Consider the following 144179-nt stretch of genomic DNA (forward strand, 5'->3'; position numbering starts at 1 on the left):
TATCAGTTAATTGAGAGCCGGTTACAAGAGATTTTATTGTAATACGAAAGATACTTGCTAATATTGGTAAAGAACTTATTCACCAAGGATGTTTATCTCTAGGTTTTTCTGTCGGATACTGATTAACCAAACGTAGAGACGCAGAAAAAATTCCAATACCACCTTTTTCGTATAACTCTAGAAAAACGTGACAAATTTAAACATATTTAGGATTTAAAATTTCCTCTTCACTTGAAGATTAAAGTAGAAAATTACTGAGGCCGTAGTGAGTTCAGTATCACAACTGCCAAGACGGTGTAGTGGTTAGGGGAAGCCTACTGCGATACCGAAGGGTCCGGGTTCGAGTCCCGGAGAAGGCATGGATGTTTATAAATGTAAAGTGTCTGGGTAGCATGGAGGCTCGCGGCGATCCGAAAGTCTTTTTGAGAGGTTGGTGGTAGGGATAGAGGGGTGGAAGACCCTCGGATCCGCCTCCCCCCGGGATGCTATCCTTCAAAATTGGGAGCGAAACTGAGCGAACGGGCAGGCAAGTGATCACTCGTGACTGACAGACCTCCCCACCTCCAAAATGAAATAACTATCCTAATTGCGTTTTTTATAACATGATTAGCATTTATCATCATTAGGCTAACCGAACATATATTTTTGTTCATTCACATTCTTTAAATAAATACAGTCGACCCCGAATGGACTTCACTAATGGCTGAATGTTTAAGTGAATGAATTTTGGTAGTGCATTCCAGGTTCAAAGACAGACTGACTATACGGTTTGTTTTCGGGATTTTGTCCACGTGTTACGTGAATATGAGCCAGCTCTCTTTAAAGAGTCCTCCACATAGGCATTCCTTCTCTGAAGCAGCTAAGCCTCGCGTGCTTCAGTTAACGTAACTTTCTAATAACCGGGGCCGGGCTACTGGGTTGAGGACTAGCGGAGCTTTCTAGGAGAAAAAAAAAAAAAAAAAAGTTTGTTTACACAGAGCCTGTTAAGTAAACAAAAAATTAAGTTTATGAAGCGATGAAAAATGACTAACAGACATCATCAGCAGAAAAGAAGAAAATACGAAAAGAAGGGGGGAATACATGGATCGTAACAATGACAGGTAGATAACGTCATAGTATTTGAGAGTTGCTTTTACGCATAATAGTATAGAATTTAATTGTATGTAATGCGGCGCACATAAACATTTTAAATAAAAAATAAAATTTCAAGCATACCTTTTGACTCAAGATGGAACTTAATGACATTGTTCTTTAATTTCATTTATAACTTAGTTTCTCCATTTCTAATGATACATAATCTTCCGTTAGTTTCAATGTTTTTTAATACCAATTTAATTTACGAGACTAAATGAACTTATTCTTCAAACTACACTGCTTGAACTGACTGAAAAATTATTTATAATATTTTTCTGTTAATTATGTGCTATTTCTCTTTTGCACGCTTTTTAAACTGTCTCAGATTAACAGCAGTTTTAGTTTGTCGCTTTTGTTATTATCCGGGAAAACGGGAATTGAGAGTTATATTAAAACCGTAATTGGATTACATGTTAGTAAGAAAATTAAATTGGACACTGTAAGTGTAACTCCTACGAAGAAACCCACATGCCTGGCTCAGCAAAATATTACTATGCAGGGATATTCTAAGTGTTTGAATAAATCATTCTACGCAAACAACGAAACGATAGCCAGCAAAAACCAACTTCAAGATCTCCAACCGTTATCTAACTGCCAAACCTACAATTGCCCGGAGCGCAAATTCTTCGCTTCACGCTGGGCAATCTTTCCCGTGATGCCTCACAGAGCTGCCAACAAGAATTTCCCCAACTATCCCCCACCAACAAAGATGATCTCTCCCTCCGTGTGTATATATACACATACGTCGTGCGCGGCTTCGGTACCGGTTTTCAGCACTTTAATTCTTCCTCGCCTCCCCCCAGCCGAACGCCAGCTAGAGCAAGTCATAAATAATGGCTGATACACAACAGGATCTTGGATAGGCACGAACTTCTAACGAGATTAAAAAGGCGACCATAGAGGCTTTATACGCTTATCAGTGGCGTGCATTTAAGAGCGTGGGTTACCTCTTGTGGCGTGTAGTACAAGAGGAATAATCGTCATCGCGAGATTGTTCTGTGCCAGTCGACGCCTGCTGCTGTCCTAATGAAGACCTGTCAAGGAAATTAGGCACGCTTTTCGGGGTGTTCACTTATGCCAAATGGATGAAGATGAAGTTATTAAGCGCTTGTTTGTGAGAGTTACGATACTAAGTAAACTAAACTCTTGTTAATGTATTTCGTCTCTCCAATCACTTGGTTCGTCGATTACGAAACTAATTTTATCAAGTTTTTAATGGTAGTGCAAAATAAGCTGAATGCATAACAAAACTAGTGAAAAAAAAGTTTAAATCCTGTTTGTATTTACAGGGCGATTATATTTTATTATTGTCTGCGAATTTACCTTCTTGTAGAAATCGGAGATTTGTGGTAATTTCAGGGCTGAATTTCTAAAATTAGAAGTGCCGGAACGCGAGGGAAGACTTCTGAATAAAAATAAATACTTAAATAAAATATAAGTAAACTATGTTAAATTAATGATATTTACATAAAAATTAAATCAAAGTATTATAAAATAATAAAAAAAATTAAAATTGAGCGAATTAGAAATGAAAAACGTCATCAGAATTCAGTGAAACAAACAACAACAACAAAAAAAAAAAAAAAAAAAAAAGTGTTAGGTGAGTAAATTAATATTAACAAAACATGGTACGGAAGCTGAAATAAAGGCCAAGCATTTTAAACACTGAAATGAAAGTGCTTCTTTATTACGATTTTTAATCCATTTAAAGCCTTTAGTGACCATATGAGTACAACCTATCCTTTCCTGATCAGATGGGTACAGCCCATCAAAATTTTTCTTCTTGAAAGAATCATATTTCCACCAAGACCTTTTCCTCCCCCCCTTATTTCTTACCAGCTATTCAAGTTCTTCCTCGTAATTTGCTCTTCCTAATGAAAATGAGACTTAAATTTAAAATTTAATAACAATATATCGATTTTATAAACTCTCAGAGAGTTTTCTTTTAATATTGCTATTAGGATGCGAAAAAACTATCGGACTTATCTTATTAAGTGCTCGTATGCACTCCGGTTGAAATTTTGATTTACTTGAAAATGCAGTAATGGAAGTGGTAATGGAAGTAACTAAATATGAAGTAAATGACGCTATTAGCAGGCCTACATTTCATACGTTCTTTGGCTTTCGGTGAATGTTACTTCATTGGGTTCAAGTGTACATTTTCTATTTAACTCGTAGAGACAATTGGTTATTTCGAAGCCGGAATACGTGAAAAATGAGCAGTGCCCTCTCCGAGACTCGAACCTCGGACCTCTCGAATACCCGCCGAGTGTGCTAAGAAGGCAGGAGAAATACCTTATATGCTCTCCCCTTTAAAGGGCGATTGGGGATTAGGGGACCCAATCACCAAATCCTAGTGGTGAAGAATCATCATCCACCACCTTTTTTTAGTTGGGGCGCCACTGTAAAATTTTTCGATGTGAGACAACTGAAGAAATGAGCAATGCCTTCGCCGGGACTCGAACCTCGGACCCCTCGAACACGCGCCGAGTGTGCTGACCATTACACCACGAAGGCATGCTAAGAAGGCGGAAGAAATGACTTATGAACTTATCTCACTAGCTTCATAACATATCAGAATTAAATCTGCGATCTGTGACAGATTACTAGTTATCCGTGGTGATGTGGACTGACGCTACCTCAGATAACTGAAAACCTAATAAAACTGAAAATCATAATTGTTCCGGATAAAAAATTAGGTGTTAAAAAGATATAGTGAATTTGTATAGTATTTATTATGGTGTTTGTTTGTATTGTATATTGCGGCTTCTGTATATGCGTCAATGAATTTCATGCTATATGAAACAAAACAATATTCACGTTCATATTTATTTTTGAGGAGCATCATTTTTTTTTACAGCTCTAACACGTTAAAAAATAAAATGCGCACTGGTATAATACCAATTCAGTAAAAGTACTTCTCTCATATTAAAATAAAAGAATAAATAAATAAAAATAAAAATATGAAAAAAAGAAAATCTGAAAGGTTTCAGATTTTAAATTACGTCCAAAGGGACGTTTTTTTAGCATTTTGTGTGTTACCTTTATTTATTAAATATCATGTTCTTCACACTTAAAGCATAAAATTCAGTTTAAGAGCAATATCACAAAATAATTTTAAAATAAGCATACCTTTAAAATTTCCGATACACAGTTTCACGCGCTGAAGATAAAAATGTTTTTTTTTTTTTTTTTTTTTTTTTCTTTCTTTCTTTTTTTTTTTTTTTTTCTGTACAACCGTGCTATCGCTCGCTTTGAAATCTTTGAGTTTGTCAATCAAAAATTAGTTAAAGTTTTACAAAATATGAAATCGATAATAAAACAAATTCCAAATTTGGGCTTCCAATTGCCCATATTCACGGTAGGGTTACGGCAATTAAAATTTGATGGCTCTAGGTACCGTTGTTATATTACAATGCGAGAAACATACATACATTTATGCAGTTTCTTCATCATTTAATTTCTTCAAATATAACACAGGGCGATAAGATTTGGTGACAACAAATTGAAAAGTGAAACCGACATTCAGGCTTATTCGACGCAAAATCGCAAAACGAAAACAAAAGTCCCTCAGGCACAAAACCCCTTCGGACTAAAAAGTAAGAGTTAACAAAAGTAATTTTGTAGTACGTTTTACTACTTTTTCGCGTTGTCTTGAAAGAATCATTTAGAATGTTTTATTTTTATTATATAACGGTTTCTTGTTTTTGTAGCATAATATTACATAGTCGGATTAGCACCAAAATATAGGTCGATGCTGCAGCGATTTTGCGTTGAATGGATTTGGACATATTATCAAAGGAGGGAGACAAACAGATTAAAATATAATCAATAATGTTTGGTATGTCAATACCCCGCGATCAAGAATTTGTAGCAAACCAAGAAGCAATGCCCATAGCAACCAGAATTCGAAAGACTAACAATATTTATTCATAATTTAAACGGAAAAAAAAAAAAAAAAAAAAAAAAAAACCTGACTGCATTGTTAAATGCAAAGTGAAAATCAAATTATGTTTAGCTGAAGAACGGCTAAAAATAGGTCGACTCCGACTCCAGTTTTCGTTGGACAGTTTGAATTTGAAATGAAATTAAAATGAATTGAAAAAAAATTAATGACAAGCTGAGTTATTATTTTTATGTATGAATTGTATACATTAATAAATAGTTATTTTCTATTTCATTGACCTATTAATAAATAAATATAAGGGAGGAGGATGGATGTGATATTTGCCATTAGTGATTAAACTGATTCACTTAGTTACAAATCCACTGATAAATTTAGGTAAACAGCAATAGCAGCAACAACTCCTAAAATGGATGCTATTCTTAGGAAGCGAGCAGGAAAAGGAGCAATTATTGATGAAGCAGTGCGATGGGGAAGTACATATTTGATGATAAAGAGGTTTTTATTATTAAGAACTTTTTTAAGCGATGTAGATAACCCTAATGTTTCATTAACAGAAAGACTGTGGAATGATCTTGCAGAATTGGAAACTTCTTTCTCTACCGTATATAGCCACAAAAAAGCTGTGATCTGAAGAATTGACAGGAGGCGAGAATGGAATGTTTGTTCTTTCTGAAATGGAGGGTTTATTGCAGAAGGAATCATTTCTTCAATGAAGAAAAGAGAAACTAGTTTGCTAGACAATGAGATCTTGCTGGATTCAATATATGTAGATCCGAAACACCGAATTTTCTTGGATGACGAACAAATTAAAAAGGCAAAAAAAAGTCATCTATGAACTTTCGTTAAGAATGAAATTATTCTCAGAACAATTGGAGAATTCGAATCAAGACAGTCAAACTGCAGAAATTGCAATTAAGTCTCTATCATCCTTTTCCACTTGTAGAGACATTAGGTATTTTTTTGGAGCCAGAGAGAGAAAAAAAATTAGCAACGCCTTCGCCGGGAATCGAACCACGGTCCTCTGGAATACCGGCGGAGCGTGCTACCGTTACACCACGAAGGCACGCTAGGGAAGTGGGAGAAATATATACACTAACGAATTATATTCTGAAAAATATTTTTGGATGATATTGAAAAGGCTAAAGCAAAGCGAATGAAAATAAAAAAACAAGAGCCTTTAGATATAAAAATGAAAAAATACAAACAAGATTTCTACACGACCTTTGAAGAAATAGAGAAATATGATTGCGCTTGCAAAACACCTCTTCTAGAACTTCAAAAAATCTATCCTGAAAAGTTAAAAGAAGTAGCCGTAACAGCTCTTCCTCCTACTCAAGTTAGTGTGAAAAGACTCCTCAGCTCTGAAGTTTATAAAAATCGGATCTATGGCCCTCCAACACAGAAAATCTTGCCGAAGCTATACTGTTTCTTAGAAATAACTAATGTCAGTTTTTCCATTTCATAATAAATGCTAATTAATATAAATAATTTGCTATGCCATCAATTTTTTTTGTAGCATCTATTACTTCTTTTATATTAAAAAAATAAGCTGTAACCCATGTGTATACTAAAATTAATAGTAGGAGATAATATAATCAGTGTTTCTCTAGTAAGTAAGTTACATATATGAGGGAGTCGGAGTCATTAAAATTCCAGGAGTCGGAGTCGGTCATTTTCCCTACCGACTCCACAGCCTTGATTATAACTATTCGTAGCCACTATTTTAACTTTCATGCTTGCTTACGCATTATTACCTACGTAATGAAAGATTCGAAAGAACAACAACACTCTTTTAATAAACAACATAAAACACAGGATCGATTATTCACAGTTTTGACAGATGCAAAGTGGTTAAATATTTCGCGTTTAATATGCCATAATATTCATACATTCTTCTGATGAAGATGCACTTAAACGAAGCCTATATAAACCGTTATTATGAATATTGTTATACTATTATGGAAAGAAAAAGTACGCAAGGAAATTAACTTAAAAAATACGCGAATATTAACTACCAAACCAAAGTAAATTACTAAAAGCTGAGAAAGAAAAATTGTCCTTCAAAGACTTTTTTTTTTTTTTTTTTTTTTTTTTTTGTTACTTATTGTAAGAGCTTTCTTTACGGTGGTAATTACCATTCTTAGTGATTGGCAGCTTTTTAATCAGCAATATGTTGTCAGGGCTGTTTTGTTCTGTCGTCTCTGAAAGATAATAGTCCTTGCAATATTATGAGCTCGTGATTACGTTATTATCAACCTATGACATTTGTATTAAGCTGTAAGATATTATCAGCCCATGGCATTTGAAAGATAAAAATGCTTAAGTTATTTATTAATTCTTTCAGTGCAGATATTAGTTCTGCTTTACGTCTACATCTAAAATTCTTATTGTAATTTCTAAAAACTTACTTGTTTATTTATTTGTATTTGTTAGCATCTGGAAGAGATGCCATTATTTTAAATAAGAGCACATAAAATCGCATTTGAACAAAATAAAAGATTTATTGCCAGTCCACATGCAGTTAAATCTTCCCTTTATAGTTAAAATGACTACAAAATCCTTAATAATTTAAAGAAATGAATCATTTATAAACAAAATACTTCTAAATAAGATTTCATATTTTTGAAAGGGAAGGAAACATTAGCTTAATGCTTGTACTTCTATCTGCCGCTTTTCTATATTAAAAGGAATAAGACAATCGTGCTATGGATCTAATGACGCAAACTGAAAAAGCAGGGCCACTTCAAATCTACAGAGACAGGTAAAAAAACACTGATCACGAAATAAAACAGAAAAAGCGGGAGAACTCAGAACACTGTTCAGATGAATTCGCTATTCAAATCAAAAACTACAAACACAGTGTTACGAATTTTGCACATATACGGATAATTTTAGTGAAATTATACATGAAGATATTATATTTTTCTGTATAATAATATAACATGAAAATGTAGAGGATGTTCTGTCGGAAAAATAAGAATACATGGGCAAGTCTATTTAACATTGAGTAAATGGCTATCTCGCTAATTTGGCGACGTATCGCCAAGCTGGCAACGATTTTGGCGACATTTTGGTCCGGTTCCTGTATTACCATACTAAGCACTGTAATTGGATTATTGGACTGGATTATTCAACTATGGCAAAGCACACGAGGGCTATCTGCCTAAAGGGAGGGATGCCTTCGTAGAGGACTTTCTAAGGGAAACTGGCTCGTATACACGTTACGCATGGGGAAATCCACGAAAACGCCCATGCAGCCAGCCCGTTCGCGGGATTTGAACCTCGGACCGAACTACCAGTGTTCAGTGTCTTTACCGCTCGGCCTCTGGTGGGCCCACTGTAATTGATACTTTGTGTAACTGTAACCGTAATTTGGCAGTCATATGCTTTCCAATAATTTCGAGAGGCAGAAATTACTAGAAATATCTCTGCAGCCAGGTAAAAATTATATAAGACCGAAGAGAGCATCTGCTCTGAGTTGTTTTTAGATCAGAGCTATTTCGGAGTATTGAAAGCTTCGCCAATTAGATGCGCTTTACTTGCGCTGTGTTTAACGTTCTTAGAGTAGTTTAAAGTGCAACTACTGATTGAACTCTGGGTTACTGTGAGCACCTGTACGAATATTTCCGTGGAAAGTTCCAGAACTCTGAAGTGTTTCTTTTGATAAAATAAAATTTATCAATCTGTCATCGGACCTGTGTGCTTTTAATCCATTACGAGCCCTTACGCACGCAACAAGAGAATACTTGATGAAAAAATTCTTATTGATCTAGATCTATCAAAGGACAGATAAAGAGGTTTTGGAAACTCAGTGCAGAGGGCGGGAGAGGCGTCCTGAACATAGCGCATTGTATAGGAACATCAATATGAATTTCCAGTCTTAATGCATATAACTATCTATCTGTAAGGAGATCATCTTTGTTTTTACATGATCCTGGTGTTCTGTGGAGATGGTTGTTATAGAGAAGTCATGTTTATGCATGTTCTCAAAAACAAGTACTGGTCACTTGCAGAGGTGGTCGCGACAGGGTTCGCTGTTTGAACAGTTTTTCATATTGTTACTTTTTTTTTTTTTTTTTTTTACGTATGTACGGGTTCATGGATTTAGAGTGAATAACGACGACAGCACTTGATGAAGTATCAAACACAAAGCTAGTATTACTCAGGACAACTCCAAAAACACGTTTTACAATCGTCGAAACTGCAAACACGCTGAAACAATCAGCAGCACAGCTTTCAGGCTATCAGGCTATAACGTTGAAGACAGCTTCACGGCATAGCACCAAAGTATAGCTTCCGACTCGGTTAAGTCGCTCTCGGAACTCCACGCTACAGCTCGCGAAGCACTAGACAATACACTCGATAGCCTCAACGATGCACTCTCGATACACCAATTATCGATACAACCGACGACCATCTCGAAACTAGACTGACGATCAACTCGATGGACTGGGCACTGATTGACTGACTCGTAACTGACTAGGACTATGAATTGACTCTCGGCGTACCAGCAGGGTTTATATAGCTTTTGGCTTGCGTTCGAGAACATTCTAGGCCAAACCGCTAAGAATTTGTTCCGAAAGGTTCTCCATCCGTCTATGGCATACCGCCAATTTTGTCATCAAATGAGCGAATTTGCGCCTAACCCTGCATTCCCTTGCCATTTTCTGGCAACTCTAAACCTGTCTTGCGGGGAAGCTATCTTACTAGACATTTCGTAAGAGTTTTATAGCAATCTTAGTCAATTCCTTTTCTGCTGCCTAATGAATTTTACATTCCAGCGCGCTGAATGTCTCTTCGTAGTTGCTTCAATCCGACAAGTATGATTGTTACCATTGGCTTGCTTCGAAGAACTCTCATTTCTACATGAAATATGCAACTGCAACATGAAAGGATTCAAAATAGTACATTCGAGACAACAGTGACATAGACAGAGGCAATGTAACGGTTGGTAATGTATTGCAGGTATGCCCAATATACCGGTCGCGAAGCAATTTTGGTTCGACTTTCGGCTATTAGATAGTATTTAGTGAATATTATGAGATATTTATTATTCAGTGAACGCATTCAGTTCATAGAATAATAAATTATTATCATCACAGCTCATTATCAGATATTAATTAATCAATGAACATTGTCGGATATTTATTATAGATAAGTCATATCGCAACGACTCAAACACAATTTATTATTATTATTATTATTGTTGTTGTTTTTGTTATCCCACATTTCTTTATCCTTATTGTCATCAGTTAGTGCAAGGGATTGAAAATATGCTTAATTTCCACGCTTTAACACGCAACGTTTTAGGTAAAACTGACGACAAGTTTTACCTACAACAAGCAAGTTGCACCTTCTGCGTATTTACAAATTAAAGACAGAGAATAGATATTATGATAGATACATGCAAATAGAATGATCGATTGATATATGTAAATGCATGTAAATATTTATATTCACTTCATTGTACGAGTATTTTAGTTTTTAAGTACTTTATAGTGTAATGCATTGTTTTCATTTATTTATTAGCTCATTTGATGCATTTGATATAATAAATTTTACCACGTATTTTTATTTAATCGAGTTTTTGACTACTTATTTTGTTTGTAAATGTTTATTTCGTGTATTATTAGTAGATTTTGTAATTTGGATTCGATCGATGTTTGGATGTGAAAATAGCTCAATTAGAAATCGAGACGTGGGCGAACATTCTCCTAACGGGTCTTGACTAGACTTTTGTCTCTAAGTTGGCGACATTTTACATTTTTTTTTTAAATGACAATTTTCTATGATAATATTGTTCAGTTATCAAAGTTATTGGTTCTTAATTCTGAATTCATATGAAGAAATTTTATTTGGCAGTTTATTATTGTCTTAGTTTATCTTTATGCATTTTTTCTAAATTGAATGGTTCTTTTTGATAGTGTGAATCTAATTGAAATTAATTGCGTATAACACAGTTGTTATGTCTAGAAGCAAAAACAATTTTACTTTACACCTGACTGCCACTGGCTCCGTGTTGTGTAATTTGAAGAAAAAGGCTAGAGGGCGCTGTTGCTCGCTTAGTTGTAAGAGAATAAAGTTTGTTCATGTTGAAGGCGGCGGCCTAAGAATACGCTCTGTATATAGTAATTAAAATATTATTAAAACGTAAAAGTGTTAAAATTAGTAAACCCACTGAACCACCATCATCTGATTTGGAGATGCACAAAATTATTAGATGGTGCATCGGCGTAAGGAATTAAGGCTTTGTGAAGATTTTAGGTGTTCGATCCAAGTGTTTCGATTTCAATGTATATTTCATATTCAAGTGACAATGGAATTCCAAATAAAGATAGGGAAATCTTAAATTAATTATTTAGTGATTATTTGTAGTACATTAGTAAGTATTTATTATTGCTTTCGTGGGTGTATTTAAATTAAATAAAATGGAAGAGAAGTTAGATAGATTGAAACGTAAACGTTCCACATTGAGATCGTCTGTTACTAGGTTAATTAAAGTGATTGAAGATAAATTAAAAATTGAAGGAGAGGAAAATTCGATTAAAGAATTACGAGAATTCTTTGAATTATTAACCGAAAAGAAAAATAATTTGAGAACGCTTGATGATGAAATACAAGAGTTAATTGATGTTAACTTAATTGAAGAAGATTGTAGTATAAGCGAAGAATACAATGACAAATGTATAATTGCTAGTAGTCAAATTAAGCAGTTTCTAGGTGCGATAACCGCAGTACCGCCAGCGAGGAATCCCCAAAGTTCTGATTTAAACCAGTCTAGTGGTAATGGAATTTTGCATGTAAGTTCCAGTTCTAGTGGGAGTAGTACGCTGAAATTACCAAAATTAATGATTGATAAATTTTGGGGAGACCCCAAACAATGGAATGAATTTTGGAATAGTTTCGAAAATTCGATACATAAAAACGAAACGCTTTCAAAATTACAAAAATTTGTATACTGAAAAACATTCTTAACGGGACAAGCTTCGAATGTTGTGTCAGGCTTTGAGTTAACAGAAAGTAATTATGATAGTTGTGTAGCATTACTAAAGGACAGATATGGTCGAAAAGACCTGATCATTAATTCATTCATGAATAAAATTCTCAATTTAGGAGCCTGCTAACGTAAAGGCTTTACGTAAATTATATGACGAATTAGAAGTTTCGATTCGTAATTTGGAAACTTTAGAAGTAACTTCTGGCTCATATGGACATTTATTAATTCCAATATTATTAAAATTAATTCCGGACGATTTAGTTTTGGAATTTAATCGGCAAAGAGGATCGAAAGATAAAGTTGAAGTTTCGGAATTAACACAATTTATTAAAACGGAAATAGAATGCAGGGAAGTTTCAAATCTAGTATTAAGCGAAAGGAAAAATCCTGTGCCTCCGCGAGTCGATCAATCAAAATATGAAACTAGAAAATATGTAAAAAATACACCCACGGCTGCATTTCATAGTGCAGTTAACCGAAAATGCATCTTTTGTGATAATTTGCACGAGTCATTTAAATGCGAAGTGAGTGTTTCTGATAAATTAAAGAAACTAAGATCCGAAAACCGCTGCTTTTCTTGTTTTAAAAAATTCCATACATCAAAAAGGTGCAGAAATAAAACTAAATGTAATAAATGTGGCGGTATGTATCACAATGAATCGATTTGTACTAATAAATGCCTTGTAAACAAAAAGTTGGAACAAGGTTATTCCGAAAATGCAACTGAATCTCTGACTTTGAATTCTGAGGAAAGAAATAAAGTTCAAAACTTAAAATTGATTGCTTCTGTTCCTCAAGGTGATAATAATAATGACTGTAATGCCAGGGAAATATTATTACAAACTTGTACAGTTTATGCTTGTTCTAAGTATAAATCAAAATTAACTAGATTAATTCTTGATCAAGGCAGTCACAGATCCTTTATAACGAAAAAATTGGCCGACCATTTAAAACTTACTCCAATCCGTTATGAAAGACTTTCTGTTTATTCATTTGGTGCGACGAAGGCAATGAATCATTCCTATCCGGTCGTTGAAATCGAAATTCAGAATTGGAAACAAAATAATAAAATAAAAATTGAATGTTTGATCTCGGATGTTATTTCCTCGGCGTCCATCAGTGTGCCTAGTAAACAAATTGCAGACTTCATGGAGCATATGGGGTTGCAGATCGCCGATTGCGCAAGAAAAAATAACATAGATGTTGAGATATTAATTGGAGGGGATGAATTCTGGAATGTAGTTTATTCTGAAAGAATTAAAATATCTGAAGGGTTGTACGCAGTCAGTTCTGTCTTTGGTTGGGTTGCCGCAGGAATCGAGAAAAATAAAACAAACAAAAATTGTTCTGAAAATTTAGCGGTAATGACAAACACTGTTGTGTTGAAAGATTTAAGAGGTTTTTGGGAATTAGAACATATGGGAATTAATGATTCTGATGATTATTTCGATATTGACTGCGAAATAGTAGACCAGTTTGAAAGAAATTTGCAGTTTAAAAACGGAAGATATGAAGCAAATTTAATCTGGAAATACAGTCCGAATAATCTAGGAAATAATTTTGAGGTAGCTAGGAAACGATTCGCAAACCTTCACAATAAACTAAGTAAAACTCCGGAGATTTTTCAGGAATATAAAAATATAATTGAGAACCAGATATTAGAAGGAATTGTGGAGGAATGTCCAAATAATGATACAAATTTGGGATATTTTATGCCTCACCGAGCAGTGATACGACCTAGTGAAACTACTAAGGTAAGAATTGTGTACGATGCTAGCTCAAGGACAGAGGACACGAATTCGTTAAATGACTGCCTTGAATCGGGACCTAATCTAAATCCAAATATACTAGACATTATGTTAAATTTTCGTAAGTTTAAGATAGTGTTTTGTGGAGACGTTGAAAAAGCGTTTTTGATGATAGGAATTGCTGAAGGTGATAGAAAATTTCTAAAATTTCTTTGGTTTAATGAAAATAATGACTCCTTTAAGATTATGCAAATGTGTCGCGTAGCTTTTGGTTTGACTATATCTCCTTTCATTTTGGCCACCACTATAAAATATCACATTCGCAAATATAAAGATAAAATGCCGGACAGTTTCCAAATGTTAAATTCTTCTGTCTATGTCGATGACCTATATTTTGGAGCAGGAACGGTTGAAGATGCATATCGGTTATCCGTAGATGCGGTTAACATATTTAAGGATGCTGGGATGAATTTCAGAAAATTAAGAACTAATTCTAAAGCATTAAATGATTTATGGGTCTCAAATGGGATTAAGGAATCAGATAACAAATTAACTAGTGAATCGAATTTCTTAGGCATGATTTGGAATTCCATTGAAGACGATATAAAGTTAAATTTAAAAAAAATAATTGACTTTTCTACTGGAAACGATTTTGCTACAAAAAGGAAACTTTTGCAAAGCATTGCCCAAATATACGATCCATTTGGATTTATTGCACCCTTTGTTATTCGGGCAAAAATTATTATGCAAGAAATCTGGTGTTCCGGTTCTGACTGGGATGAGGTCCTTCCTGCAAAGATTAAGGACAAATTCAACATTTGGCGGGAGGAACTTAATGTTTTAACTGAAATATCGATACAGAGAAATTTCTTTGATGACGATCCAATGAATATAAATAAGCCTTCACCTATTTTCGGACGCTAGTCCTAAAGCATATGGGGCCATCGCATATTTCAGATATTGTACGAGTGATTCTAAAATTAAAACTTCCTTTATCATGTCGAAATGCAGAGTTGCATCTTTAAGAGCAATCACGCTTCCTCGTTTAGAGTTAAAGGGAGCACTCATGGCTGCTCGAATGTATAAATATTTGAAAAAATTGTTTGGTGATTTAATTGAGGATGTTTATTTTTGGAGTGATTCCGAAATCGCCATTACTTGGATTAAAGGTTCGCCAAATAATTGGAAACCATTTATCGCCAATCGTGTTACAGAAATACAGAGTATATGCAACAAAAAATTGTGGAACCATTGCGAAGGGAAACAAAATCCTTCCGATTTACTAACTCGAGGAATTAGTGCTCGGTCACTAATTAAGAATGATTTGTGGTGGCATGGGCCACACTGGTTACGTTTTCCTATTGAAAACTTTCCAAAACAAAAGAAATTAAAACCAAATTCAGAATCGTTGGAGTTAAGAAAAAGTATTATTTTGACTGCACCTGTAATTAACAATGAATCCCCAATTTTGCATATAGAAAAATTCAGTTCTTTAGGAAAATTACTTCGAATTACTGCCTATGTATTTAGATTTATTGGGAGGCTTCGGAAAAGGTCTACAGGGAATGGACCTTTAAGTGCTTTTGAGATTAAAGCAGCTGAACATTATTGGGTAAAACTTACGCAACGAGAATCCTATCAAGCGGAAATAATTAAGTTATCAAATAAAAAATCAATTCTCGATTCTTCCATCTACTCCCTTAATCCAAGGCTTGATGAGGAGGGAATTCTTCGGTTGAAAGGTCGCATTCAATTTGCAGACTGTCACGAGAATTTAAAACATCCTATTCTATTACCCTCAAAATGCAAGTTTACCGAGTTGATCATCATGGACTCGCATGAAAGGGTATTCCATGCTGGAGTTAATTCAACACTAACTCAGATCAGAGACAAATATTGGATCATTAAGGGAAGACAGCGTGTTAAGACTATCATCAGCAAATGTGTGATATGCAAACGATATAGTGCTCGTCCTGGGGTACAGGATATCGCTCCACTTCCTCCAGACAGAATCAAAGAGGCGCCTCCATTTGCTGTGACCGGGTTGGACTTCGCCGGTCCATTTTTTACGAAAGACAGGCATGGTAAAGATTACATGCTGTTGTTAACGTGTGCGGTCACTCGTGCCTTACATATAGAGATAGTAACTGATCTCAGCACTGAAAGTTTTTTGCTAGCTTTCCGAAGATTTTTAGCTCGCCGAGGACTGTGTACCACCGTGTACTCCGATAATGCCAAGACTTTTAAAAAAGCTGATAAAGAACTAAAACATATTTTTAAAACTTTGAGTGATTCATCTGTGAAAGAATTATTTTCTGCTAGAGGCATAAATTGGAAATTTATTATTGAGAGGGGTCCATGGTGGGGAGGGTTTTGGGAGCGTATGGTACGAACCATAAAATCTAGCTTATGCAAAATTATTGGTCGAGCATCCCTTACTGTGAAAGAGCTTGAAATCCAGGCAATGATTAATTGTAGACCAATTACCTACGTGTTTACCGATCCCAATGAACCTTCTCCACTAACGTCTCTCAATTTCTGATTGGTAGACGATTACTATCTCTGCCCTGCTAATCAAATAACATCCCAGAAATCTCTGGACAATAGGGCAAATTTTGGAATTAATGCCAGGCAGAGATGGTAAAATAAGATCTTGCATAATTAAAACACCTACTGGTACCTTAAAAAGGCCTATACAATTGTTATACAATATGGAACTTAACTAATGTTTGTATTTGTACTTTTAGGTTTGATTCTCCTGACCTTGCTGATAGGTATCGTTTAATGTTTTGTAAAATTTTATGTGCTTATAATTATGTATGCATGTTTGTTATATTTAACCATTTCTCCAGGATTTATTGTCGAAATATTAATTGAATATTCTAGAATATATTATTGAAAGATGAACTCTCCACCGAGTTCAGGTGGGGAGTGTTGTGTAATTTGAAGAAAAAGGCTAGAGGGCGCTGTTGCTCGCTTAGTTGTAAGAGAATAAAGTTTGTTCATGTTGAAGGCGGCGGCCTAAGAATACGCTCTGTATATAGTAATTAAAATATTATTAAAACGTAAAAGTGTTAAAATTAGTAAACCCACTGAACCACCATCATCTGATTTGGAGATGCACAAAATTATTAGACTCCGACATAGCAATGTGAATACTCTACATCTAAAATTTTAAACACCATTCCAGAATTTTAAATGTTTATTTAATAGAATTCTATTCATATATTTGCAAGTTATACACTATAAACACAATAACAAAATTTGAACTTATCTGCACCAGCGTGAATAAGCCTGGCATAATATTCTGAACTCGACGCAACTTTAGGAGGAAAAATACCGCAAATTCAAACACAAGGTTTCATCCTTTCCAACGCAGCTAATTTTCTAAATATATTTTACTAATATTCGCAGCGGGACAGCGGATTCCATTTCATTCACCCAAAACTCAAATGTTATAACGCAATAGTATCGCAAAAGACGCAAAAAACATGGACTCAAAATCAAAATATTAAAAATCTATAGAATATCATCCGCTGTTGCCATTCCAGCACTGCCAAGTTTTTTCTTCCTGCAGCTGTTACCAGACTTATCCTCGCTGTATGTGAAAGGTACAACAACAGTAATGGATGTATTATATTTTGTTTGTTTGTTTGTACCATAGTTTTTATTTAAATTAGTTGGACTCAGCTTTGAAAGTATTTCGTATTTGCAGTACAAATTATGAAAGTATACTCGGTTTATTGTTTGAATGCTATAGGTACTACTTGTAACTTGCTTTCTTTAGGGTTTATTAATGACTATTTTACTTATGTCCTTGTGTTTTTGAAGGACTTGTATGCCACTGTAAACTTATTTTGCTTAGTGATAATAAATAACTTCTGGAGGCAGGGGCTTTAATCCGTGTAAGGCAGACATCATGTCAGCTAGGTAATGGAGCCCCTGTTCTCTGGTTAACAGTTTTCAAAACGCATTTTTGAACCCCAAAAAGCGATTTTTTCCAAAATTTACAGAATTTGTGAACAACCCGACAATTATGGCTGCGAAAGCGACAGTTAGTTACTTCAAAGAGTTAGCTTTGAGAATGAGTCCAAAATTGTGCGATTATTGCTGTAGAGCTGGGGTGGGTAAATACATTTAACATTGGACCAAAAAAGTCTTTTTTTCTAGTGCATTATGCGGGCAGAACTTCACAATTGTGATTTTGTGATGAGGCTTTGAGGTGCCTTTATTGTTTACCAGGACGCGATGAAGGGAAACATCCCTCCGCGATAGAAATTATTTTTAAAAAATTGCAATTTAAATTATTTTAAAATTATTTTTAAAAAATTGCAATTTAAAGTAGCATTTGTGCACGTAATTTTATATTTTGTATTTTAAATAAGCCCCAGACAGTGAATACAGCTCACGACAGTACTGCATGCGGGGCAAATAATAAAATATAAAATGTTTTTTGTAAATTTCTAGGATTACGAAATAATGGCCTCGAAGACTAATGAAACATTTTTATAAATTCATAACTTGACATCCATTTTTATTTTTATCACAAACACGGTATTGTAAAAACAATCATTATTTAATATATACTTAATATGAGACAATAAATCGCGTATGTTCATGTGCGGTTATTTAATCAAAATTAGATTCAACTCAGTTGTAGCAATCTGTAATACCAAATGTAAATTTTCATATTCATGAACTATATTCTTCGGCTGATGCACATGCTTTCTAGCATATTTAGTGATCTCACCTTGAGTTGACTGCTAATATGGTCACGCGTATACATGCATATATACACTGTAACAATATATGAACATTCTAATTGCTGATTTCGATAATTTGCCTTCAAAATCAGGCGGAAAAGAGATGAAAATGCCATTGCACAAGATTTCATAATGGGCCGGATTTAGCAATTAAACGGGCCACCTTCTCCTCGCAGACCAGCTTTTGCTCACTACTCTTTTAGAGTTCACTGTATGAAAGAAACCGGTGATCTGCGGTATTCCTCGCATGTAAAGGTGCATTTGTTTTACTTCTACTTTTTTCCTAAGGCTAGTTATAGTTATTTACCTTGTTATATAAAATGCTATGTATTGTAATAAAAAGTCAGTTTCTTCTTGTGCATACGGCCGTAATTATTAAAGAGATCTTAGCGAGTAATTCTAAAAAAATATAAAAAAATATACTACCAATAAAAGTAGGTACCCTTTCTGGAGGCCACTGATATGTGGTTTAAAGTTTCAAATCTTTGGATATCCAATCACGTTAATATCCTTCAAAATTTGTCTACGATTTAAAGCCAATATCATCATGTTCGAAACGACATTAATAACCCTGCCAACAAAGATTATTCATAAATATTAGCTTTCATTGTACGGGTACTTTATACAGCATTATTATTAAGCTTTCTTTATTGCTTCGAAAGCATAAAAGCTCAACGGGAATTATGTCGTCACGCTTGTTAAGTTCTATTCATACCAACTGTGGTTATCGTGTTCAATTAGTTATGCATCGAGTGATGCAACTTCCGTGCAACCGTCAGTTTACAGAACATGCAATTTGAACAGTAACTAAGCTTTTCAACGACGTCCATCAAAGTTAACCAACCATGTAGGTTCACTGCATCTCTATCATGTTTTGCTTCCTACTGATAAGATCTCAGTAAACTTGTCATCGACTTGCTGTTATCAACTATCTTGACACACTTGAAGACGCACGTGTACAGAATAACGTTCAAGACACTAAACAGAATACAAAATATAATATTATATGCTCGAAGAAGCAAACGATAGATATCTAGATGCATATTATTTAACACAGAGCGGAACTGTTGTGTCTTTATTGCCTTCGCGTTTCGGAAAAAAGGCGCTGACATTTAGTAATCCTTACGCTAGAATGTTGCTCTCAGTTCCTTGCGGACAGTTTTCACCTGACCTCGAGATATTTCTAGAAATTACTGGAAGGAGTATGATGACCGAATTACGGTTGTTGTTACATAGAACATGAATTAAGTTCAGTTACAATATCTATTACAGCTATGAAGGAACCGGACCCAAATATCGCTAAATGGTTGCCAAGTATGACGAAATTTGGCGATTTCTCGCCAATTTAGTGAGCCATTTACTCAGTGTTGAATAAACTTGCCCCTGTATTCTTACTTTTCGGGCAAGCTACGTTTCTCTGGATTTCCATGTTACATTAGACAGAAAAATACAATTTCACATATTAATTTCACATATAATCTATCAGTGTACAATATTAGTAACAACAGAAAGGCACTTAAACCAGTGGTCTCAAATAGAATGTGGGTCGATTGCATGATATGCAAACAGCTGATAGGCCACACATTTTTTACTTCTTTTGGCCCACCAGCGGCCGAGCGGTAAAGACGCTGCACGCTGGTAGTTCGGTCCGAGGTTCGAATCCCGCGAACGGGTTGGCTGCATGGGCATTTTCGTGGTTTTCCCCATGTGTAACGTGTATACGAGCCAGTTTCATTTAGAAAGTCCTCCACGAAGGCATCCCTCCTCTTAGGCAGATAGCCCTCGAGGCTTTGCCATAATCACACACACATTTTTTACTTTTTCTTTTCTTTTCTTTTTTTTTTATAAAATGAAATATATATATATATATATATATATAAGCAAAATAAAAAGAATTTTAACCGAAATCTAAATTTTGCCTACTAAATATTTATTAAAACATGTATAAACAGTAACGTAATATTGCAAAGGAAAAAAAAATCAAATTTAGTATATTTATTTTCAATTTGAAATCTAAAGTTTGATACCTATGAGACTAAGCTTAGTAATTCAAATATATTAACAGCTAAATATTAAATTCTTAGACTGATATTTCTTTCAAATAATTTTAACAGGTTTAATTAATCATTAAATAACTTACTTTAATTTAAGCTAAAAATAAATTAATCTTAAATACTTTTCGAGTTCAAAGAACATTTACCAAGCGAGACAAATTCGAGAATAAATAATCATATCCGGGCCTCTTTCTCTTATTCGTCATATTTTTCTTCAAAGCATAAATAAAAATACATATGTTTGTATGAAAGTAATTAGTAACTTTTTTACGTCTTGCTGTAGCTTGACACTCGGTGGCGTTTCGATTCTGATAAACTTTGTAGCCTTGCACAGAAATTCTTAGAAGTTATCTTCATCACAGATTGCAGACGATCATATATCAACCAGTTCTTTTGCTAATTTTCAACCGTGAAAAAACGCAGTTCATGTATAAAGTTAATCAGAGTGCAAAAATTCGTAACTGAGAATATTCATCTTCGGACAAGTATGAATAAAGTGAATAAAATCTATCTTCGTATTTTGAACATCATTTACATCACAGAGTAAATTAATTAGCTCCATTTATAAATTTCTTCGTTATTCATGCTTGTTTTTAATGGTAGTGAAAATAATATAAACACGGACTTAAAAGAACTAAAATCTTGAAATCTTTGCGATATCGTATTTCCAACAAATATGTAACTGAAATGCCTTCGCACCCAGCATAAAATGGCCTCATGTTAATGGTTTTATACTTTGCGAATAGCGCACTAAAAATGCGCGCTATGATCGCAATTCCTGTTCATTTGGCCTTGAAACTTTGATCATTTGGATGTTCGATCAAGGTGTTTTTGCATACTAAATTTCGTCACGATCGCAAAAATCTTTCTTGCTGCTTCTCGACTTTTTTTTGTAAAAGAGTGTTATTAAGCTCTTGTTACCTATATAATGCTACTATACCTAGTACTGTAGAGATACTTAGTGCTACACCTATTGCTCTAGATAAGAAATGCTATGTTATGAAACCTATGCACAGATACGTAATTTATAAATTCATGCAGTTGAAAAAGACTTGTGCATTGATATTTAGATACTTATAGCAATGAAAACTTTTGAACACCATAGTATATGTAATTTACCGTTAGTAAACTAGAAATATTTTTTTTTTTTTTAGATTAGTTTTGATAATAATTAGCAAAAGGCGTTAACTATCATTTTATTTAGCCACTTTATTAATTTAAGTCCTGTTTTTTTTTCAGGCTGTATTATTATTTAATTCTCTTAAGGTAGACATTACCGGTAAATGGCGTAGAATATTTTTGCTCCTCGCAGAAAAGGGATATGGAACATTTTCCCATGAAATGCACTTTCCTATAAAAGTAAATATTAAATTTTGATTAAATTTAAAGCTTTTGAATTATTACAAATTAAAAAAAAATTGTTGTTTTGTTCTTTATGTTACGTTAGAATTTGCTTACATCTTCTAAGCTAATTCAGGATAAAAATTAACTAAATGATGAGAATGTTAATTGAAACTAGTTAAAATTTCTAATAATAACTCTGCGCAATTAATTAGATCATTGATATATCTAGGTATTATAATGATCTACTTAATAAATATAAATTGTTTGATGTAGTTTTCTCTTCATGTATATCAAACTGCTAAAAGGATAAAAATAAATATCTTATAATAGGATACTAAGAATAAAGCTCTGTAGTGATACCGTATACTTATTTATTTCAGGCCATTTCATTCCAAATATTCTTAGAGAAACGCTTAAAAAATTTGATAGTAATATCACCAAAAATGTGGTACGTAAACAAAATTAAAGCGCATACATAAGAAAACCTATTTAGAATGCAATCTTTACGAGCCTCAGATAGTTGCAGATAACTGTTGTAATTCAAGTGTACGAGTCTTGCTTTCTCGGCAGTCTTTTTATGAGCTATCTCCAGAACGGGTTTGGAAGCTAGAAAACATGACATTCAATCTAAATCATCCCTTTTCGAACGACAGTTAACGAAGAAGAAAAATACTTTAATAGCAGCAATAAACTTCTTTCATTGTAATAAACTTCGTGTAATGTTCTTTTGTCACCTGCTCGTTAAGTATTGACCTTCAAACTGTCACTTTTCACCGCAATATTTTTATTCTTACTTTTATTTATTTATTTATTTTTCAATAGGGAAACGCAAGATATTCATGCCTATTCCCCGCATCGCTAGCGAAGTAAAAGAAAGTATCCCTACGTTAGGGAATACAGCAATTTTTTCTGCTATACAGCTTGTCAATAAGCATATCAATTTAAATAAATGTTATTATTCCCATAAATGTTTCTCTGGAATTAGCGTAAGAAAAAAATGTAAATTTAAAAGACAGAAAAAGAAAATCTGAAAGGCTTCAGATTTTAAATTACGTCCAAAGGGGCGTTTTTTTGACATTGTGCATGTTACTTTTATTTATTAAATATCATGTTCTTCGCACTTAAACCATAAAATTCAGTTCAAGAGCAATATCGCAAAATAATTTTAAATTGAGCATATCTTTAGAATTTCCGATACAGAGTCTCGCGCGTTGGAGATAAAAAGGTTTTTTCTGTACAACGTTGCCATTGCCCGCTTTGAAATCCTTGAGTTTGTTAATAAAAAATTCGTTAAAGTTTTACAAACTGTGAAATCGATAATAAAACAAATTCCAAATTTCAAATTTGGGCTTCCAAATGCCCATATTTGCAGTAGGATTAAGTCATTCAAAATTGAATGGCTTTAGGTACCGTTGTTTTATCACAATGCGAGAAATATTTATGCAGATTCTTCATTGTTTAATTTATTCAAATATAATACAGGGAGATAATGTTTGGTGGCAACAGTCTGAAACGTGAAACGGTCATTCAGAGTGATTCGATGCAAAATCGCAAAACGAAAACAATAGTCCTTTCAGGGACAAAGCCCCTTTGGAATATGAAGCAAAATATAAATTTATGAAAATGAGAAAAAATGTAAACTTATAAGTTAATTTTTTATAGTAAACGTAAGCAAAGAAAAATGTAAAATAATGCAAGTCATCATCAGAATTTTTTCTTATCTTCCTTCTATAAAGGATTTAAAAGATTTGAGTCAACCATATCGGTGTGGTGTTTAGGGAAGTAGGTTGCTATAATTTTGGAGTTGGGTTCGAATACGGGAGAAGGCAGCGGTGTTTGTAAATGTCTAGTTCCTGTGCGACACGAGGTACTTATAATCTGTCAAAGCGATGTCGGGTGAAGGTAAGGAGCGGGTACGATATCCTCGGATCTTCTGAGTGTCCTCGGTTAAAACTTCCAGTAAGTTGGACCGAGTCGCACCTATTCTTACCAAGTAGGTGTCCAAAGTCTTGGCTAATGACCGGAATTTTTTCCGTCCAAAACATGGGCACTCAATGAGTTTTTTTTTTTACCGATTATACGCATGGATATGGGAATCTGTAACAAAAGATTTTGCAAAATTTTAAGACTTTGACGTTAGCAACTTTTGTAATGAAGTTCTGAAACTTTCGGGCTGTTCCCACAAATATTGTCTGATATGTAGACAGAACAAAATGTATGATCCCTCACCTTGCGTGGCAAATACTCTAGTTATGAGAAAGCTATTCTGCTTTGATTTTTTTTATTGAGTCTTCCGTAAGCTCTTTATCTTTCAAATTATAGCAGTAATTGATTAACAAACTCAAAAAATTTTAATAAAGTACATCCTAATTTTATTTTTTACAACACATCCAATTGATGTAATTTATAATGCATTTAAATTATGGTGTAATAAATTGCCAAGTATCAACATTTACATCATTATTATAATTAACAAAAGATATTATTAACATAGTATATTTGCGTATTTCGGTGCAGAATTTGTTGGTTTTTATGCTATGAAATATCAGGAAAATACTTTATAGAAATGTTCATCGTAGAAATAGCGTATATATTAATGCATCATGTATTATTAGATTCTGGTTTTTATTTATTTTTTACTTATTTTTAAAATTCCTTATTTATAGGTCAAAATTTTTTTAACTATTTGAATTAGTCTAGTAATTACGCTTTTTTTGTTGCTGCCTTATGTGCACATTTAATTATTTTTGTATATTTTTATGTATTATTTAATTTGGTTGCTCTTTTTTTAAATACATCCTATAGATGTAGTGTTATAAGGTATTTCTCCCGCCTTCTTAGCGTGCCTCCGTGGTGTAGTGGTCTGCACACTGGGCGCGCATTCCAGAGGTCCGCGGTTCGATTTCCGGCGAAGGCGTTGCTTATTTTACATCATCTCGTCTGCTTTAAAAAAATACCTATTGTCTCTACAGTGTATATTATATTCTTTAAAATTTTATTTTAAGTTTAAAATTAAGCAAAATTTAACATTAAATTAATATTGGTTTTGCACAAAATCTGTACATTTCGAGAGAGGTATCAGGGAATCTTTCTTTTGAAAATTTTTCATAGTGTTGTCTTTTGCGACATTAGTTACTCTTTTGTGCGTTGAAAGTGTTTTAACTTATTATTTTCTTCACTTTATTTACAAAACGTATTAAGTGAATAAATTTGTAAAAATATGCATTTAGAAAAGCAGGTTTTTTCTAGGGAAAATATAAAACGATCTACAGGAGCAAATCCTAGAACCTTTCATATCTGTTTTTCATTTTTTTAAATTCTCTAAATTTGAAGTTCTTAGTTCATTTGAAGGGGAGCAAGAAATTAAAATGAAAAATGTGTTTTATTTTTCCAAAATATTAATTTACTTTTAAAATAAAGAAACAAGTAAATAATAAAAACATGAGCTTAAAACTAATGTAACCGGCCGTTTTACATTTGCTCGATATCTTAAGTCTAATTGTGTCGTCACATCGACATTGACTCGAATTCAAGTATTAACTGCTTTGATTTTTATATTAACTGACACATGTTTTTACATGTTTTGTGATGTATCAAAATTTTGATATTTTAAGAATCAATTTTATAATTTAACAATCAGTTGAAAATTTCATTTTCAACATATATTATTAACGAGAAACCTAAAAAAAAATTATAAAGTATATTCTTGAGTTACCTATAGTTTTTCGCATGCTTTGCCATATTCAAACAAACAAAGAAATAATTAGTTTTCTTCTTAATTACCGTGTTTACTCGCGTAATAGTCCCACCCCTGTTTTGTAGTAGAAAAAATCGTCAAAAGTGTACAATACTGTGTAGCAGATTTCCCCACATAATAGTCGCACATAGACTTTCTTTCACAATAAAAAAACAGGAAAAAAAAAAAAGTTCGACTATTACGCGAGTAAACATATGCGAAAATTAGTAGTTTAGAACAGCATTTCTCACATTTTATTTCTATTGTGGAACCCTTGGAATAATATTTACAACTTCTATATAAATATGAATAGCTATAATGAGAAACATACTTATTATTATTTTTTTAGAAATACTAAATTTTTATGAACATCAGCTAACAAATATTCATTTAAAGTAATGAAGTATGTAATTTAAGGCAGCATTTCTTAATCTTTTTACCTTTGAGACGCCCTTGAAATAATATTTGTGTCTCAGAGGAATCCTATATAAACATTAAATATGATATGGTACAAATCTGTTGATCACCATTTCTTGAACAATCTATAGCAGTTTCTGGCGGAGGGATACAGTTATGAAACGCTGAATGAAACCAATTAAAATAATACAATATTCAAAATAGCTACTTTAACATCCCATTGAATGTAGACAAGCTCTAATAAAAAAATGTATCTAATATGCACTGTAATCATGATATCCACAATGACCTTAAATTAAGAATACATTTATAAGCATCCGAAATTTGGAAGCTTGATTTTATAAAAACACATTTCCAACAACTCAGTGGTTTAACCCCATTAGTTTCGATTTCCGCTTTCTTCGGCAAAATTTTTTGCGCTCATTTTCTCTATTTCTTATGTAAATTTTTGAACTCCTGCTTTCGCCCCCGTTTGTCACTAATTATGATTCTCTCACAATGGTTGATTCTGATGAGGTGCTGATGTTCAATCCCATGGTAGATCATAAATTATTAAGTCCTTGGAATCTTGAAGAATGCCAAATAACCAAGCATTTTAAACCTGCGGACGAATGATATCTCCGCTGTGAGAAATCTCCTCCTTCATGTCCCCCCAATGCTTTCTTCTCATCCAACCAGGTGCGACAACTGGAGAAACAGTATTTATCTCCCTGTCAAGCTAACAAAAATACAACACTTTGTCACCCAGAAGAGAGAAGGAGGAGACCCAGAAAAGTCTATTGTCCTCTAAAAGCGGGCAGAAGTAATGAATTTCGGGTAATTTGGAAGAATAGCAACTTCGCAGATAAAAGTGAGTTATGGCTCGTCTTTGTCAACCATAGCACTGCCTCGGAGATAACAATAACTGATAATGTGGAGTTCCTCGGAGGAGCGCTCGGACCTCTAGGAATCGGCAATAAATGTGCTTGAGTGTTTAGATATTTACGCTTGGGGAGGAACGGGGAGAATAGGTGCCTTGCTGTCCGCGTGGCATACAGGTGAGGGTCAGGAGCATGGAGGTTACAAAGATGGTGTTCTCTCAGTATGATTATCAGAAGCCATGCAACGTAGCTCTTTGGTCCCTCGGTGCGATTCGTATGGTAACAATAAATCGTTTTATTTCTGAAATATCATTCCAACTGGAAACAGAAATCGTATTAGGATGCGCATTTTTAGTGATCAATCGTTCTTAAAAAAAAAAAAAAAAAAAAAAAAAAAAAAAAAGAATTAACGAACACTACCTTGAACTTGCGATTTGTATGAAATCCAAACTATTCTGAACGTTATTTCCTGTTTCCTTAGGAAAAGTCAGATGACTTATCGTCTTGTTTTATTTACTAAGTTAAACAACACCAAGTAAGAAGAAGGTTTAAAATAATTCTTTTTATTCACACGTCGTCTGACGGTTACACAACCTGTGAGGTAATGGAAAATCGATATTAACAGTTTGAAGGAAAAACAGCAAGATATAGCGCGTCTACAGGTCTACGTCAGACCTCAACTTTACATACGACTGCAGCTAATAAAGCTAAAACCGATTCAAGTAATTCGTCGCTGGGTTAAAAATACCGTTATTAGCCATTGGCTCCAGTCTAATTTACTAGTAAAGACTCTCAGAAGTCGAGGCTAGAAGTAATCGAAATTCACAGTTCACAGTTCGTCGCTGGGAGAAGTAATTGTGAGATAGTTACTAAAGGCTCTCTCTCTCGAACTCAGGAACTCTATGCTTGAATACATTACACAATTCTCATCCTGGTGGGAGCGGAAGAAAGTGAAAGTGAAGGCAAAAAGACAATGATAAAACATTTCGCTAATAAACATTAATAACTGAAAATCTCGGTTAATCCCGGAAGTTAATAAATAATTAAAGTTAACATAACATAGTAAAGTGGAACAACCCATATCATAATTAACAGAAAGCTACTATTAGCAACTAACTGGTATAATCTAACAGTATAATTTGGAATAGAAATTTATTTGGTTACGCAAATTAAATCACTGTTCGAAAGACTTTATAAATAACGGAGGAGTAAACATCGCTAGCAATCAACAAACTGAGTTGTAATGAAATTAAAGAACGATATCTACAAAAGAACTTGTAACAGTGCCATTAAGTTCGAACTCCAGTAAAGGAATAGGTTGGTTTTTTCTACTGTTCGGTGTTAATATACTTTGGTTTGCGTAGCAATTAAATTACGTGCTGTTTTGGATAAAAACAGCTTCCAAACAATAAGACGTCTTCTACCACTGTAGTTATCTCATGTGTTTAGCTTTTTCTTTTGTAACTTCCGTAATCTAGGTGTATTCAAGTATTAGAAACTTCAAAAATTATGATCCTCAATTTATCTAAAATTTCAAAAGAGCCAGAACGATCTTTTATGACCTCCGACTGGTAAGGCGCTCATTTCTGGCACCTTCTGTCTAGTTTTTCTCACTGTTTAATTTTGGGACTTTGAAGAAATAAGCCATCACGGGCATAGAATTTCGGTCCAGCGGCTCTTTGCGCATTAACTATTTGTGTGTTCTTCCACGGAAAAAAGGATATTTAAAATTAATACAAATATTAACAGCCTTCAGAAGCCAAAGACTTATCAGTAGCTTAATGCATTCGATTCGATTCGATTGGCAGAGTTTTAATTTTCATCGATGATTTGTAAAGTAATTTTCCATCGTTTGGCAGTAAACAAACGGGAGTGTTTCGCAGTAAGCAAACTTTATATACCTTTTGTTGGAGATCGGTTAAACTGTCACCAGTTTGTGAGGAATTGGCTTTATAATCTATAACAAATTTAAACAGTTTTTAAATTGTGCATGTGATATCTGTGAGAACAGCTGAAGACGAATGGCCACCTAAAAACCGGATAGTGGTTAATTATGGCTTTCGAATGCTGAGCCCTGGTTCCCATGTTTATGCTACGAATTTTTCTTACGTAATTACGTAATTTTCTGAATGGCATTACAAATATAAACATATTCGAATATATGTTTATATTTGTATAATAACTAATAGTAATAAATTGCATAATAAACCGCTATAACTAATAAGTGTTACCTTTTTTTTTCCTTCTTCTTCTTTTTTTTTTTTAACATTTTTAATTTTCATTTTTCTTAATTTTTAAATTGTATACTGGAGTTTTTTTAGCGGCATATTTCCTTACAAAAAATTATTGAAATACATTATTGTAATTGTGTATTATTTATAATTTTTAATATAAACTGCACTTTTTGTTTGTGTTAAAATAAGAAATAGACGAATAGTTTCGAATATTATTGCATTAATTAAATAACAAATTCGAATATATCGAATATTGAGTAATAAATTGCAAAACAGAGAGGAATTTATATAATTTAAATCACACTTTTTAACATAATTCTTCTCCCTTCCCCCCCCCCCCAAAAAAAAAATCTTTTTTTTTTACTTTTCACCAGGTAAGGTAGACACCAATACATGTATTAGAATTTAGTAGTATAATTTGTTTACTGTATTTTTAATTATTCAATGTAATACAATTTTGAGGTATTCAAGGTATTCGCGCATTCGGCACCTAGAAAGTATTCGAATTCCAGAAGAACGGATATTCATCCCCATTAATGTAAACTAGAAAGTTTACATTAATTTAATAATTTTAAAAAATATTAATTTAATTACTGTTGCTTGTCAAGAAAGTAGTATATTTACTGCCAACCACTACAGAAAATATATAATTTTATTGCCAATAAACTTCCAATAAACGTATTGAAATTCGTTTTACTAGGCACCGCTATTCAAAAACGGCGGTGATAGTGATATTTAAAAAATCATAAAATTAATACAAATAATCATAAAATTAATATTATTTCTACATGATGGGCAAAGCAACATTATAAAGTCATTGCATAAAGCATAAGCTATATTAAAACACTCAGCTTCATGACATCTCCGCCGCAGTTAGTGTGCTATATTTTTAATTTGTTAGACAAATATCTATTTTTAAATGAAGTATAAAAATGTGTTTACTTCGAGATTTTAATGAATGCCGGGAAACAACTTTCTAAGTACAAGAAGCCAAATCCTAAATAAAATTTTTCAACTTTTGGCACAATGTAAAGTGTAAACTATATTTCTGCTATGTGTTATAAAATCACAAGAAAATGTTAAACTTTCACAGCATAACTCTGACTGCAGATCAGTGCTCATATTGCTTTCTTGTTGCTTTGACCAAAGAACTTTCCTGGTCTTCAAAATCTGCTTATGAAAAGTATACATTCAGTGGTAAACGGAAATTACTTTGCTAGGAATTAGAAACGATCTCATTTGAAATCTTCAAACATTTTTTTTTTAATGGAAGGGGGAGGAAATTGATATTGATATAGGATGGAATTTCGGGTTTTTCAGTAATTTAAGCATGCAGGCTAAAAGACTTTGGCTTTCTAAGAGTTAAAAGGATTAAGGAAATGTAATCAGAGGAGATTTGTGTGCCTATTTGCTAACCACATTCTAAGCTAGACAATTAAAAATTTAAATGCCTTATATATATATATGTAAAATGGATTAAAGTTTGATTTATAAATGTCTAAAATTCAGAAAGCAGAGAATGAAAGTAAAATTCTTATGAATGAGCAAATGGATTTGTATAAATCCCTTATTATTATTTTTTTAGGCCTGATGAGGCTGAAACCCAATGAGTCCTGCAAACTTATACTTTATCGATAAAAATAGCGCCCCTTCTTGATTTGGCGCCTTTGTTTGGAGTACAGCTGCCGGTTCTTACATATGAATTACCTATCCTAAGACATAAATAAAAGAAAACCATAATGCTATGTCTGCGAACGTTATTCGAGTGTTAAAATAAGACCTTAAAATAACAAACATTCTCTTTTCCTTACACATAATTAAAAGAGAATGCATAATAAAAAAATCTGAAAGGTTTCAGATTTTAAATTACGTCCAAAGGGTCGTTTGTTTAACGTTTTTTGTGTTACCTTTATTTATTAAATATCACGTTCTACGTACTCAAACTATAAAATTCAGTTCAAGAGCAATATCGCAAAATAATTTTCAAATGAGCCTATCCTTAGAATTTCCGATACAGAGTATCGCGCTTGGAAATATTTTTTTTTTTTTTTTTTTTTCCATACAGTGTTGCCATTGCTCACTTTGAAATCGTTTAGTTTTTTAATCAAAAATTCGTTGAAGTGTTACAAAATCTGAAATCGATAATAAAACAAATTTCAAATTCAAATTAGGGCTTCCGCATGCCCATATTCTATGGAAGATTACGTTATTCAAATTTTGATGGCTCTAGGTACCATTGCTTTATCACAATGCGAGAAACATACATATATTTATGCAGATTCTTCATTATATAATTTCTTTAAATATAAGAGAGGGAGATAATGTATTTGAAAAAGTGATACATCCTTTTAAAGTTTTCGACGCAAAATGCCAAAACGAAATTAATAGTCCTTCAGGGCAAACTGCTCCTTTGGACTGATAATAGTATATGAAAATCGGAGGTATAATAAACATATGTATGAAAATATTATACAAGAATTGAAACACTTAAGATATTCGTACGAAATGTGGCAACGTGACCTTCCCAGATTTCTGCCAAGTGTAAGCAGAGATATACAGAGTCCTATTGTTTGTTTTCCTCTTCTTTCAAGTTTAAAGGACTCCTCTCCAGAATGTCAGAAGCTGAAGAATACATGCATCACGTATTCTGTCGGCTTCCTTTATATGATAAGTTGAGATTAGATATCATATCAACATACTTACTTTAGTCTATATTCTCTTTGTCCAGCAAATGAAGTATTAGTAAGAAGGGTCCATTTTCTCCGCTTAGAATTTCTCTAAATTACAAGTTAATTTCAGGTTTTTCTTGGAAAATGCTTTCAAAATTCTCTGATTGTTTATCGGGAACTATAACTGATGATTAAATTTATGATTCTCTGATATCTCAGGCTTTAGATACAAATCGAATTCACAACAGAAACATCTAAAGCGGAATCTTTTCAGAATTTTAGACCATTCGTAACGTCACACGATTAGACATTTATTATTCAAGAATTTACAGGATATTACGCTATCAGGCATTTATCATTCACGTAATATAGCAAGCAAACGTATTGCTACTGTGCGAGAAATAAGATATTTAATTCAACTATTCTCACAACGCTGATATTCCAAGTTCTGTAAGGATCTTCTTTTTTTAAATTATAACTTTAATTTAAAATCAAACTTCTTAGTAATAATTTATACTTTTTAACCTTACATTTTAAAGATTATACCTGATTTGTATTATAAGGTATTTCTCCCGCCTTCCTAGTGTTCCTTCGTGGTGTAGTGGTTCCGCACGCTGAGCTGGTATTTCAGAGGTCCGTGGTTCGATTCCCAGCGAAGGCGGTTGCTAATTTTTCAATCTCTCTTGCTTCAAAAAAATCCTAATGTCTTTACAGTGGCGCCCAAACTAAAAGGGTATTGGTTGATGATTCTCCTCAACTGGCGATTGGGTTCCCTAAAAACCCAAGTCGCCCTTTAAAAAGGGGAGTACATAAGGTATTTCTCCCGCCTTCCTAACGAGCCTTCGTAGTGTAGTGGTCAGCACATTGAGCCTGTATTTCAGAGGTCCGTGGTTCGATTCTCGACGAAGGCGGTTGCTAATTTTTCAATTTCTCTTGCTTCAAAAAAGTCCTAATGTCTGTACAATGGCTCCCGAACTAAAAAGGGTGTTGGATGATGATTATTCTCACCCAGGATTTGACAATTGGGTCCCCTAAAAAAACACCAGTCGTCCTTTAAAAGGGGGTATGTAAGGTATTTCTGCCGCCTTCCTAGCGTGCCTTCGTGGTGTAGTGTTTCTGTATGCTGGGCCGCTATTCCAGAGGTCCGTGGTTCGATTCCCGGCGAAGGTGGTTGCTCTTTTGTCATCTCTCCGGCTTTTCCAATTAACCTAATGTTTCTACAGTATAATTTATAATAAAATTAATTGTAACATATCCAACTGATGATTTTGATGAACATTTGCAGTATTACTGTAATAAATAAAAGAAAGTTTAACGTGATATAATACGTACCTTTGTATATGATCATTTGGTTTCTTGACTATTTCTTACTGTATAGTATGGATGTTTGGAAGGTTTTTAGAAAGGGAAGGTTTCAGTTTACTTTAAACTATTACAACAATAATTACTCACACGGTCTTGTTAATTGCCACATATGATTATTGTTGCCAGTGATTTTACAGCATAATAGCTTTAGTTTATTCTTCAAACTGAAACGTTACATTTTGCATATGACTGTAACAAATGAAGCGATTTTTGAATAATACACGTAATTCTTAAAAACTTTTACATTATTTAATTTTTAGCTCTCAGATAACACCTGTATATTCCTCTACAGAGTTAGGATTAAAAAAGAAAAGACGAAACAAAATTTAAAAAATTGAAAAGGCTTTAAAAATAACGTTGGGTTTAATAATATAGTACATAACTTTGTATTGCGGTATTTTATAATCTCAGCTTCAGAATAAATCATTATCAGAATCAATTATTCTAGAAATATTGTAATGATAACGAGTAGGTTAATTTGGTGCTATTGTAATGAAATGCTTAAATTGTGCCAAGTCAAAACTTTCTCACCCTCTGCAATGAAAACAACCAAATTCCAGCTAGGCGCCAATGTTTGGCTTCAAAATCGCCACGAATGAAAGTGTATGCATTAATTTTATGAAAATCAACCAGTTTTGCATAATCAGTAATATTGCTGTGTGGCATATAAATAATTGCTAGAGTAATGGTTCTGTTGTCTGTGTGTAGACTTTCAAACGAATGTATACTGTAATTATTCCAATATTGAAGAAAGTTTTTATGTATACAGATAACAGTGTCACTACCTCTATATGTCTGTCCTATAAGCTTGATAACTGGGTGCACTGGAAAAAGGTTTTAGAGGTGTTTCTTGAATGAAAATAATATCTGGACCCTCATCTTCAAGTAAGTTTTTTTTGGGGGGGGAGAATAAAGGCATTTGCATTTCAAAACGTGATGAACATGCTTTTGTTTTTACTGTGTTTGAGGAAATTAGACATCTTCGGATAATGTTTCTAGAAGATCTGCAATGACGCCCATTTTATCAAATATGCGTCGTAGAAAATCTCTGTTTAGTTTTTAATTCAAAGTTATCCTCACTGTTTAATTTTTAATTCAGCAATCACCTCACTGTTTAGTTTTTATTTCAACGAGAAATGTCTTAATTGTATTCCATGTCTTTTCAGAGAAGACTAGTGAAATAGATCTGATGTTGAGGAGGAGGAGCCACCTATACTACAGAGGAGCCAAAGGTTGATCTACACAGGATTCGACGTTTCAAGAAGAATGAAAACTGTTGATTCTAATTAAAATCGTATACTAGAATTTTCATATTCTTGACAGTCCAAGGATTGGCAGTGCATTGGGAACAAATTGGTTTCATGTGGCGAACGCTGGGGTTGATTTACTGTGACGTGGATATCGAAGACATCCTATATAAAGCTTTGGGTGAGGGCCACAACAATGAGCCCATTTCGTTGGTTGATCTTTGGACAATTTACACTGATTTGAAAAATTACTTTATCGTACCTGACACACACTGGATTGAACGTGCAGTAGAACTAGCTATGATAAAATTCTTGACAGCGAAAGCATTGCGCTAGTCCAAGCTTTTTTCCTGGGCTTCAGTTTTGATTTTCAGGTAACAATGTTCAGTAAGATTAAAGATTTCTTTGTTTTTCTTTGTGTTTTGCCGTGACTGGAATCTACGAGGTTCTTGATTTGTCTATGAACATCGGAGTCAGGTCAATTAATTGTTACTTTTCGACCGTTGAGTTTACCAGTTAGTTTTAATAAAATTTTTCGATGAATTAATTGTAGAAATTCATTTGGATTTTTAACATAATCAAGAACTATAGATGGAATATTATTAGATTATCACATCAGAGAGCCTACTAACCAACCATCATATTGCTCCACTGATAACGTTTGAGCTATTACGAATCAGAGGACGTAAAATACAACCTAAAAATTAAGAGGGCATGACTAATTCAGTCTGCAGATTGATTCAGACAGCAGAACGCTCTTAAACTCTCGATTAAAGAGACCACTAGCAAGATCCTCACATAATGAAGACAAAAATTTTACTTACAATATCTGTTTTTATGCCTTCAGTATTAATTGTCAATGACATTATGTATTGTTAATAGAGCTTCTCATAGATTTAAAATAAATGTATTTTAGTTCTGTATGCAGTAAGCAATACGCAATTTAAACAAAGGCAACAACCTAACAAAATTCCCACCCAGTCAATTATCAATCCTTGTACGAAATCGCTCCAACAGCGCAGCTCCTGTAAGCTTACCTCCTGCGTTGTTGATTCGGGTGATATTGCATTATCTTGACTGTAAGGCGGCTTCTGTGTTTTCGCAATATCAAAACTGTTTGAAGGGGGGGCTCCATCTATGTCGCTCAATATGCAGCGTTCATGATAATTTAGAGCACTCGGAATTTCGTTAGAGTCAAACCTCGTTAGGCTTAGTTCACTTAGAGAAAAAATTTCCGGAAAGCTCTATAAATATGTAAAATTAAAGGAAAAAGAAATGCAGCAGATAATTCTTGAAGAAACACATTTCAAAGCACAAAAAAAATAGCTATTTCTAAAACTTTATATGAAAAGGAAATAATTTTGCTTCAGAGCGAAAAATTGTTAGGTTTCGCAATGCGAGGAAATCAAAAGAAGAATTTAGGGTGGCTCACAGTTGTTTTCAGGCAATTGCGTTTTTCAGTTTTATTTGCAAATATCAGTTACAAAATATTAGCAAAATCACTTTATTTTTTTCACATATATTAAGGTTTTAAAATAGATAACTATTGGTCATCTATTTTAAAACCTGCTTGTTTTGAAAAAAGTTATTTAAAACGTTTTTAGTTAAAAATATAATTTATTCAAAAAGTTCTGAAAATGAGTTCACGTAGTATTCGGCAAGTTTACGTTTAATGAAAACACAAAAATAATGGGACTGTTTTGTCGGATATTCTCTAACTAAAATTACAGTTTTCATCCAAATTGTTTTCGTATAAGAATGTTCCATTGTAGAGTTCCTCACTTCGGAATTCTAAGTTAATGTTGGAAGTGAAGAATCTAAGAACTGATAAGCGAATAATCGTTTGAGTTCGGTGACAAGAAACAACAAGATAGAAGGGTAACTAACCCTTTATTATTCCAATAAGATTTAACAAAACTCCGCCTGGGAGTGTACAAGCAAAGCCCGCATTTGGACTTAAAAGACTAAGAATTAAACTAAAACTAAGATTAACTGAGGAAGTACAGCCGAAGTTATCAAGGTTCAAATCGAGTTGGCCCCTTAACTTATTTGACTACGAAGCTTATCAAGGGCCTGAGTACGGCCGAACGTAATAAAAGCTTTGAGAGAAAGAGTGGCCAAAAAGGCAGACGCGCGTAAATCAGAAACTCTGATTCTCTCTCACTCAGTAAGTAACTTCGTGGTTTAAATACCGCTCCTCCTCATTAAATATTCAGCAAGATTCCAAAAATACGTTCTGGTCGGAAGTAGTAAGTTGAAGTTAAGAATTTGACAGGAAAGGAACTTTAACTTAAAATTTAACTGTCAATAAAATTAACATAATCCTTACACCATTTTATACTGTTCATCCGTAGGAATAGAATAGCTTTCAGTAGGCTTTTCGAAAAAATACCATGCTTCCCTATTCTTTCTTCAATTCACTCCATATATGTTCCACAGGATTTTAGTCCGGAATATGGAGAAGTTTTGATCACTTCAAAATATATAATCAAAAGCGAACATTTTGGGCTGTGTGCTTAGGATCACTGTTCTGATAGATCTTAAATGTATTTTGCGTTCTAAGGTTTCACACAGACGTTTTTAGGTTTTCATCAAGAATATTTATATATTTATCGTAATTCGTGTTTTTTTTTTTTTTTTTTCAATAAACACTGAATATCTTATTCCAAAGGCAGCGAAACATCCTCTAAAATCATTATGCCTCCAGCTCCTTTTTTAACAGTAGGCAACTGATTTTTCTCAAATTCAGTTTTTAATTCGGATTTTGCCATTAAGTAATTCGTCTATTGGCTCCATTTTATTTAAAAAAATTCCACGCACTTTGTATTATTTTATTGCACCAAAGGTAGTTAAAATTTTACATGAAGGATTTGTTTGATATTTCGAGTGATATTTTTGAATATTACCAGGAACTTTTTTAAAGATGGTAAAATAAATTTTGTCATCTTTACAAAAGTTGAAATTTCTCACAGAGTTGGTCGTTAATTTGTAGTGTCTTGCCATGTTCCCGTATTTTGCTAAGCAAGTAAAAATTTCCAAATACAGATGATAATTCTTGTGATATATTTTCGTTTAAAGTAAAAATTATAACAAGAAACAGGGCCTAGAAAAACATGTCAACAAAAATTTGGAGTGGCTGGATTATTAAGTGAGTTTCTGATTAACGCTTTATGAGCAAATTATTTTATTACAAGGACTATTTTGATGATATTTACTTTACAAAAAGCACGAGTTAATAGCGAAAAAATAATATATTAGGAAAAAATTGGAAGTCTTAGTACAAGATCTATGCAAATAAATTAAAAAAATACAACAGTCTGAAGGAAATTGTGAGCCACTGTATTATGGAGTTAGTAAAAAGTAAATTAACTCGTAATCGATATGAGAACAAAATCAAATTATTAGAAGGTAGATGGTAATAAATGTTTTCATAATTAAAAAATCAAGAATTTATGAACAATAAGGATCTTTGACTGAAATAAATAAAGAAATTTTATAATAATAATTTTTGTTATATATATATATTGTAACGTCTTAAGCTATTTTATCGACCACCACAAAGTTCTGAGAAAAGGAATGACCACCTCGAAAGTTCCCACGGACAGAGTATTTCTTAGCGAATTCTCGGAGAGAGGAAGTGACCAGCAGTCACAAAAACATTTTGGCTCTTTGTTCCTCTTATAGTTGTCCGAAGGGAGATATTGTTCCGTTCCCTTTCATCAGTTTATAGGTTCAGTGTCTCAGACCACACGATTTGACACCCCCAGTTGGAATCGAAAAGTTCTCACGGACTTTTCCCCAGGCTGTCTTCATCATATCCAGTTTTTAATCAAAGTGCTCTCGCCAATCAAGAGACGCTTCTAAAAATTACGGACAAAGATTACGGAAAAAAAATTACGGAATTACAACTAAGGATCCTAGAAGTTTTTCCGACATGCCCAGAACAACTTGAACAAAATCATGGAACGCAGTTCCAGAGATAGAAAAAAGTGAGAGTTAGTTGCAGTAAGTAGAGAGAATCGAAGATCATATGCTTTGTTATAGTGTCAGAGCGCGAAGCGCTCTTTTACTATGTTTCATATTAAAACTATCAGGAGTTAGAGTTCGTTACTGAGCTGTCCGAGACTGGTGTTTGAGTATAGAATTGAGGTGAGCCGTTCTTCAACCGGCGAGGCAGTGGCGGCGGGGCCACACTAGTCTAGCAGTGACGTGAAAGGTAATGTAGTGTTTTTGTATAGTGGTAGCTGTAGTGACGGTGTCAGTATTATTGCCTGTGTTATGGGGAAAGTATATGTGCTGGGTACCTGTGTTTTTCTACAGGGATTGGAGTATATCGAAGGTTTGATATTTCTGGATTATGATGAAATTGGACTGATTGAAAGAAGTTGGTGGAGAGTTTGCATATATATTCTGCAATGGTATTGATATTGAGATCTGTGTGAATGGTGTTATTTGGGATAAACCAAGGTGCATTTACAATTTCACGAAGCATTTTGTTTTGAAGAATTTGTAGTTTTTTTTATGTGCATTTTTGCCGCTTGTCCCCATATAGGGCAGGCATAGAGTAGAGCAGGTCTGAGTATCATTTTGTAAAGTATGACTTTGTTGGATATGGAAAGTACACTGTGTCTGCCTAAGAGTGGCCGCTGTCATTTTAAATTTTTCTGTGACAGCACTGAAGTGTTGCCTAAAGGTGAGTTTGCTGTCCAGAGTGATCCCTAGGTATTTCACCTTGGAGACCCATTCTATATCATCATCAAAAATTTGGGGTGGTGCTGGGGCGTAATTCGAGGTACCTTTACGAAAGATGATTGCTTTTGATTTATTAGTGTTGATTGCTATTCTCCAAAGTGTGAACCAGTGCTCGAGTGCTATGAGGTAATGCTGTAATTGAAGTCGAATGTGATTTGTATGTATTGCCCTCGTGAGAATGGCCGTATCATCAGCGAACAGTGCTAGTGTGATAGTGGCATCTTTGGGTATGTCATATGTATAGATATTATAGAGTAGGGGTAATTTTGATGGTAAATGTGCGATTACTAAGATATGAAGCTATAAGTCGAATAAGATGATCTGGGAAGTCCAACTTGATAAGTTTGTAGATGAGGCCTTTATGCCATACTCTGTCAAATGCTTTTGACACGTCTAAGAAAATTGCTCCTGTGGGAATTTTGGCATTGTAACCATCTGTAATGTAATTGATGACTCTTAGAAGCTGATGTGTAGTGCTGTGTGAATGACGAAAACCAAACTGTTCTGAGGGTGTGTAATGGCTGACTGGAATGTTTTTGTGAATGAAATACAAAATAATTTTTTCCGTGATTTTAGATAGGCTGCTAAGCAGGCTTATTGGCCTGTAGTTCTGTGGAAATGTATTATTCTGTTTGGGTTTGGGGAATACTATGATAGATGCATTTTTCCAGGCTGATGGGAAATATGAATATTTGATAATAGCATTGATGAGTTTAGTAATGTAGGTAATCCCATTTATGGGGAGATTTTTTAATGCCTTATTTGGGATCCTGTCTTGGCCAGAGGCTTTCTTATTTTTAAGTGCACTGATAAATTGAGCAACAAGTGTTGGTGTGGCAAGAAAGGTGAAATTTAGTGGAGCCGGAATGCCAAGATAGCTATCAACTACTGTGTTGACGTGATCAATATGATCATTGTCATAAGGGGCTGGATTTGGAGTAAAAGAGTCTTGAATGACATCTGCTATTGTGTTGGCTTTGTCAAGATCAGAGTAAACCATTCCCGACGGTCCATGTAAGGGGGGGGGTATTTGCTTATAAGAATTTTTGAGTTTACGAGAGATGTTGTACAGTGAGTTATCTTCAGTGGATAGTGTATTTAGAAAATTTGTCCATTTGCTGCTTTTGTACTCCTTGATTGCTCTTTTTATACTGTTTTGGAGTGAATTTAGTCTGCGTTTGGCCTGAGGGTCTCGGGTGTTTTGCCAGAATTTGCGTACTCTATTTTTTATGATAATCTGCTCCCTTATGTTGCGTGGAAGGGGTTGGAAACGTCTGTTGACATAGAATGCATTAGTAGCGTCATTAATGGCTGCTTTGATCTGATTGGTGAATTGTTCAACTTCCTTATCAATATCCTCTTTATTATTAATGAGGGGGTTGCCTGGGACTGTACTGGAAATAATATCAGTAAATTTGGGCCAGTTTGTAACACCAATTGAGCGTAGTAGTGAAGGAGGGCTAGCATTTGTAAAAATTTTCAGTAATACTGGATTGTGATCAGAAGAAAGTGCTGGGATTGAGGTAATTTCATGCTGGTATGGAAAATCCCTTGCGATGAAGAAATCAATAATTGTCGATCTGTTTAGGGAGAAATGCGTGGGTTCTTCTGGTGCTAGCAGTGAGTAATGATTTTGATTAATGAGATCAAAAAGTAAGTTGCCATTTCTGTTTGCTCGTCCAGGATTCCAGCTAGGGTGCTTTGCATTATAGTCACCTCCTGCTATTGATTTGGGGTGTATAGTGATCAGGCTATTGAGTTCTGTAATGTTTAGGTGATTTGTGGATGGTATGTAAATATTGGTAATTGCAAATGAGGTATTGTCAATTGTGATAATGACATTGACGTTTTCAAAGCTGTTTGTGAGCACTGGCTTGTGGAAGTGTGAGATACTGCTTTTAACATACGTGATGACCCCGCCGCCTCGTCCTGAGAGTCTATCACATCTGTAGGCAAAGTAATTTGGAAAGAGGACCGTCCTGGCTGGCTTGAGATGAGTTTCCTGCACTAAAATTACATCCGGCTCGAATTATAATATGAGATCGCTTAATTCATCTTTTCTGGAGAAAAGTCCATTGGCATTCCAAGTGAGAATGCTGTAGTATCTGCTATTATTTGCTGCTGGAGTGTTAAATGTGACTAGTGATTTTTTGAATAATGTCCACTATTATTTCTATTTTGTCAAATATTGAAGTTTTTTGTTTGATTGTTTTTATTCAGTTTTTGATGTCATTCCATATGACTTTTAGCGATTTGAGACTGAAGAGGTCGTCAGAGTTTTGCATTGTCTCTGAGGTTTCTGTCTGGGCTGCAGCAGCTGGTTCTGTGAGTGGCGGGAAATTTTCTGTATTGCTTGTCCAGGGGTTATTGGCAGGCGGCTGGCTTGGGATGAAATTGTCAGTTTTCCTTTTTGTCTTTGGTATAGCCGGGCAACCGGAAAAGGACGCAAGATGTGGCCCCCCGCAGTGACAGCACCTTGCAGGTTCTTCTGGTTTTAGTTTACATTCGCCGGATGTCGATCGATGTGGGCCCCCACATCTCACACACACCCATTCTCTTGTACATAATAATGAGTTGTGAAAGAACCCCTGGCACCTATAGCACTGTGGAGGTCCTGGTTTTCTTTTAAGTGCCTCTACGGTAACTCTGAGATAGCCAATGTAAGTGAGGTTGTAAATGGTTTTGTTTTGCTCGTTTCTTGGCAAATGCACTAAAAAGAGCGGCATTGGTTTGTTTTCGCGTCTATTTCTAAGATTAGTTATGTAGGTAGCTCCATATCCTTGATTTCTTAATTCTTGTACTATGTACTGATGGTCCATAGTAACAGGAAGTCCTCGTATGACTATTTTTAAAACCTTTTCATCTTGAAGTTGGTAAGTGTGAGATTTTAACTTTTTCTCCTTAATGACTCCTCTCACATATCTGTGAGCATCTGCATCAGGGAGAGTCACATGCAATTTGGTGCCTTTTAATTGGCCTGTAATTGTTTTCCCTGTTTGAACACTAAACTCAGCCAGGAATTTGTCAGCTTGAGGGACATCATCTATAATAATTGGCGGGACTCTGATTTTTCTACTGTTCGAGGGCTCAGGGGCCGCCGGATTATGTGTACCCTCACTTTCATTATCCATTTTTTCCTCATTGTTGTCTATATTTATTTCACTCATTTCTGTTTCAAGTCCACTGTATCTGTTAGCGGTTTTAATGGCAGGCTCAAGTTGTTCTGTGTCGGAGTTTGTAGAAGCCGAAGAACGGCGCCTATGTCTTTTACGTTGCTCCTTAAATGGTTCTCCATGTAAGGCGTTCATTAAGTGGTCGACTTTTTGTTCCAATTCTTTAATTTTTTGGTCACGATATTCAATTTCAGTAATTGCTTGGTTTTCTTCTAATACACGTGTTTTGTTTAAGATGCATATTAGAAAGTGTTGCAGTCTATGTGAAGCATGATAAGTAATTGTTTCACTAGTTAATATGTCTTGAGCTAGTGCAGAGAGTCTAGCGCATTCCTCAACAGTGGAGAGGATGTGTAATTGTTTTTCCAGATACGTGATTAACTGATCAGTTTCTGCTTCATTTTGGAAAAGCTTTTTTCTTTCCTCCGGATAAGCAATGATCTTTGAAATTGGTGAGCTAGGTGGTGAGCGCGACATTTTATCTCTATTCTTTTCTGGGCTGATATCTGGTGGAATTGCAGCAGAATCCTTAAAATGATCTGTCATTGTGTATCATGTAATACTCAAAAAGAGTATCGACCGCAGGAACAGGAGAAAAAAAACAAAAAATCGAAGAACCACTTTGCCCGCACCGCGCCGGGTGTGCAATAGGTGGAATCTCCGATGAATACAACCAGTGCCTCTGTCAAGCGCCGACACGCAAACTTGGAGGGTACTCTGGTTGCAGAGCGACCAAAATTCTAAGTTATTTCTTGTTAATCACAAGAAATTATTTGCACAGAGTGATTCTGTGCGATAAGCATATATGGCACAATTGCTTCGTCGATACCAAAGCTGCCACGTGTTAGTCCTAGTAACTCCACGAGACGAGCGAGGGGACAGAGCACCTTAGTAAGTAGAGAGAGAAACCTTCTCTCGGGTTTTATAGCTCGGCCACCAGCAAATTTTTGCTTCGCTCTGCTTAGAGCGATACTTTTATCTCGGTCACGAGATTTACAGCGAGGTAGCCGGGTTCGCCGTTACCTTTAGAAGAGCATCCTGCTCGAACACAGCTCAGTCCGGCAACCACCGGCTTAGAGATTTGATTTATTAAAGACAGCCTCATCTTGAGCCTATCCTCATCTTGAACTATTTCCAAACAAGAACTTTCATCTAAACAGGAACTTATTCACCCTACTGTGAGAACAGTAGTTTATAAGTTTATTTATTTATATTTATTTATTTATTTTTTCATATAGCCTAGAAAGAACCGAAGTAAAATCAGTTACGCTGCCTCTTGTCTTTCGAATTCGTCACAGCTATAGAGGCTATGTGTAAAAATGGTGGCAGCTAAGTGGATCCTGGAGGAAGAAGTAATTGAGACTTTTCCGTTTCCCACGCAGTGTCAGCTACAACAAAGGCTGTGTGGAAAACTTTGTGCAAAAACTGCCTGCAAAACGACAGAAGAAAATTTCCTCTTATGGGGACAATAGCAAGTTTCAGCAATCTCTGAATCCGATATAATCTTTGAATATGCGTTTGCGGAAAGAAGTACCTCCAACTGTGACACCTACTATGAAGCGATGCATCCTGAATAACGTTCAGTGAATAATTATTTCCCTGCTATGTGAAAAAAAAAAATGTGTTTTCTTTATGAAGTGATTTGCTGCATCCTGAATAGTTTTCAGTGAATAGTGATTTCCCTGCTAAGTGAAAAAAAGAAAAAAAAAAAAAAAAGTGTGTTTTCTTTAGTCATATAAAAAAGGAAACAAATAGTGCCATAGTTACGATCAAGTGCTTCTTAATTGATTAGAAAGATGTGTGTCTGCTTGTCTGCAAAACGGGGTAAATCAATTTGGGCATTAACCTTTGTAGAGGCAATATTTATTTTTATTATGTGAAATTGCTGTGTCAGATTTATATGTTTAAATTGATAGGTCACTCATAACCCTGAATGGTTTTCAGAAGCCGAATTTTAATGTGAAATTTTTAAATTTAAGAGGCATGTGTTATTTATAAATTCTGTTTTGCTTTTGTCGAAAAGTATTTTAGAAATTTGCTTATTGTACTGAGCATTATCACCTGTTTGAAATATTTTATTTAAACATGTAAGCTGAAATTATTTGTTCTAAATTGTCTTTACTTCTCAACGTTTTGCTAATCGCAAGTAGTCTGTGTAAAGCATATCATAAATTGCTATGCTATTTTGTGTTATTCTTATTAATTCTAAAGTGGGAAAGAGTTTAATAGTGGTCTATGCCAAGCACATCATAAATTGCAATGTAATTTTGCGTTATTCTATTTAATTTTAAAGTGGGAAAGATTTTGATAGTAAGCAGCTAATACTTTTGAAAAACTATTTTATTTTGCGTATGATCTGAAATTTTGGAATTTGAAATATGTCATATCTTGGAAAGGGTAGGAAACAGGATCTCATAAATCTGTCAGGAATTAGGTTTAGAGATTCCCCCCAATGCAAAAATACAGGATCTTAAAAACCTCATTGTACAAAGCCCTCATTATGACGAAAAATTTGTCGAGGCAACGCTAGAGTCCATTATTGAAGCTCGGATAGAACAGCGCAGGCTAGAAGAAGCCGAAAGGGAGAGAAGAGTTTGCATTGGAACGACTGAGGTTGACAAACTCCAACAATGTCAGAGAAAATTCTCAGAATAATATTCCGAGGTCTATAAGAGAACTGCAAAATTTGATGCAGAGATATAATCCCGAATCATCGGATATTTCTCTTTATCTAGCGATGTTTGAGCGTCAGGCTCGCAAAGCGAATGTAGACGAAGGAGACTGGGTGTCGCATTTGATGGCTTTATTGCCAATGGACATTGTTTCTATTATTTTACGAGAACCGGAAGAGGAACTCGATAATTACACTTACGTGAAGAAAATTCTTTTACAACGTTTCAAGTTGAGCCCAGAGGCTTTTCGGGTTAAATTTGTTCAGCACCAGCGGCGTGCAGGTACTCGATGTGAAGATTTTGCCTTCGAGCTGAAGAATTATCTGGATGAGTGGTTGAACGGAGTGGAAGTGCGAGATTTTGATTCTCTGAAAGACTTGATGTTGACAGATCAAATTAAACATCGCGTAAACGGCGAAATTCGCGAACATTTCGTGGATGATTGGCCGAATATAGTATCTTCCTCTGAATTAGTCAGAAAATTAGATGAATATGAAGAAGTACGTAGGTCCATAAAAAAACCGACAGGTTTTGTAGAATGCACTGAAATAGACAATAAGGAAAGGGAAAAGGGTGAACCGACAGATCGAATACGTCGCGGTGATGAGGGTGCGGAAGAAAAGACTGCCGGGAAATGGAAGTCAAATGTCTTCGAAAAACGGAGAGCACCTAGATGCTATGAATGCAACTCAGAGAATCATCTCCGATACCAGTGCCCGCGATTAAAAGCTACGACGGAATCTATCGAAGTCGTAAATAATTTGGATATTTTGGGTACCCCAAACATGTGGCTTGACTCATATATTAGTACTGTAAAAGTCAACGATCGAAAGATTAAAATGTTTAGAGATATTGGATCTACTATTGACTTAATAGGAAGGGATCATGTAACATCAGAAATGTTATTAAAGGAAACTGTCTTGATCAAGCAACCTTTGGACCCGCAACCGGTTTGGTTGCCTCTTGCACATGTAAAACTTGAAGGAGAGAATTTTGGGAAGGTAATTACCAAAGCAGTATTAATTAGCCAGGATCTCAATCAGGAATACTACGAGGCGTATTCGGAAACTAAGTACCGTTTTGGGAAAAAAAAAAAAAAAAAAAAAATAGTAAAACAATTTTTTCGAATCCAATTTTATTTTTACATGAAAATACATGTCTTAAACTATTTTTCAACGTAGTTTCCGCCAATGATCAAACACTTGTCATAGCGGGTGACCAGTTTTTGTATACCATCGTCAAAGAAACTTCCCGCCAGTTTCGATAACCACGACTCCACAGCATTTTTTGTGTCATCGTCAGATCCAAAGCGCTTGCCACCAAGCTCGCACTTTATGTTCAGGAACAAGTGATAGTCGGACGGCGCCAAGTCCGGGCTGTACGGCGGGTGATCGAAGTGCTCCCAATGAAACTGTCGAATTAACGATTGAGTGACACCAGCAGTATGAGGCCGAGCATTGTCATGGAGCAACACAATTCCTTTACTGAGCATTCCTCTTCGTTTGTTTTGAATGGCACGCCTTAGTTTTGTTAAAGTCTCACAATATCGTGCCGCATTAATGGTTTCACCTCTGGGAAGAAATTCAGTAAGCAAAACGCCTTTTCTATCCCAGAAGACGGTGCACATGATTTTTTGTGATGACATTGTCACTTTGAAGTTTTGTTTTTTCGGAGAATGAGTGTGTCTCCACTCCATCGATTGTTGTTTCGATTCTGGTGTGAAATAACACACCCAAGTTTCATCACCTGTCACAATTTGGTTTAAAAAGTTTTCTCCCTCATCACTGTACCGCGTGAGAGATGTCAGGGCACTACCAAGTCGCTTTGTTTTGTGAACATCAGTGAGCATTTTTGGAACCCATCGGGAACACAGTTTGCGATAATTCAAGCGGTCAGACACAATTTCGAACAAAACAGTACGTGAAATTTGTGGAAATGCCTCTGAAAGAGTTGTCATTGTGAAGCTTCTGTTCTCATGAATTGCTTCATCAACTTTCCTTACCAAATCATCGGTGACAACCGATGGCCGACCACTCCGAGCCTCGGCGTGGACATTTGTTCGACCTGCATTAAACATTCTTACCCACTTTCTCACCATTCCATCACTTATCGCGTATTCACCATAAACTCCTGTCACTTGATGATAAATTTCGGCCGGTTTAACATTCCTCGCCTTCAAAAATTTAATCACGGCACGAATCTCACAGTCAGCGGGAGAACTAATTGTCTTAAACATTTTGAATGTGCACAGCAAACTGAAAACACAACATAGAGCAACCAAAATGGCGACAATTGAAAGTCAGTGAACAAGAAGCAGTATTTGTTCCCGCAGTATTTGTCCGAACAAGAAGCAGTATTTGTCCCAATAGAAAGACTAGTGCGCATGCGCGAGACGCCTACCACAGCGCTGCGACGGCGCTAGAATGAAACGGTACTTAGTTTCCGAATGCGCTAAGTACTTATTGGGTAATCGAACAGCTCAATTGATTGACCGTAATGTAAAGATCTTTGGTAAAGATAATGCAGTACAAGGGAAGATGCCCCAACGAGATGCAGCCGTTAACCCAAACAAAAGAAGGGAGACGAAACTCAGGGAGTCTGTACAAATGAAAAAGGGAAGTTTCCCCGTCGAGTCAGCTAAGGTCCGAGGAAAAGAAAGGGCGAAGTGTCCTCACCGTTCGAACAACAAGTCAAGAAGTGGACAAATTAAGATAACAAAAGCGGTCATTAACTCACGAAGTGCATGGGCTTCTTTAGATTTACGAAGAAAGCGAAACGTTTCTAAGAAAAAGACGCTGGTCCGTCAGGAAGATTTTTTGTCTGGAATCCCGGAAGAAAGAACTCGGAAAGGAAGGAGTGTAGGAAGACCCCCGGAGCTTTCCATTCAAGGTGTGCTGTTCTAAAATCGGAAGCAGAACATCGAAATTGCACGGATGACTGGCAAAGTAGTTTTCAAGATAGAAACAAAATATTTAGCTCTAAGTGGGAAACCCACAGACATAATGAAAGCTTAGAGGTGCGAATACGCCCCAAATAAATTGAGATTTTATCTGAATTAGGTCCCAATAGGAGCCGAGAACTTGTTTTGAGTACAATAATTGTTTGTTTGTTTTGTTTATTGCAGTACTTCATATTTGTATGTTGTGTGTTGGTCCTTTTTGAATTATGTAGGACTTATTGTGTTTCTTAGCTTTATAGTATAGTTGCAGCCTTGCAATTTTGATGCTGTTTACCACCCAGGCAGAATAAATAAATGCCAGTGGGCTGAGTCGTCTAGAGGAAACACTCTGTGCTAGGATGCGATTCTTCGGTTATTGAATATGTATTTTTTATGATGTGCAAATATAATACTAGCATAGTATACAAGTTATTTTTGTTTCCTGTTAATCATATTGTAATGTATAATATATATATATATATATATGAACTATCTATTAGTGACATTATTATTATTAATATTATTATTATTGAATGCAACAGTGTTCTTGTATAAACGTGCTTGAGGATATTATTTAGAGGACAGAGATATTTACCTCATGTGTGTTGTGTTTACGAACTAGTGCAGAAGTGAGGTGAACTTTTCTCTCGTCTAAACTCGAGAAAAGTTCTTCCCAGGGGGAAAGGAATATAGCTGTAACGTCTTAAGCTATTTTATCGACCACCACAAAGTTCTGAGAAAAGGAATGACCACCTCGAAAGTTCCCACGGACAAAGTATTTCTTAGCGAATTCTCGGAAGAAGGAAGTGATCAGTAGTCACAAAACAATCTCAGTTTTTTGTTCCTCTCATAGTTGTCGGAAGGGAGATATTGTTCCGTTCCCTTTCATCTGTTTATAGGTTCAGTGTCTCAGACCACACGGTTTGACACCCCCAGTTGGAATCGAAAAGTTCTCTCGGTCTTTTTGCCACGCTGTCTTCATCATATCCAATTTTTAATCAAAGTGTTCTCGCCAATCAAGAGGCGCTTCTAAAAATTACGGACAAATAAGGATCCCAGAAGTTTTTCCGACACACCCAGGACAACTCCTGTTCGGACACAGCTCAGTCCGGCAACCACCGGCTTAGAGATTTGATTTATTAAAGACAGCCTCATCTTGAACTATTTTCAAACAAGAACTTTCATCTAAACAGGAACTTATTCACCCTAGTGTGAGAACAGTATTTTAAAAGTTTATTTTTTTAATATTTTTTTTGCATATAGCCTAGAAAGAACCGAAATAAAATCAGTTACGCTACCTCTTGTCTTTCGAATTCGTAACAATATATATAATTTTCTATGTTATATTTGTAAAATAAGGTAGAATTAAAGTAAACCTTGCATCATAGTTACTTTATCCCTGTTAACTAGACTTAAAAATGTTCCTCTAACGTTACTTCGTATAGTAAGATCGTATAGTATTTCCAAGGAGGCAATTCAAGCGTTAATTAGAGTATTAACACGATACATTTGATTTTGTTTATCTTTGAAAACAAATTAATCATCTTCCGAGAGAAAAAAAAAAAAAAAAAGAATTAAGTATTTTGCATTATTTTTGTCGGATGATAAATAAATGCTTCTGAAACTTTACTTTCGTGATTGTTAGTTGGGCTTATTTTAAGACATATGACAAATGATCAAGACAGTGGAACAACGTTAGGCTAACAGGTTAGTAACGAGTTTTACTGCCTGGAGTTTTAATTAATCACTGCAACTCCTTTGTATCGGCATGCTTTTAGAATAAAGAATTCTATTCACAAAAAAGTTGCAATTTTTTTAATCGCTTAAAACATCCTTTATTCGGCCGAATTTGCTGACGTATTATCTCAGAACAAATCTGAAGTTTAATAATTGTAAGTATACAAAAGCTGTTGATGCTATACTAAAGAAATCTCTACGTATAATAAAAGAAAGAGTCTGTCTGTGTGTGTGTGTCTTTCGTTCGCGTTACGCGTAAGCTAATAGACCCACGGCTACGAAATTTGGTACATAGGTGCATCTAGACAAGAGCCAGTGCACCTCGAAACGATTTTTTCGAAACTCGAATTAGAATTTTTTTATTTTATGTTTTGTGACGAAATCGCGTCATTTTGAGACATAATGGGCTATAGGCAAGCGAGATTTTACTCTACACACTCCATTTTCACATCGTCATGAAACGTAGGCACTTAGCTATTTTACGAACTTAAAATAAATTTCGTGTTTCAATAAATCGATCAAATACGAATTTATTTAACAAAGGGAGCTTAACACCTTTTCAACGGATTTTTTTCTAAAAAAGTTTATTTTTAAAAATGTACAGTTTATTTTTAAAAATGTGCAGTTTATTTTTCTTTGATTTTTGGACACGTTAAACTTTCATCCTTGCGACTGCTTTTACAAAAAGAATTTTGGAAAAATGATAATATTTTGTATTTTTAAAAAAATTTTTAAATGAAGTTTCCTAGTACACTTTTTACATCTCACATCTTTAAAAATGTGATTTTGGCAACAATTTTCCTGTCTTATTGTTGTTGATAGATTTTTGATGAAATTGCATCATTTTGAATAATTTCATTCTTATAGAAATATGGGTTTGGCAACAATTTTTCATCGTATTTCTTATGTCACTGTTTTTAAGAGATTGGCATATTTCATTGTCATTTTTATATACATATAATACATTTTTATTGATTTTTTTTTGATAAAGTTGTTCTGCAAAGTAAAATTCTGCGCGGAATTTTTTGTTTTTTGAGTTTCTTTCATATTATTTTTTGCTTATTTCACTATTTGTAAGATATTGAAAAGTTTTGCATGATTTTTTTTCTTCAACTGAAAATTGGTCAATTTTTTTATTAGGATAATTAATATTTGTATTAAGGGATATAGCTTATTTCATTTTAATTTTTTTTCTTTTGAAAATATAAGATAAAATATCATTAATTATACTTTGCTTTTCAGATTTTTTTGTTTTTTGTATTTTTTTATGTTATTTATTGCCCAGTGAAATCACTGTGTTTAAGATATTGAAAAGAGTGATTTTTTTAGGAAACAAAGTTCTTAACCTCCTTTATACCATTTGAGTTCTTAAGATTTTGCAAAGGGAAGTTGGTTAATTTATTTATTAGGATAATTAATATTTGTATTAAGGAATATTGCTTATTTCATTGTAATTTTGTTATACGTAATAACTTTTTTATGAAGTTGATCTGCAGAGTAAAATTCTACGCAGTTTTTAAATTTAACGTTTGGTGTTCTTTTCAGCCATTTTTCCGGTGTATTTAAAAGCCAGACGAAGGCTCGCAGCGAAGCTGCTAGTAAATCAAATAAAATAAACTTTTATAATAATGGCAAACATTTTACGAGTGTAATATAATTTGTGCAAAAGCACTGGTGTACCAGATTTTTCTTTCAAATTGCATAGGAACTTTATTTTTACAGTTCTTCGGCATTGGTTAATTCTTCCAGAATACCATTTCACCAAATTTACTGTAATTTTCACTGCTCATGCTGTAAGATTACTTAATTACTGAGGAAATTCGTATAAATGATATACTATTTGCATGTTTGTGTGAGGGTTAATTCATAATAAATTATTACATCGAGATTTGGTCTCACAGTATGTTATGCAGCATTTTGTTGCTTTTTTTATGTAAATTATTTTCTGCATAAACAAAAGTATTATTTTGTTCCCATTCCTTTCTTATTTACACACACTTGCTAAAATTATTATGCAATGCTAAAGAATTTGTGGGGTATAATGCTTTCACTGAATCTAAATTTAACTGCTAATCGTAATATTTTGAAAACAGATTTGTAAAGATTTATTTGTCATTTTGCCATTTAATTAATTATTGACAATATTTAGTTTCCTTTGGAACAACGACAGTCATATTAAACTGCTTTCTAACGTCATCAGGTAACTGATTAAGAATAAATTATTTATTTATTTATTTATTTATTATTTGAGACATAAAATTAGACAAAAAAAAAAAAAAAAAAAAAAAAAAAAAATTACTTAGCTTAGACTGATGTAGATTTTACATAAAATTATCAATTTCAAAGGCAACTGTCAACTGGTATACAGTGGCTCATATTTGTTTTCGGGTGCTTGTATTTTTGAAATTTATATGCATAGATCTTGCATTAAATGTTGAAAGACAGAGTTTTTAACTAATATATTAAATTTTCTCTATTTTATGTCTTTCTTGTTATAAAATAAATGCTATTAAAATATTCTTACAGTTAAATAATTTAAATAAAGCGTATTAGGAGATACCTCACATAATAATTCAGATACTCAAAAATTTAGTTGAGATGTTTTTGGCACATGACGTTTCTTTTCAAAATTTTTTGGGTTTATTTGAAAATACATCACAAAAATTTTCGTCTATATTCGCAAAGTGCTGTTTGCTTAGCAAAATATATTACAATTTCCATATCTGAAGTGAACATGGCAGGATATACATGAACTAACGACAAGTTCTATTAGAAATTTATCTATTTAGGATTTAAAAATTGTAAAAGTATTTACTTGGAATATCTATAAATATTCGATGGAAGACGTTTTATGTTATTCAACGCTGGAAATTGTTTGCAATTGTTGAAAAGGCATTGAAGTCCGGACAACGTTCACAGCTAGTACGAAGAAGCCGATGTTTTATTATATAAAAAAATCAAACTACGCCCAATTATCAACACTGTGAAGCTGACAGCGGATTTAGAATAGTTTACAATAAAAGATAAGCCTAAACCAGTTGGGATAACTTAATGGATGCACTGGGCGATCAGCAAGAAGAAATTCTTCGTCAACAAGAAAATATACTCCTGGCGTTCGCAAAATCAAGTAAAGATAAGTAAAGATTTATCATATTAAAACAATGCTATATTTGCAAGCGAGTAACAGTATATTACATTTAGGTCAGATATACGAATTGCTGTATAGTGAAAGGCGAGTAAAATATTGAATCCGAAAAACTGATTGTCTACTATTAAGCATGAGTGTGGCGGCTGCCTTCTACGAGTATAGCCATCCTAAATGTTTGCTTATGCTTATTATAAAACTATCTTGAAATTCTTACGTGAGCTCATTTTACAGGCTTTATAAATGATTTACTAACTAATTAATTAACCTAAACGCTTTTAATTACACCTTCCAAAACTAAAGGTTTAAAAATGTGATCAATAGTAAACGAAGCAAAGAAGGGAAAAAAATTATTTCTTTAGTAATTTAGTAGCAGATATTTACAAATAAAACAGAAAAATACAATTGACCAAAAAAAAAAAAAAAAAAAAAAAAGTGTGAGCAATTATAATTTTCTGTACTTAAGGTCAACCTTCCGTGGGTATTACCATTAAAAAATATATACTAATAGAAAACAGCTTATAATTCAACATTTGCGATTAAGTCCATGCTAAAAAATTAAAGATATTTCTTAGTTTTGTTTTGTTAAAAAAGTAACTTATATAATAATAAGCTTTTACTTTATAGCTTTTATTTTGCTGTTCAACCTTCTAATAATGACTAAAAACGAAAGTTGACTCGATCTTTATGATTAAATCAAGAAATCTAACAGTTTAAAAAGTAAATAAAAATTAATTACTTCTGTCAAAAATAAAGTCCACTATTACTGAAATAGTCTTCAATCACTGAAAAGTTGTACAAGCACTGTAAATGACTTAATTTCCAAATTGTCCTGCTGCAAAGTGAGGCTCGGTGGCGCAACGGTAGCGCGTCTGACTCCAGATCAGAAGGTTGCGTGTTCTAATCACGTCCGGGTCATATGTTCTGTTTTCTTTTCGAATTTCCCTATGGCCGAGTTGTTAGCATATTATAGCAGGTCTCAAAAGCAGAACAGTTTTTTTCCTTGGAGGAATTAGGGTTTAAAAAAATGTGTGTTATCTGCATACTTATTTTAAAATTATAGTATAAATTTAATTTGACTTTTATGTCTGAAATTGTTATCCAAGTAAATTCTAGTTTAATCCGACTTCTGAATGGTACCATAAATGTAACTAGTACTTGTTGAAAGAGGTTAGAAAGCTAACTATTTTTCATTTCATAAATGAAAATCGGTTAGAAAAGTAGCTAAAATTGAAACGTGCCATTTTCTTCTAATTTAGAGTTTTTACCCTAGTTTAATTCTGTAAAGCAATTAATAAGGGAGCGATTTTCTACGAAAGCTTACTTTACAAGAGTAACACATTTTTTTAACTCAAAAAAAAAAAAAAAAAAAAATAAATAAATAAATAAATAATAATAAAAAACAACAACATATATTTAAGGGGTGCAAAATTTTATGGTAAATTTGAAAAAAGTTTTAATACATTAATTTCTCCTAAAACAGGCAAAACATTTGCTAGATGAGTCCCATACCAAAATATAGCAGGGATAAAAAAATTCCGCAATTAAAAAAATAAACAAATGAAACCAGCTATTACAGCTATTTAAAGAACTTTATCATAGTGAAATGAATTCAGGTTTGTGAATGACAGCATGCCTAATAATTTTTTGCTTGAATGCAGCATCGCTAGGCTTTTAATTAGGATCGCACATTAACGAATTTTTCAATCTCTTTGGATTTATGCCTTTGCTTTATGGACTTTTACTTTGCTTTTATCTAAGGAACGTACTATTTCAAGTTTCCACGTGTAAATTGCGCACTCATACCCAAATTGCCTTCCTGAGTCAGCTTTCGATCGAATTTCCATTTTCAGTAAATGCCACGCGACTTAATTGCCTTCACCATACCATGCGTATTAATTGAACGACTGCACAATAATTGCCAAAGATTCCTGATTATGCCTCAGCAAGAAATGTATTCTTTTACCATATCTACACAACTGCTTATCATTCGATGATCGTATGCCTCAGCAGAAGGAAATTTTCCGCCCACTGCTAGGAATACATACCACTAGTGTCCCCAGTAACACAAAAGGCCTTTGGCCCTATGGAAATCGACAGGTAATGATCCTTAGAAATCCAGGCCTGATGGCAAGGGAAAAGATTCAGATTAAAAAAAAGATTATATAAAAATAATATAATAATCTTTTGCTCAGAAATTCGAATTATTGTCTGGTGAAGAAAAAGTGGACTGTGTTTTTTAAGAATTTCATACCTAAAGAAAAGTTCGGCAGCGAATTTGTCCTGAAGGTGAAAAATAACAAATAATGTAAAATTGAGGTGTCAGAGATAATTTTGTATTATTATAAGTCAATGATAGTAAGTATATCGCTTTGAATATTCTATTGTGGTTTTTGCACGATTGCCCTGAATTGATTCAATTAAATATATTTAGAGGGAAATGGAGGTACATATACTAAAATTAAAAATATCATCAAAAGCTGAATTAATGAAACAAGAATGGATGGAATAATTTCACCCAATGCGAAAAATGATTGCAACGTTTACTGAAAAAGAAAGTTTAATCCATCAAGTAATGTCTTAAATAAGTACGATATGCTAACCTATTGATCACTGGGATATCCCAAAAGCTAGTATAAGTACTTGACCCGGACGTGATTTGAACACGCAACCTTCTGATCTGGAGTCAGACGCGCTACCGGTGCGCCACCGGGCCATGCCAAGCACCTCTAGATTTGTTTAACATTTAATATTTGTGTTTAATGACTGATTAATTCGTATTTTTAAAAAAATTTTAATTATTGCCTAAATTTTACATGTAATTCTGTAATATCTGGAGTCAGACGTGCTCAAGTTGCGTCACTTGGCCGTATCAAGCAACGTCTTAAAAGTGGAAAAAAGTGAAATATAAAAATATGTATATATTCGTTCTGTTTGGTGGCAAATTACTGACTAATTTTATTATATATTACTATTTTTATTTATTAGTTTAAAATTCGTAATTTATCTAAATCCATTACTTAGCATATGTAGGCTTAGCAACGGCATTTTGCTACCAAACAGAACAAATTTATTTCATAACTTTTATTTCTTTAATGTTACAGGTTTTAAGAACTAGAACCTCCCTTTATTTAAAAAAAAAAAAAAAAAAAAAAAAAAAATTATTTTTATAATTTTAATTCAGATTTTCATATGTTGGATTACCTCTGTTATACTACATGTTCTTTAGACTCGGTCCACTTAAATTGAATTGATTATTATTAGAATTTTAATTGTGTTTTTTTTTGCTTTTGTAGCTATAATTTTGAAGTTTTTTTACACTGCTTAATTAGCCTGACAAGGATAAAATTACTTCAATTGTTTTTCTGAAACCATTTTAGGTTTGAAACTTTAATTTTTGTCTTTATTGATTCAGAAACAGGCTGATTTTATTCTTTCCTTGTACCAACCCCTTGACCGCTGACGCAACACAAGATGTAAATTTCTTTTATCATTTTTGATTTTGACATGTTTTTCCCCCTTTTTCTTGCAGTTTATTAGTGTACTTCTGGTTTTTTTCGTTTTTGCTCGTTTGCTTTTTGCGTATGCTTAGTCCGATATGAATTTGGGTGGAATTTGAAAGGTATTATTTATTTTAATTGATTTTGCACTATACATACATTTATTTATTTGAAGTTTTGCCTAAATGCCCCCAAATTTCTAGTCACGCCACTGTTGGTACATTGAAAAGGTGGAAATTGCATGGAACTGTTCCTAATGCACTTAAGCCTGGACTACATTCGTAGCTAATTCGAAGGGGTCGGAGCTTTATCTTGCAAAACCAAACAACATCCAGTTATTAACACTGGGAAGCTGATAGCGAATTTAGAAGAATAGTTTACAGTAATAGTTAATGCTAAAACTGTTCGAAGAATCATTAGAGCACATGCATGCAATGTGCAATCAGCAAGAATGAACTCTTCGTCAACCAGAACCGAAAACACGCCTGGCGTTCGGCAAAATCTATGGTACGCAAACTTTTATCATATGAGAAAAATGTTATATTTTCAAGCAATTTAATTCAGATCTGATAAAGGAATTGCTGTATGATGAAATGTGAATGAAAATTGAATCCGAAAAACGTATTGCCTACTGTCGAGCATGAATATGGAGGCAATAGCAGTTTGGCATTAGCCTTTGGTATGAGAAATATAAAAAGTATGGATGAATATAAGTGTATAAATATTCTTAATAAAAACTAAAAGCATGTTGGGGAAAAAAAAAAAAAAAAAAAAAAAAAAAAAAAAACTTCAGATGAGTTGTATATCTAAGTTCTATTGTTATAACGATGTTTAAACGTACAGCTTTATACGTTGTTTCTGGTTATTTACACAACTCTTCTGAAAGTGCTACATTCTCCGGCCTTTATATACTTTCGAATATATATGTAGTGAGTTGGAGGAAAACTTGGGAAGCATAGCATTTCTTCGAAATCTCTACTAAAATTAGTTCTTACCTAGGTATAGAATAAACACAATATTCTTATATGAGCTCATTATCAAAGCTTTTTGAATAATTAACTAACTAATTAATTATTTTTTTACATAAAGCTTTTAATTACACTTCCCAAAACAAACAGGGTTTAAAACGGTGATTAATAATAAACAAAAGAAGAAAAGCAAAGAAGAAGAAAAGATATTCCTTTAATATTTTGTAACTGATATTTGAAAATAAAACAGGGAAATACAAATGTCCGAAAAAACATATGGTCCATTATAGGTTTCTGTACTTAAAATAAACATTCTGTGGGTATTACCATTAAAAAATACATACTAGTAGAACATAGCTTATAATTCAACATTTGCAATCAAGTCTGTACACAAACGTTAAAAACATTCCTTAGTTTTATTTTGCTAGAAAAGTAACTTTTATAATAAATAGCTTTTACTTCATTTTGCTGTTCAACATTCTAATAATGAATAAAATCGAAAGTTGTGTCGATGTTTATGATTAAATCAAGAAATCGTCTGCAGAACGAGTTTAGTGACACATAATGTACACAACATTAATACGAATACGTATCTAGTTATTTTTGTACACACAGGTTATAAATCTTTAATTGTGTTTTTGTAATTGAAATTGTAAATCTCAAATCTACTTATTACAAAATTTATGTAACTTATAATCTAACAGTTTAAAAAGTAAATGAAAATTAATTAGTGCTGTGAAAAATAAAGTCCGCTTTTACAGAAATAGTCTTCAATCACTGAAAAGTTGTACAAGCACTGTAATTGAATTAATTTCCAAATTGTCCTGCTGCAAAGTGAGGCTCGGTGGCGCAACGGTAGCCCGTCTGACTCCAGATCAGAAGGTTGCGTGTTCAAATCACGTCCGGGTCATATGTTCTGTTTTCTTTTCGAATTTCCCTATGGCCGAGTTGTTAGCATATTATAGGAGGTCTCAAATGCAGAACAGTTTTTTTCCCTGGAGGAAATAGGGTTTAAAAAAATGTGTGTTATCTGCATATTTATTTTAAAATTATAGTATAAATTTAATTTGACTTTTATGTCTGAAATTGTTATCCAAGTAAATTCTAGTTTAATCCGAGTTCTGAATGGTACCATAAATGTAACTAGTACTTGTTGAAAGAGGTTAGAAAGCTAACTATTTTTCATTTCATAAATGAAAATCGGTTAGAAAAGTAGCTAAAATTGAAATGTGCCATTTTCTTCTAATTTAGAGTTTTTACCCTAGTTTAATTCTGTAAAGCAATTAATAAGGGAGCGATTTTCTACGAAAGCTTACTTTACAGGAGTAACACATTTTTTTAACTCAAAAAAAAAAAAAAAATAATAATAATAATAATAATAAATAATAAAAAAAAAGCTACATATATTTAAGGGGTGCAAAATTTTATGGTAAATTTGAAAAAAGTTTTAATACATTAATTTCTCCTAAAACAGGCAAAACATTTGCTAGATGAGTCCCATACCAAAATATAGCAGGGATAAAAAAATTTCGCAATTAAAAAAATAAACAAATCAAACCAGCTATTACAGCTATTTAAAGAACTTTATCATAGTGAAATGAATTCAGGTTTGTGAATGACAGCAAGCCTAATAATTTTTTGCTTGAATGCAGCATCGCTAGGCTTTTAATTAGGATCGCACATTAACGAATTTTTCAATCTCTTTGGATTTATGCCTTTGCTTTATGGACTTTTACTTTGCTTTTATCTAAGGAACGTACTATTTCAAGTTTCCACGTGTAAATTGCGCACTCATACCCAAATTGCCTTCCTGAGTCAGCTTTCGATCGAATTTGCATTTTCAGTAAATGCCACGCGACTTAACTGCCTTCACCATACCATGCGTATTAATTGAACGACTGCACATTAATTGACAAAGATTCCTGATTATGCCTCAGCAAGAAATGTATTCTTTTACCATATCTACACAACTGCTTATCATTCGATGATCGTATGCCTCAGCAGAAGGAAATTTTCCGCCCACTGCTAGGAACACATACCACTAGCGTCCCCAGTAACACAAAAGGCCTTTGGCCCTATGGAAATCGACACGTAATGATCCTTAGAAATCCAGGCCTGATGGCAAGGGAAAAGATTCAGATTAAAAAAAAGATTATATAAAAACAATATAATAATCTCTTGCTCAGAAGTTCGAATTATTGTCTGGTGAAGAAAAAGTGGACTGTGTTTTTTAAGAATTTCATACCTAAAGAAAAGTTCGGCGGCGAATTTGTCCTGAAGGTGAAAAATAACAAATAATGTAAAATTGAGGTGTCAGAGATAATTTTGTATTATTATAAGACAGTGATAGTAAATATATCGCTTTGAATATTCTATTGTGGTTTTTGCACGATTGCCCTGAATTGATTCAATTAAATATATTTAGAGGGAAATGGAGGTACATATACTAAAATTAAAAATATCATCAAAAGCTGAATTAATGAAACAAGAATGGAATAATTTCACCCAATGCGAAAAATGATTGCAACGTTTACTGAAAGAGAAAGTTTAATCCATCAAGTAATGTCTTAAATAAGTACGATATGCTAACCTATTGATCACTGGGATATCCCAAAAGCTAGTATAAGTACTTGACCCGGACGTGATTTGAACACGCAACCTTCTGATCTGGAGTCAGACGCGCTACCGTTGCGCCACCGGGCCATGCCAAGCACCTCTAGATTTGTTTAACATTTAATATTTGTGTTTAATGACTGATTAATTTGCATTTTTTAAAAAATTTTAATTATTGCCTAAATTTTACATGTAATTCTGTAATATCTGGAGTCAGACGTGCTCAAGTTGCGTCACTTGGCCGTATCAAGCAACGTCTTAAAAGTGGAAAAAAGTGAAATATAAAAATATGTATATATTCGTTCTGCTTGGTGGCAAATTACTGACTAATTTTATTATATATTACTATTTTTATTTATTAGTTAAAAATTCGTAATTTATCTAAATCCATTACTTAGCATATGTAGGCTTAGCAACGGCATTTTGCTACCAAACAGAACAAATTTATTTCATAACTTTTATTTCTTTAATGTTACAGGTTTTAAGAACTAGAACCTCCCTTTATTTAAAAAAAAAATTATTTTTATAATTTTAATTCAGATTTTCATATGTTGGATTACCTCTGTTATACTACATGTTCTTTAGACTCGGTCCACTTAAATTGAATTGATTATTATTAGAATTTTAATTGTTTTTTTTTTTTTGCTTTTGTAGCTATAATTTTGAAGTGTTTTTACACTGCTTAATTTGGCCTGCAGGGATTGGCCTGACAAGGATAAAATTACTTCAATTGTTTTTCTGAAACCATTTTAGGTTTGAAACTTTAATTTTTGTCTTTATTGATTCAGAAACAGGCTGATTTTATTCTTTCCTTGTACCAACACCTTGACCGATGATGCAACACAAGATGTAAATTTCTTTTATCATTTTTGATTTTGACATGTTTTTCCCCCTTTTTCTTGCAGTTTATTAGTGTACTTCTGGTTTTTTTCGTTTTTGCTCGTTTGCTTTTTGCGTATGCTTAGTCCGATATGAATTTGGGTGGAATTTGAAAGGTATTATTTATTTTAATTGATTTTGCACTATACATACATTTATTTATTTGAAGTTTTGCCTAAATGCCCCCAAATTTCTAGTCACGCCACTGTTGGTACATTGAAAAGGTGGAAATTGCATGGAACTGTTCCTAATGCACTTAAGCCTGGACTACATTCGTAGCTAATTCGAAGGGGTCGGAGCTTTATCTTGCAAAACCAAACAACATCCAGTTATTAACACTGGGAAGCTGATAGCGAATTTAGAAGAATAGTTTACAGTAATAGTTAATGCTCAAACTGTTCGAAGAATCATTAGAGCACATGCATGCAATGGGCCATCAGCAAGAATGAACTCTTCGTCAACCAGAAACGAAAACACGCCTGGCGTTCGGCAAAATCTATGGTACGCAAACTTTTATCATATGAGAAAAATGTTATATTTTCAAGCAATTTAATTCAGATCTGATAAAGGAATTGCTGTATGATGAAATGTGAATGAAAATTGAATCCGAAAAACGTATTGCCTACTGTCGAGCATGAATATGGAGGCAATAGCAGTTTGTCATTAGCCTTTGGTATGAGAAATATAAAAAGTATGGATGAACATAAGTGTATAAATATTCTTAATAAAAACTAAAAGCATGTGGGAAAAAAAAAAAAAAAAAAAAAAAAAAAAACTTCAGATGAGTAGTATATCTAAGTTCTATTGTTATAACGATGTTTAAACGTACAGCTTTATACGTTGTTTCTGGTTATTTACACAACTCTTCTGAAAGTGCTACATTCTCCGGCCTTTATATACTTTCGAATATATATGTAGTGAGTTGGAGGAAAACTTGGGAAGCATAGCATTTCTTCGAAATCTCTACTAAAATTAGTTCTTACCTAGGTATAGAATAAACACAATATTCTTATATGAGCTCATTATCAAAGCTTTTTGAATAATTAACTAACTAATTAATTATTTTTTTACATAAAGCTTTTAATTACACTTCTCAAAACAAACAGGGTTTAAAACGGTGATTAATAATAAACAAAAGAAGAAAAGCAAAGAAGAAGAAAAGATATTCCTTTAATATTTTGTAACTGATATTTGAAAATAAAACAGGGAAATACAAATGTCCGAAAAAACATATGGTCCATTATAGGTTTCTGTACTTAAAATAAACATTCTGTGGGTATTACCATTAAAAAATACATACTAGTAGAACATAGCTTATAATTCAACATTTGCAATCAAGTCTGTACACAAACGTTAAAAACATTCCTTAGTTTTATTTTGCTAGAAAAGTAACTTTTATAATAAATAGCTTTTACTTCATTTTGCTGTTCAACATTCTAATAATGAATAAAATCGAAAGTTGTGTCGATGTTTATGATTAAATCAAGAAATCGTCTGCAGAACGAGTTTAGTGACACATAATGTACACAACATTAATACGAATACGTATCTAGTTATTTTTGTACACACAGGTTATAAATCTTTAATTGTGTTTTTGTAATTGAAATTGTAAATCTCAAATCTACTTATTACAAAATTTATGTAACTTATAATCTAACAGTTTAAAAAGTAAATGAAAATTAATTAGTGCTGTGAAAAATAAAGTCCGCTTTTACAGAAATAGTCTTCAATCACTGAAAAGTTGTACAAGCACTGTAATTGAATTAATTTCCAAATTGTCCTGCTGCAAAGTGAGGCTCGGTGGCGCAACGGTAGCCCGTCTGACTCCAGATCAGAAGGTTGCGTGTTCAAATCACGTCCGGGTCATATGTTCTGTTTTCTTTTCGAATTTCCCTATGGCCGAGTTGTTAGCATATTATAGGAGGTCTCAAATGCAGAACAGTTTTTTTCCCTGGAGGAATTAGGGTTTAAAAAAATGTGTGTTATCTGCATATTTATTTTAAAATTATAGTATAAATTTAATTTGACTTTTATGTCTGAAATTGTTATCCAAGTAAATTCTAGTTTAATCCGACTTCTGAATGGTACCATAAATGTAACTAGTACTTGTTGAAAGAGGTTAGAAAGCTAACTATTTTTCATTTCATAAATGAAAATCGGTTAGAAAAGTAGCTAAAATTGAAATGTGCCATTTTCTTCTAATTTAGAGTTTTTACCCTAGTTTAATTCTGTAAAGCAATTAATAAGGGAGCGATTTTCTACGAAAGCTTACTTTACAGGAGTAACACATTTTTTTAACTCAAAAAAAAAAAAAAAAAAAAAAAATAATAATAAATAATAAAAAAAAAGCTACATATATTTAAGGGGTGCAAAATTTTATGGTAAATTTGAAAAAAGTTTTAATACATTAATTTCTCCTAAAACAGGCAAAACATTTGCTAGATGAGTCCCATACCAAAATATAGCAGGGATAAAAATTTTCGCAATTAAAAAAATAAACAAATCAAACCAGCTATTACAGCTATTTAAAGAACTTTATCATAGTGAAATGAATTCAGGTTTGTGAATGACAGCAAGCCTAATAATTTTTTGCTTGAATGCAGCATCGCTAGGCTTTTAATTAGGATCGCACATTAACGAATTTTTCAATCTCTTTGGATTTATGCCTTTGCTTTATGGACTTTTACTTTGCTTTTATCTAAGGAACGTACTATTTCAAGTTTCCACGTGTAAATTGCGCACTCATACCCAAATTGCCTTCCTGAGTCAGCTTTCGATCGAATTTCCATTTTCAGTAAATGCCACGCGACTTAACTGCCTTCACCATACCATGCGTATTAATTGAGCGACTGCACATTAATTGACAAAGATTCCTGATTATGCCTCAGCAAGAAATGTATTCTTTTACCATATCTACACAACTGCTTATCATTCGATGATCGTATGCCTCAGCAGAAGGAAATTTTCCGCCCACTGCTAGGAACACATACCACTAGTGTCCCCAGTAACACAAAAGGCCTTTGGCCCTATGGAAATCGACACGTAATGATCCTTAGAAATCCAGGCCTGATGGCAAGGGAAAAGATTCAGATTAAAAAAAAGATTATATAAAAACAATATAATAATCTTTTGCTCAGTTCGAATTAATATCTGGTGAAGAAAAAGTGGACTGTGTTTTTTAAGAATTTCATACCTAAAGAAAAGTTCGGCGGCGAATTTGTCCTGAAGGTGAAAAATAACAAATAATGTAAAATTGAGGTGTCAGAGATAATTTTGTATTATTATAAGACAGTGATAGTAAATATATCGCTTTGAATATTCTATTGTGGTTTTTGCACGATTGCCCTGAATTGATTCAATTAAATATATTTAGAGGGAAATGGAGGTACATATACTAAAATTAAAAATATCATCAAAAGCTGAATTAATGAAACAAGAATGGAATAATTTCACCCAATGCGAAAAATGATTGCAACGTTTACTGAAAGAGAAAGTTTAATCCATCAAGTAATGTCTTAAATAAGTACGATATGCTAACCTATTGATCACTGGGATATCCCGAAAGCTAGTATAAGTACTTGACCTGGACGTGATTTGAACACGCAACCTTCTGATCTGGAGTCAGACGCGCTACCGGTGCGCCACCGGGCCATGCCAAGCACCTCTAGATTTGTTTAACATTTAATATTTGTGTTTAATGACTGATTAATTTGTATTTTTAAAAAAATTTTAATTATTGCCTAAATTTTACATGTAATTCTGTAATATCTGGAGTCAGACGTACTCAAGTTGCGTCACTTGGCCGTATCAAGCAACGTCTTAAAAGTGGAAAAAAGTGAAATATAAAAATATGTATATATTCGTTCTGCTTGGTGGCAAATTACTGACTAATTTTATTATATATTACTATTTTTATTTATTAGTTAAAAATTCGTAATTTATCTAAATCCATTACTTAGCATATGTAGGCTTAGCAACGGCATTTTGCTACCAAACAGAACAAATTTATTTCATAACTTTTATTTCTTTAATGTTACAGGTTTTAAGAACTAGAACCTCCCTTTATTTAAAAAAAAAAAAAAATAAAAATTATTTTTATAATTTTAATTCAGATTTTCATATGTTGGATTACCTCTGTTATACTACATGTTCTTTAGACTCGGTCCACTTAAATTGAATTGATTATTATTAGAATTTTAATTGTTTTTTTTTTTGCTTTTGTAGCTATAATTTTGAAGTTTTTTTACACTGCTTAATTTGGCCTGCAGGGATTGGCCTGACAAGGATAAAATTACTTCAATTGTTTTTCTGAAACCATTTTAGGTTTGAAACTTTAATTTTTGTCTTTATTGATTCAGAAACAGGCTGATTTTATTCTTTCCTTGTACCAACCCCTTGACCGCTGATGCAACACAAGATGTAAATTTCTTTTATCATTTTTGATTTTGACATGTTTTTCCCCCTTTTTCTTGCAGTTTATTAGTGTACTTCTGGTTTTTTTCGTTTTTGCTCGTTTGCTTTTTGCGTATGCTTAGTCCGATATGAATTTGGGTGGAATTTGAAAGGTATTATTTATTTTAATTGATTTTGCACTATACATACATTTATTTATTTGAAGTTTTGCCTAAATGCCCCCAAATTTCTAGTCACGCCACTGTTGGTACATTGAAAAGGTGGAAATTGCATGGAACTGTTCCTAATGCACTTAAGCCTGGACTACATTCGTAGCTAATTCGAAGGGGTCGGAGCTTTATCTTGCAAAACCAAACAACATCCAGTTATTAACACTGGGAAGCTGATAGCGAATTTAGAAGAATAGTTTACAGTAATAGTTAATGCTAAAACTGTTCGAAGAATCATTAGAGCACATGCATGCAATGTGCAATCAGCAAGAATGAACTCTTCGTCAACCAGAACCGAAAATACGCCTGGCGTTCGGCAAAATCTATGGTACGCAAACTTTTATCATATGAGAAAAATGTTATATTTTCAAGCAATTTAATTCAGATCTGATAAAGGAATTGCTGTATGATGAAATGTGAATGAAAATTGAATCCGAAAAACGTATTGCCTACTGTCGAGCATGAATATGGAGGCAATAGCAGTTTGGCATTAGCCTTTGGTATGAGAAATATAAAAAGTATGGATGAATATAAGTGTATAAATATTCTTAATAAAAACTAAAAGCATGTTGGGGAAAAAAAAAAAAAAAAAACTTCAGATGAGTTGTATATCTAAGTTCTATTGTTATAACGATGTTTAAACGTACAGCTTTATACGTTGTTTCTGGTTATTTACACAACTCTTCTGAAAGTGCTACATTCTCCGGCCTTTATATACTTTCGAATATATATGTAGTGAGTTGGAGGAAAACTTGGGAAGCATAGCATTTCTTCGAAATCTCTACTAAAATTAGTTCTTACCTAGGTATAGAATAAACACAATATTCTTATATGAGCTCATTATCAAAGCTTTTTGAATAATTAACTAACTAATTAATTATTTTTTTACATACAGCTTTTAATTACACTTCCCAAAACAAACAGGGTTTAAAACGGTGATTAATAATAAACAAAAGAAGAAAAGCAAAGAAGAAGAAAAGATATTCCTTTAAATTTTTGTAACTGATATTTGAAAATAAAACAGGGAAATACAAATGTCCGAAAAAACATATGGTCCATTATAGGTTTCTGTACTTAAAATAAACATTCTGTGGGTATTACCATTAAAAAATACATACTAGTAGAACATAGCTTATAATTCAACATTTGCAATCAAGTCTGTACACAAACGTTAAAAACATTCCTTAGTTTTATTTTGCTAGAAAAGTAACTTTTATAATAAATAGCTTTTACTTCATTTTGCTGTTCAACATTCTAATAATGAATAAAATCGAAAGTTGTGTCGATGTTTATGATTAAATCAAGAAATCGTCTGCAGAACGAGTTTAGTGACACATAATGTACACAACATTAATACGAATACGTATCTAGTTATTTTTGTACACACAGGTTATAAATCTTTAATTGTGTTTTTGTAATTGAAATTGTAAATCTCAAATCTACTTATTACAAAATTTATGTAACTTATAATCTAACAGTTTAAAAAGTAAATGAAAATTAATTAGTGCTGTGAAAAATAAAGTCCGCTTTTACAGAAATAGTCTTCAATCACTGAAAAGTTGTACAAGCACTGTAATTGAATTAATTTCCAAATTGTCCTGCTGCAAAGTGAGGCTCGGTGGCGCAACGGTAGCGCGTGTGACTCCAGATCAGAAGGTTGCGTGTTCAAATCACGTCCGGGTCATATGTTCTGTTTTCTTTTCGAATTTCCCTATGGCCGAGTTGTTAGCATATTATAGGAGGTCTCAAAAGCAGAACAGTTTTTTTCCCTGGAGGAATTAGGGTTTAAAAAAATGTGTGTTATCTGCATATTTATTTTAAAATTATAGTATAAATTTAATTTGACTTTTATGTCTGAAATTGTTATCCAAGTAAATTCTAGTTTAATCCGAGTTCTGAATGGTACCATACATGTAACTAGTACTTGTTGAAAGAGGTTAGAAAGCTAACTATTTTTCATTTCATAAATGAAAATCGGTTAGAAAAGTAGCTAAAATTGAAATGTGCCATTTTCTTCTAATTTAGAGTTTTTACCCTAGTTTAATTCTGTAAAGCAATTAATAAGGGAGCGATTTTCTACGAAAGCTTACTTTACAGGAGTAACACATTTTTTTAACTAAAAAAAAAAAAAAAAAAAAAAAAAAAAAGAATAATAAATAATAAAAAAAGCTACATATATTTAAGGGGTGCAAAATTTTATGGTAAATTTGAAAAAAGTTTTAATACATTAATTTCTCCTAAAACAGGCAAAACATTTGCTAGATGAGTCTCATACCAAAATATAGCAGGGATAAAAAAATTTCGCAATTAAAAAAATAAACAAATCAAACCAGCTATTACAGCTATTTAAAGAACTTTATCATAGTGAAATGAATTCAGGTTTGTGAATGACAGCAAGCCTAATAATTTTTTGCTTGAATGCAGCATCGCTAGGCTTTTAATTAGGATCGCACATTAACGAATTTTTCAATCTCTTTGGATTTATGCCTTTGCTTTATGGACTTTTACTTTGCTTTTATCTAAGGAACGTACTATTTCAAGTTTCCACGTGTAAATTGCGCGCTCATACCCAAATTGCCTTCCTGAGTCAGCTTTCGATCGAATTTCCATTTTCAGTAAATGCCACGCGACTTAATTGCCTTCACCATACCATGCGTATTAATTGAACGACTGCACAATAATTGCCAAAGACTCCTGATTATGCCTCAGCAAGAAATGTATTCTTTTACCATATCTACACAACTGCTTATCATTCGATGATCGTATGCCTCAGCAGAAGGAAATTTTCCGCCCACTGCTAGGAACACATACCACTAGTGTCCCCAGTAACACAAAAGGCCTTTGGCCCTATGGAAATCGACAGGTAATGATCCTTAGAAATCCAGGCCTGATGGCAAGGGAAAAGATTCAGATTAAAAAAAAGATTATATAAAAACAATATAATAATCTTTTGCTCAGAAGTTCGAATTATTGTCTGGTGAAGAAAAAGTGGACTGTGTTTTTTAAGAATTTCATACCTAAAGAAAAGTTCGGCGGCGAATTTGTCCTGAAGGTGAAAAATAACAAATAATGTAAAATTGAGGTGTCAGAGATAATTTTGTATTATTATAAGTCAATGATAGTAAGTATATCGCTTTGAATATTCTATTGTGGTTTTTGCACGATTGCCCTGAATTGATTCAATTAAATATATTTAGAGGGAAATGGAGGTACATATACTAAAATTAAAAATATCATCAAAAGCTGAATTAATGAAACAAGAATGGAATAATTTCACCCAATGCGAAAAATGATTGCAACGTTTACTGAAAGAGAAAGTTTAATCCCTCAAGTAATGTCTTAAATAAGTACGATATGCTAACCTATTGATCACTGGGATATCCCAAAAGCTAGTATAAGTACTTGACCTGGACGTGATTTGAACACGCAACCTTCTGATCTGGAGTCAGACGCGCCACCGTTGCGCCACCGGGCCATGCCAAGCACCTCTAGATTTGTTTAACATTTAATATTTGTGTTTAATGACTGATTAATTCGTATTTTTAAAAAAATTTTAATTATTGCCTAAATTTTACATGTAATTCTGTAATATCTGGAGTCAGACGTGCTCAAGTTGCGTCACTTGGCCGTATCAAGCAACGTCTTAAAAGTGGAAAAAAGTGAAATATAAAAATATGTATATATTCGTTCTGTTTGGTGGCAAATTACTGAGTAATTTTATTATATATTACTATTTTTATTTATTAGTTTAAAATTCGTAATTTATCTAAATCCATTACTTAGCATATGTAGGCTTAGCAACGGCATTTTGCTACCAAACAGAACAAATTTATTTCATAACTTTTATTTCTTTACTGTTACAGGTTTTAAGAACTAGAACCTCCCTTTATTTAAAAAAAAAAAAAAATAAAAATTATTTTTATAATTTTAATTCAGATTTTCATATGTTGGATTACCTCTGTTATACTACATGTTCTTTAGACTCGGTCCACTTAAATTGAATTGATTATTATTAGAATTTTAATTGTTTTTTTTTTTGCTTTTGTAGCTATAATTTTGAAGTTTTTTTACACTGCTTAATTTGGCCTGCAGGGATTGGCCTGACAAGGATAAAATTACTTCAATTGTTTTTCTGAAACCATTTTAGGTTTGAAACTTTAATTTTTGTCTTTATTGATTCAGAAACAGGCTGATTTTATTCTTTCCTTGTACCAACCCCTTGACCGCTGATGCAACACAAGATGTAAATTTCTTTTATCATTTTTGATTTTGACATGTTTTTCCCCCTTTTTCTTGCAGTTTATTAGTGTACTTCTGGTTTTTTTCGTTTTTGCTCGTTTGCTTTTTGCGTATGCTTAGTCCGATATGAATTTGGGTGGAATTTGAAAGGTATTATTTATTTTAATTGATTTTGCACTATACATACATTTATTTATTTGAAGTTTTGCCTAAATGCCCCCAAATTTCTAGTCACGCCACTGTTGGTACATTGAAAAGGTGGAAATTGCATGGAACTGTTCCTAATGCACTTAAGCCTGGACTACATTCGTAGCTAATTCGAAGGGGTCGGAGCTTTATCTTGCAAAACCAAACAACATCCAGTTATTAACACTGGGAAGCTGATAGCGAATTTAGAAGAATAGTTTACAGTAATAGTTAATGCTCAAACTGTTCGAAGAATCATTAGAGCACATGCATGCAATGGGCCATCAGCAAGAATGAACTCTTCGTCAACCAGAAACGAAAACACGCCTGGCGTTCGGCAAAATCTATGGTACGCAAACTTTTATCATATGAGAAAAATGTTATATTTTCAAGCAATTTAATTCAGATCTGATAAAGGAATTGCTGTATGATGAAATGTGAATGAAAATTGAATCCGAAAAACGTATTGCCTACTGTCGAGCATGAATATGGAGGCAATAGCAGTTTGGCATTAGCCTTTGGTATGAGAAATATAAAAAGTATGGATGAACATAAGTGTATAAATATTCTTAATAAAAACTAAAAGCATGTGGAAAAAAAAAAAAAAAAAAAAAAAAAAAAAAAAAAAAAAGAAAAAAACTTACTTCAGATGAGTAGTATATCTAAGTTCTATTGTTATAACGATGTTTAAACGTACAGCTTTATACGTTGTTTCTGGTTATTTACACAACTCTTCTGAAAGTGCTACATTCTCCGGCCTTTATATACTTTCGAATATATATGTAGTGAGTTGGAGGAAAACTTGGGAAGCATAGCATTTCTTCGAAATCTCTACTAAAATTAGTTCTTACCTAGGTATAGAATAAACACAATATTCTTATATGAGCTCATTATCAAAGCTTTTTGAATAATTAACTAACTAATTAATTATTTTTTTACATAAAGCTTTTAATTACACTTCCCAAAACAAACAGGGTTTAAAACGGTGATTAATAATAAACAAAAGAAGAAAAGCAAAGAAGAAGAAAAGATATTCCTTTAATATTTTGTAACTGATATTTGAAAATAAAACAGGGAAATACAAATGTCCGAAAAAACATATGGTCCATTATAGGTTTCTGTACTTAAAATAAACATTCTGTGGGTATTACCATTAAAAAATACATACTAGTAGAAAATAGCTTATAATTCAACATTTGCAATCAAGTCTGTACACAAACGTTAAAAACATTCCTTAGTTTTATTTTGCTAGAAAAGTAACTTTTATAATAAATAGCTTTTACTTCATTTTGCTGTTCAACATTCTAATAATGAATAAAATCGAAAGTTGTGTCGATGTTTATGATTAAATCAAGAAATCGTCTGCAGAACGAGTTTAGTGACACATAATGTACACAACATTAATACGAATACGTATCTAGTTATTTTTGTACACACAGTTTATAAATCTTTAATTGTGTTTTTGTAATTGAAATTGTAAATCTCAAATCTACTTATTACAAAATTTATGTAACTTATAATCTAACAGTTTAAAAAGTAAATGAAAATTAATTAGTGCTGTGAAAAATAAAGTCCGCTTTTACAGAAATAGTCTTCAATCACTGAAAAGTTGTACAAGCACTGTAATTGAATTAATTTCCAAATTGTCCTGCTGCAAAGTGAGGCTCGGTGGTGCAACGGTAGCGCGTCTGACTCCAGATCAGAAGGTTGCGTGTTCAAATCACGTCCGGGTCATATGTTCTGTTTTCTTTTCGAATTTCCCTATGGCCGAGTTGTTAGCATATTATAGGAGGTCTCAAAAGCAGAACAGTTTTTTTCCCTGGAGGAATTAGGGTTTAAAAAAATGTGTGTTATCTGCATATTTATTTTAAAATTATAGTATAAATTTAATTTGACTTTTATGTCTGAAATTGTTATCCAAGTAAATTCTAGTTTAATCCGACTTCTGAATGGTACCATAAATGTAACTAGTACTTGTTGAAAGAGGTTAGAAAGCTAACTATTTTTCATTTCATAAATGAAAATCGGTTAGAAAAGTAGCTAAAATTGAAATGTGCCATTTTCTTCTAATTTAGAGTTTTTACCCTAGTTTAATTCTGTAAAGCAATTAATAAGGGAGCGATTTTCTACGAAAGCTTACTTTACAAGAGTAACACATTTTTTTAACTCAAAAAAAAAAAAAAAAAAAAAAAAAAAAATAAATAAATAATAATAAAAAACAACAACATATATTTAAGGGGTGCAAAATTTTATGGTAAATTTGAAAAAAGTTTTAATACATTAATTTCTCCTAAAACAGGCAAAACATTTGCTAGATGAGTCCCATACCAAAATATAGCAGGGATAAAAAAATTCCGCAATTAAAAAAATAAACAAATGAAACCAGCTATTACAGCTATTTAAAGAACTTTATCATAGTGAAATGAATTCAGGTTTGTGAATGACAGCAAGCCTAATAATTTTTTGCTTGAATGCAGCATCGCTAGGCTTTTAATTAGGATCGCACATTAACGAATTTTTCAATCTCTTTGGATTTATGCCTTTGCTTTATGGACTTTTATTTGCTTTTGTCTAAGGAACGTACTATTTCAAGTTTCCACGTGTAAATTGCGCACTCATACCCAAATTGCCTTCCTGAGTCAGCTTTCGATCGAATTTCCATTTTCAGTAAATGCCACGCGACTTAATTGCCTTCACCATACCATGCGTATTAATTGAACGACTGCACAATAATTGCCAAAGACTCCTGATTATGCCTCAGCAAGAAATGTATTCTTTTACCATATCTACACGACTGCTTATCATTCGATGATCGTATGCCTCAGCAGAAGGAAATTTTCCGCCCACTGCTAGGAACACATACCACTAGTGTCCCCAGTAACACAAAAGGCCTTTGGCCCTATGGAAATCGACAGGTAATGATCCTTAGAAATCCAGGCCTGATGGCAAGGGAAAAGATTCAGATTAAAAAAAAGATTATATAAAAACAATATAATAATCTTTTGCTCAGAAGTTCGAATTATTGTCTGGTGAAGAAAAAGTGGACTGTGTTTTTTAAGAATTTCATACCTAAAGAAAAGTTCGGCGGCGAATTTGTCCTGAAGGTGAAAAATAACAAATAATGTAAAATTGAGGTGTCAGAGATAATTTTGTATTATTATAAGACAGTGATAGTAAGTATATCGCTTTGAATATTCTATTGTGGTTTTTGCACGATTGCCCTGAATTGATTCAATTAAATATATTTAGAGGGAAATGGAGGTACATATACTAAAATTAAAAATATCATCAAAAGCTGAATTAATGAAACAAGAATGGAATAATTTCACCCAATGCGAAAAATGATTGCAACGTTTACTGAAAGAGAAAGTTTAATCCCTCAAGTAATGTCTTAAATAAGTACGATATGCTAACCTATTGATCACTGGGATATCCCAAAAGCTAGTATAAGTACTTGACCTGGACGTGATTTGAACACGCAACCTTCTGATCTGGAGTCAGACGCGCCACCGTTGCGCCACCGGGCCATGCCAAGCACCTCTAGATTTGTTTAACATTTAATATTTGTGTTTAATGACTGATTAATTCGTATTTTTAAAAAAATTTTAATTATTGCCTAAATTTTACATGTAATTCTGTAATATCTGGAGTCAGACGTGCTCAAGTTGCGTCACTTGGCCGTATCAAGCAACGTCTTAAAAGTGGAAAAAAGTGAAATATAAAAATATGTATATATTCGTTCTGTTTGGTGGCAAATTACTGACTAATTTTATTATATATTACTATTTTTATTTATTAGTTTAAAATTCGTAATTTATCTAAATCCATTACTTAGCATATGTAGGCTTAGCAACGGCATTTTGCTACCAAACAGAACAAATTTATTTCATAACTTTTATTTCTTTACTGTTACAGGTTTTAAGAACTAGAACCTCCCTTTATTTAAAAAAAAAAAATAATAAAAATTATTTTTATAATTTTAATTCAGATTTTCATATGTTGGATTACCTCTGTTATACTACATGTTCTTTAGACTCGGTCCACTTAAATTGAATTGATTATTATTAGAATTTTAATTGTTTTTTTTTTGCTTTTCTAGCTATAATTTTGAAGTTTTTTTACACTGCTTAATTTGGCCTGCAGGGATTGGCCTGACAAGGATAAAATTACTTCAATTGTTTTTCTGAAACCATTTTAGGTTTGAAACTTTAATTTTTGTCTTTATTGATTCAGAAACAGGCTGATTTTATTCTTTCCTTGTACCAACCCCTTGACCGCTGATGCAACACAAGATGTAAATTTCTTTTATCATTTTTGATTTTGACATGTTTTTCCCCCTTTTTCTTGCAGTTTATTAGTGTACTTCTGGTTTTTTTCGTTTTTGCTCGTTTGCTTTTTGCGTATGCTTAGTCCGATATGAATTTGGGTGGAATTTGAAAGGTATTATTTATTTTAATTGATTTTGCACTATACATACATTTATTTATTTGAAGTTTTGCCTAAATGCCCCCAAATTTCTAGTCACGCCACTGTTGGTACATTGAAAAGGTGGAAATTGCATGGAACTGTTCCTAATGCACTTAAGCCTGGACTACATTCGTAGCTAATTCGAAGGGGTCGGAGCTTTATCTTGCAAAACCAAACAACATCCAGTTATTAACACTGGGAAGCTGATAGCGAATTTAGAAGAATAGTTTACAGTAATAGTTAATGCTCAAACTGTTCGAAGAATCATTAGAGCACATGCATGCAATGGGCCATCAGCAAGAATGAACTCTTCGTCAACCAGAAACGAAAACACGCCTGGCGTTCGGCAAAATCTATGGTACGCAAACTTTTATCATATGAGAAAAATGTTATATTTTCAAGCAATTTAATTCAGATCTGATAAAGGAATTGCTGTATGATGAAATGTGAATGAAAATTGAATCCGAAAAACGTATTGCCTACTGTCGAGCATGAATATGGAGGCAATAGCAGTTTGGCATTAGCCTTTGGTATGAGAAATATAAAAAGTATGGATGAACATAAGTGTATAAATATTCTTAATAAAAACTAAAAGCATGTGGAAAAAAAAAAAAAAAAAAAAAAAAAAAAAAAAAAAAAAAGAAAAAAACTTACTTCAGATGAGTAGTATATCTAAGTTCTATTGTTATAACGATGTTTAAACGTACAGCTTTATACGTTGTTTCTGGTTATTTACACAACTCTTCTGAAAGTGCTACATTCTCCGGCCTTTATATACTTTCGAATATATATGTAGTGAGTTGGAGGAAAACTTGGGAAGCATAGCATTTCTTCGAAATCTCTACTAAAATTAGTTCTTACCTAGGTATAGAATAAACACAATATTCTTATATGAGCTCATTATCAAAGCTTTTTGAATAATTAACTAACTAATTAATTATTTTTTTACATAAAGCTTTTAATTACACTTCCCAAAACAAACAGGGTTTAAAACGGTGATTAATAATAAACAAAAGAAGAAAAGCAAAGAAGAAGAAAAGATATTCCTTTAATATTTTGTAACTGATATTTGAAAATAAAACAGGGAAATACAAATGTCCGAAAAAACATATGGTCCATTATAGGTTTCTGTACTTAAAATAAACATTCTGTGGGTATTACCATTAAAAAATACATACCAGTAGAACATAGCTTATAATTCAACATTTGCAATCAAGTCTGTACACAAACGTTAAAAACATTCCTTAGTTTTATTTTGCTAGAAAAGTAACTTTTATAATAAATAGCTTTTACTTCATTTTGCTGTTCAACATTCTAATAATGAATAAAATCGAAAGTTGTGTCGATGTTTATGATTAAATCAAGAAATCGTCTGCAGAACGAGTTTAGTGACACATAATGTACACAACATTAATACGAATACGTATCTAGTTATTTTTGTACACACAGGTTATAAATCTTTAATTGTGTTTTTGTAATTGAAATTGTAAATCTCAAATCTACTTATTACAAAATTTATGTAACTTATAATCTAACAGTTTAAAAAGTAAATGAAAATTAATTAGTGCTGTGAAAAATAAAGTCCGCTTTTACAGAAATAGTCTTCAATCACTGAAAAGTTGTACAAGCACTGTAATTGAATTAATTTCCAAATTGTCCTGCTGCAAAGTGAGGCTCGGTGGCGCAACGGTAGCGCGTGTGACTCCAGATCAGAAGGTTGCGTGTTCAAATCACGTCCGGGTCATATGTTCTGTTTTCTTTTCGAATTTCCCTATGGCCGAGTTGTTAGCATATTATAGGAGGTCTCAAAAGCAGAACAGTTTTTTTCCCTGGAGGAATTAGGGTTTAAAAAAATGTGTGTTATCTGCATATTTATTTTAAAATTATAGTATAAATTTAATTTGACTTTTATGTCTGAAATTGTTATCCAAGTAAATTCTAGTTTAATCCGAGTTCTGAATGGTACCATAAATGTAACTAGTACTTGTTGAAAGAGGTTAGAAAGCTAACTATTTTTCATTTCATAAATGAAAATCGGTTAGAAAAGTAGCTAAAATTGAAATGTGCCATTTTCTTCTAATTTAGAGTTTTTACCCTAGTTTAATTCTGTAAAGCAATTAATAAGGGAGCGATTTTCTACGAAAGCTTACTTTACAGGAGTAACACATTTTTTTAACTCAAAAAAAAAAAAAAAAAAAAAAAAAGAATAATAAATAATAAAAAAAGCTACATATATTTAAGGGGTGCAAAATTTTATGGTAAATTTGAAAAAAGTTTTAATACATTAATTTCTCCTAAAACAGGCAAAACATTTGCTAGATGAGTCTCATACGAAAATATAGCAGGGATAAAAAAATTTCGCAATTAAAAAAATAAACAAATCAAACCAGCTATTACAGCTATTTAAAGAACTTTATCATAGTGAAATGAATTCAGGTTTGTGAATGACAGCAAGCCTAATAATTTTTTGCTTGAATGCAGCATCGCTAGGCTTTTAATTAGGATCGCACATTAACGAATTTTTCAATCTCTTTGGATTTATGCCTTTGCTTTATGGACTTTTACTTTGCTTTTATCTAAGGAACGTACTATTTCAAGTTTCCACGTGTAAATTGCGCGCTCATACCCAAATTGCCTTCCTGAGTCAGCTTTCGATCGAATTTCCATTTTCAGTAAATGCCACACGACTTAATTGCCTTCACCATACCATGCGTATTAATTGAACGACTGCACAATAATTGCCAAAGACTCCTGATTATGCCTCAGCAAGAAATGTATTCTTTTACCATATCTACACAACTGCTTATCATTCGATGATCGTATGCCTCAGCAGAAGGAAATTTTCCGCCCACTGCTAGGAACACATACCACTAGTGTCCCCAGTAACACAAAAGGCCTTTGGCCCTATGGAAATCGACAGGTAATGATCCTTAGAAATCCAGGCCTGATGGCAAGGGAAAAGATTCAGATTAAAAAAAAGATTATATAAAAACAATATAATAATCTTTTGCTCAGAAGTTCGAATTATTGTCTGGTGAAGAAAAAGTGGACTGTGTTTTTTAAGAATTTCATACCTAAAGAAAAGTTCGGCGGCGAATTTGTCCTGAAGGTGAAAAATAACAAATAATGTAAAATTGAGGTGTCAGAGATAATTTTGTATTATTATAAGTCAATGATAGTAAGTATATCGCTTTGAATATTCTATTGTGGTTTTTGCACGATTGCCCTGAATTGATTCAATTAAATATATTTAGAGGGAAATGGAGGTACATATACTAAAATTAAAAATATCATCAAAAGCTGAATTAATGAAACAAGAATGGAATAATTTCACCCAATGCGAAAAATGATTGCAACGTTTACTGAAAGAGAAAGTTTAATCCATCAAGTAATGTCTTAAATAAGTACGATATGCTAACCTATTGATCACTGGGATATCCCAAAAGCTAGTATAAGTACTTGACCTGGACGTGATTTGAACACGCAACCTTCTGATCTGGAGTCAGACGCGCCACCGTTGCGCCACCGGGCCATGCCAAGCACCTCTAGATTTGTTTAACATTTAATATTTGTGTTTAATGACTGATTAATTCGTATTTTTAAAAAAATTTTAATTATTGCCTAAATTTTACATGTAATTCTGTAATATCTGGAGTCAGACGTGCTCAAGTTGCGTCACTTGGCCGTATCAAGCAACGTCTTAAAAGTGGAAAAAAGTGAAATATAAAAATATGTATATATTCGTTCTGTTTGGTGGCAAATTACTGACTAATTTTATTATATATTACTATTTTTATTTATTAGTTTAAAATTCGTAATTTATCTAAATCCATTACTTAGCATATGTAGGCTTAGCAACGGCATTTTGCTACCAAACAGAACAAATTTATTTCATAACTTTTATTTCTTTACTGTTACAGGTTTTAAGAACTAGAACCTCCCTTTATTTAAAAAAAAAAAAAAATAAAAATTATTTTTATAATTTTAATTCAGATTTTCATATGTTGGATTACCTCTGTTATACTACATGTTCTTTAGACTCGGTCCACTTAAATTGAATTGATTATTATTAGAATTTTAATTGTTTTTTTTTGCTTTTGTAGCTATAATTTTGAAGTTTTTTTACACTGCTTAATTTGGCCTGCAGGGATTGGCCTGACAAGGATAAAATTACTTCAATTGTTTTTCTGAAACCATTTTAGGTTTGAAACTTTAATTTTTGTCTTTATTGATTCAGAAACAGGCTGATTTTATTCTTTCCTTGTACCAACCCCTTGACCGCTGATGCAACACAAGATGTAAATTTCTTTTATCATTTTTGATTTTGACATGTTTTTCCCCCTTTTTCTTGCAGTTTATTAGTGTACTTCTGGTTTTTTTCGTTTTTGCTCGTTTGCTTTTTGCGTATGCTTAGTCCGATATGAATTTGGGTGGAATTTGAAAGGTATTATTTATTTTAATTGATTTTGCACTATACATACATTTATTTATTTGAAGTTTTGCCTAAATGCCCCCAAATTTCTAGTCACGCCACTGTTGGTACATTGAAAAGGTGGAAATTGCATGGAACTGTTCCTAATGCACTTAAGCCTGGACTACATTCGTAGCTAATTCGAAGGGGTCGGAGCTTTATCTTGCAAAACCAAACAACATCCAGTTATTAACACTGGGAAGCTGATAGCGAATTTAGAAGAATAGTTTACAGTAATAGTTAATGCTCAAACTGTTCGAAGAATCATTAGAGCACATGCATGCAATGGGCCATCAGCAAGAATGAACTCTTCGTCAACCAGAAACGAAAACACGCCTGGCGTTCGGCAAAATCTATGGTACGCAAACTTTTATCATATGAGAAAAATGTTATATTTTCAAGCAATTTAATTCAGATCTGATAAAGGAATTGCTGTATGATGAAATGTGAATGAAAATTGAATCCGAAAAACGTATTGCCTACTGTCGAGCATGAATATGGAGGCAATAGCAGTTTGGCATTAGCCTTTGGTATGAGAAATATAAAAAGTATGGATGAACATAAGTGTATAAATATTCTTAATAAAAACTAAAAGCATGTGGAAAAAAAAAAAAAAAAAAAAAAAAAAAAAAAAGAAAAAAACTTACTTCAGATGAGTAGTATATCTAAGTTCTATTGTTATAACGATGTTTAAACGTACAGCTTTATACGTTGTTTCTGGTTATTTACACAACTCTTCTGAAAGTGCTACATTCTCCGGCCTTTATATACTTTCGAATATATATGTAGTGAGTTGGAGGAAAACTTGGGAAGCATAGCATTTCTTCGAAATCTCTACTAAAATTAGTTCTTACCTAGGTATAGAATAAACACAATATTCTTATATGAGCTCATTATCAAAGCTTTTTGAATAATTAACTAACTAATTAATTATTTTTTTACATACAGCTTTTAATTACACTTCCCAAAACAAACAGGGTTTAAAACGGTGATTAATAATAAACAAAAGAAGAAAAGCAAAGAAGAAGAAAAGATATTCCTTTAATATTTTGTAACTGATATTTGAAAATAAAACAGGGAAATACAAATGTCCGAAAAAACATATGGTCCATTATAGGTTTCTGTACTTAAAATAAACATTCTGTGGGTATTACCATTAAAAAATACATACTAGTAGAACATAGCTTATAATTCAACATTTGCAATCAAGTCTGTACACAAACGTTAAAAACATTCCTTAGTTTTATTTTGCTAGAAAAGTAACTTTTATAATAAATAGCTTTTACTTCATTTTGCTGTTCAACATTCTAATAATGAATAAAATCGAAAGTTGTGTCGATGTTTATGATTAAATCAAGAAATCGTCTGCAGAACGAGTTTAGTGACACATAATGTACACAACATTAATACGAATACGTATCTAGTTATTTTTGTACACACAGTTTATAAATCTTTAATTGTGTTTTTGTAATTGAAATTGTAAATCTCAAATCTACTTATTACAAAATTTATGTAACTTATAATCTAACAGTTTAAAAAGTAAATGAAAATTAATTAGTGCTGTGAAAAATAAAGTCCGCTTTTACAGAAATAGTCTTCAATCACTGAAAAGTTGTACAAGCACTGTAATTGAATTAATTTCCAAATTGTCCTGCTGCAAAGTGAGGCTCGGTGGTGCAACGGTAGCGCGTGTGACTCCAGATCAGAAGGTTGCGTGTTCAAATCACGTCCGGGTCATATGTTCTGTTTTCTTTTCGAATTTCCCTATGGCCGAGTTGTTAGCATATTATAGGAGGTCTCAAAAGCAGAACAGTTTTTTTCCCTGGAGGAATTAGGGTTTAAAAAAATGTGTGTTATCTGCATATTTATTTTAAAATTATAGTATAAATTTAATTTGACTTTTATGTCTGAAATTGTTATCCAAGTAAATTCTAGTTTAATCCGACTTCTGAATGGTACCATAAATGTAACTAGTACTTGTTGAAAGAGGTTAGAAAGCTAACTATTTTTCATTTCATAAATGAAAATCGGTTAGAAAAGTGGCTAAAATTGAAATGTGCCATTTTCTTCTAATTTAGAGTTTTTACCCTAGTTTAATTCTGTAAAGCAATTAATAAGGGAGCGATTTTCTACGAAAGCTTACTTTACAGGAGTAACACATTTTTTTAACTCAAAAAAAAAAAATAAAAAAAAAAAATAATAATAATAAAAAACAACAACATATATTTAAGGGGTGCAAAATTTTATGGTAAATTTGAAAAAAGTTTTAATACATTAATTTCTCCTAAAACAGGCAAAACATTTGCTAGATGAGTCCCATACCAAAATATAGCAGGGATAAAAAAATTTCGCAATTAAAAAAATAAACAAATCAAACCAGCTATTACAGCTATTTAAAGAACTTTATCATAGTGAAATGAATTCAGGTTTGTGAATGACAGCAAGCCTAATAATTTTTTGCTTGAATGCAGCATCGCTAGGCTTTTAATTAGGATCGCACATTAACGAATTTTTCAATCTCTTTGGATTTATGCCTTTGCTTTATGGACTTTTATTTGCTTTTGTCTAAGGAACGTACTATTTCAAGTTTCCACGTGTAAATTGCGCACTCATACCCAAATTGCCTTCCTGAGTCAGCTTTTGATCGAATTTCCATTTTCAGTAAATGCCACGCGACTTAATTGCCTTCACCATACCATGCGTATTAATTGAACGACTGCACAATAATTGCCAAAGACTCCTGATTATGCCTCAGCAAGAAATGTATTCTTTTACCATATCTACACGACTGCTTATCATTCGATGATCGTATGCCTCAGCAGAAGGAAATTTTCCGCCCACTGCTAGGAACACATACCACTAGTGTCCCCAGTAACACAAAAGGCCTTTGGCCCTATGGAAATCGACAGGTAATGATCCTTAGAAATCCAGGCCTGATGGCAAGGGAAAAGATTCAGATTAAAAAAAAGATTGTATAAAAACAATATAATAATCTTTTGCTCAGAAGTTCGAATTATTGTCTGGTGAAGAAAAAGTGGACTGTGTTTTTTAAGAATTTCATACCTAAAGAAAAGTTCGGCGGCGAATTTGTCCTGAAGGTGAAAAATAACAAATAATGCAAAATTGAGGTGTCAGAGATAATTTTGTATTATTATAAGACAGTGATAGTAAGTATATCGCTTTGAATATTCTATTGTGGTTTTTGCACGATTGCCCTGAATTGATTCAATTAAATATATTTAGAGGGAAATGGAGGTACATATACTAAAATTAAAAATATCATCAAAAGCTGAATTAATGAAACAAGAATGGATGGAATAATTTCACCCAATGCGAAAAATGATTGCAACGTTTACTGAAAGAGAAAGTTTAATCCATCAAGTAATGTCTTAAATAAGTACGATATGCTAACCTATTGATCACTGGGATATCCCAAAAGCTAAGATAAGTACTTGACCCGGACGTGATTTGAACACGCAACCTTCTGATCTGGAGTCAGACGCGCTACCGTTGCGCCACCGGGCCATGCCAAGCACCTCTAGATTTGTTTAACATTTAATATTTGTGTTTAATGACTGATTAATTTGTATTTTTTAAAAAATTTTAATTATTGCCTAAATTTTACATGTAATTCTGTAATATCTGGAGTCAGACGTGCTCAAGTTGCGTCACTTGGCCGTATCAAGCAACGTCTTAAAAGTGGAAAAAAGTGAAATATAAAAATATGTGTATATTCGTTCTGTTTGGTGGCAAATTACTGAGTAATTTTATTATATATTACTATTTTTATTTATTAGTTTAAAATTCGTAATTTATCTAAATCCATTACTTAGCATATGTAGGCTTAGCAACGGCATTTTGCTACCAAACAGAACAAATTTATTTCATAACTTTTATTTCTTTAATGTTACAGTTTTTAAGAACTAGAACCTCCCTTTATTTAAAAAAAAAAAAAAAAAATTATTTTTATTATTTTAATTCAGATTTTCATATGTTGGATTACCTCTGTTATACTACATGTTCTTTAGACTCGGTCCACTTAAATTGAATTGATTATTATTAGAATTTTAATTGTTTTTTTTGCTTTTGTAGCTATAATTTTGAAGTGTTTTTACACTGCTTAATTTGGCCTGCAGGGATTGGCCTGACAAGGATAAAATTACTTCAATTGTTTTTCTGAAACCATTTTAGGTTTGAAACTTTAATTTTTGTCTTTATTGATTGAGAAACAGGCTAATTTTATTCTTTCATTGTACCAACCCCTTGACCGCTGATGCAACACAAGATGTAAATTTCTTTTATCATTTTTGATTTTGACATGTTTTCCCCCCTTTTTCTTGCAGTTTATTAGTGTACTTCTGGTTTTTTTCGTTTTTGCTCGTTTGCTTTTTGCGTATGCTTAGTCCGATATGAATTTGGGTGGAATTTGAAAGGTATTATTTATTTTAATTGATTTTGCACTATACATACATTTATTTATTTGAAGTTTTGCCTAAATGCCCCCAAATTTCTAGTCACGCCACTGTTGGTACATTGAAAAGGTGGAAATTGCATGGAACTGTTCCTAATGCACTTAAGCCTGGACTACATTCGTAGCTAATTCGAAGGGGTCGGAGCTTTATCTTGCAAAACCAAACAACATCCAGTTATTAACACTGGGAAGCTGATAGCGAATTTAGAAGAATAGTTTACAGTAATAGTTAATGCTCAAACTGTTCGAAGAATCATTAGAGCACATGCATGCAATGGGCCATCAGCAAGAATGAACTCTTCGTCAACCAGAAACGAAAACACGCCTGGCGTTCGGCAAAATCTATGGTACGCAAACTTTTATCATATGAGAAAAATGTTATATTTTCAAGCAATTTAATTCAGATCTGATAAAGGAATTGCTGTATGATGAAATGTGAATGAAAATTGAATCCGAAAAACGTATTGCCTACTGTCGAGCATGAATATGGAGGCAATAGCAGTTTGGCATTAGCCTTTGGTATGAGAAATATAAAAAGTATGGATGAACATAAGTGTATAAATATTCTTAATAAAAACTAAAAGCATGTGGAAAAAAAAAAAAAAAAAAAAAAAAAAAAAAAAAAAAAACTTCAGATGAGTAGTATATCTAAGTTCTATTGTTATAACGATGTTTAAACGTACAGCTTTATACGTTGTTTCTGGTTATTTACACAACTCTTCTGAAAGTGCTACATTCTCCGGCCTTTATATACTTTCGAATATATATGTAGTGAGTTGGAGGAAAACTTGGGAAGCATAGCATTTCTTCGAAATCTCTACTAAAATTAGTTCTTACCTAGGTATAGAATAAACACAATATTCTTATATGAGCTCATTATCAAAGCTTTTTGAATAATTAACTAACTAATTAATTATTTTTTTACATAAAGCTTTTAATTACACTTCCCAAAACAAACAGGGTTTAAAACGGTGATTAATAATAAACAAAAGAAGAAAAGCAAAGAAGAAGAAAAGATATTCCTTTAATATTTTGTAACTGATATTTGAAAATAAAACAGGGAAATACAAATGTCCGAAAAAACATATGGTCCATTATAGGTTTCTGTACTTAAACATTCTGTGGGTATTACCATTAAAAAATACATACTAGTAGAACATAGCTTATAATTCAACATTTGCAATCAAGTCTGTACACAAAAGTTAAAAACATTCCTTAGTTTTATTTTGCTAGAAAAGTAACTTTTATAATAAATTACTTTTACTTCATTTTGCTGTTCAACATTCTAATAATGAATAAAATCGAAAGTTGTGTCGATGTTTATGATTAAATCAAGAAATCGTCTGCAGAACGAGTTTAGTGACACATAATGTACACAACATTAATACGAATACGTATCTAGTTACTTTTGTACACACAGGTTATAAATCTTTAATTGTGTTTTTGTAATTGAAATTGTAAATCTCAAATCTACTTATTACAAAATTTATGTAACTTATAATCTAACAGTTTAAAAAGTAAATGAAAATTAATTAGTGCTGTGAAAAATAAAGTCCGCTTTTACAGAAATAGTCTTCAATCACTGAAAAGTTGTACAAGCACTGTAATTGAATTAATTTCCAAATTGTCCTGCTGTAAAATGAGGCTCGGTGGCGCAACGGTAGCGCGTCTGACTCCAGATCAGAAGGTTGCGTGTTCAAATCACATCCGGGTCATATGTTCTGTTTTCTTTTCGAATTTCCCTATGGCCGAGTTGTTAGCATATTATAGGAGGTCTCAAAAGCAGAACAGTTTTTTTTCCCTGGAGGAATTAGGGTTTAAAAAAATGTGTGTTATCTGCATATTTATTTTAAAATTATAGTATAAATTTAATTTGACTTTTATGTCTGAAATTGTTATCCAAGTAAATTCTAGTTTAATCCGAGTTCTGAATGGTACCATAAATGTAACTAGTACTTGTTGAAAGAGGTTAGAAAGCTAACTATTTTTCATTTCATAAATGAAAATCGGTTAGAAAAGTAGCTAAAATTGAAATGTGCCATTTTCTTCTAATTTAGAGTTTTTACCCTAGTTTAATTCTGTAAAGCAATTAATAAGGGAGCGATTTTCTACGAAAGCTTACTTTACAAGAGTAACACATTTTTTTAACTCAAAAAAAAAAAAAAAAAAAAAAAAATAAATAAATAATAATAAAAAACAACAACATATATTTAAGGGGTGCAAAATTTTATGGTAAATTTGAAAAAAGTTTTAATACATTAATTTCTCCTAAAACAGGCAAAACATTTGCTAGATCAGTCCCATACCAAAATATAGCAGGGATAAAAAAATTCCGCAATTAAAAAAATAAACAAATGAAACCAGCTATTACAGCTATTTAAAGAACTTTATCATAGTGAAATGAATTCAGGTTTGTGAATGACAGCATGCCTAATAATTTTTTGCTTGAATGCAGCATCGCTAGGCTTTTAATTAGGATCGCACATTAACGAATTTTTCAATCTCTTTGGATTTATGCCTTTGCTTTATGGACTTTTACTTTGCTTTTATCTAAGGAACGTACTATTTCAAGTTTCCACGTGTAAATTGCGCACTCATACCCAAATTGCCTTCCTGAGTCAGCTTTCGATCGAATTTCCATTTTCAGTAAATGCCACGCGACTTAATTGCCTTCACCATACCATGCGTATTAATTGAACGACTGCACAATAATTGCCAAAGACTCCTGATTATGCCTCAGCAAGAAATGTATTCTTTTACCATATCTACACAACTGCTTATCATTCGATGATCGTATGCCTCAGCAGAAGGAAATTTTCCGCCCACTGCTAGGAACACATACCACTAGTGTCCCCAGTAACACAAAAGGCCTTTGGCCCTATGGAAATCGACAGGTAATGATCCTTAGAAATCCAGGCCTGATGGCAAGGGAAAAGATTCAGATTAAAAAAAAGATTATATAAAAACAATATAATAATCTTTTGGTCAGAATTTCGAATTATTGTCTGGTGAAGAAAAAGTGGACTGTGTTTTTTAAGAATTTCATACCTAAAGAAAAGTTCGGCGGCGAATTTGTCCTGATGGTGAAAAATAACAAATAATGTAAAATTGAGGTGTCAGAGATAATTTTGTATTATTATAAGACAGTGATAGTAAGTATATCGCTTTGAATATTCTATTGTGGTTTTTGCACGATTGCCCTGAATTGATTCAATTAAATATATTTAGAGGGAAATGGAGGTACATATACTAAAATTAAAAATATCATCAAAAGCTGAATTAATGAAACAAGAATGGAATAATTTCACCCAATGCGAAAAATGATTGCAACGTTTACTGAAAGAGAAAGTTTAATCCATGAAGTAATGTCTTAAAAAAGTACGATATGCTAACCTATTGATCACTGGGATATCCCAAAAGCTAGTATAAGTACTTGACCCGGACGTGATTTGAACACGCAACCTTCTGATCTGGAGTCAGACGCGCTACCGTTGCGCCACCGGGCCATGCCAAGCACCTCTAGATTTGTTTAACATTTAATATTTGTGTTTAATGACTGATTAATTTGTATTTTTAAAAAAATTTTAATTATTGCCTAAATTTTACATGTAATTCTGTAATATCTGGTGTCAGACGTGCTCAAGTTGCGTCACTTGGCCGTATCAAGCAACGTCATAAAAGTGGAAAAAAGTGAAATATAAAAATATGTATATATTCGTTCTGTTTGGTGGCAAATTACTGACTAATTTTATTATATATTGCTATTTTTATTTATTAGTTTAAAATTCGTAATTTATCTAAATCCATTACTTAGCATATGTAGGCTTAGCAACGGCATTTTGCTACCAAACAGAACAAATTTATTTCATAACTTTTATTTCTTTAATGTTACAGGTTTTAAGAACTAGAACCTCCCTTTATTTAAAAATAAAAATTATTTTTATAATTTTAATTCAGATTTTCATATGTTGGATTACCTCTGTTATACTACATGTTCTTTAGACTCGGTCCACTTAAATTGAATTGATTATTATTAGAATTTTAATTTTTTTTTTTTTTTGCTTTTGTAGCTATAATTTTGAAGTGTTTTTACACTGCTTAATTTGGCCTGCAGGGATTGGCCTGACAAGGATAAAATTACTTCAATTGTTTTTCTGAAACCATTTTAGGTTTGAAACTTTAATTTTTGTCTTTATTGATTCAGAAACAGGCTGATTTTATTCTTTCCTTGTACCAACCCCTTGACCGATGATGCAACACAAGATGTAAATTTCTTTTATCATTTTTGATTTTGACATGTTTTTCCCCCTTTTTCTTGCAGTTTATTAGTGTACTTCTGGTTTTTTTCGTTTTTGCTCGTTTGCTTTTTGCGTATGCTTAGTCCGATATGAATTTGGGTGGAATTTGAAAGGTATTATTTATTTTAATTGATTTTGCACTATACATACATTTATTTATTTGAAGTTTTGCCTAAATGCCCCCAAATTTCTAGTCACGCCACTGTTGGTACATTGAAAAGGTGGAAATTGCATGGAACTGTTCCTAATGCACTTAAGCCTGGACTACATTCGTAGCTAATTCGAAGGGGTCGGAGCTTTATCTTGCAAAACCAAACAACATCCAGTTATTAACACTGGGAAGCTGATAGCGAATTTAGAAGAATAGTTTACAGTAATAGTTAATGCTCAAACTGTTCGAAGAATCATTAGAGCACATGCATGCAATGGGCCATCAGCAAGAATGAACTCTTCGTCAACCAGAAACGAAAACACGCCTGGCGTTCGGCAAAATCTATGGTACGCAAACTTTTATCATATGAGAAAAATGTTATATTTTCAAGCAATTTAATTCAGATCTGATAAAGGAATTGCTGTATGATGAAATGTGAATGAAAATTGAATCCGAAAAACGTATTGCCTACTGTCGAGCATGAATATGGAGGCAATAGCAGTTTGGCATTAGCTTTGGTATGAGAAATATAAAAAGTATGGATGAACATAAGTGTATAAATATTCTTAATAAAAACTAAAACATGTGGGAAAAAAAAAAAAAAAAAAAAAAAAAAAAAAAACTTCAGATGAGTAGTATATCTAAGTTCTATTGTTATAACGATGTTTAAACGTACAGCTTTATACGTTGTTTCTGGTTATTTACACAACTCTTCTGAAAGTGCTACATTCTCCGGCCTTTATATACTTTCGAATATATATGTAGTGAGTTGGAGGAAAACTTGGGAAGCATAGCATTTCTTCGAAATCTCTACTAAAATTAGTTCTTACCTAGGTATAGAATAAACACAATATTCTTATATGAGCTCATTATCAAAGCTTTTTGAATAATTAACTAATTAATTATTTTTTTACATAAAGCTTTTAATTACACTTCCCAAAACAAACAGGGTTTAAAACGGTGATTAATAATAAACAAAAGAAGAAAAGCAAAGAAGAAGAAAAGATATTCCTTTAATATTTTGTAACTGATATTTGAAAATAAAACAGGGAAATACAAATGTCCGAAAAAACATATGGTCCATTATAGGTTTCTGTACTTAAACATTCTGTGGGTATTACCATTAAAAAATACATACTAGTAGAACATAGCTTATAATTCAACATTTGCAATCAAGTCTGTACACAAAAGTTAAAACATTCCTTAGTTTTATTTTGCTAGAAAAGTAACTTTTATAATAAATTACTTTTACTTCATTTTGCTGTTCAACATTCTAATAATGAATAAAATCGAAAGTTGTGTCGATGTTTATGATTAAATCAAGAAATCGTCTGCAGAACGAGTTTAGTGACACATAATGTACACAACATTAATACGAATACGTATCTAGTTATTTTTGTACACACAGGTTATAAATCTTTAATTGTGTTTTTGTAATTGAAATTGTAAATCTCAAATCTACTTATTACAAAATTTATGTAACTTATAATCTAACAGTTTAAAAAGTAAATGAAAATTAATTAGTGCTGTGAAAAATAAAGTCCGCTTTTACAGAAATAGTCTTCAATCACTGAAAAGTTGTACAAGCACTGTAATTGAATTAATTTCCAAATTGTCCTGCTGCAAAATGAGGCTCGGTGGCGCAACGGTAGCGCGTCTGACTCCAGATCAGAAGGTTGCGTGTTCAAATCACGTCCGGGTCATATGTTCTGTTTTCTTTTCGAATTTCCCTATGGCCGAGTTGTTAGCATATTATAGGAGGTCTCAAAAGCAGAACAGTTTTTTTTCCCTGGAGGAATTAGGGTTTAAAAAAATGTGTGTTATCTGCATATTTATTTTAAAATTATAGTATAAATTTAATTTGACTTTTATGTCTGAAATTGTTATCCAAGTAAATTCTAGTTTAATCCGAGTTCTGAATGGTACCATAAATGTAACTAGTACTTGTTGAAAGAGGTTAGAAAGCTAACTATTTTTCATTTCATAAATGAAAATCGGTTAGAAAAGTGGCTAAAATTGAAATGTGCCATTTTCTTCTAATTTAGAGTTTTTACCCTAGTTTAATTCTGTAAAGCAATTAATAAGGGAGCGATTTTCTACGAAAGCTTACTTTACAAGAGTAACACATTTTTTTAACTCAAAAAAAAAAAAAAAAAAAAAAATAATAATAATAAAAAACAACAACATATATTTAAGGGGTGCAAAATTTTATGGTAAATTTGAAAAAAGTTTTAATACATTAATTTCTCCTAAAACAGGCAAAACATTTGCTAGATCAGTCCCATACCAAAATATAGCAGGGATAAAAAAATTCCGCAATTAAAAAAATAAACAAATGAAACCAGCTATTACAGCTATTTAAAGAACTTTATCATAGTGAAATGAATTCAGGTTTGTGAATGACAGCATGCCTAATAATTTTTTGCTTGAATGCAGCATCGCTAGGCTTTTAATTAGGATCGCACATTAACGAATTTTTCAATCTCTTTGGATTTATGCCTTTGCTTTATGGACTTTTACTTTGCTTTTATCTAAGGAACGTACTATTTCAAGTTTCCACGTGTAAATTGCGCACTCATACCCAAATTGCCTTCCTGAGTCAGCTTTCGATCGAATTTCCATTTTCAGTAAATGCCACGCGACTTAACTGCCTTCACCATACCATGCGTATTAATTGAACGACTGCACAATAATTGCCAAAGATTCCTGATTATGCCTCAGCAAGAAATGTATTCTTTTACCATATCTACACAACTGCTTATCATTCGATGATCGTATGCCTCAGCAGAAGGAAATTTTCCGCCCACTGCTAGGAATACATACAACTAGTGTCCCCAGTAACACAAAAGGCCTTTGGCCCTATGGAAATCGACAGGTATCCTTAGAAATCCAGGCCTGATGGCAAGGGAAAAGATTCAGATTAAAAAAAAGATTATATAAAAATAATATAATAATCTTTTGCTCAGAAATTCGAATTATTGTCTGGTGAAGAAAAAGTGGACTGTGTTTTTTAAGAATTTCATACCTAAAGAAAAGTTCGGCGGCGAATTTGTCCTGAAGGTGAAAAATAACAAATAATGTAAAATTGAGGTGTCAGAGATAATTTTGTATTATTATAAGACAGTGATAGTAAGTATATCGCTTTGAATATTCTATTGTGGTTTTTGCACGATTGCCCTGAATTGATTCAATTAAATATATTTAGAGGGAAATGGAGGTACATATACTAAAATTAAAAATATCATCAAAAGCTGAATTAATGAAACAAGAATGGAATAATTTCACCCAATGCGAAAAATGATTGCAACGTTTACTGAAAGAGAAAGTTTAATCCATCAAGTAATGTCTTAAAAAAGTACGATATGCTAACCTATTGATCACTGGGATATCCCAAAAGCTAGTATAAGTACTTGACCCACACGTGATTTGAACACGCAACCTTCTGATCTGGAGTCAGACGCGCTACCGTTGCGCCACCGGGCCATGCCAAGCACCTCTAGATTTGTTTAACATTTAATATTTGTGTTTAATGACTGATTAATTTGCATTTTTTAAAAAATTTTAATTATTGCCTAAATTTTACATGTAATTCTGTAATATCTGGAGTCAGACGTGCTCAAGTTGCGTCACTTGGCCGTATCAAGCAACGTCTTAAAAGTGGAAAAAAGTGAAATATAAAAATATATATATATTCGTTCTGTTTGGTGGCAAATTACTGACTAATTTTATTATATATTACTATTTTTATTTATTAGTTTAAAATTCGTAATTTATCTAAATCCATTACTTAGCATATGTAGGCTAAGCAACGGCATTTTGCTACCAAACAGAACAAATTTATTTCATAACTTTTATTTCTTTAATGTTACAGGTTTTAAGAACTAGAACCTCCCTTTATTTAAAAAAAAAAAAAAAAAAAAAAAAAAAAAAATTATTTTTATAATTTTAATTCAGATTTTCATATGTTGGATTACCTCTGTTATACTACATGTTCTTTAGACTCGGTCCACTTAAATTGAATTGATTATTATTAGAATTTTAATTGTTTTTTTTTTGCTTTTGTAGCTATAATTTTGAAGTTTTTTTACACTGCTTAATTTGGCCTGCAGGGATTGGCCTGACAAGGATAAAATTACTTCAATTGTTTTTCTGAAACCATTTTAGGTTTGAAACTTTAATTTTTGTCTTTATTGATTCAGAAACAGGCTGATTTTATTCTTTCCTTGTACCAACCCCTTGACCGCTGATGCAACACAAGATGTAAATTTCTTTTATCATTTTTGATTTTGACATGTTTTTCCCCCTTTTTCTTGCAGTTTATTAGTGTACTTCTGGTTTTTTTCGTTTTTGCTCGTTTGCTTTTTGCGTATGCTTAGTCCGATATGAATTTGGGTGGAATTTGAAAGGTATTATTTATTTTAATTGATTTTGCACTATACATACATTTATTTATTTGAAGTTTTGCCTAAATGCCCCCAAATTTCTAGTCACGCCACTGTTGGTACATTGAAAAGGTGGAAATTGCATGGAACTGTTCCTAATGCACTTAAGCCTGGACTACATTCGTAGCTAATTCGAAGGGGTCGGAGCTTTATCTTGCAAAACCAAACAACATCCAGTTATTAACACTGGGAAGCTGATAGCGAATTTAGAAGAATAGTTTACAGTAATAGTTAATGCTAAAACTGTTCGAAGAATCATTAGAGCACATGCATGCAATGTGCCATCAGCAAGAATGAACTCTTCGTCAACCAGAACCGAAAACACGCCTGGCGTTCGGCAAAATCTATGGTACGCAAACTTTTATCATATGAGAAAAATGTTATATTTTCAAGCAATTTAATTCAGATCTGATAAAGGAATTGCTGTATGATGAAATGTGAATGAAAATTGAATCCGAAAAACGTATTGCCTACTGTCGAGCATGAATATGGAGGCAATAGCAGTTTGGCATTAGCCTTTGGTATGAGAAATATAAAAAGTATGGATGAATATAAGTGTATAAATATTCTTAATAAAAACTAAAAGCATGTTGGAAAAAAAAAAAAAAAAAAAAAAAAAAAAAAAAAAAAAAAAAAAAACTTCAGATGAGTTGTATATCTAAGTTCTATTGTTATAACGATGTTTAAACGTACAGCTTTATACGTTGTTTCTGGTTATTTACACAACTCTTCTGAAAGTGCTACATTCTCCGGCCTTTATATACTTTCGAATATATATGTAGTGAGTTGGAGGAAAACTTGGGAAGCATAGCATTTCTTCGAAATCTCTACTAAAATTAGTTCTTACCTAGGTATAGAATAAACACAATATTCTTATATGAGCTCATTATCAAAGCTTTTTGAATAATTAACTAACTAATTAATTATTTTTTTACATAAAGCTTTTAATTACACTTCCCAAAACAAACAGGGTTTAAAACGGTGATTAATAATAAACAAAAGAAGAAAAGCAAAGAAGAAGAAAAGATATTCCTTTAAATTTTTGTAACTGATATTTGAAAATAAAACAGGGAAATACAAATGTCCGAAAAAACATATGGTCCATTATAGGTTTCTGTACTTAAAATAAACATTCTGTGGGTATTACCATTAAAAAATACATACTAGTAGAACATAGCTTATAATTCAACATTTGCAATCAAGTCTGTACACAAACGTTAAAAACATTCCTTAGTTTTATTTTGCTAGAAAAGTAACTTTTATAATAAATAGCTTTTACTTCATTTTGCTGTTCAACATTCTAATAATGAATAAAATCGAAAGTTGTGTCGATGTTTATGATTAAATCAAGAAATCGTCTGCAGAACGAGTTTAGTGACACATAATGTACACAACATTAATACGAATACGTATCTAGTTATTTTTGTACACACAGGTTATAAATCTTTAATTGTGTTTTTGTAATTGAAATTGTAAATCTCAAATCTACTTATTACAAAATTTATGTAACTTATAATCTAACAGTTTAAAAAGTAAATGAAAATTAATTAGTGCTGTGAAAAATAAAGTCCGCTTTTACAGAAATAGTCTTCAATCACTGAAAAGTTGTACAAGCACTGTAATTGAATTAATTTCCAAATTGTCCTGCTGCAAAGTGAGGCTCGGTGGCGCAACGGTAGCGCGTGTGACTCCAGATCAGAAGGTTGCGTGTTCAAATCACGTCCGGGTCATATGTTCTGTTTTCTTTTCGAATTTCCCTATGGCCGAGTTGTTAGCATATTATAGGAGGTCTCAAAAGCAGAACAGTTTTTTTCCCTGGAGGAATTAGGGTTTAAAAAAATGTGTGTTATCTGCATATTTATTTTAAAATTATAGTATAAATTTAATTTGACTTTTATGTCTGAAATTGTTATCCAAGTAAATTCTAGTTTAATCCGACTTCTGAATGGTACCATAAATGTAACTAGTACTTGTTGAAAGAGGTTAGAAAGCTAACTATTTTTCATTTCATAAATGAAAATCGGTTAGAAAAGTGGCTAAAATTGAAATGTGCCATTTTCTTCTAATTTAGAGTTTTTACCCTAGTTTAATTCTGTAAAGCAATTAATAAGGGAGCGATTTTCTACGAAAGCTTACTTTACAGGAGTAACACATTTTTTTAACTCAAAAAAAAAAAATAAATAAAAAAAAAAAAAATAATAATAATAAAAAACAACAACATATATTTAAGGGGTGCAAAATTTTATGGTAAATTTGAAAAAAGTTTTAATACATTAATTTCTCCTAAAACAGGCAAAACATTTGCTAGATGAGTCCCATACCAAAATATAGCAGGGATAAAAAAATTTCGCAATTAAAAAAATAAACAAATCAAACCAGCTATTACAGCTATTTAAAGAACTTTATCATAGTGAAATGAATTCAGGTTTGTGAATGACAGCAAGCCTAATAATTTTTTGCTTGAATGCAGCATCGCTAGGCTTTTAATTAGGATCGCACATTAACGAATTTTTCAATCTCTTTGGATTTATGCCTTTGCTTTATGGACTTTTATTTGCTTTTGTCTAAGGAACGTACTATTTCAAGTTTCCACGTGTAAATTGCGCACTCATACCCAAATTGCCTTCCTGAGTCAGCTTTCGATCGAATTTCCATTTTCAGTAAATGCCACGCGACTTAATTGCCTTCACCATACCATGCGTATTAATTGAACGACTGCACAATAATTGCCAAAGACTCCTGATTATGCCTCAGCAAGAAATGTATTCTTTTACCATATCTACACGACTGCTTATCATTCGATGATCGTATGCCTCAGCAGAAGGAAATTTTCCGCCCACTGCTAGGAACACATACCACTAGTGTCCCCAGTAACACAAAAGGCCTTTGGCCCTATGGAAATCGACAGGTAATGATCCTTAGAAATCCAGGCCTGATGGCAAGGGAAAAGATTCAGATTAAAAAAAAGATTATATAAAAACAATATAATAATCTTTTGCTCAGAAGTTCGAATTATTGTCTGGTGAAGAAAAAGTGGACTGTGTTTTTTAAGAATTTCATACCTAAAGAAAAGTTCGGCGGCGAATTTGTCCTGAAGGTGAAAAATAACAAATAATGTAAAATTGAGGTGTCAGAGATAATTTTGTATTATTATAAGACAGTGATAGTAAGTATATCGCTTTGAATATTCTATTGTGGTTTTTGCACGATTGCCCTGAATTGATTCAATTAAATATATTTAGAGGGAAATGGAGGTACATATACTAAAATTAAAAATATCATCAAAAGCTGAATTAATGAAACAAGAATGGATGGAATAATTTCACCCAATGCGAAAAATGATTGCAACGTTTACTGAAAGAGAAAGTTTAATCCATCAAGTAATGTCTTAAATAAGTACGATATGCTAACCTATTGATCACTGGGATATCCCAAAAGCTAAGATAAGTACTTGACCCGGACGTGATTTGAACACGCAACCTTCTGATCTGGAGTCAGACGCGCTACCGTTGCGCCACCGGGCCATGCCAAGCACCTCTAGATTTGTTTAACATTTAATATTTGTGTTTAATGACTGATTAATTTGTATTTTTTAAAAAATTTTAATTATTGCCTAAATTTTACATGTAATTCTGTAATATCTGGAGTCAGACGTGCTCAAGTTGCGTCACTTGGCCGTATCAAGCAACGTCTTAAAAGTGGAAAAAAGTGAAATATAAAAATATGTGTATATTCGTTCTGTTTGGTGGCAAATTACTGACTAATTTTATTATATATTACTATTTTTATTTATTAGTTTAAAATTCGTAATTTATCTAAATCCATTACTTAGCATATGTAGGCTTAGCAACGGCATTTTGCTACCAAACAGAACAAATTTATTTCATAACTTTTATTTCTTTAATGTTACAGTTTTTAAGAACTAGAACCTCCCTTTATTTAAAAAAAAATTATTTTTATAATTTTAATTCAGATTTTCATATGTTGGATTACCTATGTTATACTACATGTTCTTTAGACTCGGTCCACTTAAATTGAATTGATTATTATTAGAATTTTAATTGTTTTTTTTTGCTTTTGTAGCTATAATTTTGAAGTGTTTTTACACTGCTTAATTTGGCCTGCAGGGATTGGCCTGACAAGGATAAAATTACTTCAATTGTTTTTCTGAAACCATTTTAGGTTTGAAACTTTAATTTTTGTCTTTATTGATTCAGAAACAGGCTGATTTTATTCTTTCCTTGTACCAACCCCTTGACCGCTGATGCAACACAAGATGTAAATTTCTTTTATCATTTTTGATTTTGACATGTTTTTCCCCCTTTTTCTTGCAGTTTATTAGTGTACTTCTGGTTTTTTTCGTTTTTGCTCGTTTGCTTTTTGCGTATGCTTAGTCCGATATGAATTTGGGTGGAATTTGAAAGGTATTATTTATTTTAATTGATTTTGCACTATACATACATTTATTTATTTGAAGTTTTGCCTAAATGCCCCCAAATTTCTAGTCACGCCACTGTTGGTACATTGAAAAGGTGGAAATTGCATGGAACTGTTCCTAATGCACTTAAGCCTGGACTACATTCGTAGCTAATTCGAAGGGGTCGGAGCTTTATCTTGCAAAACCAAACAACATCCAGTTATTAACACTGGGAAGCTGATAGCGAATTTAGAAGAATAGTTTACAGTAATAGTTAATGCTCAAACTGTTCGAAGAATCATTAGAGCACATGCATGCAATGGGCCATCAGCAAGAATGAACTCTTCGTCAACCAGAAACGAAAACACGCCTGGCGTTCGGCAAAATCTATGGTACGCAAACTTTTATCATATGAGAAAAATGTTATATTTTCAAGCAATTTAATTCAGATCTGATAAAGGAATTGCTGTATGATGAAATGTGAATGAAAATTGAATCCTAAAAACTAAAAGCATGTGGAAAAAAAAAAAAAAAAAAAAACTTACTTCAGATGAGTAGTATATCTAAGTTCTATTGTTATAACGATGTTTAAACGTACAGCTTTATACGTTGTTTCTGGTTATTTACACAACTCTTCTGAAAGTGCTACATTCTCCGGCCTTTATATACTTTCGAATATATATGTAGTGAGTTGGAGGAAAACTTGGGAAGCATAGCATTTCTTCGAAATCTCTACTAAAATTAGTTCTTACCTAGGTATAGAATAAACACAATATTCTTATATGAGCTCATTATCAAAGCTTTTTGAATAATTAACTAACTAATTAATTATTTTTTTACATAAAGCTTTTAATTACACTTCCCAAAACAAACAGGGTTTAAAACGGTGATTAATAATAAACAAAAGAAGAAAAGCAAAGAAGAAGAAAAGATATTCCTTTAATATTTTGTAACTGATATTTGAAAATAAAACAGGGAAATACAAATGTCCGAAAAAACATATGGTCCATTATAGGTTTCTGTACTTAAAATAAACATTCTGTGGGTATTACCATTAAAAAATACATACTAGTAGAACATAGCTTATAATTCAACATTTGCAATCAAGTCTGTACACAAACGTTAAAAACATTCCTTAGTTTTATTTTGCTAGAAAAGTAACTTTTATAATAAATTACTTTTACTTCATTTTGCTGTTCAACATTCTAATAATGAATAAAATCGAAAGTTGTGTCGATGTTTATGATTAAATCAAGAAATCGTCTGCAGAACGAGTTTAGTGACACATAATGTACACAACATTAATACGAATACGTATCTAGTTATTTTTGTACACACAGGTTATAAATCTTTAATTGTGTTTTTGTAATTGAAATTGTAAATCTCAAATCTACTTATTACAAAATTTATGTAACTTACAATCTAACAGTTTAAAAAGTAAATGAAAATTAATTAGTGCTGTGAAAAATAAAGTCCGCTTTTACAGAAATAGTCTTCAATCACTGAAAAGTTGTACAAGCACTGTAATTGAATTAATTTCCAAATTGTCCTGTTGCAAAGTGAGGCTCGGTGGCGCAACGGTAGCGCGTCTGACTCCAGATCAGAAGGTTGCGTGTTCAAATCACGTCCGGGTTATATGTTCTGTTTTCTTTTCGAATTTCCCTATGGCCGAGTTGTTAGCATATTATAGGAGGTCTTAAAAGCAGAACAGTTTTTTTCCCTGGAGGAATTAGGGTTTAAAAAAATGTGTGTTATCTGCATATTTATTTTAAAATTATAGTATAAATTTAATTTGACTTTTATGTCTGAAATTGTTATCCAAGTAAATTCTAGTTTAATCCGAGTTCTGAATGGTACCATAAATGTAACTAGTACTTGTTGAAAGAGGTTAGAAAGCTAACTATTTTTCATTTCATAAATGAAAATCGGTTAGAAAAGTAGCTAAAATTGAAATGTGCCATTTTCTTCTAATTTAGACTTTTTACCCTAGTTTAATTCTGTAAAGCAATTAATAAGGGAGCGATTTTCTACGAAAGCTTACTTTACAGGAGTAACACATTTTTTTAACTCAAAAAAAAAAAAAAAAATAAATAAAAATAAAAAATAAAAATAAAAATAAATAAATAATAAAAAAAAGCTACATATATTTAAGGGGTGCAAAATTTTATGGTAAATTTGAAAAAAGTTTTAATAGATTAATTTCTCCTAAAACAGGCAAAACATTTGCTAGATGAGTCCCATACCAAAATATAGCAGGGATAAAAAAATTTCGCAATTAAAAAAATAAACAAATCAAACCAGCTATTACAGCTATTTAAAGAACTTTATCATAGTGAAATGAATTCAGGTTTGTGAATGACAGCAAGCCTAATAATTTTTTGCTTGAATGCAGCATCGCTAGGCTTTTAATTAGGATCGCACATTAACGAATTTTTCAATCTCTTTGGATTTATGCCTTTGCTTTATGGACTTTTATTTGCTTTTGTCTAAGGAACGTACTATTTCAAGTTTCCACGTGTAAATTGCGCACTCATACCCAAATTGCCTTCCTGAGTCAGCTTTCGATCGAATTTCCATTTTCAGTAAATGCCACGCGACTTAATTGCCTTCACCATACCATGCGTATTAATTGAACGACTGCACAATAATTGCCAAAGACTCCTGATTATGCCTCAGCAAGAAATGTATTCTTTTACCATATCTACACGACTGCTTATCATTCGATGATCGTATGCCTCAGCAGAAGGAAATTTTCCGCCCACTGCTAGGAACACATACCACTAGTGTCCCCAGTAACACAAAAGGCCTTTGGCCCTATGGAAATCGACAGGTAATGATCCTTAGAAATCCAGGCCTGATGGCAAGGGAAAAGATTCAGATTAAAAAAAAGATTATATAAAAACAATATAATAATCTTTTGCTCAGAAGTTCGAATTATTGTCTGGTGAAGAAAAAGTGGACTGTGTTTTTTAAGAATTTCATACCTAAAGAAAAGTTCGGCGGCGAATTTGTCCTGAAGGTGAAAAATAACAAATAATGTAAAATTGAGGTGTCAGAGATAATTTTGTATTATTATAAGACAGTGATAGTAAGTATATCGCTTTGAATATTCTATTGTGGTTTTTGCACGATTGCCCTGAATTGATTCAATTAAATATATTTAGAGGGAAATGGAGGTACATATACTAAAATTAAAAATATCATCAAAAGCTGAATTAATGAAACAAGAATGGAATAATTTCACCCAATGCGAAAAATGATTGCAACGTTTACTGAAAGAGAAAGTTTAATCCATGAAGTAATGTCTTAAAAAAGTACGATATGCTAACCTATTGATCACTGGGATATCCCAAAAGCTAAGATAAGTACTTGACCCGGACGTGATTTGAACACGCAACCTTCTGATCTGGAGTCAGACGCGCTACCGTTGCGCCACCGGGCCGTGCCAAGCACCTCTAGATTTGTTTAACATTTAATATTTGTGTTTAATGACTGATTAATTTGTATTTTTTAAAAAATTTTAATTATTGCCTAAATTTTACATGTAATTCTGTAATATCTGGAGTCAGACGTGCTCAAGTTGCGTCACTTGGCCGTATCAAGCAACGTCTTAAAAGTGGAAAAAAGTGAAATATAAAAATATGTGTATATTCGTTCTGTTTGGTGGCAAATTACTGACTAATTTTATTATATATTACTATTTTTATTTATTAGTTTAAAATTCGTAATTTATCTAAATCCATTACTTAGCATATGTAGGCTTAGCAACGGCATTTTGCTACCAAACAGAACAAATTTATTTCATAACTTTTATTTCTTTAATGTTACAGTTTTTAAGAACTAGAACCTCCCTTTATTTAAAAAAAAAAAAAATTATTTTTATAATTTTAATTCAGATTTTCATATGTTGGATTACCTCTGTTATACTACATGTTCTTTAGACTCGGTCCACTTAAATTGAATTGATTATTATTAGAATTTTAATTGTTTTTTTTGCTTTTGTAGCTATAATTTTGAAGTGTTTTTACACTGCTTAATTTGGCCTGCAGTGATTGGCCTGACAAGGATAAAATTACTTCAATTGTTTTTCTGAAACCATTTTAGGTTTGAAACTTTAATTTTTGTCTTTATTGATTGAGAAACAGGCTAATTTTATTCTTTCATTGTACCAACCCCTTGACCGCTGATGCAACACAAGATGTAAATTTCTTTTATCATTTTTGATTTTGACATGTTTTCCCCCCTTTTTCTTGCAGTTTATTAGTGTACTTCTGGTTTTTTTCGTTTTTGCTCGTTTGCTTTTTGCGTATGCTTAGTCCGATATGAATTTGGGTGGAATTTGAAAGGTATTATTTATTTTAATTGATTTTGCACTATACATACATTTATTTATTTGAAGTTTTGCCTAAATGCCCCCAAATTTCTAGTCACGCCACTGTTGGTACATTGAAAAGGTGGAAATTGCATGGAACTGTTCCTAATGCACTTAAGCCTGGACTACATTCGTAGCTAATTCGAAGGGGTCGGAGCTTTATCTTGCAAAACCAAACAACATCCAGTTATTAACACTGGGAAGCTGATAGCGAATTTAGAAGAATAGTTTACAGTAATAGTTAATGCTAAAACTGTTCGAAGAATCATTAGAGCACATGCATGCAATGGGCCATCAGCAAGAATGAACTCTTCGTCAACCAGAAACGAAAACACGCCTGGCGTTCGGCAAAATCTATGGTACGCAAACTTTTATCATATGAGAAAAATGTTATATTTTCAAGCAATTTAATTCAGATCTGATAAAAGAATTGCTGTATGATGAAATGTGAATGAAAATTGAATCCTAAAAACTAAAAGCATGTGGAAAAAAAAAAAAAAAAAAAAACTTACTTCAGATGAGTAGTATATCTAAGTTCTATTGTTATAACGATGTTTAAACGTACAGCTTTATACGTTGTTTCTGGTTATTTACACAACTCTTCTGAAAGTGCTACATTCTCCGGCCTTTATATACTTTCGAATATATATGTAGTGAGTTGGAGGAAAACTTGGGAAGCATAGCATTTCTTCGAAATCTCTACTAAAATTAGTTCTTACCTAGGTATAGAATAAACACAATATTCTTATATGAGCTCATTATCAAAGCTTTTTGAATAATTAACTAACTAATTAATTATTTTTTTACATAAAGCTTTTAATTACACTTCCCAAAACAAACAGGGTTTAAAACGGTGATTAATAATAAACAAAAGAAGAAAAGCAAAGAAGAAGAAAAGATATTCCTTTAATATTTTGTAACTGATATTTGAAAATAAAACAGGGAAATACAAATGTCCGAAAAAACATATGGTCCATTATAGGTTTCTGTACTTAAAATAAACATTCTGTGGGTATTACCATTAAAAAATACATACTAGTAGAACATAGCTTATAATTCAACATTTGCAATCAAGTCTGTACACAAACGTTAAAAACATTCCTTAGTTTTATTTTGCTAGAAAAGTAACTTTTATAATAAATAGCTTTTACTTCATTTTGCTGTTCAACATTCTAATAATGAATAAAATCGAAAGTTGTGTCGATGTTTATGATTAAATCAAGAAATCGTCTGCAGAACGAGTTTAGTGACACATAATGTACACAACATTAATACGAATACGTATCTAGTTATTTTTGTACACACAGGTTATAAATCTTTAATTGTGTTTTTGTAATTGAAATTGTAAATCTCAAATCTACTTATTACAAAATTTATGTAACTTATAATCTAACAGTTTAAAAAGTAAATGAAAATTAATTAGTGCTGTGAAAAATAAAGTCCGCTTTTACAGAAATAGTCTTCAATCACTGAAAAGTTGTACAAGCACTGTAATTGAATTAATTTCCAAATTGTCCTGCTGCAAAGTGAGGCTCGGTGGCGCAACGGTAGCGCGTCTGACTCCAGATCAGAAGGTTGCGTGTTCAAATCACGTCCGGGTCATATGTTCTGTTTTCTTTTCGAATTTCCCTATGGCCGAGTTGTTAGCATATTATAGGAGGTCTCAAATGCAGAACAGTTTTTTTCCCTGGAGGAATTAGGGTTTAAAAAAATGTGTGTTATCTGCATATTTATTTTAAAATTATAGTATAAATTTAATTTGACTTTTATGTCTGAAATTGTTATCCAAGTAAATTCTAGTTTAATCCGACTTCTGAATGGTACCATAAATGTAACTAGTACTTGTTGAAAGAGGTTAGAAAGCTAACTATTTTTCATTTCATAAATGAAAATCGGTTAGAAAAGTAGCTAAAATTGAAATGTGCCATTTTCTTCTAATTTAGACTTTTTACCCTAGTTTAATTCTGTAAAGCAATTAATAAGGGAGCGATTTTCTACGAAAGCTTACTTTACAGGAGTAACACATTTTTTTAACTCAAAAAAAAAAAAAAAAAAAATAAATAAATAAATAAATAAATAATAATAAAAAGCAACATATATTTAAGGGGTGCAAAATTTTATGGTAAATTTGAAAAAAGTTTTAATACATTAATTTCTCCTAAAACAGGCAAAACATTTGCTAGATCAGTTCCATACCAAAATATAGCAGGGATAAAAAAAATTCGCAATTAAAAAAATAAACAAATCAAACCAGCTATTACAGCTATTTAAAGAACTTTATCATAGTGAAATGAATTCAGGTTTGTGAATGACAGCAAGCCTAATAATTTTTTGCTTGAATGCAGCATCGCTAGGCTTTTAATTAGGATCGCACATTAACGAATTTTTCAATCTCTTTGGATTTATGCCTTTGCTTTATGGACTTTTACTTTGCTTTTATCTAAGGAACGTACTATTTCAAGTTTCCACGTGTAAATTGCGCACTCATACCCAAATTGCCTTCCTGAGTCAGCTTTCGATCGAATTTCCATTTTCAGTAAATGCCACGCGACTTAATTGCCTTCACCATACCATGCGTATTAATTGAACGACTGCACAATAATTGCCAAAGACTCCTGATTATGCCTCAGCAAGAAATGTATTCTTTTACCATATCTACACAACTGCTTATCATTCGATGATCGTATGCCTCAGCAGAAGGAAATTTTCCGCCCACTGCTAGGAACACATACCACCAGTGTCCCCAGTAACACAAAAGGCCTTTGGCCCTATGGAAATCGACAGGTAATGATCCTTAGAAATCCAGGCCTGATGGCAAGGGAAAAGATTCAGATTAAAAAAAAGATTATATAAAAACAATATAATAATCTTTTGGTCAGAAGTTCGAATTATTGTCTGGTGAAGAAAAAGTGGACTGTGTTTTTTAAGAATTTCATACCTAAAGAAAAGTTCGGCGGCGAATTTGTCCTGATGGTGAAAAATAACAAATAATGTAAAATTGAGGTGTCAGAGATAATTTTGTATTATTATAAGACAGTGATAGTAAGTATATCGCTTTGAATATTCTATTGTGGTTTTTGCACGATTGCCCTGAATTGATTCAATTAAATATATTTAGAGGGAAATGGAGGTACATATACTAAAATTAAAAATATCATCAAAAGCTGAATTAATGAAACAAGAATGGAATAATTTCACCCAATGCGAAAAATGATTGCAACGTTTACTGAAAGAGAAAGTTTAATCCATCAAGTAATGTCTTAAAAAAGTACGATATGCTAACCTATTGATCACTGGGATATCCCAAAAGCTAGTATAAGTACTTGACCCGGACGTGATTTGAACACGCAACCTTCTGATCTGGAGTCAGACGCGCTACCGTTGCGCCACCGGGCCATGCCAAGCACCTCTAGATTTGTTTAACATTTAATATTTGTGTTTAATGACTGATTAATTTGTATTTTTAAAAAAATTTTAATTATTGCCTAAATTTTACATGTAATTCTGTAATATCTGGTGTCAGACGTGCTCAAGTTGCGTCACTTGGCCGTATCAAGCAACGTCATAAAAGTGGAAAAAAGTGAAATATAAAAATATGTATATATTCGTTCTGTTTGGTGGCAAATTACTGACTAATTTTATTATATATTGCTATTTTTATTTATTAGTTTAAAATTCGTAATTTATCTAAATCCATTACTTAGCATATGTAGGCTTAGCAACGGCATTTTGCTACCAAACAGAACAAATTTATTTCATAACTTTTATTTCTTTAATGTTACAGGTTTTAAGAACTAGAACCTCCCTTTATTTAAAAAAAAAATTATTTTTATAATTTTAATTCAGATTTTCATGTTGGATTACCTCTGTTATACTACATGTTCTTTAGACTCGGTCCACTTAAATTGAATTGATTATTATTAGAATTTTAATTGTTTTTTTTTTTTTTTTTCTTTTGTAGCTATAATTTTGAAGTGTTTTTACACTGCTTAATTTGGCCTGCAGGGATTGGCCTGACAAGGATAAAATTACTTCAATTGTTTTTCTGAAACCATTTTAGGTTTGAAACTTTAATTTTTGTCTTTATTGATTCAGAAACAGGCTGATTTTATTCTTTCCTTGTACCAACCCCTTGACCGATGATGCAACACAAGATGTAAATTTCTTATATCATTTTTGATTTTGACAAGTTTTTCCCCCTTTTTCTTGCAGTTTATTAGTGTACTTCTGGTTTTTTTCGTTTTTGCTCGTTTGCTTTTTGCGTATGCTTAGTCCGATATGAATTTGGGTGGAATTTGAAAGGTATTATTTATTTTAATTGATTTTGCACTATACATACATTTATTTATTTGAAGTTTTGCCTAAATGCCCCCAAATTTCTAGTCACGCCACTGTTGGTACATTGAAAAGGTGGAAATTGCATGGAACTGTTCCTAATGCACTTAAGCCTGGACTACATTCGTAGCTAATTCGAAGGGGTCGGAGCTTTATCTTGCAAAACCAAAAAACATCCAGTTATTAACACTGGGAAGCTGATAGCGAATTTAGAAGAATAGTTTACAGTAATAGTTAATGCTCAAACTGTTCGAAGAATCATTAGAGCACATGCATGCAATGGGCCATCAGCAAGAATGAACTCTTCGTCAACCAGAAACGAAAACACGCCTGGCGTTCGGCAAAATCTATGGTACGCAATTTTTATCATATGAGAAAAATGTTATATTTTCAAGCAATTTAATTCAGATCTGATAAAGGAATTGCTGTATGATGAAATGTGAATGAAAATTGAATCCGAAAAACGTATTGCCTACTGTCGAGCATGAATATGGAGGCAATAGCAGTTTGGCATTAGCCTTTGGTATGAGAAATATAAAAAGTATGGATGAACATAAGTCTATAAATATTCTTAAAAAAAACTAAAAGCATGTGGGAAAAAAAAAAAAAAAAAAAAAAAAAAAAAAAAAAAAAAAAACTTTCTTCAGATGAGTAGTATATCTAAGTTCTATTGTTATAACGATGTTTAAACGTACAGCTTTATACGTTGTTTCTGGTTATTTACACAACTCTTCTGAAAGTGCTACATTCTCCGGCCTTTATATACTTTCGAATATATATGTAGTGAGTTGGAGGAAAACTTGGGAAGCATAGCATTTCTTCGAAATCTCTACTAAAATTAGTTCTTACCTAGGTTAAGAATAAACACAATATTCTTATATGAGCTCATTATCAAAGCTTTTTGAATAATTAACTAACTAATTAATTATTTTTTTACATAAAGCTTTTAATTACACTTCCCAAAACAAACAGGGTTTAAAACGGTGATTAATAATAAACAAAAGAAGAAAAGCAAAGAAGAAGAAAAGATATTCCTTTAATATTTTGTAACTGATATTTGAAAATAAAACAGGGAAATACAAATGTCCGAAAAAACATATGGTCCATTATAGGTTTCTGTACTTAAAATAAACATTCTGTGGGTATTACCATTAAAAAATACATACCAGTAGAACATAGCTTATAATTCAACATTTGCAATCAAGTCTGTACACAAAAGTTAAAAACATTCCTTAGTTTTATTTTGCTAGAAAAGTAACTTTTATAATAAATTACTTTTACTTCATTTTGCTGTTCAACATTCTAATAATGAATAAAATCGAAAGTTGTGTCGATGTTTATGATTAAATCAAGAAATCGTCTGCAGAACGAGTTTAGTGACACATAATGTACACAACATTAATACGAATACGTATCTAGTTATTTTTGTACACACAGGTTATAAATCTTTAATTGTGTTTTTGTAATTGAAATTGTAAATCTCAAATCTACTTATTACAAAATTTATGTAACTTATAATCTAACAGTTTAAAAAGTAAATGAAAATTAATTAGTGCTGTGAAAAATAAAGTCCGCTTTTACAGAAATAGTCTTCAATCACTGAAAAGTTGTACAAGCACTGTAATTGAATTAATTTCCAAATTGTCCTGCTGCAAAATGAGGTTCGGTGGCGCAACGGTAGCGCGTCTGACTCCAGATCAGAAGGTTGCGTGTTCAAATCACATCCGGGTCATATGTTCTGTTTTCTTTTCGAATTTCCCTATGGCCGAGTTGTTAGCATATTATAGGAGGTCTCAAAAGCAGAACAGTTTTTTTTCCCTGGAGGAATTAGGGTTTAAAAAAATGTGTGTTATCTGCATATTTATTTTAAAATTATAGCATAAATTTAATTTGACTTTTATGTCTGAAATTGTTATCCAAGTAAATTCTAGTTTAATCCGAGTTCTGAATGGTACCATAAATGTAACTAGTACTTGTTGAAAGAGGTTAGAAAGCTAACTATTTTTCATTTCATAAATGAAAATCGGTTAGAAAAGTAGCTAAAATTGAAATGTGCCATTTTCTTCTAATTTAGAGTTTTTACCCTAGTTTAATTCTGTAAAGCAATTAATAAGGGAGCGATTTTCTACGAAAGCTTACTTTACAGGAGTAACACATTTTTTTAACTCAAATAAATAAATAAATAAATAAATAAATAAATAAAAAATAAAATAAAATAAAATAAAATAAAATAAATAATAATAAAAAAAAAAACTACATATATTTAAGGGGTGCAAAATTTTATGGTAAATTTGAAAAAAGTTTTAATACATTAATTTCTCCTAAAACTGGCAAAACATTTGCTAGATAAGTCCCATACCAAAATATAGCAGGGATAAAAAAATTTCGCAATTAAAAAAATAAACAATTGAAATCAGCTATTACAGCTATTTAAAGAACTTTATCATAGTGAAATGAATTCAGGTTTGTGAATGACGGCAAGCCTAATAATTTTTTGCTTGAATGCAGCATCGCTAGGCTTTTAATTAGGATCGCACATTAACGAATTTTTCAATCTCTTTGGATTTATGCCTTTGCTTTATGGACTTTTACTTTGCTTTTATCTAAGGAACGTACTATTTCAAGTTTCCACGTGTAAATTGCGCACTCATACCCAAATTGCCTTCCTGAGTCAGCTTTCGATCGAATTTCCATTTTCAGTAAATGCCACGCGACTTAATTGCCTTCACCATACCATGCGTATTAATTGAACGACTGCACAATAATTGCCAAAGACTCCTGATTATGCCTCAGCAAGAAATGTATTCTTTTACCATATCTACACAACTGCTTATCATTCGATGATCGTATGCCTCAGCAGAAGGAAATTTTCCGCCCACTGCTAGGAACACATACCACTAGTGTCCCCAGTAACACAAAAGGCCTTTGGCCCTATGGAAATCGACAGGTAATGATCCTTAGAAATCCAGGCCTGATGGCAAGGGAAAAGATTCAGATTAAAAAAAAAAGATTATATATAAACAATATAATAATCTTTTGCTCAGAAGTTCGAATTATTGTCTGGTGAAGAAAAAGTGGACAGTGTTTTTTAAGAATTTCATACCTAAAGAAAAGTTCGGCAGCGAATTTGTCCTGAAAGTGAAAAATAACAAATAATGTAAAATTGAGGTATCAGAGATAATTTTGTATTATTATAAGACAGTGATAGTTAGTATATCGCTTTGAATATTCAGTTGTCTGTTTTGCACGATTGCCCTGAATTGATTCAATTAAATGTATTTAGAGGGAAATGGAGGTACAAATACTAAAATTAAAAATATCATTAAAAGCTGAATTAAAGAATGCGACAAAGCTGAATCAATGAAACAAGAAGGGAATAATTTCACCCATTGCGAAAATGATTGCACCGTTTAATGAGATCGAAAATTTAGTCCATCAAGTACTGTCTTTCTAAGTACGATATGCTACCGTATTGATCACTGGAATATTCAAAAAGCTAAGACCGGTACTTGACCCGGACGTGATTTGAACACGTAACCTTCTGATCTGGAGTCAGACGAGCCACCGGGGCGTGCCAAGCAGCTCCTAGATTTGTTTAATGTTTAATATTTGTGTTTAACGACCTGATCATTATGGTCATTATGTCATGGGACAAGAGCGCTTTGTCGCTCTTGTCCCATGACAGCTCAGTTTCACCATGCAAGACCTGGAGATGCTCACAGAACTGCCTGTCTCAAGCACCTGATGGGACACTGATAACTTGAATATGTTTAATAACATTTTACAGTGGTGCTCAGAGCACACGCTTCATTTGCGCTCTCTGGAGGCATAGAACTAGGGGGCAAATTTTTAAAATGTAATTTCATTATGTCTTACACTGTATAAAAGATCACAGGTAATCAGAATACTGCAATATTTGTAATCATCTCTCAACTCTTTGAACTGCATAACTATTTATGTAACCTAATTCTAAATAATGTAGGATAACACTGCCGTTTAATTGCTTTATTGTTTTTACTTACTTTTTTCATTATATTTTTCATTAATTTTGTATTAATAACCTTATATAATACTTCAATGTTTTGGACACTGTGTCAGTTGAAATATCAACAATAGGGATAGCCTCTGGCCAACGTGTATGCCTGTCGATACACGTAAGGAGGTATGTATAACTTTGTGAATGAAGTAAGTGTCCAAGCAAATCGATGTGTATATGGCTAAAGCGAGCAGATGCTAACTCAAAGTGTTGCAATGGAGTTCGAGTGTGTCTATGGATTTTTTACCTTTGACAGTCCGCACATGCTCTAACCCATACAGCGATGTCCTTCTACACGCCAGGCCATACAAAAAGCTGTTGAATTAACAGGCGGGAAGCCCTGATGCCAGGATGGGATAAATTGTAAAGACTGCTAAAATACCATGTCGAAATTTCAGTTGAATATATGGCCGCACTACATTGTTCCAAACATCGCAGTACAGTGAAAGATTTGGTTCAGCTGCATAGGTAATAAATGAAGTTCATGTGAAGCTATGTCAGACAAAAGATTTTGTAATTCTAAATCTTAATTCTGACACTCTGCAATGGCGGAGAAATCTGTTGTTGAAGGCAACTGAACCTCTTCAATTCTGGACAGAGCAATCAGCGACCGTATTTTGAGAGCCTTCATCAAGCCTAATATCAATTGTAAACTGATGTAATCGAGTAATCGAGGTGACGCATTTGCCTGAGGGAGGTCCTATCAGGCTCTTGTTGGAAGGCGAAAATCAGAGGCTCGTGGTCGGTATAGATAGAAAACACTCGACCTTCCATTATACGACGAAAATGTTTACCTGCCTCTAACGCACTAAGAAGTTCGCGACCATTCGTGCTATATTTTGATTGTGCTGCAGAAAACGTTTTTCAGAAGAATGCCAGTGGCTTTCATGCTCCGTCTATAAGCTTTTGCAAAACCCCACCCATGGCTGAATTAGACGCGTCAATCATTAATGCTAACGTGGTTAGAAGGATAGCTAAGTGTTGATGCCGACGCTAGGTCCTCCTTACATTGTGCAAAGGCTGTGCGATATTCGGCCGACCGAATAATTGGCCGCGTATCTTTCCTTTTGCTGCCGATTAAATATGTATGCAAAGGCGCCTGCTTTGCAGCGGCATGAAGGAGGAAGCGACGATAAAAGTTCAACATGGCCAGAAAACGTCGCAACCTTTGGACAGTTTTGTGTTCTGGGAAATTCTGGATAGCAGTAACTCTTTCACTAAGCGGGCGAACACCCTCCGAGGAAACCTGATGACCAAGGAATGACACTTGGGTTTTTCCGAAAACACATCTTGATGGATTGACAACTATATCGTAGGACTAAAATCGGTCAAGAACTAAACGAAGGTGTTCGATGTGCTCATTTTCGTTTGTCGAAGCTACAAGAATATCATCGAAATATGGCACACAAAAATCTAAGTCATGAAGGACTTCATTTATGAAACCCTGAAACGTTTGTGCGGCATTACACAACCCAAAAATCATAACAGGAAATTCGAATAATACAAAAGGAGGTATGACAACAGTTTTTGGTATATCAAGTGGATTTACTGGGATCTGATGTCACATTGCTCGAGTCAAATCTAACGTAGAAAAAACACTTTTGCCTTCCGAGACTTGCATGCAGTCCTGAATATGAGAAACTGGATATTTGTCACTTAAAGTAACTGCGTTAAGACGTCGCTAGTCCCCACAAGGACGCCAGTCGCCGCTTTTCTTGGAGACCATGTACAGTGGACTGGCCGATGAGCTTTTTGAGGGCTGACAAATTCCCTGTTCAAGCATACATTTAAATTCTTTTTTTGCGGCACTTACTTTCTCAAGAGGCAACTCCCTTGCTTTAGCGAAGATTGGTGGTCCAGTGGTCTCTATGTGATGCCCAATACCGTGGTCAGCAGCTGGTTTTCCGGTTACCGAACGGATGACATTAGGATACGGCTCAAGTAGTTTGTGGAAAGGAAAATTACCGGCTATTAATTTAATTCCCAAATTAGTGGTATTTCCAATACCACCTACAGCAGACAATTGCGTGATTGAGTCGAGTAAGCGTCGATTTTTAATGTCAACCAAAGAGAAAATTTTTGCAGAAAGTCAGCGCCAATTATTGGGTTCGAAACCGCAGCTATGGCCATTGAAATTTGCGACGCAAACCAAAGTCTAAAGACATTAATATCTCTCCAAATGTTGCGATTTTTGAGCTATTAGTTGAAAATAAGTTTAATTTTCCTGCCGAACGTTTTGATTCGGTAAGAAGAGAGAGAGGTACGACTGAAATGGCCGCACCTGTAGCAACAAGAAAGTGCCTGCCTGCCAATTTATTAGTTACAAATAATCGACTAATACACTGTCCACTGCCACTCGTAGCTTCGAGTGACGGCCCACTCAGGATAAAGAAGTTTGTTGGAATCTGCATGGGGGCTTACGGCCTTTATCACCATATCGCGAGTGATAGAAACAAATTTCTCTTTGCTCACTGGACTGCGGGCGTTGGAAGCATAGACCTGTTATATACTAGACGGAGCATCGCCATTCAAAACCGGGTGAAAAAGTGGCACAGGAATGAGCTGCAGGAGTTTGGGCATGAAATGGAACTGAATCCAGACTTTGGCGTACTATCGCCATGGCTGGCGATTTTTTTCTCTCTTTTCTCTCAGTTCGAAATGCGAACTTGGAAAGACGTCATTTCGCAGAAGCTGCCGTTGAATTTGCAGAAGAGGTTATTAGATCGATAAACACCAGCCAAAATTAATAATTTCCCTAAAATTGAACACTTTATTTTAAAATTTAACTTTATTTTAAATTTTAATTTTTAAAATTTAAATAATTTTCATGCTGTAGAATAATATTTTGCAATATGTCCATCGGTGTCTACCAAATTTAAAATAAAATTAAAAAAACTGGAGAGAACAAACTAAATAATAAACTAATAACTAAATAATAAACTAAATAATAAATAATAAACTAATAGCAAACTAAAAAATAAATAAGTAAAATAAATAAATAAAAAAGAAGGCTTTTTAGTACTCAGGACAGAATAAAAAATAAAAAAAATAGATAACATAAGAAGAATGAGTGAAAACAGAAAATAGTACAAAAAGGAAATTGAGTGTTAATACGGTGTATTACAGAGAACTACAGAGTAGGCAAATCAAAGTGAGAAAGATATTAAATAAAATGAACTAAAAATGAATGTCAATATAGCAGATATAAGTTAAAAGGAAGAGAGAGAGTGGTAAATAATTAAATTATGAAACAAAAAGTTGGTAAATTAAGACTTCCTTTTACTAGCAAATATATATATATTATATATATATTATATATATATATATATATTATGCACGTTGCACAATGTAGTCGCACTTATTTTATATAATTTTAGAAGGTAAAATTTAAATAATGTTCATTATTTTTAAAAAGAAACTTAAAACTATTAAAGTTTTGAAATTTAATTGCTATATAATTGCTATTTTCTTAATACTTAACAAATTATTAATATCTGAATAAATGCCAGAAACATGATATAAGAAAGAAAATACGTGATTGAAGGTAAACAAATTTGTTATATTTGGATGCAAGAAAAGGATATAAATAAAGTCATTCATGTCCCCCCTAAAAAAACATAATTTTATGCAGTTCTTACACAGTGTTACATCAACATTACCAAGTATTAAATACATACATTACTACTTCGCACATGTCCGCATGAGCAAACGCAAAGAATATATAAACAAACGCATTCAAAACAGTCTGTTGGCGTATAAAAAATGTCGCCAAAGCAGAATACTAGACTAATTAAAATTATATTGTATTACTAAAATTTTAACATTTTTTTCAGAAAACAGTTATTAGAAACATACATATATATTAAGATACTTTTATTTAAATGTTATTTCAAGTATGCATATATTATATAAAATTAGAAAATCTATTTTTTATTAGAAAAAGGCAAGTAGAGTGGATAAAAAAACCTCTACATTTTATAAAATTAGGTTTTAAAACATTAGAAAAAGCTCAGTTGTGAAATGTTACTCCTCCATCTTTCACATATCTGGAATTACATCCATATGCGGAGCACGAAAGTATCATTTTTGAAGTCTGAAACAATGCGCTTACACGCAAAACACTTGCTTCTCACAAATTCTCCATAGAACTGTAATGGTAAGGAAGATTCGCGGGAAATACGATCTGGGAAATGTACCAAATGTCACGTGGTTCGTATTCCTGTTCCCCTTCAGGGTTGCCGTTTCTCTCTCTAGTACATTACAGCTCTATGGTTGGAAGTTCCTATTATGTTGGTTCCTTGACCTTGATCTGCCGCGCGAGTGATACTGAGATCGTGTCTGAAAAGCTGCAACCTGCAATGATAATTCCTGGATTTGTTGCTGGAGGGATGAAATACCAACACTGAGATGCTGAACTTGATTAATTGCTTGTGGCTGGAGAACATCATGAATTTCCTCTGCCATTTGAGCCAATTGGGGTAGATTTTCGTTAATAATAGCAAGACTAGCCTGGATATTGCTCGGGAGACAGTTGAGCTACAATGATTGTAAAACATACAATTTAAATTTGTCACCTGCAAGTTCCTGCATTTTTGACAATAACTGGGATGGGTGCATATCACTCAGTAGCAAATTCTTCAACAGTTGCTTTAGTTTGGTATTTTCAGACTCCTCATACACTAAAATTAATTTATTTTTCAACACCTCATATTTGTTAACCGAGGGTGGTTTCAGAACCAAGGGTAACCGAGGGTGGTTCAGTCTCAGAACTCACAGATTGACTGTAGAATTTCGGTGTCGAGGGCAGAAATTGTGGTATAAAATTTCGTGTCATCACGTGTTATACCTCCAAGCTTGAATTGGGCGTCTAATTGAAAAAAAAAAAAAAAAAAAAACCCAAAGATTGGGATCATTACGGCAAAATGGGGCAGGTTTTATAGCAATGTGAGCCATTTGCTTGTCATCAGCGGTTGGGAGATCACTAGTAGCCAGTTCCGTAATACATATAAATAAACACAGATGGAAATAAAATGATCCAGGAATGCAGTTGCAATGCTCGTGAAGCACTAAATAATTGATGTTATTATTTAGTGCTTCACGGTTAGGTTAGAGATGCGGGCACGCGGTTGGTGAGTAACAAAAACAAGTTCCTTTAGTATCGCCACAATAGTTAATGTTAAAACTGTTGGAAGAATCATTAGAGCACACGTATGCAATGGGCGATCAGAAAGAAGGAATTCTTCGTCAATAAGAAAAGAAAACATGCCTGGCGTTCGTCAAAATCTATGGTAAGGAAACATTTATCATATTAGAACAATGTTATATTTTCAAGCGAGTCACAGTTTAATTTATTTAAGTCTGATAAATGAATTGCTGTATGGTGAAAGGTGAATAAAAAATTGAATCCGAAAAATACTGTTGAGCATGAGGTTGGAGGCATCAGCGATTTGGAGTCGTTTCACTGCCTTTGGGATGAGAAATATAATTTCTGCAGAAAGAAGTATGGATGAACATAAATGTATAAATATTCTTAATAAAAACCTAAAAGCATGTGAAAAAAAAAACTTGGAATGAGAAGTACATTTAAGTTCTATCATTATAATGATGTTTAAACGTACAGCCCTAAATGTTTGCTTCTCGTTATTACACGAATCTCCTGAAATTGCTATATTCTCCGGCCTTTAAAATCCGTGAAAATTGATAAAAACTTGCATTTCTACGGAGCATCTATACCCTGGGCTAAGAAGGTCCCTTGTTTCGAGGTGATCCTCAGTAGTTTTCTCACATGGACCCCACACATAACATCTCTCTTATAGAAGTTTTGAGCTCGTAAAGCAACGCTATTCCCTTTAATTGCTCGAAACAGCGTTCTATCTATAGACAACAAGTTACTCATTTACAAATCCGTACTGCGTCCTGTGCTCTGTTATGCCTGCCCAGTATGGGCGTATTCTTGCAAATCGGACAGATTGCAAGTAGGACAGATTGCCCAGTATGGGCATACTTTTACAAAACGGAAGTAGTATAAAAATACGGGTTCACCTGCACGCGGTGTGGGGTGTGGGCGTGGTCAATGACGCCACACAGAGGGCGGGGCCAAAGGCAACGTCACCACACTAGTAGGCGTGGTTTCGAGTGGAGTTGAGGTGTTGGTAGATTGCTGATTGAGTTGTAGACCTCCTGCTTTTCATTTAAAGTTAGTTTTTTTAAATTGGCAACGGGGTCATGGCGTCCTCTAGGGATGAAAAATGAAAATAATCTGTTTAGGAATTGCTCATGGCGTCCTCTACGGACGAAAAAAGAAACTAATTTATTTTAGAAATTTCTTTTTTTTTTTTAAAAAAAAAAAAATTATATTATTCAAAATATAGAATTGAACTCTCAAACAAAATATCTCACCAGCTCAGTAGTTTGAAGATTTTAACCACTAAGCTGATGTGATACATTCAGATTCAGGTAAAAAAGCCTATTTAAGAAAATGGAATTGGAATCGACTCATCAATTTATTCTGATACTTTTATCCTTTCTAGTTTTTCATGAAACTTTAACTTATTTCTCAGGTTTTCTGTTTCATAATAACATATTCATTTACTGTCATATTTTTTTAATACTTAACGTTTCTAATTTGTAATATTTTATTTAATTACCACATACTATTTTTTTTCATACCTTTCATAAATTTCAGAATACCTGATTTTTAACTTATACGTTATATTTCACAAACGTTTCCGCACGTGCTGTTATTTGTTACATTACTTAATTTTAGATGCAATTTCACACTTTTTTTAACGTTATAATGTTCAATATATTCTGAATTTTAACTTCATTTACTTTTTTTAAACCATTCTAGTATTCTATACACACTTTAACTTAGTGGTATGAAATTGTATTTAAAAAGAAACGTTTATTTTTCATGATCTTAGTTCTTTTACTAAATTTTCTACAGAATTTCTAATTTCTTTCACGTGTTTAACAATATCGTCCTTACATTATCGAATATTTTTTTAAAAAAACTTAAGTCTATAACTGTTAATTGCTTTTCTTACGTTCATGATTTCCCTTCTGTGTTTATATTTCTTAATTCTAGCTTAACTTATTTATAATGTTTTTATTTCTGTCTCATCACCCGTAATTCCAACATTTTATCCCTTTTTATTCATTTTAACGATATGGATTGTTTTCATTTACTCCATATTCAAATATTTCCTTGCAATTTTTAAAATACTTGTTTTATTCCTCGATCATAATAGATCATCTACAGGTTTTACTCAGAAATTTTATGGTCTCATAGTTTTATGGTCTTCAAAGTTTCTAACATCATGTTTAGTTTTAAATCCCGATTACCTTTAAGTGTGTTGATAATTTTCATTTCTAATTTTACAACCACGTTCAGTGTTTCATCCACACATACCAAAATATTTCTTACATTTTCTGATATTTAGTCTATGTCATATTTCAGTACTTCAAATGAATTTACACTGCTCACACTATTATTTTTTCATGTTTTAGAGACACTAACTATACTAATTTTACTATTTTTCCTGCACTAATTGCATCTATGTCAGCACTCATGATAAACTAGCAATTGTTTTGCATCACATGCATAAAGAAATTCTTAAAACCAACTTTTTCAATATCGTACTCAAATTACTGTTTTCCAGATGGGAATTACCAGTATTCTTTGGTTTTACTCTGTTACATCTTTTTAAATTTTAACATCTTACTTTTAATTCTAACATACATCTTTTAAACAGTTTTTTCTTTTAATGATAGCCTTACCTTATTTGTTCAAATTAATTCTTTCATTCACCTTCTTTACTACCTTTCAGTACCTTCATAATTCACTATGCAAACGCAATGTCTTTCACTGACATTCTGTTTAATAATACCACAAGTTTCCTTAATTGACAAAAAGCGAATTATTTCTCATTTCAAAATAGAACTACTATATTTTTGCACAAACATTACCTTTATCCATTCAAGCCACCCCTTAACCTGTAACTGACGTAGCGATAGGAAAGGAGATTCTTATCATATGCTCTTTCGACATTTGAGGTTTCTAGAACTTCTTTGACAAGTATATCAATACCATCAGAAAATATACTTAACACTTTTACCCAGTTTAAAGGCAACATACTGTTATAAGAATGGTTTTAGTTAAATTTATAACACAAATAAACGCATTTTGTGCTAAATAGGCATAAACATTTAGATTCAGAATATTTCTTTTTAATCTGATGTAAGACTTGAATTTCATTCATGATACGGATTGTCTCTTGATTTTCTTTTTGTTTACCTTACACTAATAGAAAATTTTTATTTTACAAGTTCAGCTTTTAATGAAATAGAAATAAAAACTACGATACACCTGCTGTTTTTAAGAAAAGAAACTTTGATATATTTCTGGAAATGTAAATGCTTTTAGAGTTTTCTTTCAATAACGTTGATTTTCATTACTTTACTAACTTCAATAATTCTCTTATTAGCTAATATGAATGAAAGAAGATTGTCAAAAATGTGACACAGTATAATTCTTACGAACATACGTACCTTTACCAGCATACAGATATTACCGATTGAAATGAAGAAAGATACAGATATTTTACTCCAATCTACATTAAATTAAAAAAATATTTAAACTTTCATACATTCCAAAGAATAAACGAAAACTCAATAGATATTTTCATGTTTGTATATATGAGATAAAAGTTTTATGAATGGTATTTAAAGTAATGCTTAGAACTTCATAAAAGCGAACATTCACCATGTTAATACACATATCATCAGTTATTTACATTAATCAATGTAATATTAATCATTACATGTACTATATGCATATATATTTAAAGTTTAATTGTCTTACAATTGAATAATTAACTATTGAGAGAAAGAGGTTCATATCTTACACTATTTAATTCACATGGAACAAATTTTTCCATCAACCACATTGAACCACGTTTATTAAATTCGCCAAAGCTCTTTTATTTCTGCATTTTCACACTTACGACACATTTTAAATGTAACTATTGATTACCATTTCAAACACCGATATCATAACTCAGTGTAAAACTACATCATAACTCATTTTTTCCCTACTAACTACAATTTTATATATTCAAGAAGTACATCTAAGACATGATCATTTTCTATGTTCTAGCAAATCGATTCAATTGCGAACATACTATTAAGACTTGCGATTTTAGAAGACTTGCATGTATTAACGATGTCAACGTTTCTTCGTTTTTGTAAGATTCGTATCAAACCATTTCGCATTCGAATGTGGTATAAGAGATCACTTTTTCTTTTAAACACTTGTAAACAATGGATGCAATTTATAAGAAGAGAAGTATCATGCTGTTTCAAAACATCATCATCAGCATATTTCTGTTTCTTTTGACACCAGCAAAATTAAAAAAAAAAAAAAAAAAAAAAAAAGGTTCGTGAGATTTTCTTCAAATTCTGTTTTACTTGAAAAAATGTCCGAACATTCAATACGATGTAAAGATTCATATTGTTTTAAATTCTTATGCTCACTAAATATTTTTTATCATGATTTACTCTTAAAAGTAACTTTATAAGTTTTCATATCCTTTTTACATGAAAAGAACTTGTGATTATTCACTACAAAATTCTAAGACGAGAAGCTTCGCGACTTTTCAAACTATAAACTTAAATTTCTTAGGACATACACTACATCTGATGTTTCTTTCATGAGATTTCAAATATCTCTTCAGATTACTCGTATTCAAGAAACCTTACAAATATATCACATAAGTTCAGCGAATAATCGCTTCATAAACTCTTAAATTTTCAACACGAGTGAATCACTTGAAGCATATACTGCACTGTAAACATACAATACTTAAAAAAATTGTTATAAAAAATAAAAATACATTCATTTCACCAAGAAGCTTTTCTATTAAATACATTTATTTATTTCCAAAGAACAAGTTTCTGTATTACACATAAAATATACTTAGAATTTTCTTACATTAATTAACATAAAATTAACAGCAATATCCATTTACTGACATTTGATATACATGTTTGCTTTAAAATTAAAACTAAAATTTCAATATATTTCTATTAAAAAAAACATAAGGAAAAAAAACATAGTCAGAACATCAAACAAACACAGAAATTTAAATAGAATAGCTGTACTTATATTAATGCATTTTTATAATCTTCATAACATTTCAATTCAAAAAACCTATCACAAAATAAATGAAAATTTTTTTTCTGCCTTAAAGAATCTCTTATATTTTTAAAATTAATACATAAAAATATATCTTCACCAATATATTTAATTCTATTATCAACACTTATTATAATGCAATCATGTCTTGTTTGTGAAGGATGATTTACAATGCAACCTTCGCATTTAAATAGTTTTTTAATCACTGAATTTAATTCAGTTTTGATAGAGTTTATGAGTTCTTTAAAAAGTTCATCATCATCACTTACCATATCCGAACAATTGTTTTTACATTTGATTTGCAACGGTAAAATAATTTCAAAAATACTTTTATATAAAGTATTAGATACATCAGGAATAATTTCTTTCAATTTTTTTAAAATATCACAGTTTACTTTTAGGTATGTAGGTTTTAGTTTAAAAGAATTTTCATCTTGTTTAAAAACTTGTTGAAAAATACACTCACCTTCTTTGTTGAAAACTATCAACTCATTATTGCAAATGATGCTGGCACTCGTATAGAGAAGATTAAATTCATATATTTTTGAGGAAAATTCTTGCCATGTTGCAGGAGTTATAACAACACCGCGTGTAGTAGGGTATAATATTTTACTTTGTTCCACACATTCACGTAGATGAATGTTCATTCTGTTTTCAAACTGATTTATGGACACAAAATATCCCCAACCAAGAGTCCACTGTGCAATCAACTTCGAACTTTCTTTTTTCTGTTCTCGATTATTCGGCATGAAGATATTTTCAGGAACAGATTTCGTATAGTGGGAAAACCAATCATCCTCTGGAAGTTCATCCTCATTATCTTCCAAGCGTCGTTTTTTAATTTTCGAAATTTTTATGTTTCGGAATGTGATACTAATTCTAGGATCTTTAACGTCAGGTTGAGAGGGTATTCCATGCATCCAAAATTGATTCGTTGGGGGTTTCATTACAAGGAGAGTTCCATGAGTTAAGTCCACGCTTCGAGATGTGAAATTTCGCCTGGTAAATACCATTTGACGTTTTGCACCTAAACTGATGATAGGTATATCACTTTCAGGTTCGAGACAAGTTTCATTGTCTTTATGCGTTGAAATTTTCGCCACTCCGTCAGGATAATAGTTCAATAAAGCAAAATTATATTTTTTGCCAGTTATCGTTTCAACATAATCTTTTACATTTAGAAGAGTTTGAGTCCATGGTTCTGCACAAATGCTCGTTCCAGAGAATTCGTAACTAAGTCCTTCATCACCAAAACCGAGTACTTTTCTTCGTGGAACATACTGAGTCCCATTAATTTCAAAACTAATATTTTTAAAATCATAATTTGATAGTTCATCTAGCAAAATATCAGCTTCATTTCGTGAATAAAATTCTTCGTATAATTCCACATTTAACTCTGTATCACATATATTCCTCATATTCGCTTTTGAATCTAACGACAATTCTGAATGATATAGAAATACGCATTCTTAAATAGCAAAAATTATCTAAAAAATACACTAACGAAATGATTTCATCAACACTTATCGTAATAATTCTTGTCATGTCTTGTTTGTGAAGCCAGTCTTTCTGGCGTCATATGTGTAAAAATAATCATGATAGGATAGTGGAAAAGAGTTATTAGTGTCCTAATGTTGTTATTCTGAACCTCGATATTACATATATGCATAAGAAGAATCTTCCACTTATCATGATAGAGTAATGGAAAATTTCTAAAACTCTGATAATCATACGCGAAAGAATGTATTATCTTAAGGTTGTTGTTGCTATTCCAAGTTTGACAGTACATACAGAAGTGAAGGAAGATCCTTGATAAGCGCTATAGACTTCACGTTATCATGATAACGTGCAGACAGAAAGAGCCTCCAAAGATCTCAAAATTGTATATTACGTCAAATTTCAAACTCACCATGGTATATTTGTAATAATCGTATCCATTCTGAGCTCAAAAGGGAACAGCTTAATACTATCATTAGCAAGGATTTTTTTCGAAAGCCAAAAAAACATTCAAAACCCTGCCATTGAAATATGTAATTAAGACATTATTCATCCTGATAACTGCAAACGCCCTATGGCCATACTTAATGTAAATACTGATTGATGTGTACTTACTGTTGCATTATTATTATCCATCACTTTTATTATATATTGAAACTATGCGTATTGTTTTAATATTTTGTAACTGTGTATTTTGTTTGACAGGACCACTGTCAATTTAATATTTCAAATTGCTTAAACTTATCCATTATTTACTTGCATTTTTATTCTTTACCCCTTTTAAATTTTTAACGGAAGGTGTTACACCTACTTCTTGTTTATTCTTCCAATTGCTGTATGTCTCCCTTTCAAGATATTTGTCACCGGCTCGAAAATCTTGCTCCCCCATTAGTCGACTCTGTTTCACTGCACCTTTTAAATTATTATTTTATATTAACTTGTTATTAATAAGTTAATCTTAATATCGTGCTTAACTTTATTACCTTTTTATTATAATATAACGACATACCTCAAAGTTATTTGTGACAAAATTTATTAAGTAACTTGTTACTTAAATCTCTTCATATAGCTCAATTGCCCCCTTTTTTTAATTATTTAAAAATTTTCTTCGTGTTAATGCTCACATAATTAGTAATTTTTTTAATTTTGTTCGATAAGGGTAGGGCCTTTGGCCCAGATATTCAGGTGTATACACCATTCCCCTGTGAAATTTTAAATCCTATCGAATATATATGTAGTGAGTCGGACGAAAACTTGGGAAACAGCTTTTCTTCGGAACCTCTACTAAAAGTACTTCTTGCCTAGGAATAGAAAAAACACAACATTCTTATGTGAGTTCATTTTCAAAGAATTTTAATAAATTCTTTTTTTTTTTTTTTTTTTTTTTAACCAAAACATTTTTAATAAATTTTTTTCAAAACAAATATGTTTAAAAAATTTTGTTAGCTTTGTGGGAGAAAAAGTCTACAGAAGTCTTGGATCACTGAAAAAGAAGCTGTCTAAAATTCCTTAAATGTTTTAATTTCTAAAATAACGATGTTCGTAGGCTCGGTGGCGCAATGGTAGCGCGTCTGACTCCAGATCAGAAGGCTGCGTGCTCAAATCGCGTCCGAGTCAGGAGTAGTGTACTTTTTTCGAGTTTTCCTGCAGCACAATTGTTAGCATATCATATGAGGGCGTTAAATATTAATTTTTTCCTAGAGAAAATAGGGTTTAAAAATGTCTTTGTTGTATATTTTTATTTTGAAATTATAGCAATAGTTTAAATTTCATTTGACGTTTACATCTGAAAATTTGTTACCCAAATAAATCGCAAGTTAGTTCAAGCTGTGTATTGTACCATAAACACTTGTTAAATGAATTTAGAAAACTATTTTTCATTTCATAAATGACAAATCAACTAGGAAAATTGCTAAAATATAAATGTGTCATTTTCTACTAATTATTATTTTTTTTAGTTTAAATTTTAAGGCAAAGGGACATCTAATTCTGAATAAGAAAAGAGGCGATTATCTGTCAAACTTAACTTTGCAAGACTAGCTTTCTTTTTTTAAAAAGAAAGAATTAAAAGAGATCTGCATTTATTTAAGTGCTGTAAAACTTCTGCAGAATTTCAGAAAGATTTAACGCACGAATTTATCCTAAAACAGGCATAAGAATTGATATATCAGTCCGAATCTATGAGCGAGAATACGTTTTTCTCAAATTAGAAAAATAAACAAACAACTCAGGTTTTTATTTAAAAGTCGACAATAAAGAAAACTTTATCACAGTGAAATCTACTCATTTTTGTAGATGACAACATAGTTAATAAGTTTTTGCTCATAAGGTTGCTCATAAGGTGTGGTAAAAAAAAAGTGAACTGTATTTCTGAAGAATTTGATACCTAAAAAAAAAGCATGGTAGCGAACCTGTCCTTATCGGACTTGATGCTTGCAGCAGCATATGTAATTTAATTTTCATTGATAATGAAAGAGATCCAACATATCATGAACATATTCTAAAGGAAGTTGGAAACGAACAAGTAATGTAAAATTTTCTTTTTTAAAGTCAATTCCTACTTAGGTCAACAACAAATAAAATAAAATAAAATATAAAATAAAATAAAAAATGCAAAAAAATAAAATTATATTAAAATTTTAAATCAAGTGTCATCCACTACAAGTTTAACAGAATGCATTTGAACTTGAGTGGATGAATAAAAAGTATTTTATTAACCATTGAAAATGAATTAAATAAATAAATACATTTTAAAGTGAATTCTTACTTAGGTCAACAAAGAAAAATTTTAAAGATGCAAAAAAAATTTTAAAATACAAAAAAATATTTTTTTTTAAATATGTGAAAAAACTGTATTAACATCAAGTGTCATCCACTACATATTCAAAAAATGTATTTGAACTTGAGTGGATGAATAAAAAGCATTTTCTAACGATTGAAAATTAATTAATTAAACAAAAGAAATTTTAAAATCATTTCCTATTTAGGTCAACAAAGAAAAATTTTAAAAATACAATAATAATAATAATAATAATAATAATAATAATAATAATAATAATAATAATAAATTAATAAATTAAAAAAAATCTGAGAGGTTTCGGTTTTTAAATTAAATCCAAAGGGGTATTTTTTTAATGTTTTGTGGGTTGCCTTTATTTATTAAATATCATGTTCTTCGCACTTAAACCATAAAATTCAGTTCAAGAGCAATATCGCAAAATAGTTTTGAATTGAGCATATCTTTAGAATTTCCGATACACACTTCAACGTGCTAGAGATATAAAGGTTTCCCCCGTAGAGTATTGCCATTACTCGCTTTTAAATCGTTGACTTTGTTACTCAAAAATTCGTTAAAGCTTTACAAACTATGAAATCGATAATAAAACAAATTCCAAATTTCAAATTTGTGCTTCCACATGCCCATATTCGCAGTAGGATTACGTCATTCAAAATTCGATGGCTCTATGTACCGTTGTTTTATCATAATTCGAGAAATATACATACGTCTATGCAGATTTTTCATTATTTAATTTCTTCAAATATAATGCAGGACTCTAACATTTGATGGCAACAGTTTGAAAAGTAAAACGAACGTTTATAGTGATTCAACGCAAAATCGCAAAACGAAAACAATAGACCTTCAGGGACAAAGCCCCTTTGGACTAAAAATTGTTAAAAATTTTTAAAATATTTAATATGCAAATAAACTGTATTAACATTTTATGTCATTCACTACAAGTTTAAAAAATGTATTTGAACTTGAATGGATGAATAAAAAGTATTTTATTAATGTTTGAAAATTTGAACAAAATATAGGGAGAGCTAATTGTAAGAATATTAAAAGAGCATAAAATCAAGGTATTGATAGATAATTTTGTATTGTAACGAGACAATGCCTGTAAGTATAATATAGCTTTCAATGTTCAGTTGTCCTGAAAAATTAAATATATTTAGAGTGAAATGGAGTATAAATTGTCAAATAAATGATTTCATTAAAAGCTGAATTAAAGAAAGTGATAAAGCTGAATTAAGGAAACAAGAATGGAATAATTTCGCGAATACGATTTGATAACTCATTCATTGATCACTGGGGGGATTCAAAAAGTTACATCCAGCACCTGACCCGGACGTGATTTGAACACGCAACCTTCTGATCTGGAGTCAGACCCGCTACCGTTGCGCCACCGGGCCACGCGAAACATATTCTAAATTTGTTTAAACTTAAATATTTTCTGTGTTTAATGACTGATTAAATTGTACTTTCAAAAAATTTTAAATTACACTTAAATTTTACATATAGTTCTGTAAGGAATAGAAATTAAGATGTCATTTTAAAAGGGCACTTTTTTTTTAAAATTCCTATTAAAATAATGGTGAGTCAGCAGTTGGGCACTTCTTATTCGCGAACATGTCAAAAATTTTAAATTGCGACTCAAAAATATATATATTCATTCACATCTACGTTTATCTAAAATTCTTCAATTATTTCCAAAAATATAGACTATATAATATAATCTAGAGTTATAATAGAAACAAAATAAAATATAGAATGAATAAATTAAAATCTTCGCTTTTAAGTCGGAAAAATAATGTTACAAAAGTGATTGGATACTTACTCGATCAAATAAATTTAAAAAAAAAAAAAAAAAAAAAAAAGGAGATGGTGAGCGAGAACTAGTAAGCTTATCGGATTATATATTATGTTTATGTTTACTTAATTTATATTTTTATATTTACATTAAGTCGGATTAAAGAATTCTGTGCAAATAGCAAAATAATAAAAACTACAATGTCTCACTAAATAATTGGTAACATTTGATTTTGAAAAAATATAATAAAATTTTTTTAATATGTTAAACTAAAGCATGATTTTGTTTGAGATATGCTTTTACTCGGTGTTCTTTTTACATTAAATACTTTGGGGGGGGGATTTTTTTTTCTTTTTGGCGAAAAAAAAAAAAATCTCACGGATATTTTTGGACACTTACATATATGTAAACTTCAAATTTTTTTCTAATATTTTTTCAGTTATTATTAACTGTTTAAAGAATGACTTGATCATTTGGGTAAGAATTCTGTTCTTTCTAGCAAAATTTTTCTCCTGTTGTTTGAATTTGTAATTTAATTCTTGTTTTTTATTCGTGAACTTTATGTTTCATTTCTTGCTAAAGATATTCGATAGAATTTGAATCTGGAAATTGAAGAGGTGTTTTGAATGCTTCGGAAATATTAATTAGCACCTACAGCTACACATTCATAGTAATATGCTTGAGGATAATATGTGAATAGAATTCGAATTACTATGTTGGATCATTATTTGAAACTCTGCTCAGTTTTTCTTGTAATGTATCATAACTAAGTAGCAGTTATTTGTCAGGTATGATAAATTAAATTTCGTTTTCAAAAGGCTGTAAGAATTCAGTGCTAAATAAATTATTGTCAGTGTGAAATATGGGTATCTTTCAGTTAAGTTACAATGAATACGTTAAAAAGCTCTGAGACTCGGCAAAAGTAATGATTATATTTAGTTGTTGAAAAAAATATTCCAAGTTAAGAAATTTTTATATTCCAAGTTGGGAAAAAGAACGAAGGAAGTTTCAATTCCATGGCTGAATATTAATTCCATGTGAATAACTTAAGTTCTCCTTCGCAAATGTGATTATAATTCAAATTTAAAATAATACGTTACAATGTCAATATTCTTCTCTGTAGTTAAAATTAATTCGATCTCCTGTACCTTGTTAAGAGAGTAAGGCTGTGATAAGTTCAAATATAGTAGTGTTTATGAAGTTCTGCGGTAAATGGTGGAATAATATTACGAATCCCAGTGACGTTTTCACATGAAGGAAAATCAATATTCAGTGTACGTTTGGTGATTTAAGTAGGATGTGTGCAAGAAAATCCAAGATAATTTTGTAAAATACTTCAAAGAGTTAACAAAATTTGTATTAGTTGTATAAATGAATCTTACTACTGAATAAAAAAGAGTGTTCTGAATATACACGTATAAATTTCGGTAGAGTAATTTAATAAGAAATGAGGTACTGTTTGTACGTATCTGAACTAAACTGTGTAGAAATGCCCCATGCATTGGTTTGAGTGGACTTCATACCATGACAATTTATTACTCCTTATAAGATTTGTTCAAAGTCAGTAAGTCTTGCAATAACGAAATTCATGTAAGTCTGTATTTAATTTTTGGGGAAAAGGAATCAGAAATACAGAAATATGTTTTATAAGTTAAATTGCAAGGGTAAATGCGTAAATAGAAAGTGTAAAATTTACATTTGTCAGACATAGTTTGGTGAATTCTTTGAATAAAGGAAAGACGTATAAAAGAGAATCCGAAAAGTTTTGTATAGTTAGCCTAAAAGTCAATACAGTCATTAATAGTTAGTACAATACATTAGAAGAGAAAGTTCTGAGTATCTCCAACTTAGTAGTATAAAAAGTAAGAAATTCCAGTTAAACTATATAGAAATTAACATTTTGCGTGTTGGTTTAAAGTTACAGAAAATATTATCCATGAAAGCCTGCAGAGTGAAGTTATATGCAGGTAAATTCTAGCTTAAAATTTCGTATGTAAGTTTACTTTTGGAGAAATGGGGATGTGACATCATGTTGTATTTAAAACAAGGAGGGAAAAGTTAAGGGTAAAATAAAAATGCAACAAAAAAAAAAAAAAAAAAAAAAAAACTACATTTGTGTAAACAAAAAACTTAAAAAAAAATTAAACTTATGAAAATAAATATTACTTTTGTAAAAAAAATAAAGCTAAAAATGTAGTAACAACTTATTTTATTAAAATAAAAAGCGAAAAGGAAAAATTAAATTCGTAAAAATAAATATTACTTTTGTAAAAAAGAAAATTAGTTTAAACAAAAAAAAGTAAAGTAAAGATACGAAAAGGAATAAATTTAGAAAAAAGCGTTTGCAAAATAAAAAAGTGAAAAGGAAAAATTAAATTCATAAAAATAAATATTACATGTGTAAAACCAAAAAGAAAGTTAAACATTAAAAAAAAAATAGAGTACAAAAAGAAATAAATTTAGAAAAAAAAAAAAAAAAAAAAAAAATGGCAAAATAAAAAGTAAAAAGAAATTGCAAATTCACTTTTGTAGAAAAAAAAGTCAATTTGCGAAAGTTAAAAATAAAATTTATGATTGGAAAAGGGAAAAAAATGAATGAAAAATGAATAAATTAATTTAGTAAAAATGAGAAGAAAAAGGAAAACAATTAAAATATCATAATAAGAAAATTAAACTGTGGGAAAAAATTCTTGTCCGTTTCAAGAAATAAACATGCTCATTAGTGGCTACAAAAAGGATATTATTAAGAAGAATCTGATTGGTCATCAAGATTGTATTCGTTCGCCATCCTGAAAAAACAAATATGTGACGCAGTTTTCATGTCAAGCAGGTTCGCGCATGCGCAATCCTTCAGCCTAGTGACATCATGGCGGTTTCCTCTGCACAAAATTAAATGGACAAAGAGGGTATCAAATAACAAGATTCAAGAGCTTTGTGGTAAAAACTCAGGCTCCTTTGTAAGAGATGGCGGGTACGAATCCCGTTCTTGGGGGTTATTTTTAAAATTCAGGGAAAATGATATTAAATTCAATAAAAATTAATTAAAGGTGAGAATGACGTATTAAGTAATCAAAATTAATCTCCTAAAAATAATTTAAAAAAGTAGACAATTAAAAACAATTAATATTATTCAGGTATTTAAAATAATATAATAAAACTGATGTCATTCCAAACACGTGGTTCAAGAGCTCGTTGCCATCAACATAAAAAATTATTGTCGTTGCCAGAAAAATAAAAACTTTCAAAAATAGTGTCGTTGCCACATAATAAAAACGAAACTATGAATGACGTCATTCCTTCTATGTCATCCCATCCATCTACGTCACTTCCGGTTTTCATGTGATCCACGACGGCGGAGACCACGCCATCCATTATTCTTTTACGTCATGGCGGCATCCTTTGACCCCACGAGTACTCCGGGTTACTACTACTAGAATATCTTTAACGGTTTACCCAACTCTTATTTCCTTTTAAATTTCGTCATGGTTTGAATAGCAATTTATAGCGCCAAAAGACTGTTAATATTTTAAATCTTTACATTAAAAAATTTTGAACAAATTTATGAAAATTTAGTTACATACTTTTTACTTTTCTTTTTCTTTTTTTGTTCTTTTAAAGAAGCCCTGCTGAAATAAAACAGAAACGCCTGATTAAACTTTAAGTGTTAGTGCAAACGATTTAGATTTTACTTATTGCGCCAATGTAAAATAATATCATAAATTAACATATTGTATTTATTACTAAAAATGACACACATTGTACGAAGACTTTTGTATGTGAAGTAAAGAGCATGTATTATCTTTAAAGAGCATGTATTATCATGTTCAATATTTTATTTTCGGAAAAACTAATCAGCGTTTTAAAGAAGACTAAATAAACACAGGCTTTAAATAAAACCACGGTTTATAATTTCAGCTTCATACTATTAAAATTTTCGACATAAAAATAAAAATATCTTATCAGACATGTACGAAACTGTAGTTATATTAAGAATATCGGGTACAAGAGAAATGATGTGCAAAATCTGTTCAGATTACTTTTTAATATGTATAGAAAAATATTAAATAAAATGAAAAATAAAATTATGTCAATTAAAATGAGCTATGTGCCAAAAGAATTCTCTCAAAGTAAGTAGATTACCAAGATACTAAAAAAGGATGCATCAAAAGTTCCAATAAATTGTAATAAAAATTTTGTAGTAATTACAAGAGAAATTTAAAATTCTATGAGAGACTGTACGGAAAGTCTCTTCTCCCACATCCTGATTTTTCTGGAAAAAGAGGGGCTAAATATTCCAGAATTTTAACTGTTACATAATCGATTCGCTCAAAGTGACGGTTTCCCCTAATTTTCATTCTCCCTTGTTCCCTGTGGAAGAATGTCCTTCCCGCTTCCTATCCTCCTAATCTCGGCATTTCTGGCTACCTTTTCAGCCATTATCTCATGTCTCTAACATTGTACCCCTATTTTCAGTTCAACTAATTATAGTGATATCTGCAAGTGTTAGTAATTTATTTTTAAACTGGTTTTCGATTTACTATTGTTAAGGCTCCAAAGAATCAAAATTATAATGTAGAATTTTAAATGAAAGACTCAAAAATTTAAAAAAAAAAAAAAAAAAAAAAGTAAGCGTATAAATACATAATAATACGATATAAAAATTCAAGCAGATAGCATCTCGCGTTCTCGGGAACAAAGATACGAAGAATTTATATTGCAGTTGATAAATTTTCTGCTTAAATACGTATTGCATAGAACTGATTCTTTCTTTAACATCGATATTCATTTCATTTAAGTCATTAAATTTAAGTACAATTTATTAAGTAGGTGTGAGACAAAAATAATTATGAATTTCTGGTGTGAAATCTTTTAAATCATATCTTCTGCGTCATCATATCTTTGAACAATCTTTGTGAACCAGTATTTCCAATTCAACAAGACTGTAGTACATAAGGACCATTAACTCCGCTTTCTTATGCTTGATAGTCCAACTAAAATAATGTCATGTTTAATAAATGCTAATGATTGACGAGACGAGATTATGCGCTTAATTTAGTTCGGGAGTGTATTTACTTTACCCTCCTCGTTTTCTTCTTATAGGGGTCAATTACACATTTCGTTGATAACCATAACTGCCAGGCCGAAAACTGATGTTTGAGTAATGACCTTTTCTAATTCCTGGAGCAAAACTTGCTTGATGTTATGCTACTCGTCATTTGTAATAAGACGCTTACGGTGACTATTTACAACATGACGAGGGAGAAAGGGAGGAAAAAATAAATAAATAAATAAATAAATAAATAAACACAAGATTATGTAAAATGGTATCACATCAGAGTCCCCTTTCTTTAATCGCTGTTACAATCAGCTGTTATTCCTCGACGGCTGGCATACAAATTTCGCTTTTATCAATACTTATCCTCTTAATCATCGGTAATGTTAAAAAAAAAAAGAAAAAGAAAAGCAAGTGAAATAAAAGATAAAAAAAAAAAAAAAAAAAAGGCTCAGCAGTGATAATTGCCAATTTGTATGCAAATCCCTCATCGCTCATTTAGAAAACTGGCGATGATTCATCAACGTTTTCATCTTCTTTTCACCGCCGGCAAATCCATTTCAACATTGTCATTTGTTGCATGATGGATAATTTCGCCGACTTGTCTGAACCAGTCCCCCGGGCGATTCTCCAACTATAAATTAAGAACTGGGGAGGGGAGAAAGGACCGCGCGTGCAGAAGTGGTGCATTCCATCACGCTCGCCCAGGGAAAGGGGGGGAGTGGCGCTGTTAACAAGGGCCTAACGACTCTGTGATTACCAGTGATGTTGTTCAAACAAACTGCCACATCACAGACATCCGGCTCCTAACCTTATTGCCCTGTGGTTATTTCCCCACACCCCCACTCATGGCCTCAACTTCTGCATCTTGACGAGAAAATCATGCGAATCACAATCATTCCATTTTTTCCTCTGTTGCATTCGAAAGGTAAGGGGCTATCTGGTAAAGTAAGCCGTCTAAAGCCAATATAGTTGTGACATCTGACTTCTAGATCCAGAAAAATTCACTTCAATAGCAATTAAGTCATTTAAACCACGGTCATTTAAAGACAAAGCTCTACTAATCACAGTTGTAAATTAGTTTATGTCAGGAGTTGCATCATTTAATTCAGAAATGACTAAGTGTTGACTTCTTAAGGTTCTCTTTAGGGAGCAACAAGAAGGTTAATAGATTTACTATCATTATTATTGAATGTGGACTTCCTGATCCGTATATAGTTTTAAACTTTTGACTATTTGAGGATTACTACCAGGATATATTTAAAATATCAAACGATACCGCTGAATATTGACTTACATAATCATATGAATTTATAATCTTTACAACAGGCAGGCATTTCAAGGCCATTTCTCTTTTCTTAAACAGTGACTGGCATCCATTACAATAACTGTTGCTGGTAATCGAATAAGTCGAATCCTCTAATTTGCTAAAATCGTTGAATTTCCTCCATGCGACACACGCGTTGATCGTAAATGAGGGAAGAGGACCTATGACTTTGTTTTAAAACAACAGTCTATACTTGGTTTGCATAGCAGTCTACAGAGTTTTCATTAAATTATACTGTATTTTAAGCCTTAAAGTTTTAAGGATAATAATAATACTGTATTTTAAGCCTTAACGTTTTAAGAATAATAATACTGTATTTAAAGCCTTAACGTTTTAAGAATAATAATACTGTATTTTAAGCCTTAACGTTTTAAGAATAATAATACTATATTTTAAGCCTTAACGTTTTAAGAATAATAATACTGTATTTTAAGCCTTAACGTTTTAAGAATAATAATACTGTATTTTAAGCCTCAAAGTTTTAAGTAAAAATAAACTGAGAATGGATATAAAATTCTTAAATTCCTTACTTGTGTGACATTGCATCTGTTGACGCTTACTTGCATTATTGTTAGAAATGTAATTTGGGTTTATTTTGTTAAACATTGATGCATTAATAAAGTTAAAACATTGATACCTTAATAAAAATTTATGTTAGTATTTATAATTTGTGCGAAATATAAGCATAGTATTAAGAAAATATAATCATATAGCAAGTTGTATTTTTAATTTATGAGAGGAAATTCTTTCATTAGTAAAATTCCCCTTCAGTAGGAAGGTATTTATGATATCAACAGGCTTACTGTCCTCCTGAAACACACTACCATTACCACTACTATACAGATTTTTTCGGACTTCGCCATGATTTCTATGATGACGCCCCGATTCATCCTTTTTCTAATTCAGCCACGATAATTTTATTTGCAGTTGAGCCAGAACCAGAAATACCTACTGACTCTTACGCTACGTTTTTCAACCCTCGTATAAATGTAAAGGAAAGTGAATTTATGACTCTTAATCCTCTTCTTTTTTATGTTGAAATAGTTACATGTATTACATTAGCTTGTCTTCCATTTGAACTTTCTTAAACATTAAGTTTTAGTAGCCGTTTTTCTTTCTGTTTTATCTTGTTAACTGGTTGCAGTATGTCATACTGGTTACGACAGAAAGTCTGAAATAAAAATTAAAAAATTAAATAATAATAAAAAAATTAATTAATTAAAAAATACAGAAAATAGATATTAAAATCTAAAAAGACCCCAAATTAATTTATGATGGTAGGTCTTTTAGACTGAAACGTCTATATAAATGGAAACAAGGAATGGGTCTGTCGATCTACCAGTCGTAATGGAAATATTTTACAAGTTCAGAGCATTGACTTTATTCTTTTTCTTTTCCCCTCCTAAAAGGAGTGCAAAAATTCTAGCAGTGTCTTTAATGAGACAAGAGAAAATGTAGAGATGGGATTGAATTGGGAATAAAATAAGCGAATCTTTCTCTTCCGATCTTAAGACAGGTAAAAAATTATCGAGACTGAGTTGGAAAGATTCTGAATCGGTAAAAAGCGATTACCATTTACTTGCTACTTGAATGTACGTCATAGTAAAAAAGTCACATATGAACAGCCAAGCATATGAAAAATTACTCAATTTTCTCTAAAGTTGGAAACAAGCTAAATATGTAGGACATGCTGTTCCATCCTACATGAATGTCACAGATTACAATGCTTACTTTTCTTTCAGATTAGGGTAATATTAATTCGTAAGAGATCAACATAATTCTGAACGGTGACGATGGTAGTTCAAAACCACCATATATTCGGTATTCGAGGGTATGACACAATCTAGTAGATGTAAGAATTACTGAAAAAAAAAGTGTAATAAAACTCTTCAAAAGAAAATTATACTTTTTTATGCTAACACGTTACTATAATTTGTAAATTCGTTGAAAACGAATTCGTTTTTTTTATAGTTTTCGATTGATCATCCTTTATTATAACATAGTATCAACTTGGCATTCTGTGTGTTCCATAGTTTTCAGGAATAATGCAACATATATTATTATTTACAGGAATTTTTATTTGTTAATTATAAATGAGGAAAAAATTAAATGCTAAATAAACATTAAATATTTGTAGCAATGTATTAAAAATAATTTTCTTTTTTGAATTCAAGGTGAATTTATATACAAGTATAGTTTTAAAAACCAAAAAACTTGAAAAATTTCTTATTTTATCTTGGATACTAGAGTATCTTTTGAAAATTTAATATGTTTGACATTTTTTGAAATAGTGATCAACACCTCCGATTTGACACATGTAGTTCATATTATGATCAAAGATATAATGTACCAAATATTACTCTGTAATTTTCTTCTTAAAAAGGTATTTAAAAAAAATTCATTCAGAGTAATGATTACTCGCACTTATAAATTTTGTAAACAGCCAGTGGGAGGCATCACTGCGAGTGCCGAATTAATTACTTGCAAAGAAATGCGGTAATTGTTTTTGTGTAAATTTGTGTAAATACTTTGTTAGTTATAGGAAGAAACTGCTTTGCAGTCAACAAAATTTGCCAAATACATATAAGGAATTATTAGGCAGCTGATTTTGTCATCATCGAATTAGGAAAGAAGCCCGAACCGATTTTTCCCGTCCACTGCCTTTCCCCAGTGACATACCTCTGCTGGTGCCAAAAACATTGAGTGACAATGCCATTAAGACAAAATTGACAAAACAATTTTCACAAAATCAGGGGTAAACATTTTGTAATTATGTCGTAAATATAAGTATAAATGTACATATTTTCTTCTACAAACTTTCAGATTCTTAAGTATGTGAAATAATACATTTTAAAACAATATTTCATCCTGAACGGAATTAAATGCTATACATTTCACAGAACAGTTTTAATTTGAATAAAATGTTTTCATAAGTTTTCGCTGATTACAATTGAAAGGAATGTTAAGGTAATTCGATTTTATTTGGCTAACGATTAGAAAAGTTGAAATCAAAGTTTATTATATTGTTATTATTAAAATCACATATTATTTCTTTTCTATTTATGGAGCGTCTTTCTGAAATACTTTCTCAAATATGAGATGATTTTCAGTTTATGGGGCATCTTTTAAATTAAAAAATTGTATTCAGTCTATAATTAATGCTCTGTTCGGTTCATTTCAAATTGAAGCACCTTTTATTTTAATAGCGAAGTACGTTAAATATTGCTGCTGATTTTTGTTTTCCTTGTAATTAACTTTCTATGAGTATTTTTGAAAGGGATTAAAAAAAGGAGGGTTTCTTAATATTATTTAAAACTTGTAACGGAACTGTTATAAAATTTAAGAAAGTAATTCTTTTAATGCTTATTTTTTTAAACCCTTTTTTTTTCAATAATACACATTTTAAAAATTCTACTTTAATCCTTCCTGAGATGCTTTTCAGCTTAGTCTAATAGACCATTTCAGTCTCATAGACCGTGCTTTTCAGCACCTTTTAATAGATTATTTTCCAGTAACAAAAATTCTTTCTCAAATAGTTTTACAAATATATTTGTCAAAAGAATTTCAATTTATGTTTACAATTAAATGTTAAGGTCATTATATATTTAGATAATATTTATAATTATTATAAATTTAGATAAATTTAATAACTGAATTTCTTCACAGTAACACAGTTTCTTCACAGGAGTTTATGAATGAATAAATCTTTCATTTTGGAATATATTTATAAATAATTTAATAAATATTCATGTATTTTGTTAATGCATGCTTTTCACAAGATTTGAAATTAAAGCCAATCTGGAAATGAGTATTACCTGAGCTGGAGCTCTTCACCTGCACATATCACAAGTATGGAAGTAGGACTAATGAATATATCCAAAAAAGTCAAAAATTTGAAACTTGATGGCTAAATGTAATATACTACTCATATCTATTTAATATATATGAATATTTAATATATTTAATGCATATCTATTTGGATAGTCCTACTTCCATTCTTGTCATATGTGCAGGAGAAGAGCTCCAGTTCAGGTAATACTCATTTGCAGATTGGCGTTAATTTCAAAAACGTGCCATGCATTTTGCGAGATGTAAATTTTTCTTACCCAGCATCCATATGAAAAACAGCAAAATTATTTTACTGCTTGGTGAAGTCATACTAGCTGCGTCAGATTGCATAGAAACGCACAGAACACTTTTTTTTTTTTTTTTTTTTCCTGATTAAAGCAAAACTAAGTTTGCTAAATTTTACAGTAGCAATAATATTTCTTTGTTAGATGCGTACGAGAGCAGCCTAGTATTTAAGCAAACCGAACCGCTCCGCGAACGCAGGAGAAAATCTACGCTTATTATTGGATACGCTTTCCAATGACATCATTTCTCCTTTCCTAGAGAAACGCTATTTGGTGTTCTCAACGCAAAGAAAAAGAAAACGCAAAGAAACCATTTGGAGGTGTTTTTAGTAAACACCTCCAAATTGTTTTCAGAACTATTCAGTTTTACCCCGATCTCATGTTTTCACAAGCTTTCCAACTTTCCACTCCAGATTGATTGAATGCATTGGCATGAACCTTTTCCTTCGTCTTTGGGTGGGTGCTGTGCACCATGAACGTAAACTACCTTGAATGTCCTAAATAGGCAAACACTGATTGAACAGGTAAAAACTCTATGTAGTTTTCACCTGCTGTGAAAGATATTCTCGGATTCTCTACAAATTCAATTTTAAGATTATTTTTGCAACCATCACTAAAGTTCGTTGTTCCACCTTGTTTCAAAACTCGTTGTTCATTTCATTAAAACTTGTTATCCTTAAGATCCCGTCTCTGATTTTAATTTTTGTGGAATTGTAGCTTATCATGTCAAATTGGTTTGATTTATATCTGTCAAACTGAAAGGACTTTGAAATTTTTAGACAGGAATCGTATGTTCGAAAAGGAGAAATAAACAAGTGTTTGATAGCTAAGGTTGTTAATAGTTGGTCTCTTAATTATAATTTTGACTTTGGATTTGTAAAATTATCCGTAAAGCTTCTACAGGTGGTAAATTAGATTTCTTTAAACCTTTCCACATTCAGAAAAAATTTTCTTTAGTTAATGACGTTAATTTTTTAAAGCTTTCAAATTCTAATATTTTAGCTATTTTATGTTTCATTATTATTTTCCTCTGCGTTGCATTTGTTTTCGCTTTGCTCCATTTTTTTCCGTATCAAATCGTTTTGCATCTCATAGAGAGATTTATGTCTGATTGCACTGAAAATTGATTTCCAAATCTACTCCAAAAAAGTTGCTTTTTCTCTCTAATTTTAAAGTCTATAATCTTTTCACCATTATGGGGTAATCGTCTATAAACCTTTTCCTGGAAACTGCTTTTTGTCAGATAAATATGTAAAAATTTTATTGTGGCATATTTTGTTGTCTAAAAATACCCCTTGTCAGCTAAATGTCCGTGTTTGCTAACTATCCTGCCAACCGCATTTTTATCCCTGGAAAAAAATATTTATGAGCTTATCTTCCATATTCTTGTTCGCAATGGCAAGGCAGAATGCTCACCATTTCTTCGACTATGTTATGTTACTTTTACCAGGCAAAGCAGAAGCATTTCACATAAAATGGCACGAAAGGGGCCTCCTCTCACCTACACTCCTTCCGGATAACAACTAGAGCTGGAGCAAACCGCATGTATTCGTTACTGAGTAACGGGTACATCGGTTGACTCGAAGTACCGATTCGGTACTCACAAATTCATTTCGTTACTCGCATCTCTTCGTTACTCGCATCTGTCGTACGATGCGGTTTGTTCGAGTACGAATGATGCGGTTTCTATGCGAATACGAATGATGCGGTTGCTGTTCGAATACGAATGATACGGTTGCGTCACAATGCGCTCATATTTTTCATAGATAATTTTGAATTTTTTTTGGCATCGGGCAAATTCTTGTTTACATTATGTGTTTTAGTTGAAATACTATTTAGTTGTTGATATTTAAGAAAATGAGCAATTTTGTTAGCGTGAAGCGTTATTTTGTATTTGCGTTTTACTATTGCTATTTATGTTTGTAATTTGAAAATTTAGATGATTCATCTTTTTTTTTTTTTTTTTTCCTTGAGCGTGCCATAGTCAGATTTTCTTGATTTTAAATATTTATATACTGCACTTAGGTATTGTTTATATAAGAATATGTAGGTTAATATAGGTTCTTTACTTCCTCGTATCCAATAAAATGGCAGTAATTATTGTAATCGAGAAAACTTTTGGGTATCATATTTTAACGGAAATATCCGTTTTTGACGATTGCGAAATCCATGTGAATTATTTTTTGGGCTGACGCCTGTACGTACGAACACAATGAAAAACTCTCTCCCTCTTTTTTTTTTTTCAAAAAACTTATTGTTAAATGTAATCCCATTTACTCTAAGCTGATACTTATGACTAATGATTATGACCCTAAGTTGATACTTGAAAGGGATTTTTTTCGTGATGTGTAAATACGTATGTATGCATGTTGCATAACTCAAAAACGGTTAGTTATAGAACGTTGAAATTTTGTATATGGGTCCGTTATAACATCTAGATGTGCACCTCCCTTTTTATTGCAATCGGTAATACTACCAAACGTAAATATGTATATATATATCAAATAAATTATAATTAAATGTAAAGTACATATATATGTGTCCTTATAATTAAATGTAAAGTACACACACATATATATAAATATAAAATAAAAGCCAAGTAAGGCGAAAATAAAAGCCTTGGCTTTTATTTTATTTAATTATCACTAAATAAGTTACTTGACTTTTATTTTCGCAATCATTGGTTGTAGTCAGGACTTAATTTTTAAAATTAGAAGTGCTGGAGCTCTATGGAAGGCCATCAGGAAAGATGAATAAATAAATAAATAAAAATAAAATAACTATTACAATAATAAAATAATTAGCAACTAGAATATTAAATGATTATTATTATAATTCAATAAAAATTTAAAGACAAATGAAAATTTAATTAATTCTTAAATTAATGATGAATAACTAAGTAATGAAATAAAATACCAGACATCGTCTTGTTTGGGGGCTGTAGCTAAAATTACAATTTAAGAACTAAGCCGAGCATTAGATAATTTAGGCTTTTGATGAGCAAATAATGTACTGTTTACCAGAGTATAGATAGAAATTTGGTTATGTAGCCCATTCTTCTAAAACGACGTTTCGTAGCTACCTTCCACCACCAATTCCTTTTTTTTTTTTTTTTTTCCAGTTTCGGTTTATTCGGTTACAGCAAAGCACACTAGGCTATTGCCTACGGGGAGGGAGGCCTTCGTGTAGGATTTTTTAAAGGGAACTGACTCATATGCAAGTTACACACGGGAATAACAATGAAAACGCCCGTGCAGCTAGCCGTTAGCCGGGAATTGAACCCCGGACCGAACTATTAGTGCTCAGCGACTTTACCGCTCGAGCTCTGGTGGGCTCTTTTTTTTTTCATTCGCTGTTTGAAAAACGGGTGTTCACTTTACGATAAAGTAAGCACCTGTTTACTTCAATTAAAATGGGTTAGACGATATGACTCTTCCTACTTTAATCTCACTTAGCTTTTGATTTCTAATATTGATTCAATGTTTTCTGTAGACAAAGTATTCTGATTAGTATGATTTCAAACATGTTCAAAAGGTGTGTATCTGAATATAATTAGGTTTTTATAACATAGGGCCCATTTTATTAGTTTCACATAGTTCTAAAGCAATTGAACCACAGCATCGCTGTTTTGAAAGAAAGTAAAAATGGGAGAAATGTATAATGAACATTAATATACAGGCTTTATTAAAAGTAGTCAGCCTTTTAAAACGTGACCGTCTATGCTTTTAGAGGATTTTTGGAGCTCTGTGCATTTGCTCTGGCATCTTAAAAAAATGATGTTCAATATCAACGTATGTTTATGTTCTTAAAAATACAGGTTTCTTTCAGAAAGCGACCTCTTAGAAGTCGTCAATAAATGATTCAGTATAGTTATTTTCTAATAGACTATAGAATAAATTTATTTTAACATCAATTTAAAAATGGTTGCTTGTACTAAGAGTTAAGAGCAATAAGACTCTAATTTTTCTTTCGCAATTAGCTATCATACCAGCTGAATTGTTTTCTGCATAACCTTTATTGTGTATAATTGAAATCTTTAGCTATGCATTCAACAAATATACAACAAATGTAAGACAAATCATTAAAAAAATTAAAGTTTGGAACATTAATGATAATTTTTTGTTATACATAAAATATTATTAATGAATGATGAATTTATATCATATTATAAATCAAAATTTAAACTCCTAGTCCTTTATAATAGATTGAAGAAAAGCTATAAAGTGAATTAATTTTTAAAAACAAAACGAAAATTAAAAAAAAAATTTTTTTTCATATACCTAGAATCTAAAAATGACGAATACTGAATTTTACGACTCATGTGTGTATGGGTGTATTTAATTATGGCAAGGCACGCTATGGCTATCTGCCTAAGGGGGAATGCCTTCGTGGAGGACTTTCTATGGGAAACTGGCTCGTATACACGTTACACATGAGGAAAACCACGAAAACACCCATGTAGCTGGACCGTTCGCGGAATTCGAACCTCGGACCGAACTACCAGTGTTCAGCGACTTTACCGCTCGGCCGCTGGTGGGCCGTTTTACGACTCATATAATAATAAATGCATATTCATATTGTAACAGAAATTTTGTTAGAAGTCTAGCATATGTATAGTTATTTGTGATCTTTTAAAACTGTCGTAACATGATGCATATTTATCATTATCGTGAACCAAAACAGTATGCTTTACATCCTTACAAATATACGTGATAGATTTTAATATTTATTTCTGCATATACTTACGTTTTCCAAAGACACGAAAGCAAGTCAAGCAGATTTTTGTTGTATTAAGCAGACTTAAGTTCTCTGCTAGCTAGTGTAACATAATTTCGGATGTTAGTGTAACATAATTTCGGATTCTATGAGCCATCCAGAATTATTAGCAAAATAGTGGTCTTTACAAAGTGTTTTTATAAGCAAACAGCAGATGTACACTGAGCAGTGATCAACTGATATATTTCTTAAATGATTTGGTTTAGTTGATTATGACAAAACACACTGGGGCTATGTGCCTAAAAGGAAAAATGCCTTCGTAGAGCACTTTCTTAGGAAAACTGGCTCGTATGGTACGTGGTAAGCTGGTTTGTAAGCTGGTACGGGAAAAAAAACCACGAAACGCTTATGAAGCCAACCCGTTTGCCTGAGATCGAACTCAGGTCGGAACTACCAGTGTTCAGCGATTTTACCGCTCGACCGCTGGTGGGACATTTCTTAAATGAATAAAGGTATACTCATAGTATTATGAAATAACACTGATTGAAATATTTAGTGCTTCACTATTATCTCTAATAAAGTAACATAAAACTTTCCTTACCTTTTATAGATTTCTAAATTTCTTTTAAGTTCTTATTCGTACTTAACCTATACATTTGCGAATGTTTTTATCGATTTTATTGTTAAGTGTAGAAAGCAAGTTGATATTTATAATATAGCATTCCTTGTCTCAACAAGGAGTTTTTGAGGGGATGAATCGGGGAAATTTCACCTTTTCGTCATTAGCGGTTCTGATGAAGGGAATGGGGGAAGCAGCAAACGAAATAACGAAGAACGGACAAATAACGCAAGCTAATCTTTAATGCGGTCTCCCAGTTTCTGTATTTGTATTTGGGAAAGTTTTATGGTCATTATGAAAAAGTGAAAATTTGATATGGATTCCGCATGAATTCCTTCTATGACTATTTAAATTATGCTTATTTTTTCTGCACTTCATTTAAACTTATTTCCTCGAATTATTCTAACTCAATTAAGCGATACCCGAAGGCAAGTTGCAAATGGCATCAAACATTGCAAATTTTGAAACTAAATTTCCTGATCAATCTTTGTCCTACGGGACTCAAACTTCTTGTATTTTTATTTTTTCATAACAAGTATAAAACTTTGCCAGATATAAATAGAGAAACCAGAAGACGACATTAAAAGTTAGATTTCATAATTTGTCCAAAATTAATTCTTTTTTAAATTTGACATTGACAAAATATGAATATTTTCGTCATTTAAAATACTTCTGTATTTTTGTTGCACCGTATTTAAACTTGCTTCCTCGAGTTATTGTCATTAAATTACATTAATTCCATTATCTATCGGAAAATAATTATAGCAAATCATCTATTTACGACATCTCTAAAAGGTCACCTTTTAAGAGATCTCTATTTTTGAGAACATAAACAAACATTGGTAGAGAACATCATCTTTTTAAGACCACCACATGTAAAATCCTCTAAAAGCATGAATGGTTGCATTTAATGAGGACCCATTACTTTTAATAAGGAATGTAACATTAATCTTAATTATACATGTTTTTGATGTGTGTGCCAAAATAGTGATAACGTACTTCTGTTGCTTTAGAAATGTGTGAAATTAAAAAAATGGATACTATACAACAAAAATGTTATTATATTCAGATACACACCTTTTGAACACGTCTGAAATTCATTATTCTTCTCAACATAATTTGTCTGCATAAAATATTAAATAATATTAAAAAATCAAAAGCTAAGTCGAAGTAGAAGCAGTCATCTCTTCTAAACCATTTTAATTGAAGTAAACAGACGTTCGCCTTATCGTAAAGTAAACACCTATTTTTCAAACAGCGGATGAAACGGGAAAGAGGGAATTGGTGAGGGAAGGCAGCGAACGAAATAACACTTTTTCGAGCTGGGGATGAAATGAGAAAGGACGAAACGATACTAAGCCAATAAGACAAGATCTGGTATTTTACTTTATTATTTAATTAGTCATCATAAATTTAAAAATTATTTTAATTTTTATTTGTTTTTACATTTTTATTAAATTGTACTTATAAGTATATTTCAGTTGCTAATTATTATGTTGCTTTAATTATTCATTATTTTAATCACTATTTTTTATTATTTTAATTATTAAGTTTTTTAATAAGTAATTTTTTTGTTATTTTAATTACTAATTAATGTTATTATTGTAATATTTATTTCCTTTCTTTCTTTATTTTTTATTTTATTTTTTCCTGTTTTCCTGACGGCCTTCCGTAGGCCCTTCTGACTTTAGAAACTGAGCCCTGACAGCAATAGAAAAATTAATAATGAATCCAGTGCACCAAAAAATAATAGCCAAAATAAAGTGAATTATTTCTACCCCAAAAATGCGACGCAAAACTCCTTATCGCAGCACTACCCAGTTCCCGCGGGGTAGAATAGCTCACGTGATTCAATGCAATGCGAGGTTTCAAGGCCCTTTTTAGGGCCGTAGACCGATAAAATAGGCTCAGGATACGGATAACCGATCGATTTTACCGAAAGTAACGAGTAACGATACGATAGTAACGAGTACTGGTTCACCGAGTAACGAATACATACGGGTACACAATTTCTCGTTACTTCTACAGCACTAATAACAACTGCAACTCACTTTCGTTCTACGAAAAGCCTCCACAACCTCGGATGTCACGAGGCCCTTTTTAGGGATGTTTGTTTATTTTCATTCTTTTTTAGTTTTCATCCCAGAACGCCCTCTGAGGTCAAAATTGCACCCGCAGGGAATCTTCCTTCCCTGCTTTTTTGTGGTGGCAGTAGTGATGGCGAGGGGAGGGGGATGCAACTCAAAGTCAGAGATGTGCTTTTTTTCTGTTCCCTGAACCTCCCTTCGGAGGGCAGGAATAGGGAAAAATCGGTTAGTCCCTGGTAGGAGGAAAATTCTAGCTGTCAAATCATGAATAATAGTTCTGATAACTTCGAGCAGAGAAAGATGAATGATAATAGAAGTGGTTCTTCTTAACATAGTACAAAGCAGAATTTTATCGCAATTTTTTCTCTCCCCTTTTTAACTGTTAATATTTTCGTCTTTCCTTTTCAGCTCTTATTCTGTACTTTTCCGCTGAAGATTTAATTTAGTTTCAGTGACATGTAGCAAATTCATAAAATTTTGCTTCGTGCAAATTCATGCGAACAGACGTAATTAGATTTTTTTCTCTGGACAACTTATTCCTTGTTAGGTTTATATTTTAACAATGCTTTGCATTCGAATTTATCAGAATATGAAACGGTTTAGT

At 32.3% G+C, this 144179-nt stretch overlaps 27 non-coding genes across 27 annotated transcripts; 14 read left to right on the forward strand and 13 right to left on the reverse strand.

Annotated features, from left to right (window-relative positions):
* Nucleotides 1–53738: 53738 nt before the first annotated feature.
* On the forward strand, nt 53739–53810 carry TRNAW-CCA (transfer RNA tryptophan (anticodon CCA)). The gene has a single exon. It is a non-coding gene; the product is annotated as a tRNA-Trp (tRNA).
* Nucleotides 53811–55536: 1726 nt separating this feature from the next.
* TRNAW-CCA (transfer RNA tryptophan (anticodon CCA)) lies at nt 55537–55608 on the reverse strand. The gene has a single exon. It is a non-coding gene; the product is annotated as a tRNA-Trp (tRNA).
* A 2590-nt stretch (nt 55609–58198) lies between these two features.
* Nucleotides 58199–58270, forward strand: TRNAW-CCA (transfer RNA tryptophan (anticodon CCA)). Its single transcript has one exon. It is a non-coding gene; the product is annotated as a tRNA-Trp (tRNA).
* Nucleotides 58271–59991: 1721 nt separating this feature from the next.
* On the reverse strand, nt 59992–60063 carry TRNAW-CCA (transfer RNA tryptophan (anticodon CCA)). Its single transcript has one exon. It is a non-coding gene; the product is annotated as a tRNA-Trp (tRNA).
* A 2583-nt stretch (nt 60064–62646) lies between these two features.
* Nucleotides 62647–62718, forward strand: TRNAW-CCA (transfer RNA tryptophan (anticodon CCA)). Its single transcript has one exon. It is a non-coding gene; the product is annotated as a tRNA-Trp (tRNA).
* A 1713-nt stretch (nt 62719–64431) lies between these two features.
* On the reverse strand, nt 64432–64503 carry TRNAW-CCA (transfer RNA tryptophan (anticodon CCA)). The gene has a single exon. It is a non-coding gene; the product is annotated as a tRNA-Trp (tRNA).
* A 2583-nt stretch (nt 64504–67086) lies between these two features.
* On the forward strand, nt 67087–67158 carry TRNAW-CCA (transfer RNA tryptophan (anticodon CCA)). Its single transcript has one exon. It is a non-coding gene; the product is annotated as a tRNA-Trp (tRNA).
* Nucleotides 67159–68877: 1719 nt separating this feature from the next.
* On the reverse strand, nt 68878–68949 carry TRNAW-CCA (transfer RNA tryptophan (anticodon CCA)). The gene has a single exon. It is a non-coding gene; the product is annotated as a tRNA-Trp (tRNA).
* A 2612-nt stretch (nt 68950–71561) lies between these two features.
* On the forward strand, nt 71562–71633 carry TRNAW-CCA (transfer RNA tryptophan (anticodon CCA)). The gene has a single exon. It is a non-coding gene; the product is annotated as a tRNA-Trp (tRNA).
* Nucleotides 71634–73354: 1721 nt separating this feature from the next.
* Nucleotides 73355–73426, reverse strand: TRNAW-CCA (transfer RNA tryptophan (anticodon CCA)). The gene has a single exon. It is a non-coding gene; the product is annotated as a tRNA-Trp (tRNA).
* Nucleotides 73427–76038: 2612 nt separating this feature from the next.
* On the forward strand, nt 76039–76110 carry TRNAW-CCA (transfer RNA tryptophan (anticodon CCA)). Its single transcript has one exon. It is a non-coding gene; the product is annotated as a tRNA-Trp (tRNA).
* Nucleotides 76111–77826: 1716 nt separating this feature from the next.
* Nucleotides 77827–77898, reverse strand: TRNAW-CCA (transfer RNA tryptophan (anticodon CCA)). The gene has a single exon. It is a non-coding gene; the product is annotated as a tRNA-Trp (tRNA).
* Nucleotides 77899–80502: 2604 nt separating this feature from the next.
* TRNAW-CCA (transfer RNA tryptophan (anticodon CCA)) lies at nt 80503–80574 on the forward strand. Its single transcript has one exon. It is a non-coding gene; the product is annotated as a tRNA-Trp (tRNA).
* Nucleotides 80575–82290: 1716 nt separating this feature from the next.
* On the reverse strand, nt 82291–82362 carry TRNAW-CCA (transfer RNA tryptophan (anticodon CCA)). Its single transcript has one exon. It is a non-coding gene; the product is annotated as a tRNA-Trp (tRNA).
* A 2589-nt stretch (nt 82363–84951) lies between these two features.
* TRNAW-CCA (transfer RNA tryptophan (anticodon CCA)) lies at nt 84952–85023 on the forward strand. Its single transcript has one exon. It is a non-coding gene; the product is annotated as a tRNA-Trp (tRNA).
* Nucleotides 85024–86742: 1719 nt separating this feature from the next.
* Nucleotides 86743–86814, reverse strand: TRNAW-CCA (transfer RNA tryptophan (anticodon CCA)). The gene has a single exon. It is a non-coding gene; the product is annotated as a tRNA-Trp (tRNA).
* A 2574-nt stretch (nt 86815–89388) lies between these two features.
* On the forward strand, nt 89389–89460 carry TRNAW-CCA (transfer RNA tryptophan (anticodon CCA)). The gene has a single exon. It is a non-coding gene; the product is annotated as a tRNA-Trp (tRNA).
* A 1708-nt stretch (nt 89461–91168) lies between these two features.
* TRNAW-CCA (transfer RNA tryptophan (anticodon CCA)) lies at nt 91169–91240 on the reverse strand. The gene has a single exon. It is a non-coding gene; the product is annotated as a tRNA-Trp (tRNA).
* Nucleotides 91241–93857: 2617 nt separating this feature from the next.
* Nucleotides 93858–93929, forward strand: TRNAW-CCA (transfer RNA tryptophan (anticodon CCA)). Its single transcript has one exon. It is a non-coding gene; the product is annotated as a tRNA-Trp (tRNA).
* Nucleotides 93930–95651: 1722 nt separating this feature from the next.
* On the reverse strand, nt 95652–95723 carry TRNAW-CCA (transfer RNA tryptophan (anticodon CCA)). Its single transcript has one exon. It is a non-coding gene; the product is annotated as a tRNA-Trp (tRNA).
* Nucleotides 95724–98179: 2456 nt separating this feature from the next.
* Nucleotides 98180–98251, forward strand: TRNAW-CCA (transfer RNA tryptophan (anticodon CCA)). Its single transcript has one exon. It is a non-coding gene; the product is annotated as a tRNA-Trp (tRNA).
* A 1735-nt stretch (nt 98252–99986) lies between these two features.
* TRNAW-CCA (transfer RNA tryptophan (anticodon CCA)) lies at nt 99987–100058 on the reverse strand. The gene has a single exon. It is a non-coding gene; the product is annotated as a tRNA-Trp (tRNA).
* Nucleotides 100059–102518: 2460 nt separating this feature from the next.
* TRNAW-CCA (transfer RNA tryptophan (anticodon CCA)) lies at nt 102519–102590 on the forward strand. Its single transcript has one exon. It is a non-coding gene; the product is annotated as a tRNA-Trp (tRNA).
* A 1722-nt stretch (nt 102591–104312) lies between these two features.
* On the reverse strand, nt 104313–104384 carry TRNAW-CCA (transfer RNA tryptophan (anticodon CCA)). The gene has a single exon. It is a non-coding gene; the product is annotated as a tRNA-Trp (tRNA).
* Nucleotides 104385–106983: 2599 nt separating this feature from the next.
* TRNAW-CCA (transfer RNA tryptophan (anticodon CCA)) lies at nt 106984–107055 on the forward strand. The gene has a single exon. It is a non-coding gene; the product is annotated as a tRNA-Trp (tRNA).
* A 15541-nt stretch (nt 107056–122596) lies between these two features.
* Nucleotides 122597–122668, forward strand: TRNAW-CCA (transfer RNA tryptophan (anticodon CCA)). Its single transcript has one exon. It is a non-coding gene; the product is annotated as a tRNA-Trp (tRNA).
* A 2502-nt stretch (nt 122669–125170) lies between these two features.
* Nucleotides 125171–125242, reverse strand: TRNAW-CCA (transfer RNA tryptophan (anticodon CCA)). Its single transcript has one exon. It is a non-coding gene; the product is annotated as a tRNA-Trp (tRNA).
* Between the last annotated feature and the right edge of the window lie 18937 nt (nt 125243–144179).

The sequence above is a fragment of the Stegodyphus dumicola genome, chromosome 2, assembly GCF_044657685.1.
Source record: "Stegodyphus dumicola isolate Sdum_Otavi_A_Nest chromosome 2, ASM4465768v1".
Taxonomy (NCBI): Eukaryota; Metazoa; Arthropoda; class Arachnida; order Araneae; family Eresidae; genus Stegodyphus; species Stegodyphus dumicola.